Source organism: Nycticebus coucang, chromosome 24, assembly GCF_027406575.1.
Source record: "Nycticebus coucang isolate mNycCou1 chromosome 24, mNycCou1.pri, whole genome shotgun sequence".
Taxonomy (NCBI): Eukaryota; Metazoa; Chordata; class Mammalia; order Primates; family Lorisidae; genus Nycticebus; species Nycticebus coucang.
The window spans coordinates 13,630,292-13,774,470 of record NC_069803.1 but is presented as its reverse complement, the minus strand read 5'-3'; the positions used below and the strand labels follow the sequence as shown (position 1 = coordinate 13,774,470).

Below are 144,179 nucleotides of genomic sequence, written 5' to 3'. Positions count from 1 at the left end.
CTGTCTCTTAAGAGTAGCAACTGGTTATCCGTAGCGGGTCAGAAGGAAGACATTAGAGGACTCACAATTGTAAGTTCATAGAACAGACACTGATATCACCAGCGCAGCCTCCTGGTTTGGTATCAAGGCTTCCTAAACCATCCCTGACAGGCAGACCGGCCTGGGGCTTGGCAGTGCCCGGTCCTGCTGGCCTCTAGGTGACTCAGAGATCAACCCCATGCACATCTTTGTTTTAGGGCTTTGCTTGGTAGCAGCCAAGGGGTTAGGAAGAAGCCAGTCTGAATTACAGGCGCAAAGCCCTTCTTCAGGCCCTGGGCAGCAGGGGACTGGGAGTGGGGGGCTTTGGGGCCCTGTGAGACCTCGCCCAAGGCAGTAAAGAGAACAAGCTGCCACTCAGCTGGGGGCTGTTTATGTCAAGGACAGAGCAGTCCATGCCAGCTGCCTGCAGCCCTCCCAAATCTGTGGCCAGGAAGCTGCCCACAGGCAGATAATGTGGGCATTCATTCACTCCTGGGTGCTCCCAAATTCAGAGGGGAGTGAACTCTGAACTGGAGGTGCAGACAGCCCCGGGGTAGCAGCCATTTAGTACAAGCACAAGTGGGGGACAGGGAGACAGCTTGGAGAATTGGGACATCTGTGCAGGGCATGTGAACTTTTGTCACCTGACTTGCCCAAGTCTGTAACAAGCCTGGTTAAACATTGCTAGCATTTCCAAATCCTCTTTGCAACTTTTCCCCCAATGAATTGCCTGCTAAGAATGGGTGGACAGATCCAACATTCTCAAATCAGTTTGGATGCGGTTCAACTCCCCTCCCCTGTCCCCTGGGTCAGTCATTCTCTCTGTGATCTCCTGATAAAAGTCCTGGATGGGGATTAGGAGACCACAGGTCTGTTCCCAGACTTACATAACTGTTCTGGCCTTTTGTTTCCTCACCTCTAAGATGGACATGATGACAACTGTCCTAACTGCCTGCCAGGGTGGCCATAAGGATGAAATCGTGTTATACATGAGAGCCCATTAAATCCTCAAGACCAGGGGTTTGCAAACTTTATGCAAAGGGCCAGGTAGTAATCATTTTAGGCTTTTAATACCACATTAGGTCTCTGTTGCATACTCTTCTTTGTGTATGTGTGTGTTTTTAAACCCTTGAAAAATGTAAAAAATAATATTCAGAGTTCATGGGCCACACCAAACAGGCCATAGGCTAGATCTGGTACGTGGATGGTGGTTTGCCACTGGAGGTGGGGGCTGGAGGTAGGGTCAATGGTTGTGATAAATTCAACTCTAAATAAATATTAATAAATAATACATGGATCATATATATATACAAAATATAGAGGGGTCAAAAAATGTATACACATTTTAAGAAAGGAAAAAACTGTATTAAAATTGTAATTTTACTGAGTCACATTTGACTTCTGCAATTATAAGAGATGCTCACACATGACTTCTATTTATCTTTTCTTATCAGTATATATTGAGTATTATAATTACAATATGGTTTTTTCCTCTCTTAAAATGTGCAAACATGTTTGGCGCCTCTGTCTATATATTCATGGATGTTTTTGACTTGTGACCCACACTAGAGAAATTATTTGAACCCCAGCCCCTTGGCCATCTTGTTCAAGTATTCCTGGACTGTCTTGCCATGGACCATGCTCTTCATCACCTACTCTAGACCATCTGCTCTGAATTGTTTAGAAGTCTTGAGACTAACAGCCAGCCTTCAGCCTCAACTCAGCTGGCACTCCGGAGAGTTTCATTAGACCCTCATGGAAATGAAATCCTGAGAAGACCATCTTGACGCCCTAGCTGGTGCTGCCTGGACACAGCTTCCACATGCCCTCATCTCAGGGAGGATGGGGAGAAGGTCTTTGTTTGGGGGCCCTTAGGGCCCATCTGAGAACCAATTAATATTAGCTGTGGCAATTACTGTACTGTACTGACAACATGATATTAAATTTTCTTTATTTCTCCCATAATACCCTGATGAGACAAGATAGTTTTATCACTGTCATTTGCAAATGAAGAATTCTGATTAAAAATTAGTACCAAATTAGTACTAAATTCTGATTTAAAAAATGAGTGCTCAAGACACTAGGTCAACTTTCCTGATGAGGTGGGCAGTGGTTTCTCATTTCTCCTGTCCCCCAAGGGGTCCCCTTTCCCTTTTGAAGTCTCTTTCTCCTTTTCCTGGCCTCGCTCCTTACTTGAAGGTATTAGAAGAGTCCCCCAACCCCCTGAGTGAAGCTCTGAATAAAAATAGCAGATATCCTAGAATGTTTATTTCATTTTTTCTTTCCCAAAGTATTTTAAAAACAAAACTGCACATCAGTAACACTTCTCTAGACTAGAACAATGAAAGCAGCCAGATCTCAGATACACTCATAGAAGAAGAAATACTGACCTAATACCTCTTGCTTTTGTTGACAAGGGTGGAAATATGATGAAATAAGTGCAACAGTTCTGAATCAAGTTCTCAGATAACAGCCACCTACTATCTTCTTTTGACAGAGGGGAAGGTATGTGAGTGTTTCAAGAGGATAGCCAGTGTTCAGGGGTTTTCCATGCACCCTGCTGGGGCCCCGGGAGTCAACCCCCATGGTCACATCCTTACGTAACTGCGCCTCAGTGTCCCTTTGATTTTTATGAACTCCAAGTCTTTTCCCACCTCAGATGAAGATCTCTATCATTTCTAATTTAATACAACATTTTCTATCTGGATGATTATTTCATTTTGTTAATACATAAGGCTAAAAGCTTGAAGCGATGTTGTAGCACTGCACAGAGGAAAGATCTATCCTGCAGAAGAAATCTCGTGCCTTCCCACACAGTCCACACCTCAGGCACCGACCAAGAATATTGTCACTACTTGGCCTTGGTCACTAGAAGGAAAGGGCAGAAGCTAAGGTTGGTCTAGCATCCCTTCTGGGAAAAACAACACAGATTACTCCCCATTAAGACAGTGATCATCGACGCTATTTTTACTTAGCAAGGAAAATACAGTAGAACCTCTGTCAGTTGACCACCCAAAGGACTATAATGAAGTGGTCTTCACACAGAGGTGGTCAACAGAAGGAACTAGGCCTATTGTATTGATAAGTACGTGTGGTGCATGTCTGGTCTACGAAAATGAGGTCAACTTAAGGGGGTGGTCAATGTAGGGGGTGGTCAATTATGGAGGTTCTACTATACTTTAGAAATAAAAACTTAGCCAAGAGCAGTGCCTGGTAACCATTACACACCCAATAAAGAATGAGTAAGTGAATGGAAAGCCCTCTAAGGAGATTTTTGAGGTAAATCTTCTTAGAAGAGGAATTGGATATGCTAATGAACCTAAAAGATAAATGGCTTCTTTGGAAACACTGTATAAACACCAATATCTTAATAAAAGTGTGATAAAGAGAGAAGATAGATGGTGGTGTCTCCCATCCTGAAACTATGGTGATACAGAGATGAAAAATTTGTACCCTCCAATTTCATTTTCATTGAACTGCATGCATCTGTCACTGTGTTATATTTTAAAACTTGGTTCTTTTACCATAGCTTGGGTTGATTGATTACTGATAATGTACAAGTGATCTGTCCTAATGTCATCACAAAGCTACCTTCTGGTGACCACTGAGAAGCTTTTTCAATGACCACTAATCCCGGTCGTGGAGTGCAAGTCCTTGATAGCCTTAGTCCTACCACTGGACACTTTCGACCTTGCCCTTAGACTTGGGGAGAGGAACATCCTATTATCTCAAGGCCATGGCCCTTGCCATGGGACCTTCCGAGCAGCCCAGACTGTTAGCTCCAGGGGAGCACAGGGAAGAATGCTGTGCTTTTATTCTCCCTACTTCTTACAGGAGGACAGATAAAATTATACTTAGGGAAGACCATCATTTGTCACAATGTCCATGACTCCACAGGCTTCAGGATAAAATCTAAACTTATAGATATAGCAAATAAAGTCTTTCAGATTTGATCTCAACCTTCCTTTGTGACCTTCACTTCTGTCAGTCTCTTCCAGCAGTCTCTGTGAGTGGCTCGGCCCTTCCTCAATTCACCATGTGTTCTTATACCTTTGTCTTTTGCTGTGTTGTTCTCTGTAACTGGCAGGCCCCTTTTCCTTTTTGTGACTTGACTCATTTTTCTAGACTCAGCCAAATAGTCCTCTATGAACCCTTTCCTGATTCTCCCGGGCCAACTTATGTCTTTCCACTATTCTCCCTTAGGGCTTGTGCAAACTTGTATGTTAATACCTGTGGCTCTCCAGGGGCTGTGACCACTTGTTACTCCCCCCTCTCCCAACCTACCCCAGGGCCTGACCATAGTAGCATCTAAGAAATGTTGAGAGAATGGATAAATGAGGTGGAAGCAGATCTTGGAAGGCTTTGATGGCCTAACAAAATGATTCGATGCTATCCCCAGTGGAAGCCACTGGGAGGTATGAAAAATGATCCATTTGGGTTCAGGGAGAAAATATTAGAGCTCCTGTTTATAGTTATGTTTGTCAAAAATTAACAATGAAAGGAAAATCTAATAATTTATATGGCTTGGTAGTGGCAGGCATGTTTCATTCGCAAATAAATTAATATATTAAAGATAGGGTGTGCATTAAAGAATCATAGGCCACTGTTGTAATAATGAGATGCCATTGAAAGAAAGGGGAAAACATGGAAAAACCAGTGAGCAGGAGATCAACCTTACAGACCAGAGGGAGGTGGAGTCACCAGTCCAGGTGCTGACCTCTGAAGCAGGGCAAACGTGGACAGCCAGGACTAGGCAAAGACGGGGTGTCAGGAATGGGGGGAAAGGAAGACCCGCTGAAAATTACCACACTGTCTTCCTTCTGATTCAGTGGGACTGGGTGATATTCTGATCAACAAACAGTAAGAAGGAAGGGGGACCAGAGGGTTACAGAAGGAGAGAACAGGCTGAACTCAAAGGAGCCAGGAGAATATTGTGCCCTAAACTTAGATTCTATAAGCAAGACTTAAAAAAAAAAAAGTTTTTTTTCTCTACTTGTTTGAAGGGGCAACAAAGGCCACCCACTGGGCCTGTTTAATCCCAGCTGGGGCTTCTTAGTAAAGACTATTTATAGCCCCAGGTCTTGTATTGTGCAATGGCTGCTTGGGGCACAGGGTAGCTGGTCTGGGCCACTGACCGTCTGACTGGCTTCTGGCAGCTTCTTGTTGGCTTAGGAAACAGCACAAGAAGGTGGGTTTGTTTGTCCGTTGAGCAACCTGGCGTTGTCCTGCCTAGACCTGGCTCTTTCCCTTTAAACATTAACCATTCCTTCGAACATCTGTGTTTTGTGCCCAGGGCGGGGGGGGGGGGGGGGAGGCCCAAGAGGAAGAGAAGGAGAAGTGGGGGGAGGCCTCTCCACATCAACAATGTATTCATTGAACGACTACAGTGACCCAGGTGCCACCTGAGCCCCAGGGATTCAGAGCTGAGTGGTGCGACTCCCATCCTTAGAGACCCAGAGTCCGGTGGAGGCGCCAGACGCGTAGACAGAAGAGATGGGAGGAGGGGACGCCCGGTAATGTCACTGTGCCTTCTACCAGGCCTCCCCATTTTCCAGAGGGGGAGACAGAAAGAGATGCGAGAACTGAGTTTCCAAAGACTTTGCCCCCAGAGTGTGAGCCTCAAACTTACAGTGAGCAAAAACCAACCTGGAAGACTTGTTTAAAGCCCAGCTTCCTGCCCAGCGAGCGGGCTCGGGGACTCCAGGGCCGGCCCAGGGCTCTGCACAGGCCTCGCTCTGGGGTGCGATGTGCGGAGCCCGTGGCCACCAGGGGGCGCTGCCCATCCAGCGGGGCGGGAGAGTCGAGCCTGGGCCTGTGCGTCTGGCCTTGGCCTGGTCAGTTGGAGTCTGATGCAAGAAAGGGGAAAAGAAAGGCAAAAGCCCAGCGAGGATTAGGGCGGGATATGGAAACAGATGACCCAGAGTGTGCGGGAGAGGAAGCAACGCCTCTCTAAAGCCCCAGGCCAATACTGCCAGGGGCCCTGGGCCACTCAGCTGTCTGGTGTCCACACATTGACCATGATTTGGGGTCTCTGAAACTTGATGACTTCTCCAGCGTCCTGACGGCGGTGACAAGATCTTGATCTTCTTGATTCTCTCTTCTACCGTGTTTAGGCCCACATCTGAGTCCGCGGGGGGCACTCACTCTCATCCTAACACCCTGAGGTTCTTTAGCAATAGGCAGGGTGCTCCTGTGTAGCCCAGCACCAGTCCTAAGGAGTAAAAATGGACAGCTCCCCCCTCGCTCTTTAAGCCCTGATGATTAAGGCTCCCTTCCCTGTGAGTTCTTGCTTTCCCTTTCCCATGTGGAATCTTAAAAAAAAAAAAAGAAAAGAAAAAGAAATGAGCATTTATCATCTGTACTGGGGACATTGAACATCCTCCTCCCAACTGTCTGAGACTATAATACAGGTTATTGCTAACTATAGTCATCCTGCAGTGGTAACATACTAGACTTTATTTTTCCTGCCTAGCTGTCATTTTGTATCCTGTAACAAACGTCTTCCTGTCCCTCCCCTCATTTTTCCATTATCCCGTTTTTCTTTTTCCCATCTGCAATCCTTATCACCCCGGGCTGTCTTTGTTCAGGTGTGTTCCACCCACTCCACTACAAGTTCCAGGGATCTGGTTTCATGGGCATCGCTACAGGACAATGGTTAGGAACTCAGGCTGACCTGAGTCAGAATCTCAGCGCTGCCACCTGTCAGCTGTGCTACCTTGAATGAGTTACTTCACCATCCCAAGTCTCAGTTCTTCACTTGTAAAATGGGCAAACAATTGTACTAACTGTTAAGGTTAAATGAGCTCATACTTGACCCGGTGCTTAAAATATCGCAGCTGTCAATAAATGTTTGCTCTTCTCCTTATACATACTTATATCCTTACTTGGACCCTAACCCCTGTGGATTTAGTACAGAGCAGATGCTCCATGATTTTTATTGGATTTGCATTTAAGAGGATGCATGTAACTGTCACTGCATCTGTCCATTTTGAGAGGGAACGGGCAACTCGACCAACCCACTCCTGGGTCAGTATTTTATGGAGTTTCCTGTACTCAAGGATCTGTTCAGAGGAATTATCTAAGTAAGCCCGGGCACTCTCTCCTCAATCACTCTTCTTTAGCGTCCATTGCTTCAGGGTAACTTTTCTCATTTCTGTTGCCACTCTTACATTTGCTATCCTGTTTCTAAAGGAACAAATCAGAAAAATGATGGCAATTTAAAAAGATCTTAACCTGAGTCTGAGTTCCGTAGAGGAAAATAGCATCAGAATTCTATCCAGTCTGTTAGAAATGCTTGAATTCAACTTCTACCCTATCAACGTCCACCTTGTGAAAAGAAATGGGAACAATGAAATAAGCTCTGAAGTCCTTTTTAATTGCGAAAGGAGATCCATGACCTCCTTTGTTCATGGCTGGACTTTTAGGCTCAAGATGGTGAAACAACTTCGGCAAAAAAAGTAATATAATGACTAGTTCTTACCCGTCAAGATAATCTCAGAAAGAAAACACACTGCTTGCCTGGCTGAGCTAAATGTCTAGAAATTCAGTTTACATTCCTTAAAGTTTAGGAACTCTAAGGAAAGATAACAAGGGCAGACTGAGCTCAGAGTGAACTAAGCTCTTCTTAGAGAGTTTGATCAAATAATAAAAGGTTAAATATGAAGAGGAAATGTTTCAACAAAGTAGATGAAAAAAAACCAGTAACAAGTTCTTCATTACCTTTGCTTCGCTCCAGGAGAATCTGGCTATGAGTACCTGCCTATCTCACAGAGGGTGAAGGTGGGGACATCAGCCTGCTCCTTACCCAAGAGCCTCTGGAAGTGGAGCAGAAGCCGGCCCTGTGCCTTGCACATTACTCCCTCTCCCACCTGGGGTGGATTACCATGAATCTACTCTTTCTCTTGGGTCATGGTTTCTGATCTTGCTTTATCTACACTCTTTTTAAGAAGTATTTTTTTTTTTTTCTTTTGTAGAGACAGAGTCTCACTTTATGGCCCTCGGTAGAGTGCTGTGGCCTCACACAGCTCACAGCAACCTCCAAGTCCTGGGCTTAAGCGATTCTCTTGCCTCAGCCTCCCGAGTAGCTGGGACTACAGGCGCCCGCTACAACGCCCGGCTATTTTTTGGTTGCAGTTTGGCCGGGGCCGGGTTTGAACCCGTCACCCTCGGTATATGGGGCCGGCGCCTTACCGACTGAGCCACAGGCACCGCCCCTAAGAAGTATTTTTTTTTTTAAGTTTATTCATACTTCTTCCTTCCCCCAGGTTGGACTAGGCCCTCACGGGACCTCGGCCTATCCCTGCCCCTCTGGTGGCCAGTCCGGTTCTGCTCCTCCTCCTCCCACTCGATCGACTGTGAGTGATTGGTTATGGGCTCACTTTCCCATCTCAACACCAAACCCAGAGACACTGCAATAAAAGTCAGGACCTCAGTGAATCGTCCACTCAGTGAACATCCCCTGAGTATCTATGTGCACTTGGCACCACAGCAGGCCCGTAGGAAGGTAGAGTGGGCCGTGGGACATGGGGGAAGGGGAAGCTATTGCTGTCTAGAGGGCCTAGGGAAGGTTTCCCAGGTAGGGGGGAAAAAAACAGGCCAGCCAAGGACAGAATGCAGAGTATGCTGAGGGGCGGGGGTTGGAGGAAGGATAGCCTGTTTGGGAAAAGGTGGATTCACACAGGGAGCTGGGAAGTGATGGGAGATGATGTTAGGAGGAAAGCAAAGGCATTTGGACTTAATCCACTTTGCTATGGTGGAGTCATTAGATAACCCAGCAAGGCACTGAGAAATAATAGTTTAAGGTCTTCAAATCTAAATTAACCTATTTAGCCAGCACCTTAGGCGTATTCAAGTAAATAGAAATTAAACTTGAGACGCAGTCAGTGGAGGAAACACCCCCAGAGCAATCAGCAGGTTTACTCTTGACCTGTGGAAACTGCTGCAGAAAGGGGGAGATATAATTATCCCCAAATCTTCAGCTTACTGGAACCAACTGACATAAACGCTCCATTAACCAATTTTGTTTTGCTGCGTGCCTAGAATGCACTCAGCTCAGCTTCCTACAACTTCATGATATTGCAATGATAAATAATAGAATTTCTATAGAAGTGCTTTGTAACACAGAGAATGCTCTAAAAACAGACTGATAGCTCCACGGCTTCCCATGGGCATGCGCAGAAGTTCTAGCCCAGACACTAATTTGTCAGATACCTTCCTAGGAGAAAGTTACTCCCTTCAACTTAACTTCAAGACAGAAACATATAAAATTGAGTGGGGATGGGAGTAGCTCATCAGATCTGTCCAGTCAAATATGGTGACCCCTATTATTGCCATTGTTCAGAATAATAACCCTGAGTAGCATCAATAAAGCATGGTTTGTGGATCTATAGCTTTTTGGCCTGGTCATCGTGGAAACAGTGGGTTGATTAAACTGGTGTCTTTTAACAGCAGAACTTCCAATGCCTTTATATATTAGCAATCACTAAGAATGTAAAGAAGGTGTTGGGACCAGTATTTCCAAGTTGATTTGGCCACCAAATCCCCTCTCACCATCTGGAGGCCCTCCAAGACACACAGGCAGTGTTAGAGTCTTTTCTCTGTGTGTATTTCAAAAGGAAGACACCAGTTTCCAACAGAAGCTGGCAGTAACCTGCACAGCAGGAGCTAATGAAGAGTCAGCACCAGGGGCTACCGTCATTGCAGGCCAGCAGCTGCCCTCCCCTCTGCTGCTGAACTTACCCTGTAGCCCCAGGATCCAGGGAGACTGGAGATTTAAGCTGCAAGACCTGAGGGTTTTCCCCTGGGGTTCTCGCTGAGACCTGCCCTGTGTCCCATCTGCCTCATCCCACGTGACCATCTCTTTGTTACCAGGCCTGACTCCTGGCCTGGGGCTTATTGTAAGAACTCGGCAGGAAGGGCCCAAGGCTATCTCGTCAATATTCTCTATTGATGTAACATGGGCTTGTGCAGTATTACTTTCTTAACCTCATATTTTTAAGAGGTTATTTTTCTGGAGTGGGAGCTCTTTTAGAATTTCTTCTGGTCTGCATCTACCTGTCATAATCAGCGGTAATGTTCATTAGTCTGATGTGGGGACTCCCCAGGGTGGCGTCTGTTCTTCCATCTTTGAGTCTTGTCCTGCCTGCTTTATCCCTGGCACATCTGGTTTGCTTCATTGGAAGGCAACAGAGACCTTCATTTGTTTTTGCTTTAGTGTTTATTATAAATAACATGTGATTTTTTTTTTTTTTAGTGTGATATTTTCGGAATTACACACAGTGCTCCTCCCAGACGGTTATGGAACTAAAGTAGCACTGAACATAAGCACTTTCCCCTTTTTATTGGGAGGAACTATATTTTTCTGGTCTAGCCCTTTGGGATTTTTGGTCCCTGGACCTCTGACCCTCTAAAGATTCTCCTGAGTTTTCTTTGTAAAACAAAGAGACAGCGGATTTCTGAAATCACATCATAAATTTTTAAAATTAAATCCTAAGCCCTCCATTTGAATAAGAAACTGTCCTGTAGCCTCAAGTTTTACTTCAATCAGTACTAGTTTTATTCAAGGTGAAAATGTCCCCTTGGTTTCCCCTCCCTCCACTAAACATCTTGGTTACTTTTAGAAGACTCGTTTTACTTAAAATAATGCAATTTCTTCCATTCTTCCAACCATTTGCCTGACTCCCGGCACTCTTGTGTTCTTGGTCTGTATTTCTAGCTTTGTGAGAGGAGAGGATCCCTCTGGAGGCCCCATGAGCTTGTCAACTCAGCCCACCCAGGTAAACGTGTTTTCCTCCTCCCATCTGCCGCTTCCATTGGGTTCTTGACTTGATCAAGACATTCGGGATCCTCTACCTGGTTTTCTCGACATTTTTCTTTCTCCTCATCCATCACTCTAATCTGATCTAATTTAAATTTTGTCCCCTCTGCACCAGTGACTCCTCTGGCATGAATCTCTTTGTCACCCTCCATTCTGCCATCGCCATCTCTTATCCTCTCTTTTCTGGACTGTTGTATAACATTACTCTTTGGTGGGCTTCCTGTGGTTTTCCTTTCCCCTCCTCTAAACCCACCCTCTACTCAGCATCAAGAGAGAGTTAATCCGCAATAAACATCCGCAGCCCCCCTCCCCGCCAGCCCACTGTCAAGCTCTCACTCCAGCTGCTCATCAGGAAGCCAAAGTTCAACTGCAGCCTGCCCATCCCTTCAAGACCAGGCTCCAAGAGCATGGTGCGCCTGAACCAGGTACTGCTAACTGCTCCTTCATAGCACACCCCAAACTACAGGGGCTTTCTACAAAGGACCTACACCTATGTTCCCATGGCTCTGGGAATTCCTCTGGCCTCTCACTCTAGCCTGGTTTCTCTCCTTCTTTATCCTATGCTTTATACCAAGGTCTTCCCAGTCCACCTGTTCTCCAAAGAATGCTGGCCAAGTAGGACTCTCCAATGAGTTTTGGTTGCTTCTTGCCTTACCCTAGTATCGTGATCTACTAATCACTGACAAACCCCACACAACCCAAGTGACTGGGACACTGGAAGCCAATCCAGGTTCAGTACTGTAGCCTTCTACTTGTTGGGCATAGGGTCCATATAGGGCTTCCATTACCTATGTTAAAGACTGTGACATTTGCAAGATGAAGTTCACTGGCAACCCCTTGGAGTCCACAACAAGTATTTCTAGTTTGTTCCTTCTTTTAGTCATCCAACAAATATTTATAGAGAGACTACAAAGCACTGCATACGCTCCATAGTTCTGGGATACAGGAGAGAAGATGTCAGAGAAGGTCACGGAATCTGTGCATACAGAGCATCATAATCATCAATAGTTTTAAAAGTCTGAGGATGATTAGTTGTCCAATGTGCAAGTGACTGAGAGGGAAGGCCATTTAGACAAAATGCTCAAGGAACTAATCTCTGAGAACATGTCATTTAAATAAGGATCTGAATGATAACAAGGAGCCAGCATGCCAATTTTGTTTTAAATCAATGTGTTTCATTTATTTAGTTATTTGGTTCTGTTAATCAAACTCATTTAATTAAACCAACTTTTTTTTTTGGGGGGGGATTCATTGAGGGTACAAGAAATCAGGTTACACTGATTGCATTTGTTACATAAAGTCCCTCTTACAATTGTTTCTTGCCCCCCGAAGGTGTGTCACACACTGAGACCTCACCCCCTCCCTCCTTCCCTCTCTCTGCTCTTCCTTTTCCCTCAGCATGCCAATCTTGGTGGGCAGAGTATACTAGGTAGAGAGACCAGCAAAAGTGTTAAACCTTAAAGTGGGAATGAATTTGGAGGAGTCGGAAGACAGCAAAGAGAACACTCTGTGGTCGATCTTGAAGTTCAAAGAGGTGAATGAGAAGAAATTAGGTCAAACATGAACACGCCAGGCCTTAGTACATTTGCAGAAGATATTTGCGTTTCCCTTGGAAAGCAGTGGGAAACCAGGCTCTGCACACCCAGAAAAAAAAATCACAACTGGAAACTATGGTGACTGAAGTGCCAACTAAGTTCCATGGAAGTGAAGAGTTGGGCCACAGGGAGGGAGTGACGACCAAATTTCTTAGATGTTCACAACCTGGAGATGATATCTTGATGGGATGCTTGGCTTCTGGGGTTAGTGAGGAATTCAAAGGAGGATGCTAAATGGATTCAGGGGGCATAGGCAGAGCCCTAATGTCTTTCAGTAAGTGATTCCAGTAGGGAGAAGGTCACAGGGTCCAGGGCAGCTTGAGATGTGAACTCTGACACAACACTATTGCAGCTTCAAGACAGACAGAGTATTATGAGTTGCAACAATGGAACTCTCTTGAGAAAGCAAAAATCCTCAAAGCAGTGGACTGACTGTGACCCCTCAAATTCATATGTTAAAATCCTCACCCCCAATGTGTTGGTGTTAGGAAGCAAGACCCTTGGGAGATAATTAGGTCGTGGATTTCATGTTCTTATGAAAGGAGCTCCAGTGTCTCACCCTCTTTCCACCCTGGGACACTGCAATGGAAAGTGTTCAGTCTGCAACCTGAAAGAGGGTCCTCCCCGGAGCCTGACCACACTAGCCCAGTGGTCTTGGACTTCCAGCCTCACAAACTATGGGAAGTGAATTTCTGTTGTCTACAAGACACCTAGCCTATAGTACTTTGTTGTAGCAGCCCAGATGAGCAAAAGAATTACATTGATGCCTGGTAGGACCTGGACATACTACAGTATTGATTCTCAGCTCTGCTGCCTTATACCAGAGGTGCCCAGAAAAAAGATACACAATCCAAAAAAATATGAGTAAAAATGGGCCAGGAGTACTGGCTCACACCTGTAATCCCAGCACTCTGGGAGGCCGAGGCAGGAGGATTACTTGAGCTCAGGAGTTTGAGACCAGCCTGAGCAAGATTCAGACTCCATCTCTACTAAAAATAGAAACAATTAGCCAGATGTCATGGTGGGCGCCTGTTGTCCCAGCCTGGGACAGCTGAGGCAAGAGGATCACTTGAACTTAGGAGATTGAGGTTGCTATGAGGCTGAAGCCATGGTACTCTAGCCTGGGGCAACAGAGAATGACTGTCTCAAAAAAATTTTAAAAATAGCACCCTGATATTTATGCAAGGTGGGCCCCAAAGTGCCCAATATGCTAATAGTATAAATTCTAGTCTCAAGCATATGGCCTTCTTGACCTTTTAAATGTTCTATTAAGCAGATCCCCCTTGAGAAGGGCTTTCTGCTTTCTTGTTTGTTCATTTCCTTGCACAGTAGTTTTTACCCCTGCTAATCTGCATTAGTGAAAAAGAAAAAAAAAAAAAGGCAACCCTACCAAATAGAAGGGACTTTGAAAGTGCTAAGGCTGCTGAGTTCTCCAACAGGCCCTGCTGCTTCAGCCCACAGTGAGGTATCGGAATAAAATTAGGCCTGTGTGAAGGATGAATAAGTCCAGTCTGTCCCCTGCAGAGCTCTGTGTGCGGATGGGGCCAGAGTCATCACATGGTCATACGCTGGAATAGAGCGTCTTTCATTCAAAGTTCCCAGGACACTTCACAGCTGCTAAAATGATCCTAAGCAAATATTTGTAGCCACACAGTACAGGTGGGAAGATGGAGGTACAAAGAAGAAAAAAGATTGGTCAAAATCCCAAGAGTCAACCCCAGAGGTAGGACCAGAATTCAGGACCAGGGCCAGTTGGGAGCACTGTCAGCTGGCTCAGGCCTGGGACAGGACTGGTGGGATTTTGTGACTGTGAAGAGTCACAATCAAACAAATGTGGGCTCCATGATAACAACTGGTCATGAGGCTGCTGTATCCTCATTCTGTGCCACATAAGCATGTGTGCGTGAGGACACAGTGACCTGCAGCCCCAAGTGGTCAGGGAGCTTTAATAATAAAAGCCCTCTATTTAGATTGACAGTGCCTGTCACCATGAGTGTGAGCAGGGGAGGGTTTTCTGAGCTTCTGACAATGACTTTACAGCTTCAATTCAGCCCATTTCCTGTAGGCTGAGGCCCAAAATGCAGACACACAAAATGAGGACATGACCACATGGCCAGGACAGGGGTGGACACAGTAGAGTCTTCATGCCATTGGAAATAGGCCGGGGTCTGAGTCAGAGGCCAAAGTCAAGATCAAAGATTGTGCTTCCATGTGGCTCTTCAAAGGGAGGCTGCCCCATCCTTCTTGTCACTGCTGCCCTTAAACAAAAGTCCAGCGCCACGTAGAGCAGAAGAGAAGACGAGAAGACTCAAATATCCTTGTCTCAGTAAACCTCAACTGGAATCGATTAGCTGGGTGGGAGTCAAGGCAGGAAGGGGAGAGAGGGAAAAATAAGAACAATAAGCAGAGATCAAGAGTCATGCTGGGCTGCCCCCAACACTAATCCCATGGGATCCTCAGAAGCTGGTTAGTCCTGGGCAAGGGTCGTATCTAAACAGAGCTCTCCTCAGATGCCAGGAACTCAGAGGAACTTCAGAGCTTATAGAAAACCTCTAGTATGGCCTTGGAGAGGTCAGCAGCCATGGTGGCAACACAGAATGGTGGATTGTTCAAATTCAAACTCCGACTCCTTCATCTACCAGCTGTGAGATGCAAGCAGATCACCTCATCTCTAAGGCCTCATTTTTCTGGACACGAATGGTATGTACCTGAGAGGGTTGTGAAGTAAGAAGTTGACACAGTGAAGATGCACTTGGAACGTAGCTTGGCCTTCAGGGAGAAGGCCACAGGTGCAGTTATGACTATTACTAATGTGTAGCAAGCCCAGGGTACCCTCAGAACTTACTAGATTTCGGGGCCATTTTCAATGCAGATCCAATTCACTCTTGGGTCTAATTCAACTTGTGAGATACATATGAGATTTAATTCCAAACTTAAAGGGCTTTGGCCCAGAGGCCACCTTTGTTGGGAGATGAGGAAGGAAGCCAGGTTCTGTGGGGGAGTCCTTCTTCACTGGCATTTTGCTCCACATCAATCAAGGCTTGCCCCAGGGAAAATCAGGAGATGGGCCAAATTTGCTTTCATGGAGATGCTCCTATTTAGCACCCACCAACCCAGGCCCACCCAGGATCTGTGACCCCAGGACCCCCCAAGGCAGGGACATAGGCAGAGCCTCCCACCATCAATCAGTCAATAGCCTCCCAGTGAATCTGCCCACCAAGGGCGCACACCTGCCAGCAGGGAGCAAGGACCAGCTCAGCTGGGACACCCAGGGGCTGGTGCAGGGAAAACAGGGGAGAGATCAGAGCAGAAGGGGTGGATTTGGGGGCTAGATTTCATCCAAGCTGGTTCTGGGCAAAGCGAAGGCATTTTGTATGTTATAGAGGACCACCCAGATGTTAATGGGTGTTATGCTATGATTATTACGACTTTTCATTCAAAAGCCAGTGGTTTAATATCTACGTAGCCATTGACAGAGCAAAAGAGGCCAGAGAGATCTGGGTCTTCAACTGCCTCTGGGGCTGACACACGTGTGACCTCAGGTAAGTTCTACCACTTTCCAGAGCTCAGCTTTCCCTCAGCAAAGTCCCCAGAGAGCAGAGTCTCAAAATGAACTGAAAGTCGTAAGATAGTGCCCACAGCAGACAAGATCAACCAAGGTTCCTCCTCCCTTCTCTCTGGGGAAAGACTGAGGATACTGTTTTTTTTTTTTTAACATGAAAATGTAACTTCAGACAACTAGAAAACAAGACTGGCACCAGGGAAGTCTTCAGTGGTGAATTGTTTTCAAAGCACCTCTGCTCTCTTTACAAACCTTGCTGAGAGGGAGTATCTATTTCAGTCTGTAGCAGGCACTTGCAGAAAGTGGCATTGGGGAATGTTTTCAGTATGCAGAGATGTTTTGTTGGCCAGGGTCCTGTCTCTGTGCGCTGCCACCAGCAGGAGCCTCCAGATGTGTGTTGAAAGGGCAGAAGAGCCTTGCTGGGGAGGCTGGGCTCCAGGGAACCCATGCCAGGTTTTGTGTGTTGGCTGGAATGCTTCCTGCGGCGATCAGTGAGCAGCAAAGAAAACCACCGACAGGCCGGGGAGTGTGGAGGGGTCCAGGTGCCATGAGACCATTCTACTCAAGTGTGCTGATGCAGCCAGCTTTCCTAATGGTCTCACATGTGTCCTCTTTGCCTGGGCTGTTTCCAAGCCTCCAGTTGGGCTGGTCTAGGAGCTCCTGAGAGGCTCTGTTTGCAAAACCTCCCACACCCTAGCTGCCAGTGGCCAGGCATCTGTCAGATGCGGGGTTAGGAGTTTGTGGGGCTTTGTCATCCCACCATCAATTCAATTGGTGCCCTGACCGCCTCCCTGTCTGCTTCAGTTGTACTAACACCGCCACCTCATGGACAGAACCACTCACTACAGGCTACATTGATTTTTTTTTTTTTAATTATCATTATTATTATTATTTTTTCTCTCCCCAGTTAATACTCTCTTCTGGGAAAATGAACCCTTCCCCTTACATCTCCTTCAACCTTCTAGGCCTGTGGTGATGCAAATACAAGGACAACTCAAGAAAAGTATTTGTAGGGAGTAATAGCATGTTAGACCCATAGCAGACATCCTGTGTATACACAGACATACGTGTGTGTGCTCTCTATATACAGTTGACCACTCACGGGGCTGTAACCAACTGGTCAACATACAGAGGTGGTCAACATAAGGAATTAGGACTAATATACTGATCTGTACCTGTGGTGCGTGTCTGGTCTATGCAAATTAGGTCAACTTAAGGAGATGGCCAACATAGGGAGGTGGTCAACTGTGGAGGTTCCACTATATATGAAGCACTATACTATATGAAGTACTTATGAAATATGAGTACATGATCGTGTTTCTGAGACAGGGGAGACACAATGTAGTTTACCTGCTATCAGGTGTAGGCTGGGGTCTGAGTCAGGGGCCAAAGTCAAGATCAAAGATTGTGCTTCCATGTGTGTTTGTGTGTATGAGCTCCAGCTAATCTACTTCTATGTATCTATTTATATTTATTAACATAAATATAAGTATAGTGTATAGCTTTAAGTGTATATGTTTATTTAAATATATGATAAAAATATTACATAGGTACTCCTGGGCCATCTCTAGGTCAATCTTGAAATGCCCTTTTCTGCCTTTTGCATCCTTCCCAGGCTGCAAAGTTTATGATTTCTTCTCTGCCCCTCATGTATATTTTAACTTGATCTCACTGGGATTAAAAACAATTCGGCCTCTAGCCTCAGATGTGTATCAAGGAAAAGAGCTAGTGGTGGTCATCAACGGCAGATGAGAAGGCCTATCCCAGGTTGGGCAAACACAAGTGTTTTGCATGCGGTGAGGGTGGTGCGTGAGGCTGGTGGACAACACAGCTACGATTTCTCTTCCTAGGAAGACCCCACAGTCCTTGCCTTCTAGAAGCCGTATGGTTACTATCCTCGCCTTTGATTGGTTGAATGAACGAACAAGCTAATTAGAGCCTGGGAACTTGCTTGTCCTGCTCATAGATCTTTGGTGTTGTGAAAACACACAGAAAAAAAAACAGAGAGGCAAAGTCATGAAAAACTGGAGGTGGTAGGCCTTTCAGCCTTCTGGATGTCTAAACAGAATTCACCCCCTTGCACAGCTGCCTGGTACAAATGTGAGTTGCAGACACCATAAGTAGGGATTGTTTAATGATGATGGAACAGTAGTGAAGGCTCCATATCAGGGTCTCTCCTCCCCAGTCCCTCTGCACCACTGAGCTCTGAGAAGACTCGACAAGGTAGGGGATACCAGAAGTCATTCCTTCCTTCTAAAAATGTTCATCCATTCTCCAGTTCTTTAAGTCCAGGTAAAGTTGAGAAGTTACTGGACCAAATACCTTGTACTAACCAGCCCAGTGTAACATGAATCAGTACAGTGTGGTAGAGAAAATGCTCGTGCCTGGAGTCGGGATTACAGGTTCTTGTCCTTACCTGACACTCCCACAACCAGTGAACTTGTCTGAGGCTTTGACTACACCATGACTCAGTTTCCTCATTTGTCAAGTGGAGAGATTGATCTCAATGAATGACCCCTAATTTCCTTTTCAGGGTTAACATTCTCTGATCTTCAATTTAAAAACTATCGAAAGTTTGAATGAACTGACAGTGATGATAATCCTATTAGAATCGTTAGAATAATGACACAGGGAATTGAAAACAAAAGAAAATAAAGAAAGCATTTTATGTTTGATCTAGAAAATTCAGATTTGCCATCCTACATGTAATGTCTAAATATTGACTGTTTTTCAGAGATCTAAGTGGGTCTAGAGATATTAATAATTAATGTTAATGTTAATAGCAGTTTGACCACTAGTAGTGGTCAGCCACAGGAGGATAGGAAGTCCCTGAAAGATAAGAGGAAGTTATTCACTGGTCCAATAATTAGCTCTTGAGACCCTGAACTCAGCCCTAGCTCTGAGAGGGAGGCCACAGAGAGCACCTCTGTAATTCAGTGTACATTCCACCCACAGAGCATCTTGTTAAGATGCAAAATTTGGTTCAGTAAGTCTGGGCAGAGCCCAAAATTTCTAACATATTTCCAGGAGAATCCCAAATTTCTAACACATTCCTGGGAGAGTTTCTAACATATGCCCTATTTTTATGTGCAAAAAAATAGGTGTCCTATTGGGTGGTGACCAACAGCCCCAGGTTTTAAATGCACTTGCAGTTTAGATGAGGGGAACGGCCCTAAATACTAGAGGGAAGTCACGGCTCCGGCAGAGGGGAACGTCCAGGCCATCTGAGGTTTAAATGTTTGTGGATAATGGAGAATTATCAGTTACGGGAAAGGGAGAGAGAATGAAGGAGATTTATCAGTGGCAGGAACTGAGCATCAGGATGCTCCTAAAATGCAGAGCTAGTTCTGTTAAAAGCACAGAGACGCTCAGCTCCAGGCTCTGGCCTTTCTGTCCTTCAAATTGAGGTTTGCTTTTCACTTAATGGAACAATTTTCTTCTGGTGCCACAATAGCCATTTTGTTCCAAGATGGATTGCAATGTGAACTGGTCTTTTTCCATTTCATGTCCCAAACTGCGGCACAATTAGTTTCTAAATAAATGTCAATGGCTTCTGTGGGAGGCTCTGAATGTGAGGCTGGAATATCAGAGCAAGGCTCAGCAGTTTCAATTGTGCCCGTGCAGACACCCGGCATTTCCTGAGAAGCATCCTCACCACGGCGTGCTCACTGAACATTGGTGATGCAACATAGTTTAAAAGGCAGAAAGAAGATTGACTTTGTTTTTGTTATTGTTGTTGTTTTTGAAACAGAGTCTGACTATGTTGCCCTGGGTAGAGTGCTGTGGCATCACAGCTCACAGCAACCTCTAGCTCTTGGGCTTAAGCAATACTTTTGCCTCAGCTTCCCAAGTAGCTGGGACTACAAGTGCCTGCCACAACACCCAGCTATCTTTTGTTGCAGTTGTCATTGTTATTTAGTTATTTAGCTGGCCTGGGCTGGGTTTGAACCCACCAGCCTTGGTGTATATGGCTGGCCCTGTAACCACTGTGCTACGGGAGCCAAGCCAGATTGACTTTGTTTTAAAGGTCACCATGTTTTAAGGTAAACATGATCACCTCTGTCCCAAAACAGCTGTGCCTGCTTCCAACTCATGACCTTTCTGTCTTGACAAATTCCAGTCACACACAGAGATGTGTTCCCCATCCCACCCCACCCTCCAATCTGAGTGAGGAGAGATATTATGGATTGAACTGTGTCCCTCCAGAATTTGTATGTTAAAAATTAACTGCTGCATAAGTTGTATGTAACTCACACTAGGTTTGAGCCCAGGGCCTTGTGAAGCATATATAACTCACCTGTCTCTTTACCTTGAGTGTTTGGGAACCACATGGGCTCCAATGAAACTTTTTTTTCTTTAGAGTGGCCATCATTGTGCTGAAGTCCTAACTCCCAGGACCTCAGAACGTGACCTTGTTTGGAATTTGGGTCATTGCAAATGTAATTGGTTAAGATGAGGTCTTAACGTACTGGATGCCAGAGGAGGGTGGGCCCTCATCTAATATGAATTGTATCCTTATAAAAAGGGGAAATTGGACTTGGACACACACACAGGGAGAATGCTACGTGAAGACATCAGAGTGGTGTGTGACCCACAGACCCAAGATCACCAGCAAGACACTAGAATCCAGGAGAGAAGCGCCTGGAAGAAGCTTTCCCTCATGGCCCTCAGGAAGCACAAACCTGCCAACACCTTCCACTCAGACCTCTGGCCTCCAGAACTGTGAAGCAATGAATTTCTATAGTTTAAGGCACCCGGTCCGCAGCACTTTGCTACGGCAGCTCTAGCAGACTGAGACAACAGATCGATAATAAAATTAGGTATCAGTAAAATTAAGTTGTTTTGTGTATGGCCTTGGGAAAAATCTTTTAACCACTGTAAAATGAAGAAGTTGGACCAGCAAGCAGTTCACGAAATCCCTTAGGGAAAGCATTCTGTGCTTCTATAAAAGTCTGATGTATTGATCAATCTAATGCCATTTTGCAGATAACACCTGGAAGTGAGAGCTAAGAAACAGCAGCTGCACCCAGAAGGGGCCGGCACAGCCGAAGGAGACCAGAGCCCAGTCTGAACAGCCACCAAAGCAAACTGGCAAGCAATGTGGCAGAACCTTAACCTGCTGGGGACCTCAATACTAAAGAGAGACTGGACCATACCTGGGCCGGCAAGGATGCCAGGTTCCTCTTCCTGCACCAGAGATGCAGCACCAAGGGGCAGAGAGCCTGGCAGGTAGAATAATCTAGAAGCAATAGTGGCCTTATTTGTAAATAAAGTCTTTGTAGATGCAATCAGTTAAAGATCTCGATGTGAGATCATCCAGGATTGAGGGTGAGCTAGGTATCCTGATGTTTTTATAGGAAAGGAGACAGAGATTTGGACACACAGACACAGGGTGAAGGCCATGTGAAGGTCAAGGCAGAAACCAGTTAGTGATACAGCCACAAGCCAGGGAACACCAGAAGTAGAAGCAACTAGAAGCAAGGAAGGCATCTCCCCCAGAGTTTTCAGCAGGCAAAGACCGTGAGATTTCTGACCTCCAGAACAGTTAAGGGAATAAATGTCCATTGTTTTAAGCCACCGAGTTAGTGGTGGTTTGTTATGGCAGCCCTAGGGAACTAATGTACCTGAGTGTTATCTATAATCTATGACTTACCTTTGTCATTCCTACACTTGCTCACAAGCATTTGTGAAAATAAAACGTCACCACATTGCAAGTCATTCATCTCTGCAATTCTTTATCCCTGATGGCTAAAGAAGCACTTAAAAAAAAAAAAGTCAAGGGCAGAGACAAGATGGCTGACTGAAGCCAGCTTTCCACAGAGGCTCCCATCCAGAAGGAGAGTTAAAGGACAGAAATTTAGCAAGTAACCTGGTAGATTACAGCTGCACCAAGAGAGAAGGTTGAAGAATGCACATCAACCCCGCTGAGGCGAGCTGCGACCCCAAGGATACAAACAAAAGATACAAAATCCATCACCAAGTGGACGGGAGTCCCCTCCCCCATGAGAATGGCTCGGAGTGCCCACAAACCAACAAGCAGAGTTCAAAGGTCCTCCCACTCCACTCCACGGGAGAGACCCTCTAAAATCTGGACCTGCCTCCCCTACTAGGGTACCACGGCGTTCTCCTGCCAGGGATAAAACCGTATAAAACTGTATAAATTCTCTACCGGCAATTCTGAGTTCCCAGCACTCCCCTCCACTCTCACTCTGAAGTCTGGAGGCATATCCCCCAGGAGTCCAGATTCTTGGCTGATTTCTCGAGGGGTGTGGACAGGACCTAGACTGCAGCTGGTCAGTGCTCATTCTGTGGCACAGGAGTGAGGAGAGGACGATCGGCTGAGAAGGAACCACACTGGAGCGGAAGTGCCCCAAGGTGCAGAGCAGCAGCCATTTTTGGCAACAATAGAGCTCATTCCCAGATATTCCGAAGCCACACCCCCTGTCTCCCTGGGCAAACAGAGGAGGCTGGGCATCTTCTCAGGTGGCAACCACTGCAGAACAGATCTGGGACAGAAACTCAGGCCCCATGAGTAAAGGGTTTGCCTGAGGCGGCACCAGCCTGGGTGGACCACGGGGACTAGAAAATGCACACAGAGCTGGGAAATTCCTAGCTCAGGGCTGACCCAGAGGAATGCTTTACTGAGCCTAAGATGCACCTGGCCCTCAGGGGATCATCAGCCTATAGACAAAGGAAGGCAAGAAACTAGAACTGACAGCTAACTGAATACAAACGTGCAGGAGCAAAGACAGGGCCTGAGGTGCAGGCTTTGGGAACTCAAAATAAGCTTCTCTTTCGCAGGGGAATTTAGCAGGGACAGAAACAAATTTCCACAAAGTTGTTCTGTTCTGTTCTGTCAGTAACATCATTCGGGGGCGGGGCTGGAACTGAGTGAACACCCCCCCAGCCTCCATCAAGGGCCTGAGATTGTCAGGCCTCACCTCTCCCTGCTGGATAGAGGCAGAGTGCAGCAGCCTGGCTGAGCAGATATAGATTTCCTTATGATTCAGGCAGGTGCAAATCCCTGGGGTATCTGTTCACTAGAGGCAACTGGGTCAGAGCCCTGTGGGGCTATCAGTGACTGGTTGTGACAGAGGTGCAAGGTGGGGAACGAGGTATCAACCTTCCCAGACTGATCTATTTGCTGGGTGGGTCCTCCTGACTCCACGGAGCACTGGAGCAAGCCATATCTGAGTAGTCACCAAACCCCTGTAATCCAGTTGTCAGAGACCTTTTAAACTCTCCCACCTGAGACAGGTGCTGACTGAGAAATTGATTTGAACCTTTTGAACTGAGCCAATCGCCCGAGAACTATTCAGGTGGGGCCCTGGGGGTGTGGTTGTAGGAAGGTTTGATTTTCCTTTTCCAATTGTTGCCTGTGGGGGGTGGGGTGACTTAATGGCTGGTATTTCTCCACAGCTGAGACTTCAACCCAGAGTAACTGTTTCACTAGGGTGGAACAGAGACCAGCTGAAAACAAAACAGAACCACTTAGCCCCACCACACCAAACAGGTCCCCAGTTTCTCAGGCCACAGCACAGTATGGGTCCTCGACAAAGCTCCAGGGGAAAAATCAAATGGTGTAAAACAATCATGGGGCAGAATCAGCGGAAAAACTCTGGTAACAGGAATAACCAGAATAGATCAACCTCCCCCAAGGAAAGATATGGCAGATGTAACTGAAGATCCATTCATAAACAGCTGGCTGAGATGTCAGAAATCGAATTCAGAATTTGGATTGCAAACAAGATTAATAGAATGGAGAAAAATTTGGAATTAGAAATTCGAGCAGCAATTCAAAAGTCGGAATTACAAATTTGAGGAGAAATTCAAAAGTTGTCTCAAGAATTTAACGAATTTAAAGACAAAACCACCAAAGATTTTGACGCACTGAAGCAAGAATTTGCAGCCCTCAAAGATCTGAAAAATACAGTAGAATCCCTCAGTAACAGAGTGGAGCAAGCAGAAGGAAGGATTTCTGACATTGAAGACAAAACCTTTGAATGCTCCCAAACTCTCAAAGAGGAAGAGAAATGGAGAGCTAAAACGGATCATTCTCTCAGAGAGCTCTGGGATAATTCAAAGAAGGCTAATATCCACCTCATTGGAATCCCTAAAAGTGATGAAGTGGCCTCGCAAGGCACAGAGGCCATTCTCCATGAAATTATGAAAGAGAATTTTCCAGACATGCCAAGAGATTCTGAAATTCAGATAGCAGACAGTTTCAGAACACCAGCATGACTCAATCTGAATAAGACATCCCCCAGGCATACCATAATTAACTTCACTAAAGTTAATATGAAGGAGAAAATTCTGAAAGCAGCCAGACGTAAGAAATCCATTACCTACAAAGGGAAGAATATTAGAATGACTGCAGATCTCTCTGCTGAAACTTTTCAAGCCAGAAAGGTGGTCCTTGACTTTTAATCTCCTAAAACAAAATAACTTTCAACCCCAGATCCTGTATCCAGCTAAACTGAGTTTCATTTATGATGGAGAAATTAAATACTTTCATGACATCCATATGTTGAAGAAATTTGCCATAACCAAACCAGCTCTTCAGGATATTCTCCATAATGATCTATCCTCCATAATGATCAGCCCAATCCTCTACCACAAAAGTAAACTCACTCAGAAACTTTTGATCAAACTCCCAACTTCCACAGTGGTGAAAGGATTAAAAATGTCCACTGGACTTCTGAAAAACTCAATACCCAAAATTTTACCAGATTTATCAATATTCTCCATTAATGTGAAAGGCTTAAACTGTCCTCTAAAGAGGCACAGGTTAGCTGACTGGATACAAAAACTCAGGCCAGATATTTACTACATACAAGAGTCACATATTACCTTAAAAGACAAATATAGACTCAGGGTGAAAGGATGGTCATCCATATGTCAGTCAAATGGTAATCAGAAAAAAGCAAGTGTTGCAATACTATTTGCAGATACAATAGGCTTTAAACCAACAAAAGTAAGGAAGGATAAGAATAGTCACTTCATATTTGTTAAGGGTAATACTCAATGTGATGAGATTTCGATTATTAATATCTATGCACCCAACCAGAATGCACCTCAATTTATAAGAAAAACTCTAACAGACATGAGCAACTTGATTTCCTCTGGCTCCATAATAGTCAGAGATTTCAACACTCCTTTGGCAGTGTCGGATAGATCCTCCAATAAGAAGCTAAGCAAAGAAATTTTAGATTTAAACCTAACCATCCAACATTTGGATTTAGCAGACACCTACAGAACATTTCATCCTAACAAAACTGAATACACATACTTCTCTTCAGCCCATGGAACATACTCCAAAATCGATCACATCTTAGGTCACAAGTCTAACCTCAGTAAATTTAAAGGAATAGAAATTATTCCTTGCATCCTCTTGGACCACCATGGAATAAAAGTTGAACTCAGTAACAACAGGAATCTGCATACTCATAACAAAAACATGGAAGTTAAATAACCTTATGCTGAATGATAGCTGAGTCAGAGATGAGATTAAGAAGGAAATTGCCAAATTTTTGGAACAAAAGGACAATGAAGACATGAATTATCAGAACCTCTGGGATACAGCAAAGGCAGTCCTAAGAGGGAAATTTATAGTACTGCAAGCCTTCCTTAAGAGAGTGGAAAGAGAGGAAGTTAACAACTTAATGGGACGTCTCAAGCAACTGGAAAAGGAAGAACATTCCAATCCCAAACCCAGTAGAAGAAAAGAAATAACCAAAATTAGAGCAGAATTAAATGAAATTGAAAACAAAAGAATTATACAACAGATCAATAAATCCAAAAGTTGGTTTTTTGAAAAGGTCAATAAAATTAAGAACATTTCTTAATTTCCTGGTTTGGCTAACCTAGCCAGGAAAAAAAGAGTAAAATCGCTAATCTCATCAATCAGAAACGACAAAGACGAAATAACAACAGACTCCTCAGAAATTCAAAAACTCCTTAATGAATATTACAAGAAACTTTATTCTCAGAAATATGAAAATCTGAAGGAAATTGACCAATACTTGGAAGCACGTCACCTTCCAAGACTTAGCCAGAATCAAGTGGAAATGTTGAACAGGCCCATATCAAGTTTGGAAATAGCATCAACCATACAAAACCTCCCTAAGAAGAAAAGCCTGGGACCAGATGGCTTCACGTCAGAATTTACCAAACCTTTAAAGAGGAATTAGTACTAATATTACTCAACCTGTTCCAAAATGTAGAAAAACAAGGAAGACTATCCAACACGTTCTATGAAGCAAACATCACCCTGATCTCCAAACCAGGAAAAGACCCAACAAGAAAAGAAAATTATAGACCCATATCCCTAATGAATATAGATGCAAAAATATTCAACAAGATCCTAACCAACAGAATCCAGCAACACATCAAACAAATTATACATCATGACCAAGTCGGTTTTATCCCAGGGTCTCAAGACTGGTTCAATATACGTAAATCTATAAGTATAATTCAGCACATAAACAAATTAAAAAACAAAGACCATATGATTCTCTCAATTGATGCAGAAAATCTTTTGATAATATCCAGCATCCCTTCATGATCAGAACACTTAAGAAAATTGGTATAGAAGGCACATTTCTTAAACTGATAGAGGCCATCTACAGCAAACCCAATATCGTATTGAATGGAGTTAAATTGAAATCACTTCCACTCAGATCAGGAACCAGATAAGGCTGTCCATTGTCTCCACTGCTCTTTAACATTGTAATGGAAGTTTTAGCCATCACAATGAGGGAAGAAAAGGTGATCAAGGGTATCCATATAGCATCAGAAGAGATCAAACTTTTGCTCTTCGCAGATGATATGATTGTATATCTGGAAAACATCAGGGATTCTACTACAAAACTCTTAGAAGTGATCAAGGAATATAGCAGTGTCTCAGGTTACAAAATCAACATTCATAAATAATAGTCAAGCTGAAAAAAACAGTTAAGGGCTCTATTTCATTCACAGTAGTGCCAAAGAAGATGAAATATTTGGGAGTTTATCTAACAAAGGACGTGTAAGATCTCTATAAAGAGAACTATGAACTCTAAGAAAAGGAATAGCTGAAAATGTTAACAAATGGAAAAACATACCATGCTCATGGCTGGAAAAAAATCAACATTGTTAAAATGTCCATACTACTCAAAGCAATATACAATTTTAATGCAAACCCTATTAAAGCTCCACTGTCATACTTTAAAGATCTTGAAAAAATAATACTTCGTTTTATATGGAATCAGAAAAAACCTTGAATAGCCAAGACATTACTCAGAAATAAAAACAAAGCAGGAGGAATCACGCTACCAGAACTCAGACTATACTATAAATCGATAGTGATCAAAACAGCATGGTACTGGCACAAAAGCAGAGAAGTAGATGTCTGGAACAGAATAGAGAACCAAGAGATGAACCCAGCTACTTACCATTATTTGACCTTTGACAAGCCAATTAAAAACATTCAGTGGGGAAAAGATTCCCTATTTAACAAATGGTGCTGGGTGAACTGCCTGGCAACCTGCAGAAGACTGAAACTGGACCCACACCTTTCACCATTAACTAAGATAGACTCTCACTGGATTAAAGATTTAAACTTAAGACATGAAACTATAAAAATACTAGAAGAGAGTGCAGTGAAAACCCTTAAAAAATTGGTCTGGGCGAGTATTTTATGAGGAGGACCCTCAGGGCAATTGAAGCAGCTTCAAAAATACACTACTGGGACTTTATCAAACTAAAAAGCTTCTGCACAGCCAAGAACACAGTAAGTAAAGTAAGCAGACTGCCATCAGAATGGGAGAAGATATTTGCAGGTTATGTCTCCGACAAAGGTTTAATAACCAGAATCCACAGAGAACTCAAACATATAAGCAAGAAAAGAACAAGTGATCCCATCGCAGGCTGGGGAAGGGACTTGAAAAGAAACTTCTCTGAAGAAGACAGGTGCACGGCCTACAGACATATGAAAAAATGCTCATCATCTTTAATCATCAGAGAAATGCAAATCAAAACTACTTTGAGGTATCATCTAACTCCAGTAAGATTAGCCCATATCTCAAAATCCCAAGACCAGAGATGTTGGTGTGGATGTGTAGAAAAGGGAACACTTCTACACTGCTGGTGGGAATGCAAATTAATACATTCCTTTTGGAAAGATATTTGGAGAACACTTTGAGATCTAAAAATAGATCTGCCATTCAATCCTATAATTCCTCTACTAGGCATATATCCAGAAGACCAAAAATCACATCATAACAAAGATATTTGTACCAGAATGTTTATTGCAGCCCAATTCATAATTGCTAAGTCATGGAAAAAGCCCAAGTGCCCATCAATCCAAAAACGGATTAATAAATTGTGGTATATGTACACCATGGAATATCATGCAGCCTTAAAGAAAGATGAAGACTTTCACGTTTACATGGATGGAGCTGGAACATATTCTTCTTAGTGAAGTATCTCAAGAATGGAAGAAAAAGTATCCAATGTACTCAGCCCTACTATGAAACTAATTTATGGCTTTCACATGAAAGCTATAACCCAGTTACAACCTAAGAATAGGGGGAAGGGGAAAGGGAGGGGACGGAGAGGGGAGGTGGGTGGAAGGAGGGCGATTGGTGGGATTACACCAGTGGTGCATCTTACACGGGTATATGTGAAACTTAGTAAATGTAGAATGTAAATGTCTTAACACAATAACTAAGAAAATGCCAGGAAGGCTATGTTAACCATTGTGATGAAAATGTGTCAAATGGTCCATAAAACCAGTGTATGGTGCCCCATGATCGCATTAATGTACACAGCTATGATTTAATAATAAAAAAAAGTCAAGGACCGAGCAAAGTTAAATTATATTAATTAGTTCTGTTTTCTCTGCTGTGTGTCCTGGGGATACACATGACTTTTGTGTGCATAGGAATCAAGCAAGACCCCTCTGGATCTGGGAGTGAGCAGCTCTCCTGCTGATACCAACACGTGAATGAGGTGCCTGACTGCTGGGAAGGAGCCCAATTCTCACCACAAGAGGAACCTCCAGAAGAATCGAGATCTGCTTACCAAGGCCACAAGTGATGCAGAGAAACTGAAGTTTCTAGAACACTAGTTGGCCCCTTGAAGGGCACAAGGACAAGTAGGGTTTTGCCAAATGTTAAATGAAACATGTGCAGGAATTTGGAACCAAGGATGACCTCATGTTCAAGTAGAATAGATTTTTTCATAATTTGGAGGTAGCTGCCTGAGAGGTCTCCCCAGGTGGGTGTTCACAGGTGAAGGAAGGTCAGGACTGGGTATTCATTTCTTGGGTTAAGCTGTGACTCTTGGCTCCACCTGTTTTCCATGCAGAATCACTTTAATGAGTTCTGATCAGAAACCTGCTAATTTCCTAGTGGTTCTCAATTTATCAAATAACACTTGTAATCGCAAATATAATGTAGCTGTGTGTACTAAGCACTTTGCACGTTCATTTTAGATCATTACATTCTCAGAGCAACCCTGTCAAGGAGGTATTGAAATCCCCATTTCATGGATGAGGAAACGTGAGCCTAGAGAAGTGAAATAACTGCCTTACTGGGGTCACACACCTAGTTAGTTATGCTCGATCTCATGTCTGTATCTGGCAGAACATGGAGGCCAGATGCACCCGTGACCTGCTGCTTCTATCATTTGGTGCATTCTGATTTAAACATTCTACTCTTGTTGTCAAGCTCTTTTACTCACAAATATTTGTGCCATGGGTCCAACACTATTATTAGTCACAAACCAGGGGCAAATCACTATTTCAATTGATATTGCTTTAAAATTATTACATTGATTGCTCTACAATTCCATAGTCACACCTTTTCCCAAGTCCCTCAAGAATAATGATGAAAAACGGGGTGGGGGAAGCAAGTCCCATGAGATTTCCATCCAGAACCTGCCAGCATGGGGCTATTTCTTTGACTTCTTGCCTCAGTGGTATTTCCTTGCAAGTTATTTAAAGCTTAGGTAGTGACATCTGATCTTTGCTTCTACTGTCTCCTAAAGGGACCAGAACTCTCTCATTCAAACACAAGTTAGTCATGTGAAAACAAAGAGAAGGCTGTCACCCTGCAGGGCACCGCACAGCTGTGCTGCTTGGTGCTTTTCCAAATGGCTTCCCTGGATAACACCCCTTACCGCCCTCTCTATTTTGAGTAATCCTACTCTATGTTAACTACATATGACTTGAGTGCTATGGCCCTACAGGTTATTCTGGAATGGTATCGAGGCACTCCTTTCTCAGCCTGGGTGTCCTAGCACGGGGGGTGGCATGCACTGGTGTGCGTGACTGGCAGCTTTGTTGGTGAGGCCAAGGCACCTGTTCCCAGCGTGGGACGGAAGTGCAGTTTGCAAATGCCGCTCTCCAGCCAGGCAGGACGCATGTTGCTCCTTGTGAACCGGCCTCTGCAGGTGGGTCTAGGCCCTTTTGCTACTGCCACTCTGTTCCTTGGTCTGGAGGGCAGCAGTTTGCTCTGTCATAGGCATTATGGGGTGTTTGGTGGCACTTGTTTAAATAGCTTGTGCTTTGAAGTTTGAGGGTATAGGGTGAGAGGAAACTTGCTCTTTTCCCCCACAAGTTCACTGAAAGGTCAATTCACAATTAAGGCAGATTAATAAGAGAAATGTTTATTTCCAAATACCACGTGCCTGGGAGAATCACAGGAGTAGATTACCCCATATTCCAATGGAGTTCTGATATTTTAGAGGAAATTGAGGATTATAGGGCAGGATGCTAGGGAGGATGAATGGATGGGGCAAATAGATGGACTTGTAAATTAACCTGAGAGACAGGTGTTATGTTGTAAGTGATTTGGGACAGGTCTGCTTACATTTTTGATCTTCTTTCCTACTGAGATACATGTAACAGAAAGAGGAAAGGAAGTCAATTGTCCTCTTTGATCTTCTGATCAAACGGTCTGGTTGGCTTATGCATGTACAGAGAAGGCCCCTTCCAATGACCAGTAAATCTCTAAGGGCCTTAATTCAAAATATTCTTTATACCAAGGGGTCAAATTTTTGGGTGAGATTTCCTGAGCACTTTCAAGGGGAAAACAGAAACCTCTGCCCACTTTCAATGAGCTGTGTCAGAGGCCTGGCTCGGCAGCACTATCTCCATGGTGACGGGCTGGCAGTGCTCAGCCCATGTTCTCTGGATCGCTTACAGCAGAGAAATTGAAGAAAATAGAAGAAGAAACCAGATCTCCTGTACCAAAGTTCCTGGTTCCTCTGTGTGTCTGTTGTGAAAGGAAGCTGACCCCAGCTGGGAAGGTCAATGGCACTCAAGCCCCTGCCAGTCCTATGACCTGGGGAGGGGCAGGATTGGCACCAGGTGCAGTAGCTGGTGGAAGTCCAGTGGGGCGATGCTATGTCTGGGTTTTGCTCCAGCTAATACCAGGCTCGGTGAGTCACACAGCACCTCCCACTCCTTCAGGGGCCACGTCAGGAGCAGCACGTCTCCCTGGGTGGTGGTGAGATCTTTGCCAACTGATGATTTCAGGACCCCAGAGCTGTTCAGGACCATGATGTCACATGGTAGTGGCCATATTTCCTTTGCCCAATCCGGTTAAAAGCTGTTTGTTCTCACATGGGGAACCTTGGGAGTGCCGGCAGAAGCACTTCTCACATGAATCATAGACAACCAATCAAGCAGGGTCTGTGAGGACCCTCCAGGTGCCCTCACTGATTCTCACCGGATAGTGAGAATTTCTCATCCTTCTGAATCATCAAAATCTAACTCCTGCATCGTCCCCACTGACAAATACAACCGACCTGAAATAGCTCTCACAGTACAAACAAAAGCAAAGAAAAAATTTTATCGTGACTATATTCCCATCCAAGCATGGCCTATCTCTCTGCTTCCCTTTGTGAACAGTTGTAATTTATTACCATCTTTATTTTCTCACTTCCCATTCTCTCCCAACCAGCTTCCCAGGCCTCAGCTCCACTGACCTGATACCACCGATCTCTAGGTGCTTAATCCAAAGGTCAATTCTCTCCTCCATCCTATGAAAACTCCCAGAACCTGTAGACCGCTCTTTTTCTATTTTATTCCACATTCGATGGACCAGTCCTATTGGCTCTAAATTCAAAATGTACCCAGCATCTAATTAATCTATCTCACCACATCCACTGCCACAGCCTTAATCCAAGTCACTGTTATCTTCTTCCTGGGCCATAGCAAGAATTCCTCTCTCTGGGCTTCCACACGTGCCCTGCTATGATGCGTTCCCTACCCAACAGGCATGATAATCTCTGAACATGTCAATCTCCTGTACCGCTCCCTTGCACAAATCCTGCTAATGGTTCCTAATCACACTGAAGGAGCCAAGGAAACTTTACCCCCAAATCTGACTCCTTGGTATAAAGAATTCTTTGAATTAAAGGCCATTTGAGTTCAGAAAACCTTAGAGGGCACTTTCCCTCTATCTACATAAACCAGACTGACCTGATCAAAACATCAAGAGGGGCAACTGGCTTCCTGTCCTCTCCCTGCCATCTCAACACATTCAGGAAAGAAAATCAACAAGTCTAGCAGACCTGGCCCAAATCATTTAAAACACAATCTCTTCTCTCAGGTTCATTTACAGGTCAATCTGTTTCCCCATCTATTCATCCTTCCTAGAACTATTTTTTGCACCTATATTCCCCTTCCCCTCTTCTAAAAGGTATGGATGAAAATACCTGATGTTCATTGAAATATTAGGTAATCACCCTGGTGATTCTCCGCATGCACATTGTATTTGGAAATAAACATTTCTCTTATTAATCTGCTTTAATTGTGAGTTGATCTTTCAGCAAACTTTCAGTGGGAAAGGACAAGTTTTCCCTCGTCCCTACAACATTACACAATAAGATTCAGGCAATTTGGCACGCCCACACAATCCTGCGACCCTGCCACCCTGTGTCCCTGTCCCTTTTGGCTCCTTGCTCTGCTTGTTCACTGTGCTCAGTCACACATGGCTCTTTTCTACCCTGTAGACACCCTTGAGTTGTTCTTGTCTCAGGATCTTTGTTGTTGCTGTTCATTCATCCCGGAATGCTTTTCCCCTAGATTTCAGTGCAGTCAACTCTGCACCACTCACATCTTAGCTAGATCATCATCTTCTCCCAACAGAGGACTTCCCTGACCTCAGAGCTTAAAGTAGCCCCAAACCCAGTCTTTATCTCATAACAATTTTTTCTCTTCCTCCATGTAACACTCTGCACCTGAACTTATCTTTTTAATTGTTTATGGTTTATTTTCTCTCCCTTTGCCCTTAAACATGTGACAGCAAAGTCACCTGTCTTATTCACTGCTATTTCCCTAACTGATACGAATGCCTATCTCATATCAAATGCCTGACTTGTATATGCTGTGAGTCAGACCTCCCATTATAAATTCTATACTGTTTTTCTGTTTTCAGGAGGAAGTAATATAGAGGATTAAACATCAGACTTACTACAACAGTCACCAGTATCATTACTCATCTGAGGAATTACTGAGAACAAGTCATTCTCCTGGCAATCCTGGAAATCTCTTGTGACTTGGAAGGCAAGCCACCCTAAGTAACTCAGAAATCCTGGGGAGCAAAGTTCAGTCCTGTAGTAGTAAGGCTGATGTTAAACATTAAGCATTTTATGACAGTTCCTTAAAGGATTAGTGGAGAAAAATTGCATTTAGTATTTTGAAGATCATTTCCTTTCCACCCTTGAAAATCATTTCCTTGAGTACATACTCTGTTGGCACCTATGAGATCATTTCCCCGAGCACGTAGCCCCTGCATGTCTTTGCTTAGTAATCTTTCCACCTATTATGTATTTTCTCAATAAAAGGACACTGTGAGAAGAGCTTAGGGCTATCCTGCACCTATGGTCAGCCTCACCTCTTACAGCATGTACTGTTAAACCTTGTCTCGCGTGATCATTTATGCGGTCACAACAAAGTAACATGGTTTCCAAACCTGGCAGCTCAGGAGAGAATTACCTAGACACATTCTAGAGAATTCAGATTCTTGGGCCCCATTCCAGGATTTATTAATTCATCCTAATCTTTACCCTGAAGAAAAGTTTTGAAGTGACGAATGGAATGCTTCATTTTCCAATGGAGGTCAGGTTACGTTTATGTGAGTCTTTATTTCACCAAAGTAAAAACTTTTGAAAACCACTAGATAGAAGTGGGGAGTAGGGGTGGCTTGAGGCCATCTGGTAGCTAAGTGATTCTGTGAATTACCAGGGCACCCACCTGTTACTTCAAGGAAAACCCTCTACCTCACCGTGTCCTTCAGCTTCAGTTTCTAGAACTTTGCTGTCCAATGCAGTAGCCATGGTTTTAATACTTTATTTTTTTTTTAGTATTTTTTTTTATTAAATCATAGCTGTGTACATTAATGTGATCATGGGGCACCATACCCTGGTTTCATAGACTGTTTGACACATTTTCATCTAAAATTAAAGTATTTGAATTTGAATTCGATGTATTAAATTAAATTAAAGGAAGCATTCCATTCGTCACTATAGTCACATCTCAAGCACTAACTGCTTTGTCTAGTGGCATTTCCGTCACTGCAGAAAGTTCCATTGAACAGAGCTGGTCTGGGAAGATGGGCTCCTGGGACACTTAGGGCATCTGCATTGCTCTTGTTATTGCTTTAAATGCCAGGCTTGTCAATCATCCGTGGAATTACAGCTCTGCCCTGGTTAAGCAATGGGTCTCTGGAGGCCTGGGAATTTCAGTTGAGCAGGAGAAGGGCTCATGAAAACAGCTTGTAAAAGCATTCTCCAGCAGACCTGACCACACACAGAGCAGAGGTGCACTTTCAGAGACATACCATTGCTGCCTCAGAGCATCTGGGGGGAAAAAGCACAGCTGTGGGCCAGAAAGGGCTCTCCTCTCCTTGAACTCAGAAGCCAAGGTCACTTCTGGGAGTATCACCAGACTTGGTTTATTTGGTTTACACCCTATATCCCCAGTGAGATTATCAGTCACTTAGAGGCAGGAGAAATGACTTCTGTTCTTATATGATCTCCTCAGCATTTCATGTACCAGATTATAAACACACACTAACGCTTAGTCTAATTGCATTACAATTAGCTCTGTAAATGCACTTCTTTGCCCATGAGGTCTTCAAGGGCAAGGGTCATCTCTTACCCCCTTCCCTGCAGCGCCTAGTACTATGCCGGATGCATAATTGTTTCCAAGCAAATATTTATTAGATTGGACGGATGGATGAATAGTTGAACTCAGACCCACACTGATGGACGATCTCATGTTTCAGTGACATCTCACGATTTCTAGTGATACATAATTTCTCATCTTAGAACTTTACAGAGGAATTTGGCATTATTCTCTCTTCTGAAAGTAACAAGATGTATTTTCCAAGTCAGTAGTGAGTGGATGAAGGAGCAAAAGTTTTTCCAGTGTCTTCAGAGCATTTTCATAGGGCTTTATCAGAAACACCAAATCATGGAGAAAACGAAAAATGCTTATGATCTTTTACTACCCTAAGGTAATTGCTGTATTTACTTCAGTAAATTTTTTCTTGTCTTTTTCCCATGCATATAAAGGGTGGCCATAAAGTTCATGTGCAATTGCAAATAGGTACACATATCTCTTTTGGAATAATTAGAAGCACGGTGTTCCTACTTTGTTGTTATTTGTGTTTTCTATTTAGCAATGTATGATTATGAATATATCCCTATGTCATTAAAATACTTTTCAACTCAATACGTATATAGTAAAATAATCCCTCTGTCTTCCCTTAAAATGTATAAGTAAGATATAATTGAGGTATTATTTAGAGGGAAATCTACCATTTTAAATATTTATATTAAGGAAAAAGAAAGAATAAAAGTTAATGAGTTAAACATCTAGTTGAAGAAGTTAAAAGAAAATAGCAGAATTAACAGACATTTGCAAATGGGAAATTAAACTATAATCATGAGCATAGAAATGTTTTTCTTCTCATCAGACTCTCTTTTATCAAATACTTTGAAGCATGAATTCTGGTAATCATCATTTCCATACTGTGGATTCAAATTTTCATCTGCTACCACTTTTTTTTTTTTATCATTTCAGAATATGTCCACCCTGTCTATGCACGTATGGTACATCTCACATCCACTCAGCTCTGCCGTTGGGACATGAAAGCAGCCACAGACAGTATGAGCATGGCGGTGCCCCAATAAAATTTTATTACAAAAACACGCAACAACTGAATTTGGCCTACAAACCATATTTTTATAGCAGGAATCAGTAAACTATGACCTATAGGCCAATCTTGGTCCCTGGCTTGCTTTTGTTTGTTTTTGAATGGCTTTTGAGATGTAATTCACACATGATACGTGCATAATTGGCCCATGACCCATACAGCCTGATGGGTTTTAGTGCATACACAGAGCTGTACAAACATCACTACATCTAACACTCTTGTTTTTCAAATAAAGTTTTATAGGAACACAGTTTTACTCATTTGTTGACGTCTTAATCTATGGCTGAGTTCATGCTCCAATGGCAGGGTTAGGTAGTGGTGATAGAGACTGGATGGCCTTCAACATCTAAGATATTTACCGTTCTTTAGAGAAAATATTTGCTCTAATTTAAACACTGTCTTTGCTCTTCATGCACAAGCTTAGTGATCTTTTTGCCAGGGTTCCGGGGGTGTCCATGGAGTGCTAATAGCTCACTTCTCTGCTGGGGTCACAACTTTGATGCTCACAGATCTGCTTGATCTGTCATGCCATCGTCTCCCCGTCTCTAACGACAGCTGCTGTTCAGTGAGACTCAGGTGTTGTCCACTGTGTGTCCAGCACAACCCTCAGCCACAGACTTGCAAGAACCCCGGTACAAATCTCCGGAGCCTCTTTCTTCCGCTTGTCTAATTTTTCCATTTTTTGGATATGTTCCTTGATTTTTAAAATATATTTGTTCAGTCACTAAAAGAAGTATTTAAAAGTCTCCCATGATGATGTCTATTTCTCCTTATCAGTTCTCTTTCATGTTGTTTTTTTGTATTTTGAGACTGTGTTATTAGCTGCCAATTAGTTTAGACTGCTCCTATTTTTCCATCGAACTAAAACTTCTATCATTACCTAGAGAGCCTCTTGATCTCTGGGAAAGGGTTTTTACCTTAAAATCTCATAATGGGGTTACACTAGTTTCTTTCATTTAGATTTGTCTGTTGTATCTTTTTCCATCCTGTACTTTGAATCCTTTGATCCTTCTGTTTTAGATGTGCCTTTCATAAAAGAGCATTTTACCAAATACTTTTAATTCAGTTGACAACCTTTGATTTTTAATGGAGGCATTCAATCTATGCTCATTTAAATGTAATGTCATCTCAGATATATTTTGCTTATATATCTTATTTTGTGATGTGTAATCATCCGACATTCACTATCTTTCTTCTCCCACTCATTTTTTTTTTTTTTTGTGCCTTCCTTTGGACAGATTTTTTTGTTATCTCTATTACTTGAAAAGTCATGTATCTCCTACAATCCATAATAGAATGTTAACAAGCATACTTACCTTCTCATATTCTAAATTTAATTAATTGTTTTATTCTATTTCTTCACATTTTTACCCTCATTCTTTACATGGACCTTAAAATTTTTTAATCCTCTTCTTCCACCCAATATATATGCTGTTGTTGCCTTGTATTTTATTTCTGTCCCCTTACGCACAAACATTTATTGTCATTGTTTTACATAGTCAATATTTTCTAGATTTGCTCACATATTTTCCACCTTCTTATCTCACCAGGCTATCATACATCTCAGTCTTTTTAACTTAGATTACTTTTTTCTGCTTAGCATTCCTTTAATCACAATTTGTTTTTCCTCTCTTCAAAGTTTCTTTACTTTCACACTCACTTTTGAGAGATATCTTCACTGCATATCCAGTTTTAGGTTGATAGCTATTTTCTCTCAGCATATTAAAGATATTCACTATTATCTAGTTTCTATGGCTGCTATGCAGAAGTTGATTTCATTGTTGTGCCTTTGTAAGTAATCTATTGATTTTGAAGTTTCATTAGACTGTATCTGGATGTACATTTCTTTCTTTCTTTCAAAGTAGTGTAGTATTAAGCACTACTTGGGTTTTGGGGATTCCTGAATCTAAGGATTGGAGCCTCATCAATTCTGAGAACTACTCTTCATCTTTTCTCTTTCTGGATTGCGTAACAGATAAATTACTGGTCCATCTTCCAGTTTCCTAATTCTTTCTCCAGCTGTGCTAATCTTCTTTTAAACCACCCATCAAGGTTTACAAAAAACTTCAGTTATAATATTTTTCATTTCAAGATGTTTTAGTTGGATCTTTTCCCAAATCTCTCTGATAACCTCTCTGCTTTTTATTCTTAACTTATATTTACAGGTCCTATTATCATCTGACTTGTGTGTACCCTTAAAATTCGTATGTTGAAGTCCTAACCCCGAGTACCTCAGCATGTGACTGCATTTGGAGATGGGGCCTTCAAAGAGCCCATTAATGTTAAAGAAGGTCATTAGGGTGGGCTCTGATCCAATACACATAACTGGCCTTCCTACATGTATAAAAAAAAGATATTAGGGCACAAACACACAGAGAAGAAAGACCACAGAGAGAAAAGACAGCCACCTACAAGCCAAGGAGCGATGCTTCAGAAGAAATCAACCTGTCAACACCTTGATCTTGGGTTTCCAGCTTGCAGAACTGTGAGAAAATACATTTCTATTGTTTAAGCCGCCCAGTTTATGGTACTTTGTCATGGCATCCTTAGAAAACTAATTATAGATCTATTTCTTTTTCTTTTAATCATAACTCAAAAAACTTGCTTTCTATCCTTGGGCTGATAATCCAATATCTAAAACCTTCCGGAAGCTGAATCTCCTGTTTTTTCGGCTGCATTAATGCTTATGGAGGCTGGTTATCTTTGTGGGTTTTGTGATCTGTGCTGGTGAGCTCATGTGTTTTGAAAGCTCCATCAGTGAAAATTCCTCTGAAACAAATCTGAAAACATTTGCTTTTCTTAGTGCCGTAAGTCAAAGGCCACTTCCACCCTAGCAGCATTCTATACTAATTCTCAGCTTGAGTTTTTGGGACTATCCAGGTCGTGTGAACTGAAGTTGGAAAATTGTACAATGGTCTTGTGTTTATGAATAATCAAGGCAGATATTTTGTTCCCTTACTTGAATACTAAGGTTAGAGAAAGGCAATTTTCCTTGATGTGTAGGGTAGTAGCGGTGGGGAGTTAGTAGTAGTAGTTATGGGGGAGGAGTGAATAATAATCTGATTTATTCTCACCCTAGACGCATACCCCACTGGTGTCCAGTTTTCTGGGTGAAGATCTACTATTAGATCTATACTTTGTGGAGACCCTAGGGGTTTTCTCCTATGGCCTGGCCACTAGAAGTTTGGCAAATGCCCTCAGGAAGAAAGTCAGATTTAGTGTCACAAAGATAGTTTTAGAAGAAGAGGTAATATGTCACCGGATTCTCTTCCTGAAAGTCCTATGTTTGTCCCTGAGGGCTCATCAGAAGAATGAGAATAAGTAGTTTGAGGAGAAGGAGAGAGAAGTTATTAATTGGCCAGCAAATGAGGAGGCTGTCAGACTCCCGTCTCAAAGTATCCTGCTTCTGAGCAAAAGTACACAGCATTTATTTATTTATTTTTGAGGCAGAGTCTCCCTATGTTGCCCTCAGTAGAGTGCTGTGGGGTCACAGCTCACAGCAACCGCCACTCTTGGGCTTAAGCGATTCTCTTGCCTCAGCCTCCCAAGTAGCTGGGGCTACAGGCGCCTGCCACAATGCCCAGCTATTTTGTTGTTGTTGTTGTTTAGCAGGCCCAGGCCAGGTTTGAATCCACCAGCCCTGGTGCGTGTGGCCAGCGCCTTAACCATTGAGCTACAGGTGCTGAGCCAATACACAGTTTTTAAAGATTCTTATTCATCCCATCTTGCCCACGTTCCACTGAGACAATCCTATAACCTCTGCTTAGATTCAACCCATCTCCTGTGGCACAAAGAACAAAGGGTGCTCCCCCACCGATCCCAACCACTAGCCTGAGGCAAGGATGCAGGTTTTAGTTCTCAAAAAGGGTAAGGAATAGCCGGGCGTTGTGGCGGGCGCCTGTAGTCCCAGCTACTTGGGAGGCTGAGGCAAGAGAATTGCTTAAGCCCAGGAGTTGGAGGTTGCTGTGAGCTGTGTGAGGCCATGGCACTCTACCGAGGGCCATAAAGTGAGACTCTGTCTCTACAAAAAAAAAAAAAAAAAGGGTAAGGAGGTTTTGAAGAGACAGAAAACATTTTTTACCCTTTTATGTTCCAGGATGTTTTCTCTGTTACAATTTTATGTCACTTCTAAGAAGGGCCAGGCTGGCCTAGCTTAGGACACGTTTAATGCTGCTTTTCTCTCCACCTGCCACCTTCCTGCTTAGCTAGATAAATCTTACTTTTTAGAAGAGCTAGGAGGGATGCATTTTCTGGACATTGGTTCTAGACGCCCCAGTAATTTATGTAGAAAAAAGCCCTTATCTACCCTATGGCTACCCTGGGCCTCAGCTCTCACTCTTACATGTGCACAAGGTGTTTTAGAGACCATATATTTTCATTATCATCTCTCTGATCATTCTGTCTCCATTTCCTATGCACTTTTTTGCAAAAATAAATAGAAGAGCCATCTGCCTTGGAAGATATCCTGGCTCCACTCTATTTTTTCCGAAAGTGCTAGAAATAGAGGCCAAATTAAAGACCCTATATCACCCAAAGTTGCATGGAGACGTGGCCAGGGTTCTTGCTTCTCCTGCATCCCAGAGAAAAGCCTGCCCACTCTTGTTTCAGGAGTGGATTTTATTCCAAAATCTGAGTCCATCTGTGAAGAGGATCTCTGGCTGGGAGGCATTTTGAAGCATCCTAACAAGAGGCAGGTGGCTGGGACTTGTGCACAAACTCACCTGGCACTGCCTCTGGCTTCCCTGAATGCAGAGTTGGCCTCACTCCCCAAGCTGCTCTCTGGAAACCCATGGCATCCAGGACAAAGTGAAAAAGGCCATAAACAGTGTTGAGTTAGTGGGCCTCAAGCAAAAAAGTCTGAAAGATATTCTACTCCATCTGATTCTTTCCCAGTTAGTGCATGTATAATGCCTCCAATATGATTTATGATCCATCTTTGAATCTCTTTCTTTGGAGTTAGTAGACACTGCATAACCCAAAGACTGAGGGCCCCTCTTGGTCAGGGTCTCTGCTGACCAAAGCAATTTTTCAGGTGGAAAAAGGAAAGCTATTCATGTGAATAGCTTGTTGATACACCTATTGACCTTCTGTATCAGCTGAGGTTGCCAGCCCTCCATAGGCAGCTATTGGCCATAATAACAGAAGCTGAGCACATTTTCAAATTCAGAGTCAGGGTTGCAAAGGGCTGGGCATCTGGGCATTCTCCTGCAACAAGGGCAGAAGGCAGATCTCCTGCTTCCAGCCTGCCCTAACCCATGTTGTCAAAAGGATAAATTTGGCTAATAAAATCTACTTGCTTGCTGGGAGGTGAAAGGCATAAAGGCTGAATAGTATTTAGCTATGAAAGATCAGTTAGGCTTAGGAGAACGTTTTAGCTGAGCAAATTTTTTCTTTCTATTAGTGAAAGCAATCACTTGGAAACCAAGTGATTCAGTTCAGCTAAGCTTCAATTTAGTATGAATGAGTTCCATGGTTCTAAAAGAGTTTACTTTTGAAGAAATTAACTACTGACACATCCGGTAACAGATGAGGGAAAAAACACTGTCACCTTCTCTTCTGAAACACAGAAAATCATATCTACAAGCTCCAAACCATTCTGAACAGTGTTTGGATCTGGCTGAGTGAGAGCGACAAGGACAAGAAATACCATCAATCAGATCATTGCCTGACACTCGGTGACCACTGACGATCTAAATGAATGAATGAAACCCAATCTCTCCAGGTCTAAAGCAGGATGTCCATATCTCCGAAAGCTGGTGAAAGAATTCTGTGCAACCCAACCAGATGTGCTATAGGTGGAACAATTAATTTTAAATTCCTGGAGAGGAAACAGAAGGAAAACTTTCTATAGTGATATTCTAAAGTTGTGTCATTTCAGAATAGCAGGGTATATGTGGATGTCATGGGAAGAAGCTCCAGGACAACGTATCCAAGTGTTCTAAGACACTCCCTTCCCAGCCCTTCTCATTGCAAAAGAGAAGAAAGCTAAAAAAATCAAGGAAGGTAGGTCTTCAGAGCATAGAACACAGCACATCTGTGCGGAAAACCTAGACAATGATTAAAGCAATGGCTGGAAGAAAATTATTAGACTTGAACATTTGGTAATATATTTGGCAATAATATGATATTATTATAAATAAAATAATGTGAATAATGCATTAATTATCCATCTTAAGAAGTCTGTAGAAGAATACAAGCTAATTATAGAAAACGAAAGGAAGAAACAAATAATGATGAGAGTTGAAATGAATAATTGAAAAAAATAAACATTTGGCAGACAAATAAATGAATCCAAATGCTGTTACTGTTAAATAAAATAGTTAAGCCATTAATATCTTCAACAAAACATGACCAGTAGAATAAAAATGCACGGAATTAGAAAGGAAAATGAGAAATAACACAAAAATGGAGAAATTTTTTTCTAAAAACTACACACATAGATGTGAAAACCTAAGGAATTATCATACATGAAGTTGAGGAATTGACTAAAGGCCAGACCCAGGTAATTTCACAAATAAAATTTTAAATTTTTAAGAAGATATCATTTTGATTCTTTTAAAACTTATCTAAACAATATCAATACTGCCAATTTTTTTTATGAAGCCAGCATAACGCCAATACCAAAACTCAGCAGTGCTGTCACAGTGAGCACACAACAGAACTCACAAAACACAAGAACGGTTTTACTACTGAATCTGGTGTAAGAAATCTTTAAAAATACATTGATACAGTTAGGATTGTTATTATTTTTTTTCTTGCGACTGAAATATAGTCTAACAATTTCTTGACCAAACAGAAAAATAGAGCTCTATTATAAAGAAAAATAATTAAAATATTTCAACAATACAAATGGACTTATGAGAAAACTGAGTTTTGGTCATGGTCTTTGGATCAAGTTGAGCGTTAGAACCACCATGTAAAACAGGATTAAGTCAGAATCAAGTCTGGGTGCAATAGCTCAGGCCTATAATCCTAGCACTTTGGGAGATTGAGGTGAGGGAACTGCTTGGGGCCAGGAGTTTGAGACCAGCCTGGGCAACATAGCAAGATCTCAACTCTACAAAATAATAGAAAAAAATCACCCAAGCCTGCTGGCACTTGCCTGTAGTCCCAGCGTCTCAGGAGGCTGAGGCAGGAGGATCGCTTGAGACCAGGAGTTTTAGGCTACAGTGAGCTATGATCACACCACTGTACTCTATCCTGGGTGACAGAGTGAGACCTTGTCTTTAAATTAAAAAAAAAAAAAAAAATTAGAATCGAGAGGCAGACTGTGGGTAACTGAGTTTTCCAAGACAGAGAACAGCTGTGGCCAGAAATTGCACAGAAACATCGACTCTGCTTTTTCCAATCAAATGCAAGTTTCTCTTTGTGAAAGTGGATATTCTGTTTCTGTAAGTTATTCCACAATGATGATGAGAGCCTGTGAATGAGGTTCCACTTCTGCACAAAACTCCAGCAGGCCGATCTGGGCAGGGAGAGAGGCAGAGTACGAGGTGCCAGGATGGGTGAGGGGGTGAGGTGGGTTATACTGCTCAGAAGAATAAAAATGGTGGCTATGAAAGGAAGCCAAGATAGCAGCAAAGTCAAGGGCTCTGCCATCTGGAGTGGAACAGATCAGTGACATTAGTCAAAATAAGCCCAGTCACACCGGTGGTATCTGGTAAGGCCTATGCCACCAAGAGATCAGTGCTGAAGTCATTAAAAAGCCTCTACGCTCTGCTTAATCCTCTTGGGCAAATAGGCCATTCTCCCAGGCCTTGGAGAGAGGCTCATACTGATTCTGGCCTGAAATGCTGGCTGACTTTGGAAACTGGACCTGGTATCCGTGAGGACAGGGAGTGAGTATATGAGTTGGTTTGTGAGGTGTGGAGAACCAAATGGCTTCCCTTCAGTCCCAGCCAAGCACAAAGGGATGCAGGAAAAAAAAAAAAATCTTCAGGATGAGTATTAAGTTGGGGTCCTAAGAGGCAAAAAGGGTAGCTGGAACCAACCCTGAGACACACAGGGGAGAAGTGGTTCTAGCTCATGACCTGTGGGTTTTGAGATTGAACGTGGCCTTTTGAAGGAACAAGACCAGAAGCCAGAGACTGTCCCTGTCATCTTCCCAGAGGGATTTTTCTCTCCTCTAGATGAGCCACAGTGAACTGGATTGTCAAACTACAGAGAATGGGTTGAAAGCTAGCCTGGACTATCTGAGGCAAGACTTTTAGTTGATAGAATACATTAAGATCTTCCTCTGAGTGATTTCATTTCTAACTGGCTGTGAAAAGAAGAGACCGAGGTCAGCTTTTAATTGGGTTGGGATCTCCAAGGCCCTGAGATCAGTTTATTTCTTTTATAAGTGTGGGCCCACTTGTAACTAAAGGGGATTTTTTATCCACATTAAATAAAGCCTGCTTTTTGGATCTTCCATCAGAGAAGGTACAAAACAGTGCTGCCTATCAGAAATACGGTGTCTCTCATGGAGTTTTAAATTTGGGGGGTTTATTAATATATTTCATTTCACCAAAATATTATCATGCCAATGTGTAATTAATATAAGAACCTACTAATGAGATGTTTTACATGATTTTTTTGCCACAGTAAATCTTCAAAATTCAGTACATCTCAATTCAGAGTAGCCCCCCTCCCTTTTTTTTGTCACCCTCAGTAGAGTCCTGTGACATCTTAGCTCACAGCAACCTCAAACTCTTGGGTTCAAGCGATCCTTTTGCCTCAGCCTCCCTCCCAAGTAGCTGGGACTGCAGGTGCCTGCCACAATGCCCAGCTATCTTTGTAGGGACAGGGTCTTGCTCTGACTCAGGCTGGTCTTGAACTGATGAGCTCAGGCAATCCACCACCTCAGTCTCCCACATGCTGGGATTACAGACTTGAGTAGCCTCTTCTAAAGGGCTGAATAGCTACCTGGGGCTAGGAGGCAGTGTAAGACAATGCCACATTGGACACAAAGCATGAGCTCACAGAGCCCCTGCCTTTTGGGAGTTTATGAACTTGCTCCCTTCTCCAGTACTCAATGATGTGGAGGAACCTGCCTCTCCCCACTGGAGAATGCCAGGAGCCTCTTCAGGGTTTGCTGCCAACCAGGAGCACCGTGGGTTTTATGCAGTTCCCTCCTCTTCTTAGGGCTGGTTAACTAACAACTCTGCCACGCAACTAAACCAATCGATGAATCCCCAGCAGCTCAATAAAACAGAAATCACAGAGCCTATTGGGCCAGCCTAAATCCACATCTCTCCTCTTGAAGTACTTGAAAGGTCTCCATTCTGCAGGGGGGGGGACAGAGCAGAGGAAGGCAGCAATGACCCCAGCACTCCATATGGCGCCTATAGATCAGTTTAACTTAGGAGGGTGCATGGACACTTATCAGAATCAGGGCCAGTACTAGGACCAGTGTAGACACACCACTCTCACCACTCCTGCAGGGAGGTTTGGCCGACACCACCAAGGTTTAGGAGAATAACTTTCTGAAGGGGCTCAGCCCTGAGTCATCGCTAGCTCTAATGCCTGGTCTATGTGGTTAGCTGACACCGGCCACCCCTCGTCCTCCAGACCCACTGGGTCCAGGCTCTGCTCTCCAGCTCCACAGCACAGTTTTCTGTGTCTGCTTCTAGATTCCTTCATGTCCTCTTTTCTAATCACTGACCTTAGCTTCTTACCTTGACCTCTGCTTTCCAGAATCCTTACATTCTTAAGTATGGGTAGGATTCCTGGTTTCCAGAAGGCCTCTGAGTGTCCTCCCCAGCCAGGTTTGTCCAGGTCTTCCCTGAACCCCCTCCGCTCACCCTAACAATAAAGAGACATTTAGGCACAGTGAGGCCTGGGGCTAATCTGCACCCTAAGTCCTGAGACCCCCCCCACTGGAAGGGCCAAGTGTAAGTCATCCTGGAGATGGAGACATCTCTGGCTCCTGCTTCCTCTTCTCAAGTGCCCCAAGCTGGCTACCTCCTTCCACATCCATAACGTGCCAATTTCAGAACACTCAACTTCTGTGTCACAGTTTGTCCAAATTCAGTGCCTAAAACTAGTGATATCAACTTTCATTATTTCTTTCTTCCAAGACATATTGATATTGCATAAATCTATGCAACATGAGAGATTTTCTTTCTGTGGGATGTATCAGATCATTGTGTGATGACTTTCTCTACAAATTATGCCTGCCCCCAGCCCTGGTGCTGACACATGAATGGGGATAAATGCTTTCCAGAAGAGCTTCAACTATCACTCAAATGCTCTTTTCTTGGTGACAATTTCCCTGTTCTCTAATATCAAACACTCCACTGCCTTAGAATTCAAAGGGGCTGCCTTAACTAAGATCTGTAGCACAAAGATTTTCTCCTCTGGAAAATGTGTCTAATTCCTTCATAGCCTCTTCTTGATGGTTACCTTAGTACAGAATGTTTGGCCTGGAAGAGGTTCAAGTTGGTGGATAGCTCCAGCAGGGAGTGGGGTGTTTGAACTGTGGGGTAGCCTCTATCCCTCTCTCTTCCCAATGCATCAGTGAGAGGCAGCTAGCTATCCTTGAGGCTTGCTCCATGGCAGTGCTGGCAATGACCAGCCCACTGTCTTGGGGTTGTGTCCCATTTCTTTGAGTAATCATCATATGCTTGATCAACCTTCTACTATAATTTGGAGCAAGTGGTTTCTGCATCTTTGGTTCCAGTCACTTACCTGTTAGTAAAAGAAAATGGGGGAAGCATGAAAATGCCATTTGGCAGATCTTATCAGCAACTCCTGACTGCAAGCAAAGACGAACCCTTAGGTATAAAGCAGGTGCAGATGCCCAACTGGACTTTTACCCTCACTAACTCAGGTGTCAGCAGGCATCAGAGGAGCTCTTCCCACCGCGTGCGCCGTAACCCAGGATACGTTTTGCTGCGGAGTCCCATTGATGTAAGCGTCGGCCACTACGAGCTCCGGAATTAACGGGCCTGTTCAGACACACTTGCACTTTTAGAGCGAGTCTTCCATTAGGATTTCCAGAGCATAAATATGAGAGGAGGGTGAAAAGTTCTACTGTTGCCCGCATTCCATAAAACCCCACTGTTTGGGGCTCCAGTTTTTGCTCAGCACCAAGTGGTCCTGAGCCCGCCGAGCACGGGCGCTGCGCTGTCCTCGATGCCCACTAGGGGACGACTGTAACGCGGCCGCGGGAGCCGGAGCCCGGAGCAGCCGTGAGCAGCCGGAGCGAGCGCGTCCTCCACCTGGAAACACGCTGTTTTCCCAATCGGGGCTTCGAGAGGACTTGGTGGTTGGTGGTCCCATTTTGCAAACTAAAAACTGGAAAACTTCCTCATCAGCGCGGGGCATTTGTTTTTTCTCTTTGTATCAGTGCCATCAGATCGTACACATCATGTTCCCGACTTTGAGACGCCGAGTCCAGCCCGGGTAGAAAGTCCAGCGCGCGGTGGGCTCCTTCCCCGCGGGCGCCGCCAGCCCGGGTCCCTCTCGCCCCGCGAGCCCCGCGTGCTGGCACCGCACGGCTGAAGCCAGATGTGCTGAGGGCTTTTATCACCCTTTCCTTATGAAATACAGCTAAGAAGAAATGGGGTCATCTTGCTTTTGGAATATTTTTTTCCGGTTGTAAAATGTTTTTATTTCTAGGGCAGTGGCAATGCTCTAGTTCAGCAGTGGGAAGAGTGTCCGTCACTCTGGAGTGAGAGGTGGCGTTGGCGTCCCTGCAGCGCCCTGTACCTCGGTCCTCCCTCCGATGCGACTCCTCGGGGCTTCCGTTTCTATCAGTTAAGTCCATAAAATAATCCCCGTTGTCTTTGTTTTCGAAAAGAATTGGGCGGAGACATACTGTTAAAAAGACACAGCACAGACGCACGTGGCGCTCAGCTCATCCCTCTTTGCCCTCTGGTCGCTTTTAAAGACAATCTCTCTCTGATTTTTCCCCTTCATATTATTTAACAACTTGTTCTCCTGATCAATGTGAGATTTAAAAAAACCCCAAAGTACAGGGAAAAGGGGAGTGGACAAATAGAAAAGGGAGAGCCATCTTTTAGGAACAGGGACAAACACACAGAACACACAATCTCATTGTCATCAGAAATGGATTCAAAGTGTTTCCCAAACCGGGTAAGCCCTGCCATCCACCCTGCGTTTCTGCCTGTCCACCACGCATCCCTGGACCCCGCACCACCTACAGGGATTCCTCTGTCCAATGTTGATGTAGGATTTGTTTTTGACACATAATATTCATACGTATGTGTGGAATATGTGTTGTATTTTGTTACATGGGTAGAATGTGTAAGTATCAAGTCGGGATATGTGGGGTATTCACCCCAAGCATTTACCATTTCATTGTGCTGAGAACATGTTAAGTTCACTCTTCAGCTTTGTTGAAATATACAAAACATGGTTGTTAACTATGGTCACTCTAACTCGGCTACGGAAAATTAGAATTTCTTCCTTCTGTTTGTACGTGTTCACCACCCTCTTTCCATCCTCTTTCCCACTCCCATGTGTTTCCTGGCCTCTGGTATCTATCATCCTGCTCTGTACACCATGAGATCAACTTCTTTCAGCTCCCACATATGAGTGGATACATACAGTAAAAATATGGAATGTTTCAGGAATCATCATGCCCTCCTTGGCAACGTGGGGGGAGGGGAGGTGTATGCTCATCCTCTCTGAATCATTCCAGTGTTAGCTATGTGTGGTCAACATAAACACTGATTTTGGATCTTTGACCTAAACCCAAGAAGATAGTACTTTAGTACTTTGGTGGAGCCTTAAATTAAGGCTCTTACTTCCGTAGAACTAAATTAGAATTTTACACATTCCTTTGGAGGATTGTAGGATTTGATTAATAATTCCATGAGCATCTATCTCCAAGATTTCTTCGTTCTTTGTGACCTGGTTTCTGGCTGAAAAATCCCAACACCAAGATAGATTTCAGTTAGAGATTTATTGCACTCTGCCTTCTTGGCTTCCCAATTGGTACAAGACACCGTTCCAAGCTAACGCACTGCTCAGTGTGGTTAGCAGAGCTGCAAAGCCGTCTGACCTCAATTCAGCTACATTTTGGATAAGTAGGCTTTTGTGGGGCTGGCCTGGGAATTTTGCCATTATGTATAATTTTGTAGCTATGAGATATGAAGTCCAAATTTTAAATGACTGGCTTACCAACTTTTAGAATGTACCTGCTTGTAAATTGGGAACAATCTGTCCTTTTGTTAATGGCCTGAACTTGAACTATAATTCAGATAAGTAAGGGCGTTTCTGCATGGCAGGGGCCAAAGGGAATCTATTTGCAAGAGGCGCTGATACTCCTCAGGAAGATGAGCAGAAACACACTTGTTCTCAGATCATGGGTCCAGGTCACAGAGTGAGGTGACTCAGTAATGAATACTGCACTTCAGGTCAGCCACTTCCGGACAAATGCTCATATGTTAAAGAAAAACCTAGTGAGAAAATACCAAAAGCTATGGCACATTAGAAAAGCTCTCTGCATTGACGGCTGGCCTATGGCAAGGACATTAGTTCCCTCAGTATGAGCAGAGCAAGACCAGCAACATCAGCAGCATCTCCAAACATAAGCGTTCACGTTGAAGTCACCCTGTGTTACCACTGTCAGCCACAACAGTAAAGAGCAACCATGTCATTCTCAAAGCCATCGAGAGAGAGAATGGAGCACAGACACTACCATGTTGATTTGAGAGGATGGACGGCATCTGCAAAGGCCAGGTGAACGCACTGGGGTTATTACCATGACCATATGTCTTACCCCCAAACTGGTACAAAGAAAAATCTTTACATTTAAAAAAGATATTTCCTGGGCGGCACCTGTGGCTCAAGGAGTAGGGTGCTAGCCCCATATACTGGGGGTGGGGGGGTGGGGGTTCAAGCCCAGCCCCAGCCAAAACTGCAAAAAAAAAAAAGAAAGAAAGAAAAAAAGGAAAAGAAAAAGGCACCTTGGATCTTCACGAAAGTGAGCTGGGCATGAACACCTGCTTCCCGCCTGAACACACCTTAGCTCTGACTTTCTCCACCTCCAGGGCTCTCTTCTTCCGTCTGTCCTTCCGGCTTTGACTCCAGGTTTCGGAAGGCTGCTGGCTGCTGGCTGCTGGCTGTGCACTGCTCTCATTTTGCATTTCTCTCCCGCTGACATCTGCCTCAGTCCATCAGTCTGTCTGCCGTGTTGAGCAGAATTTCCCATATAGCCCTGAGGATGTTGTGCACACAAATAATAGGTGTGTGCAAATGAATAGTGAAATAAAATAAAGCAGTTCATAAAGAACAGAGGTTCTGCCCATAGTCTCAGTATCCAGCCCTGTGCCTTGTGCACAGACAGTCCCCGGTAAATACTTGCTATGTGCATAGATGGCCAAAATTCAGAAACTCTAAACTACAAAAATTAATTTCTTTGATTATGGAACTGTAGTTAGCCCGCAATGTGTGAAAAGGCATTGAGAATAAACCTTGACCTGAACTTATGCCTTATATAGAAATTAACTCAGAATGGATCGTGGCCTTAAATGTAAAAGTAAAGCTATAAAACTTTTAGAAGAAAACGTAAGCAAAAATCTTCAGGACCAAGGGCTAGATAAAAGGTTATGAGACATGATACCAAAATGAAATCCATAAAAAATATTGGAGTTCATGAAAGTGAAAATTTTTTGTGCTGGGAAAGACCCAGTTAAGCAAAAGAAAAGAAAACCTACAGCCTGGGAGAAAATATTTGCAAATCACGTATCTGACAAAGGACTAGAATCTAGAATATATAAAGAACCCTTAAAACTCAACAGAAAAAAACCCTAAAAATCTAGTTATAAAATAGGATACATCACAAACAGACATTTTACCAAAGAGGAAATACGGATGAAAATAAGAACCGGGGAAGATATTTAACATCATTAGCCATCAGGGAAATGCAAATTAAAATTACAATGAGACATCACTATGCACCTGTTAGAACAAATAAAGACAGTGATGGTGCAAGGGACTGGACTTCTCATACGTCCCTGGGGAAAATGTAACATGGTACATTGACTGTTTCTTATAAAACTAAACATGCAACTGCCATATCCCAAAGCACTTATATTCCAGGCCATTTATCCTGGAGAAGTGAAAACTTAGGTTCATACGAAAACTTATACGTAACATCTGACATATACCAGCCCCAAGCTGGGACCAACCTAAATATCCTTCAATGGTGAATAGTTTAACTACGATACAGTCATTCCAGGGGATACTACTCTCCAAAAGAAAGGAACAAATCATTGATACATGCAATGACCTGCTTTATACTAAGAAGAAAATGTCGATCTCAAAAGGATATACACTGTATGGTTCCATCTATATAGCATTCTTAAAATGACAAAATTATAGAGAAGAAGAACAGATTAGTTGCTTCCAATGGGCGGGGAAAGAGAAGGGTAAAAACAGGAGAGGTACAGAGGAGTCCCTCTATGGTGACATACACGGGTACAAGTGCACAAGTGTGTGTATCCACACGCACACGAATGAATCCAGGTAAAAAACAGTAAAGACTCAATGAGGCCAGGGGTCAAGTTCACAGCCCCATACCAAAGTCAATTTCTTAGTTGGTAAAATGTCCGCATGAGGGAAGACAGGCGAAGTGTACATGAGACTATGTGCTATTTTACAATCTCCTACAAATTTATGATTATTTCAAAATAAAAAGTGTTTTCTTTTTTCTTTCTTTCTTTTTTTTTTAAGAGACAGTCTCACCATGTTGCCCAGGCTGGTCTCAACCTTCTGGTCTCAGGCCATCCTCCAGCCTTGGTCTCCTGAGTAGCTGAGATTTCCGATGTGTGCTACCATGCTGGGATATTTCAAAGGAATTTTTTTATGTTGATAGACTTGGGAATATCAAGAAAAGATTTTAACCATGAAGTTCTGTATTCCTAGGGCGTTGGGTAGGATTAGTGTTCTGTGGGACACCTGCTGGGAAATGCACGTCGAAGAAACTGATTCTGAACCAGCCACCTCTGTCCCCCTTGTCCGGCCTTCCCAGCCCCAGACCCATCAAGCTTTGCCCCCATCAGTGGTCAAGCTTGCCCTGCAGTCCTGTCTTAACCTTGCAGTGGAGAAGACACTCCATGAGCTGGTTTTGTTTGAGATGGTTTTCTAAGAAGGTTGTAGGTTTATTTCTGGTTTTTGCTTTGGCTCAGCCTGTCCTGCCAAGTTTCTGCCCCTGTGTGAGTTGGCCCGTGACAAATGCCATACCTCATCCACAGAACCTAATGAGATGTGACACAGGTGGTGGGCTCAGGATGGTGGCAGTTAAGAGTCATTGCTACAATAATGGCTTTGTCTTAGAAGGTATTACTACATGAGCCGAAGCTAGAATCCATGTGAATAGATCCGTTAGAAATGAGTTGTTTCTGGTGCGGTGGGTCTGCGGTATATACGGACTGGAGTTGATGTTGTCATCTCTGTTGCCAACACAACCAAGACCAATGGTTCTCAAATTCCAGTGTCTGGAAGAATCCCTGTTTTCGCTCTATCTAAGAATCCTACAGGAGGGATCTGAGAAAAATCAGATTTTGAACAATCTCACCAAGTAACACCCTGACGGGAAGATTCTGGAACCACACTTTCTTCTATGACATCACTTTTAAGTCATTGTGATTGGGAGCCTATTACTTGCAATTAATATTATATGAGTGGGCTCAGCACCTGTAGCTCAAGCGGCTAAGGCGCCAGCCACATACACCTGAGCTAGTGGGTTCGAATCCAGCCCCGGCCTGCCAAACAACAATGACAACTACAACCAAAAAATAGCCGGGCATTGTGGTGGGCACCTATAGTCCCAGCTACTTGGGAGGCTGAGGCAAGAGAATCACCTAAGCCCAGGAGTTGGAGATTGCTGTGAGCTGTGACATCACGGCACTCTACCCAGGGCGACAGCTTGAGGCTTTGTCTTAAAAAAAAAAAAAAATTATGTGAGTGTTTAAAACCGCCAACTTCTACCCAGTCACCTTACCGCATATATTTACAACATGATTTTTTTACTTCCATGCACATCACTCAGAAACAAACCAATTGGGGGGTCAGGCATATTGAAAAATAAAGGGTAATAATCACTTCCAAATGTGGTTCTTCTTTTATCAAAGAACTCACCTTGTTGGACCCTTAAACACATTTGTGATATACCCAGGACTCTGGGGAATAGGAAGCTTGTTTGTTTTGTTTTGCTTAATCATGATTGCAGAATCATTAGAGATAGTTTGAATATAACCTTTATGAGCCCTGCAAAGTGGTGCTTTTGGCACCTGTTTTTTTAATTGGCCGAAAAGAAATCCTAGCAAATGACGGATGGCAATGTTTTCCTACTGGATGTTCTGGCTTATCTTTAGACGTCCCAGCGGAGCCATTATAAAAGAGCAGCTCAACTTGAAGAAATTGGAACAAAGACTCACTTAGTGATGGGAGATGATGTAACAAGAGAAGGTCCTGGGAATCCACAATCCTAGAAGTGACCTGGGTGTCTTAGTGTGGGTTTCTTTGCCTGCCAGATGGTGATCCATTATCACCCTTGTGTTTTCCCCAAACTATTGTAAACAACATGGCAGGATCTAATAAGAAGGCTTAGAGGACTCGTGTGAGGTAACACACGTGGTAATGGTGTTGATGCTGCCATCACATAATGAATACGTAGGTTGGTTCCTTTCCAGGCCTGTGAGGCAAGCATCAGTTTCCCCCACACAGACCGTGCCACAGGCTACCAGACCTGTCTCTGTGTCTAAATTTCTCCCTTTTGTAAGGACCCTGGTGATATTGAATTAGGGGACCACCCTATTCCAGGATCATCTTAGTTAATTACGTTCACAATGACCCTATTTCCAAATAAGTCACATTTGGAGATACTGAGGGGTTAAGCCTTCGATATCTGAATATGTGGGGAAAATAATTCAAATCATACAAGCCATGACCTTGTAAAAATGAAAAGGTCTACCTTTCCCATTTCTTTTCAAAGGTGCGGCTTTGGTAAAAGGCTGGGATGCTCAAAGCTTGCAGTTCAAAATTACTGTCAAGGCATCACTTCTCTTTATCGCCCCATTTGCAGTCTCCATCCCAAACCCAAATACGGTCCTCCTTGAATAGAAGGTGACCAGAACTATTTCCAGGCTAGAATCATAATTTGCATCCCCATACCTGTCGTTTTTACTGTTGGTTTCTCCTTTCCATATATTATACGCTTTTTTCTCCTAAAGCTACAGATAAAAAGATTTCAGACCAGGCAACATTTTGGGGTATCTATACCATCTGTGAAATGAACAGTGAAAGGGAGCTCTTTAAAGGTCTTATTTTAATAAGATTTTCATTCCTAATATTCTAAAAGTGGGATTTTTAAAAATTCTTTTCCTTTACCTGAGATCATGTTAAGGTGAGTAAAGAAGTTGTCCTTGCCTTGGGCAAGAAGCTTTCATTCAGAATATAGTCACCAGAAATACAACATGTCAGGAGTTGTAAATCCTTAGTGAGGTGGTAAGCAAGAAGTACCCAGCGCAGGTGCATTTCATGACTTGTGAAGCTGGAGATCTTCCACAACCAAGTGTTGCTTTTGGTATTCGTGGGATGAGTTTGAATAATGAGGAAGGTCTTGGTAACAGCCAACTCAGACTCTGGGAGAGACGGAGGTGACTCAGCTTCCATGTGTAATTTCCAGCTAGAAATTACAAGTAGAAAATACGAAGTGATCTGAATGTGCAAAAGTCTTCCTGAAAGATGAAAATAACCCAACCTAAATCCAACACAGAAATAGAGATTGGTGAAGGATGCTTTAAAAACGTACTTGTATCTGAAACCTACTTTATGTCTGAGCATCTGTTTTTGTCTGAGGGGCTGAGGAGATAGGGTGAGTAATAGCCCCAGGGTATGACTTTTGTCATACACAGGAGCCACTCTGGAGGTGTCTGACCAAAGATTGACCATTTGTCAGGTCTCACGGGGTGGCCGGGCCAGGGGGTCATTTCAGGCCTTTTCCATCCTCAAGGTTCTACTAGTCTCTGGGTGGTAAAAACATTCACAGGCCCAAATACACAGAGGAAGTGAGAATGGGCTTGAAATTCCAAAGGTCTTACCTAGCCCAGCTCTGAAGAATCCAGTTCAGAAAAAGAGAAAAGAAAAGTTGGTGTCCAAAAAATTTACTGAATAACCATACTGCATGAGATGGGTTGTTTATTATTTCCATAGAAAAAGTAGGATGGTCTACATCAGAGACAAATTCTTTCCTAGCCATTTTTTTTTTTTTTTTTTTGAGAACAAAAGAGGTTCAAGCCCTTCTGAACAGTACTGAAGGGTCTGGAGTTAAGGGGAGCTCTGTGTGCTCTCAAATGTCTCACAGTGAGAATCCCCACGAGCACCTGCAATACGGGTCAGCTCTGTCACTGCTCCTGAAACAAGTCAACCCTGAAGAAGGAACAGAAGGTCGGTTGTGCAGGGTGGCACCTGAAATCCAAAGGCAACGTGGTGGCAAATGTTAGTGTTGAATTACCTTCCTCCTGGTGATTGGACTTGTCTCTGGACTATTGAACTTGACTATGACTATGGAAGCCAACCCCACTTCCTTTTCCAAAAAATGGTGGTAAAACATATATAATGGAAAATTTACCCATAAAATTTTAACCATTTGTTCAGTGGCATGAAGTACATTCAGCAATATTGTGCAACTGTCACCACTATCCATTTCTAGAACTTTTTCACCATTCCAAACAGATGATAGAAATGGAAATCTCTATTTCTGCTTTAATCCAAAAGAAATAAGTGTGCAAATTGTCTTACTCTTTACTGTCAGACCCCAAGCTCTAGCTCCGTTTGGTAGTGGGTCTAATGAGGAACAACAGTGCTGGGGACAGGTGGTAGCCACCACAACTGCACAGTTGTCCCCGCTAAGGTCCCAGGTCTTCCCAGCACCTGCCTCCTCACATGGCCTGCTTGTTATGTGCTGACATGAGTGCTTGATTAATTTTAACGATGCTGTAAACTGGGTGATCAGAAAATGAAATGAACCAGTCAGCTTTAACTCTCAGGGGTTAATGACAAGGGGCACAAGATAAACAAAATAGACAAGGCTGAGAAATGATTCCTTCCTCTTGATCATCCCTCTGCACTGGGCTCTTCCAATGGTTTTGCTTGTTTGGGAGGCAGCAATAAATCTCTGTGATTCAAATGCACAGCACGGGATGGGCTGAGCCTCTTGCCCTTGGCCTTGGTTTCCTCTACCACTTGAGCTGTTCCTACCCCAAGCAGTGGGATTGGCTAACTTTGCTTCTGCCTCTGAGTAAAGAAGGCTTATGGGCAATAAGACTTTGTTTAATCATTCAGAGCTCCTTCCAGAGCAGGGATTTTCAACCTTTTTTGTCTCACAGCACCCTTGAACCTATAGTTAAACTTCCATGGCACACTTAAATTACATTGATTTTTTAAAAAGAATAAAAAAAAAGAATATACTTACTGTGCTTTGAACTTCTTTCAAAAATAATTTAATTAGTCATCTTTAAAATTTTTCACAGCACACGGTTGAAAATCACTGTTCTAGAGTTTAGGGTCAGCTCAGACACCAGTTCTACAGCACCACTGCCACTTGGAGATCTTATCAGCATTGCAAATGCAAGAGTACCTGTTCTTGTTTATGTATTTTTGTCTTTAGCTGCTCCTTTTTGTGATCCATGTAATAGTGTAGGCTTGTTTCATTCATCTCAAAGAGATAAATTGAGTGGCTGGAGCCCGTGCATTGTAGCCCATGTTCTTGATGGGGAGATTGAGGCACGATGTATTAAGAGACCGCTAAGTTCAGATGTTTGTGTGCCAGACCCCATGTTGAAATTTGATCCCTAGTATTGGAGGTGGGGACTAATGGGAGGTGTTTGGGTCATGGGGGTGGAGCCTTCATGAATAAATTAATGCCCTCCAGGGTGTGGGATGAGTCAGTTTTCACTCTGTTAGTTCCCGAGAGAGCTGGTTGTTTAAAGAAAAAAGCCCTGTGCCTCCTCCCCCGTCACTGTGCGATCTCTGCTCCCTTTGCCTTCCACCCTGAGAAGCAGCAGCGTTAGGCCCTCACCAGGTAGTCAGGTGCGTGCATGCTGGTGCCATGCCAATTATACAGCCTGCAGAACCCAGATGAATATACCTCTTTTCTTTATAAATTACCCAGCCTCGGGCATTCCTTATAGCAACACAAATGAACTAAGACAGTGACTATCTCTAAAATAATTAGTTAAACCCCCAAACTTTACCTATTAGCCAATTGATTTATGCTCCCTTTCTCAGTAGATACAGCATCATAAGATCAAGACTTGGGACTGACTACGATGAGAATCTGCAGAGTTAGTAATCAGGGCTCTCCAGACTGTGGAACCAAGAAACAAACACAACACTTGAATAACAAGAATTCCAGAATTAGAAACTACCTGAAGGGACTTTGTAGACCAGTGAGCCTCAAATACTTTGTGCTGATTAAAATACAGATTCCCAGGTTCTCCCTTGACCTGTTAATTCAGTATTTCTTAGAGGTGGGATCCAGAAATCTGTATTTTTTAACAGCTGCCCAGGTTATTCTGGTGATCTATCAGGTGTGGGAAGCAGAGATCACTTTGAGCAGACCTCCCTTAGAAGACACATCTGGGAGAACCATGATACAATCCCCTCTTTGTTCTGGACTTGCACTTCTGTAAAGGTAACCTGAGATGATATCAGCATTTCATCAACAGAACCATAGTCGGGGGTTCATGACTGAATATGGGGTCAGCACATCTTCCTAAGTCCTTTTCTCGTGAATTGCTGTCTTATTTATTCTTGCATCTGTGAAGGCACAACACAGTGAATGAAGAATGGGACCTGAAAAACTAGAAGCATAATTTGGCCTCATTTCCTCTGCCTTTTCTTATGTCCATCTTTTGTTGCTAAAACTGGTGGTGTTTCTATTTCATTACGAATACCCAACCAGAACACAGCAGGAAGTAGGCCTTGTTCTCTAGAGGGCAGAGTTCATATTTCAATTCAACTCAACAAATATTTAAAGAACAAATAATTCAGCAAATTATTTAGGTGAGAGTTGTATACTCTATAAATATAGTACTCAAGCATAGGGTAGAATTAATGTTTGCCTTGAAATAGATGCCAAGTGTTATGCATGTTTAATGAAGGCAAAGATGACATTGTGCTGGGCATGGGCTGAGGATAGAGAGGGACTTTATCGGAAGAGATTCCATTTGAGCTGGAGCTTCAAGGACCATCTGCATAGATGGGTTAACAGAAGCGTTTCAGACACAGAATCTTGTGAGCCAGGAATGAGTACAGAAAGTCTGTGTGTTAAGTGTGGAGGTGGCTACAGAACCAACAGCCTATTTAAAGGCTAGAGAAGCGGTTGGGGCTGGACACAGAAGGCCTTTGAGCTAAAGAATTTGGATTGCATGTTCCAGAAGTGAGAAAGTCATAAAGGCCTTAGAGCAGAGGAGAGGCTCAGTAGGGAGACAGGAGCCAAGGGGGATCAGACTTGAGAGTTCTCATCAAGAGATAGAAAGTAATACAACACTGACAATTCCAAAATGTGGAAACAATCTGTATTAGTTTCCTGTGGCTGCTATAACAAATTACCACAAATATGGTGACTTCAAGCAACATACATTTATTCTTGTATATTTCTGGAGGTCAGAAGTCCTAAACTGGGTTTACTGGGCCAGAATCAAGTAGCTTTAGAGCAGCGGTTCTCAACCTATGGGTTGTGACCCCTTTGGGGATTGAACAACCCTTTCAGAGGGGTTGCCTAAGACCATCCTGCATATCAGATATTTACATTATGATTTGTAACAGTAGCAAAATTACAGTTATGAAGTAGCAATGAAAAATAATTTTATGGTTGGTGGTGGTCACCACAACATGAAGAACTGTATTAAAGGGTCGTGGCATTAGGAAGGTTGAGAACCACTGCTCTAGAGGAAAACGTATTTCCTTGTCTTTTCCAGCTTCTAGAGCTGCTTTCCTCACATTTCCTGGCTCTAGGATCCTTCATTTTGCAATTAAAATGAAGAGGGGGAGTCGGAAATGAAGGCCAGGAATAGGATAGTGGGGATTAAAAGGAAGGGACTGACATGAGGCGCGCTACAGACAGCAAGTCTGGGAAGTTCACCAATGGCTGGGTTATCAGGAATGATGGAGGATTCCTTGTTCTCCCTTGTCCTCCATTGACAATGAAGGCATCCCACCTGGGGATAGGATTTGGCTTTCATGCTGTGTAAAATGAAACTTTTAAATCTCCTTTTAAAAAAACAGGAGCCTTTAGCAATTCTGAATTTGCACCTCAAAGGCTCCTGCAGTTCTGTATTCCCAGGGCCTAAGCCTTGTAGCCTTGTAGGCTGGCTCTAATGAGATGTGTCCTTGCCTTTTCTCTGGCCTTTTAGCAGCCTTGGCAGCAGGATGGGGATTCTGTGAACTAGTTCCCTCGGGAATGGGGACTGTCTATTGCATTTCTGCCTAAAGGCAGAGGGAAAGGAAAGGTTGGCACTCATTTCAATGGTACTAGATCAAGGGTCTTCCCCACTCCCAGATGGATAGCATCACTATCTGACCTCCTCCAGCCCCAGACCAGACTGGAAGCTTAAGTCCACTGCCTTTTCCGGTTCTCTATCTCCCTTGCCCTCTCACATAGGGGTCAGGACAGGACAAGAGGGGGGAAGCTGAGGGCAGGAGGCTTGTATGTCAGAGGCAAGCCCATTCCTGTTCTCAGTGGAAAATTTGGCAACAGCAGCATCAGACTGGAAAACTGGAAACCAAGTGGCCGGATCCTGCCATGGCCATTAACGCTGCACATGTAGCCTGTGATAGGCCCTTCCCTTGCTGGGCCTGAGGGGACTGGATTTTTCCACTGTCACTTCTAAATCCAGAGTTCTGGCCTCTAGATCTTGTGGAGATTAAAACTGAGCTTTCCTCAAAGTGTGCTTTGGTTTTCAGCAGGGTGCTAGGCTCCATAATGGCCCCCAATGCTCCCTGGAATCTTAGAATCTTGTCAATGTTATCATATTTGGAAAAAGTCCTTGATTATCCAGATAGGCCCTCAATGCCATCAAAAGAGTCCTTATAAGAGAGACAGAGGAAACTTTACACACACACACAACACACAGAGACAAATGTGGTGTGAAGGCAGAACAGGTAAAGACCCTAAGATGTCGGCCTTAGAGATTGGAGTGACGCAGCCACAAGCCAGGGAATGGCGGCCCTCAGCAAAAGCTGGAAGATGCAAAGGACAGATCCCCCTAGAGCCTCTGGAGAAAGTGTAGCCCTGCCGACGCTTCAGTTTCTACCCAGTGATACTGATTTCAGACTTCTGCTTGTTTGAAACTGCCAATTTTGTGGCTTTTTTTTTTTTTTTTTACAAAAGCCACAATACAAGAAGAAAGGCTACCTTGGGCCTTTGCACCCAGGAGAAGCAGCCACTATGTCCTCCACCTGTTCCTCGACATTCCCCACGTTGTCTCAGCCTAGCCCCCAGACCCTGATCATGAAAAGCTCCTGCTCCTAGCATCCTGAATAGAAAAAGTACCAAGAAAAGAGTTAGAAGGCCAATGTGGCTTTGAGCAAGTCACTCCATTTATCTGAGCAATGGTTTTCCACCCTGTTGAGAGGAGGGACTAACGTTTGTCTATCCACTTTGTCTCTCGGTGGTTAGAATTCAGTAAGCGCTCAATGTTTGCTGAAGGGAAACAATACGGGAATTATCTTTACATTCCCCTGCCTATTCCACAGGGTTCTTCACCATGGGGTCAAAATTACAAATGTAAAAATAAGTATTTTGAAAGTTGTAATGCAATAAATAAAAGATATTATTAACTGAGTCATACACGTATGTGTCTCTGAAAAGTGCGACTTGGAATGAGCAAGGTACAGCTGGGATCTGGCTGGCCAGAAGCCAAATGTCTTATACATTTCCCAGAGAAGAAATAATGTTGCCTGGAGGTCTAAGTAGAATTGGAACCCAGAGGCTATTTCTACAAAGGCAAGGAGAATGGTTTTAAACGAGCTGAGCAGCTGTGCAGTATGCATTCGGGTCAGTCAAATCGCTCTGTTCCCTATAAAAGGCAAGGGACAGGAAGATGGGAATCTAAGGAGCTGGGTTTAGACAAGGAGGCTGAGTTTGGGAGATGGGAGGTACATGTGATATCATAAAAAATATAGCTAGTCTTTGTCCCTGGTCCCTGATGTGTAGCTTCAAAAAACCTTGGACTGTCCTGATAGAAATGTCTTTTGTTATTCTAAAGGTGATTTCTCCAAGGACAGTTAAGTTTATGCTAATAAGGTGACTGATGATGGGTCTCCTAAAGAGTTTCAAGAGACTGGCTATGCTAGCAAGACCAAGCATGTGACTGGAGGGTTGGAATTTTCAGCTTTTACACCCGTCTCTGTGGAGGGGATGGCAACTAGAGATTAAGTTTGATTATGTGGCCAATGATTTAATCGATCATGTCTACAGAATGAAACCAACACAAAAACTCTGGATATTAAAGCTCCAGAGAGCTTCCTGGTTGGCAAAAAACATTTGAATATGCCAGGAGGGTGGTGGATTTCCACAAATACCAAACTGAAGACCTTGCAGACCTTGCCCATGTATCTATCTCTTCCTCTGGACATTCATTTGTATTCTTTATAATAACATAGCTATCAGCAGGATAGCACCTACCTGAGTTCTATGAGTCATTCTTACAAGTTATCAAATTTGAAGGGATTGTGTGATGGGAAGCTCCAAATTTGTAGCCAAATTAGACAGAAATGTGGATCTCCTGGGAGCCCCATTTGTGACTGGTATCGGATATAAGGACAGTCTTGCCAAGGTCCTTGCCCAGTAAGGTGGGATCTGACACTAATTCCAGGTAGTGTTAGAATTGCACTGAATTCTCCCAGTTGGTGTCAGAGAATTGGTGTTGGAACTTAGTGCAACATCCAATTCCTGGGACATCTTCATTTGAAAGTCAAGGGCAGACAACATAGTCATTGCCTCTGACTGACCAGAAAAGATGGAATATGGCAGTGTGGACCAAAGGTAGAGATGTAGGCCATGGGGGTTCTAGCATGGCTTCTACCACTAGCTGCAGAGCAATTAATACCTCACCCTCCCTGGGGCTTTCACCCACAAAATGAGACAACTTAGTTATACAACAAAATCATCAGAGATACTTCCAGAAGGCAGACTCTCCCAGCCCCAATCTTCAGAATCAGAATCTTGAGACTAAGTCTTAGGAATCAGTATTTTTTAAAAGCTTCCCCAAGTGATCTTAATGCAATTAACACAATCCTAATGACTCAGGATTTCCCCGCCACCTCTGGTAATAACAACAAATTGGACCTCACTGTCAACTTAGTAAATAACACTCTCCACTGGAGGGACCTGGTATTTTTTTTTTTAACAAGTATTCCAGGTGATTTGTAGTAAACAGATGTTTGTGGAGTAAAACCTAGAGCAGTAGTTCTAAAAGTACAAACCCAGGACCAGCATCACCTGGGAATTCGTTAGACAAGCAGACTTGGGTTCCATCCCAGATCCACTCAATCAGCTCTAGGGATGGGGTCCAGGCACCTGGGCTTTAACACATTCTGCAGGTGATTCTGATGCATGATCAGCTTGGAAATTATTGACCCAGAGAGCCACTACATGGTGCAATCAGTGCTGACAATTTCAGTCTAAATCTTTCACTGGCAATTTATTGTCTATGTCCTGTGGGTTCACTAAAAAAAAATTTCCTGGCAACCACAAAGCTCCATCTTTCTGGAGGCTCTGATGTGATCTCATTTTGACCCTAAGATCAATCCTGAGACCTTATTCTCCATCAAGATTGATTGGGAGATTTGTATACTCTTTCCTCAAGCTGGAATTCAGTACAGAACCCTTTTCCACTGTTAATTACAAAAGACCCAGCTTTTCAGAAGAAAAATATCTACTCTCTTCATGGGACTAACTTATTGCAGAAGGTTCTTGGGCTCGATTTCTACTGCAGACTGTAGATAAAACTATTGTACTGTAGGTAAAAATATGTGCAGGTATGTCTGGTTTGGGGCATACAAGGCTCTTTTAAAACTCCTATTATTATTATTATTTTTGTAGAGACAGAGTCTCACTTTGTCAACCTTGGTAGAGTGCTGTGGCATCACAGCTCATAGTAACCTCCAACTCCTGGGCTTAGGTGATTCTCTTGCCTCAGCCTCCCAAGTAGCTGAGACTACAGGCACCCGCCACAAGGCCCGCTGTTTTTTTGTTGCAGTTTGGCTGGGGCTGGGTTTGAACCCACCACCCTCAGTATATGGGGCTGGCGCCCTACCCACTGAGCCACAGGCACCGCCAAGACTACTATTATTGAAAGAAAAATGAAAGATCATCTAGTTGCCAATTAAGAAACGGAGGGGCGCACAGCTAGTTAATAACTTCCCTAAAGTAACGGAGGTGGTAACACAGTTTGTAAGAAAGCTGCACTCAGACCAGTGGACTCAATTCACTGAATCACATGACTTCAGGTTTTCTCAGAAAAGCTTTGGAAGTAATAGGTCTTCTCAACCTGCAACTTTAGAGGGAGTTAGGGCCCCTCATGCACATTCAGAGAATTCAGAGCCCAAGGAATAGTGCGGATTTGGGTTTCTATTGGCACAGGGGAGGCATATAAGGTGAACAGAGGATAAAATGTGGTTTTCCAGGTAGACTTAATGCTATACTAATAGCAGCTTTTGTTATAGAGGCTCCCCCATGTGCCAGATGCTTTCCCCCCCCCTCAAAATAACCCTGTAAAATGGGCATAATTATCCCATTTTTACCAATGAGGAAAGGATGCAAAGAGAGGCCATTTACATTGACCAAGTCCCAACAGTGAACAAAGAGTAGAGACAGGATTAAAACCCTCAACTCTGAATCCTGTGCTCTCCCCGTGGAATCATCCTGCTTCCTGATGAGCTGCCTTTGAATTAGTAGTGCAATTATTTTCAGTCTCTGAATCACTAACTCTTAACCTTGACTGCAGGTGAGAATTGAGCAGATCTTTGAAAAACACTAATAGCTGCTGTCTTCCTCCCCATCCCCATTATAGCAGAACCTCTGGGATTGGAACCAGGATATTGGCATTTTTTTTAAAGCTCCCCAGTTAACACTAATGTGCAGACATGGAGGCGAGCCACTTTTCTAAATGTTCAGTTTGCCTCCAAATAACTTAGCTAACCAAGAATAGATACTATTCTCTAAGCTAGTGGTGGTAATTTAATTAAATCCAAACTTGTGATTGAAATGTACTTAGAAGTTAGATAAGACGGGATATGGGGAGAAGGAAGAGTCAGGGTTTTGTTAAACAGTTTATTGGTATACATGCCTGTGAGACTTGATCAATATTAGAAATAATAGTTCATCCAAGGAACCAACCACCCCTTGGTCGCCTTGGAGCACAGCTTAATTTTGGGTTTGAAAACATATACATGTTTAAAAGTAATTAAGGCGAATTGAAAGCTAATTGTTCTGAACTTTATTTTGCTAAGAGAAGAATTCCGTTTCAACTTCACACGTTTTCTATTTAAAGCATTTTGTATCACGTTCCTACATTAAACACAGAAGATGGCAATCTCATGGTAACTTCTTGGGTCTTACCCAAAAGCCTTTTTAAGTAATAGCATATTCATTGAGGTCAAAAATAGATCCTTAGCAGAGGTCTTCCTTTAAAGAAATCTATTCTTCCCCCTCTTTAATTAAAGCCTTTTGGCATGAGACATACTCCCAGAAATTCTAGTCCTTGAGGCCTGATTCTCAAGATGTGAATTTCCACACAGCCTGGAAGACACCAAGCCTTAGAAGCACGAAGATTCAGGGAATGATGAACACCACAGAGCCTCCACCTCCATATATCAAAAACTGTCTTACATCCTTCTTCACACTGACAACATGTTGACACCAGAAGATCACCATCTGCTATTAAACTTTTTCATACTAAACCAAAAAAGAGGTTTACAGATATTTGTATTTTTTCTGCTTGAATTTTTTGTGACTTTTCTGCTTTGACAGCTGTTTTTAGTCCTGGAATTTCAGTAACAGAATTTTTAATTTTTTAAAAGTGAAGACCACCTATACATTTTTTTTTCAATAAGGATCTGTACACAACTCTCTAGAGGCCCCCTCTACCTTTACAGGAGTAAGTTCAAAGGTCTACAATGTGGAGAGAGGCATACTAAAAATATCTTGGAGAAAGACTTGAATTCTCAGTCTAGAGGAAACTTACCTTGGGATAGCCCATTAATAGTCAACAATTGTCTTCCACAGAGTATGCAAAAATTACTCTATGGAATATAGTAACCAGCTATTTTGCACATTTGCGGAGAAAAGAGCAAAGCTAAATTGCCATGGGAGAGATTTAGATCTTACAGATTTAGATCTATAAGAGACATACTTTCTCTTTTAAAACAGGTAAAACAGCAAAGAACTCTCTTCTTTGAAGCTTTATAGAGAAAAGCAAAATACCCTCTTGTACTGATTGGCATTAGTTATTCTTTTTTTTTTGAGACACAGTCTCACTATGTCACCCTTGGTAGAATGCCATGGCATCACAGCTCACAGCAACCTCAAACTCTTGGGCTTAAGCGATTCTTTTGCCTCAGCCTCCCAAGTACCGGGGACTACAGCCTGCCATAATGCCCAGCTATGGCATTAGTTATTCTTAAGAGTAAAAGAATTAGTACAGACCTTTTCACCTTACAGTGACAGAAACACAGCTATGTGGAAACCATTGGCTCACACAAATGAATGTCCAAGGGGTGAACTATAGGGATCGCTGATTTCAGGGGTCCAAATCATGGAATCAAAGGCATGTCATCTCATTCCATTTCTTGCTCTACTTGGCTCTATTATCTGAAAGAGTTTCTCCTTGTGACGACAAGATGGCTTCTAGTGTACTCAAGATGGTTTCCAACATACTCAGCTCTTAAAGCTCCTGTCTCAATATCTTCATCAATAAAGGATTCTGATTAGCCTTGAGTCTACTCCTAGAACAGTCACAGTTCCAGAGTAATCCTATCAGTGACACTGGGTTGGATCCCTGTCCCCATAGCAGAGGCAGTGAGAATCCTCTTTTGAGCAGAACCCACAAATACGGAGAATGGGGTAAAGTTCCAAAGGAAAAAGCTGGGGCAGGCAGAAAAGTAGCAGTCTATTCTAGAGGATGCATTTGGGTGGAATTCCTCTTGTTCTTTTGCTTTCACATACTATCAACTGGGAGCAAAAGTTTGAACAGAATATACTGGTCCCATACCCCAAAGCTGACAACTAAATATATACATATATTTTTCACTGAACTTCAAGTTGTTAAGTTGGTATCATTTTCATTGGTTTTGTTTTCTGGTTTTGGAGGGTTTTTTTTTTTTTGTTACCAAGATGGCAAAATCACGAACTCCTGATGAACTAGTTTAAAAAGTAAAGCATGTCTTTGGACCACTGTTAACGAATCTAAGCTTGATTGGTTTGGGTCTGTTGGTCATGATGTTCCTCAGTGAATTTCCTACCAGTCTTCTCTATTCTTAATATCTCTCTCCATCTGTTACCCTGTTGCAGGATCCAGATGACTGCTTGCCAATGAGACCCTGACCCTCTTTTTCAGAGTCTAGACCTCAAACCTTCCCTAACTCCCAACTTCTGAAGCTCCGGGATAATTGACTATGATCTTATTCCCAAAGAAGACAATGACAATTAACAGTACTTTTGCCAAACTCTAGATGTTTTGTCTAAATAAAACCATGGATATGTGAATGATAAAACACAAATATAGTCTAGCAAGGAGGAGAGGAGGGAGACTATAGCGGGAGGAGACAGGATGATTGGCAGAAACTCAACTAATGTGCACAATATGAGGGTGTTCAGCATGTCCTCTGGGTGAAGGGCTCAACTACAACTTGAATTTAACCTTATAATTGAAAACAATGTAACCTAAAAATTTATACCTTTGTATTAATTTGAAATTTTTCTTAAAGAAGAAAAAAATGTGTATTATTGAGGGTGCTGGAAGGACACAATTCATCTCATGTGGTTCAAATGAAGATTTTATGAAGAAACATTTATAGGTGGATGAACAGAATTACAGAAGCCAGGGTGGCACCTGTGGCTCAGTGGGTAGGGCACTGGCCCCATATACCAAGGGTGACGGGTTCAAACCCGGCCTCGGCCAAACTGCAACAAAAAAATAGCCGGGTGTTGTGGCGGGCACCTGTAGTCCTAGCTACTGAGGAGGCTGAGGCAAGAGAATCGCCTAAGCCCAGGAATTGGAGGTTGCTGTGAGCTGTGACACCGTAGCACTCTACCAAGGGCGATAAAGTTCAGACTCCATCTCTACAAAAAAAAAAAAATTACAGAAGCCAGAGATTAAAGATATTTAGAGAGTACTGTTAGAGCAGTGGGGTGGCTTGAGGTAGTTACTGAAATAAGAGAGCAAGAACAAGAAAGTATTAGCAGGAAGGAAAAGTTTATGTTAATGACCTGCACAACAGGCCAGGCCTGTCCTAGTGACTGCAGGCACCATGGAAGGCACAGCCTCTGGGTTTTATATACAACTTTGAGGAACATCAGCTGCTTCTTGGAAGTCTCCTAGGTTCAATTAACTCTGTTCTCAAAACATCCCACCTGCAAGGTTTTGAAAACAACCCACCAGCAAGGTCATAATAACAACCCACTTATGGAGTCTTAATCAGCATTATTCCCATAAAAGCCCAGGTCAGCCTGACCCAAACCAATTCAAAATAGCTTAATCTCATCCCTCATCCATCTAACTAATATCTAGCTAGGTAACTAACACTACTAATATTGCAAGCCAACCTCACCCCTGAGGCCAGAGAGATAAGAAAGAAAGAGAGTTACCAGCACTGGGAGAAAGTGGGAAAGTAAAGGAGAGGCCACAGGGCAGGTGCTGAAGTGGAAGGAGTTCTACACATTTCCTCTCTCTCCGTTCTGTTGCCCTTCCACTTTGATCTCCCTGCATCAAATCCACCTGACAGTGGTCCATCTAGGGGCCCTAGGAGTGCAGTCCATAGGGGTCAGTGTCCCAGGGCACAGAGAAAGTAGAGAAGGGCAAAGGGAGGGTAACCAGCACTTGGGCCACCTGCAGACTCATTCAATTGCAACATCTAAACTTAGTCTTACTCACTTCTAGAATCTTACCCTTAGCATCAGCAAAGGGAAGCCTAAATCTGCATCTCTCTCCTGACAAATGTGAGTATGTGTGAATATGTGTGAATGTGTGACCATGATCTCAAATTCTGAAATCAGACTGTGTTTGAATCTTTGCCCTGCAACCCACTAGTTATATGATTTGGAATAAGTTATTTAATTTCACCAAGTTTTAGTTTCCTTCTTCATAAAATGAGGATAATAATAATGCTCACCTTAAAAAGGTTTTATGCCAAATTAAGTGAGATAGTCCCTGTGTAGTGCCCAACACAGTGTGTGGCACAGAGTGAAGGCACAGAGAAGGCCCCAAGAGAGGCTGATTCTTGCTGAACCACCCTACAACAAAAAGCAACAATTTTCAGGACCAGTTGACTCTAAATCCAAAATTAAAAGCCAGCCAGAAAAGCATCTTTCAAACATGTGAAGACTCAGGGCTGCTTAGAATGCACAGAGCCCACAGCTCATGTGAAACATCTGTGTGGAAGGCAATGGGGTAACATTGGGGTGTCAAGATTCAGAGGATTGCTTCACACTTACATGACCCGGGAGCACATATTGCTGATTTCATCAAGCAGAGACAGAATGCTCCACAAATAAGAGAAAATTACCAGCAATGTCAAAATGACACTTTTCCATAGCCCCTCATTAGCGAAATACGAATCAAAGCTAAAAGAAGATAGCACCTTGGAATGACTACTATCAAGAAACAGAAGATTACAAGTGTGGAACCCTTGTGCACTGTTGACAGGAATGAAAAATAGGATGGCAGTTCTTAACATCAAAAACAGAACTACCGGATTGGATTAAAGATGGCGGCCGAGTAACAGCTTCCCTGCAACTGGGCATGGTGAGTCTGGGGAGATAAGACTCCAGACATCTCTGGCTGGTGGGATCTGCCTATAATCATCCCCTTGAGGATGCAGGGAGTCAGCAAGGGACTTCTGGACCCCAAGAGGAGGACAAAAACAGTGGGAAACTGGCAAGTGGTTGCGTGTGTTGGATCGACCTAATCACGGTGGCAACTGTAAGTGCAAGCAGCAGTGAGACTGCAAACCGGAAAGGCCTTACCTGTGAACTGTTTCGGTGTTTTTGGAGTTGGCACTCAGTTGAACTGCCTTGGGGAGAGCTTGAGCAGGAGTGTGGAGAACTTTGGGCATTATCTGGGGCTGCAGACAGAGCCATTGAGCTGGGCTACAGGGAGCCATTGTGGAAAGAACTACCCCGGCAAGCTCCGCCCTCAGGGTCCCGGAGCAAGGATCTGGTGAGACCTAGTAACCTAGCAACTAAGCAGCCTAAAGGCGGGGACTGAGCTGCCTTACAGCTCTAACCCTTAGGGGCAGAGTGAGAAGGTTTTGACACACTGGAGGCTCAGGCTGTTGCCCTGGATAGAGTGCCGTGACGTCACAACTCATAGCAACCTCAAATTCCTAGGCTTGGTGTTGCCCGGACCTCCATAAGATCTGTGCTGCGACCCCGCAACAACCTCCCCATGCCCTGACCAGGAACTGCGGGAGCCAGGCAACCCTGCATCCTTCCTCCTGTGTCCTCCCAGCCTCCACACTGGCCCACTCGTCTGGCCAGGAATACTGGTAGTTGCGTGCCCTCTGGAGCCCTCCCTGCCTATACACAGAGCCCTACTCCTGGCCAGAGACTGCTGGAGCCTTGGTCTCTCTGTGCCAAAGTCACTGGGTGCCAGGCACTCCAAGAACTGTGTGCACCACCTCCTGCCCTATTGCTGGATCCGGGTGTGTCACAAACCGAAGCTGCTTCCACAACCAGAACTCCCTAGCTAGAGCTGCCCCAGAGGAACTACACAGGGTCACTCCCTACAAAGATCAAGCAACAATAGAGTGATCCTGCTGGGATCTAATCTTGGAGAGACACCTCCCCAACTCTGAGGATGGCCAGAAACAATGGTGAAAAACAATAATAAGTCAAAATCAACAGAAAAACTCTGGCAATATGAATAATCAGAGTAGATCAACTCCCCCAAGGATCAATGGGGCAGACACAGCACAAGATCCCATGCACAAACAAATAGATGAGATGTCAGTAATCTAATTCAGAATCTGGATAGCACATAAGATTGAATTAGAACTCCAAGCAGTAACCCAAAAGATATCTCAAGAATTCAACAAATTCAAAGACCAAATGACCAAAGATTTTGACAAATTGAGACAAGAAGTTGCATCCCTCAAAGATCTGAGAAACATAGTAGAATCCCTCTGTAACAGAATGGAGCAAGCAGAAGAAAGGATTTCTGACATTGAAGACAAAGTTTTCAAAAGCTCCCAAACTCTCAAAGAGGATGAGAAATGGAGGGCAAAAACAGATCGCTCTCTCAGAGAGCTCTGGGATAATTCGAAGAAAACCAATATTCGTCTTGGATCCCCAAAAGCGACGAAGTGGCGTCACAAGGCACAGAGTCTCTTCTCCATGAGATTATGAAGGAGAACTTTCCAGACATGCCAAGAGATTCTGAAATTCAGATAGCAGACAGTTTCAGAACTCCAGCATGACTCAACCCGAATAAGACATCCCCCAGACACATCATATTCAATTTCACTAAAGTTAATATGAAGGAGAAAATTCTGAAAGCAGCCAGACGAAAGAAAACCTTTACCTAAAAGGGGAAGAATATGAGAATAACTGAGATCTCTCTGCTGAAACGTTTCAAGCTAGAAGAGGATGGTCATCAATTTTTAATCTCCTAAAATAAAATAACTTTCAACCCAGGATCGTATACCCAGCTAAACTGAGTTTCATTTATGATGGAGAAATTAAAAACTTCAATGACATACACATGTTGAAGAAATTTGCCATAATTAAACTAGCTCTCCAGGATATTCTCAGACCTATCCTCCATAAACACCAGCATAATCCTCCACCACAAAAGTAAACTCACCCAGAAAATTGTGATCAAATTCCAACTTCCACAGTCGTAAAAGGATTAAAAATGTCCACTGGACTCTCAAAAGGCTTATCAATATTCTCAATTAATGTGAATGGTTTAAACTGTCCTCTAAAGAGGCACAGGTTGGCTGACTGGATACAAAAACTCAAGCCAGATATCTGCTGCATACAAGAATCGCATCTTACATTAAAAGACAAATATAGACTCAAGGTGAAGGTATGCTCATCTATAATCCAGGCAAATGGAAAGCAGAAAAAAGCAGGCATTGCAATCCTGTTTGCAGACACAATAGGCTTTAAACCAAAGAAACTAATTAAGGATAAGGATGGACACTTCACATTTGTTAAAGGTAATACTCAATATGATGAGATCTCTATTATTAATATTTATGCACGCAACCACAACACACCTCAATTTATAAGAGAAACTCTAACAGACATGAGCAACTCAATTTCCTCCACTTCCATAGTAGTTGGAGATTTTAACACCCCTTTAGCAGTGCTGGATAGATCCTCCAAAAAGAAGCTAAGCAAAGAAATCTTAGATTTAAACTCAACCATTAAACATCTGGACTTAACAGACATCTACAGAACATTTCATCCCCCAAAAACTGAATACACATTCTTCTCATCAACCCATGGAACATACTCCAAAATTGACCACATCCTAGGCCACAAATCTAACCTCAGCAAATTTAAAAAAATAGACATTATTCCTTGCATCTTCTCAGACCATCATCGAATAAAAGTTGAACTCAATAACAACAGGAACCTGCATACCCATACAAAAACACGGAAGCTAAACAACCTTATGCTGAAGGATATGTGGGTTATACACGAGATTAAGAAGGAAATCACCAAATTTTTGGAACAAAACAACAATCAAGACAGGAATTACCAGAACCTCTGGGATACTGCAAAGGCAGTCCTAAGAGCGAAATTTATAGCACTGCAAGCCTTCCTCAAGAAAACAGAAAGAGAGGAAGTTAATAACTTAATGGGACATCTCAAGCAACTGGAGAAGGAAGAACACTCCAACCCCAAACCGAGCAGAAGAAAAGATATAACCAAAATAAGAGCAGAACTAAATGAAATTGAAAACAAAAGAATTATACAACAGATCAATAAATCCAAAAGTTGGGTTTTTTTAAAAGATCAATAAAATAGATAAACCTTTGCCCAACCTAACCAGGAAAAAAAGAGTAAATTCTCTAATTTTATCAATCAGAAATGGTAAAGATGAAATAACAACAGACCCCTCAGAAATTCAAAAAATCCTTAACGAATGCTACAAGAAACTCTACTCTCAGAAATATGAAAATCTGAAAGAAATTGACCAATACCCGGAAGTACACCACCTACCAAGACTTAGCCAGAATGAAGTGGAAATGTTGAACAGGCCTATATCAAGTTCTGAAATAGCATCAACTATACAAAATCTCCCTAAAAAGAAAAGCCCAGGACCAGATGGCTTTACGTCAGAACTCTACCAAACCTTTAAAGAACTAGTACCTATACTACTAAACCTTTTCCAAAATATAGAAAAAGAAGGAACATTACCCAACACATTCTATGAAGCAAACATCACCTTGATCCCCAAACCAGGGAAAGACCCAACAAGAAAAGAAAATTATAGACCAATATCACTAATGAATATTGATGCTAAAATACTCAATAAGATCCTAACAAACAGAATCCAACAAGACATCAAAAAAATTATACACCACGACCAAGTGGGATTTATCCCAGGGTCTCAAGGCTGGTTCATTATACGTAAATCTATAAATGTAATTCAACATATAAACAAACTAAAAAATAAGGACCATATGATTCTTTCAACTGATGCAGAAAAACCTTTTGATAATATCCAGCATCCCTTCATGATCAGAACACTTAAGAAAATTGGTATAGAAGGGACATTTCTTAAATTAATGGAGGCCATCTACAGTAAACCCACAGCCAATATCGTATTGAATGGAGTTAAATTGAAATCTTTTCCACTTAGATCAGGAACCAGGCAAGGTTACCCATTGTCTCCACTGCTCTTTAACATTGTAATGGAAGTTTTAACCATTGCAATCAGGGAAGAAAAGGTGATCAAGGGTATCCACATAGGGTCAGAAGAGATCAAACGTTCACTCTTTGCAGATGGTATGATCGTATATCTGGAAAACACTAGGGATTCTACTACAAAACTTTTAGAAGCGGCGGCACCTGTGGCTCAGTGAGTAGGGTGCCGACCCCATATACCAAGGGTAGTGGGTTCAAACCCGGCCCCAGCCAAACTGCAACAAAAAACTAGCCAGGTGTTGTGGCGGGTGCCTGTGGTCCCAGCTACTGGGGAGGCTGAGGCAGGAGAATTGCCTAGGCCCGGGAGCTGGAGGTTGCTGTGAGCTGTGATGGCACAGCACTCTACCAAGGGCAATAAAGTGAGACTCTGTCTCTACAAAAAAAAAAAAAAAAACTTTTACAAGTGATCAAGTAATACAGCAATGTCTCAGGCTACAAAACCAACACACATAAATCTGTAGCCTTTATATATACCAACAATAACCCAAGCTGAAAAAACAGTCTATTCCTTTCACAGTAGTGCCAAAGAAGATGAAATATTTGGGAGTATACCTAACAAAGGATGTGAAAGATCTCTACAAAGAGAACTATGAAACTTTAAGAAAAGAAATAGCTGAACATGTTAACAAATGGAAAAAACATACCATGCTCATGGCTGGAAAGACTCAACATTGTTAAAATGTCCATACTACCCAAAGCAATATAGAATTTTAATGCAATTCCTATTAAAGCTCTATTGTCATTCTTTAAAGATCTTGAAAAAATAATACTTCGTTTTATAAGGAATCAGAAAAAAAACCTCAAATAGCCAGAACATTATTCAGCAATAAAAACACAGCAGGAGGAATCATGCTCCAGACCTGAGACTGTACTATAAATCGATAGTGATCAAAACGGCATGGTACTGGCACAAAAGCAGAGAAGTAGATGTCTGGAACAGAACAGAGAACCAAGAGATGAATCCAGCTACTCACCGTTATTTGATCTTTGACAAGCCAATTAAAAACATTCAGTGGGGAAAAGATTCCCTATTTAACAAATGGTGCTGGGTGAACTGGCTGGCGATCTGTAGAAGATTGAAACTGGACCCACATCTTTCACCATTAACTAAGATAGACTGTCACTGGATAAAAGACTTAAACTTAAGACATGGAACTACAAAAATACTTGAAGAAAGTGCAGGGAAAACCCTTGAAGGAATCTGCCTGGGTGAATATTTTATGAGGAGGACTCCCCAGGCAATTGAAGCAGTATCAAAAATACACTACTGGGACCTGATCAAACTAAAAAGCTTCTGCACAGCCAAGAACATAGTAAGTAAAGCAAGGAGACAGCCCTCAGAATGGGAGAAAATATTTGCAGGTTATAGCTCCGATAAAGGTCTAATAACCAGAATTCACAGAGAACTCAAATGTATTAGCAAGAAAAGAACACGTGATCCCATCTCAGGGTGGGAAAGGGACTTGAAGAGAAACTTCTCTAAAGAAGGCAGATGCACAATCTACAAACACATGAAAAAAAGCTCACCATCCTTAATCATCAGAGAAATGCAAATCAAAACTACTCTGAGATATCACCTAACCCCAGTAAGAGTAGACCACATAACAAAATCCCAAAACCAGAGATGTTGGCATGGATGTGGACAAAAGGGCACACTTCTACACTGCTGGTGGGAATGCACACTAATACATTCCTTCTGGAACGATGTTTGGAGAATCTTAGAGACCTAAAAGCAGACCTGCCATTTGATCCTATAACTCCTTTACTAGGTTTATACCCAGAAGACCAAAAATCACAATATAACAAAGACATCTGTACCAGAATGTTTATTGCAGCCCAATTCATAATCGCTAAGTCATGGAAGAAGCCCAAGTGTCCATCGACCCACGAATGGACTAGCAAACTGTGGTACATGTATACCATGGAATATTATGCAGCCTTAAAGAAAGATGAAGATTTTACCTCTTTCATGTTTACATGGGTGGAGCTAGAACATATTCTTCTTAGCAAAGTATTTCAGGAATGGAAGAAAAAGTATCCAAATTACTCAGCTCTACTATGAAGCTAAATTATAGCTTTCACATGAAGGCTATAACCCAACTATAGCACAAGACTATGGGGAAAGGGCCAAGGAAGGGGGAGGGAGGGGGGAGGTTTTGGTGGAGGGAGGGTAATGGGTGGAGGCCACACCTAGGGTGCATCTTAGAATGGGTACAGGCGAAACTTACTAAATGCAGAATACAAATGCCTACATAAAGTAACTAAGAAAATGCCACGAAGTCTACGTTGAACAGTTTGATGAGAACATTTCAGATTGTATATGAAACCCTCACATTGTACCCCTTGATTGCACTAATGTACACAGCTATGACTTAACAATAAAAATAAATAAATAAATAAATAAATAAATAAATAAATAAATAAATAAAAAAATAAAAACTGAATTACCAAATGATGCAATAATTCCCCTTCTGAGTATGTACTCCCAAGGAATTAAAACCAGGGTCTCAGAGGGATATCTGTGCACCCATGCTCATGACAGCATTATTCACAATTGCTAAATAGTGCAAGCACCCCAAATGTCTATTAACAGAGGAATGAATAAGCAAAACGTGCTATATCCATACAATGGACATTATTCATCCTTAAAAATGAAGGAGTTCCAGCATATTCTGCAACATGACTGAACCTTGAGGACATTATGCTAAGTGAAATAAATCAGTCACAAAAGAACAAAATGCTGTGTGATTCCACATATCTCAGATAGAGAGGTAAAAATCACAGAAAGTAGAATGGTGGTTGTGAGGGTCTGGGGGAATGGGCACAGAGTTTTAGTCTTACAAGATAGAAAGGTTTATGAGATGATTGGTGGTCACAGTTGTACATTATGAATGTATTGGTATTTAATATTGCTAAACTATACACTTTAAAATGGTTAAGATGGCAAACTTTATTATGTATATTTTTACCACAATAAAGTTATAATTTTTTTAATGTACTTTCTGACTTCAAAAAACAAAATAGAGTAATAGTCTGCTCAAGCTATCATAATAGACTATCTCAGGCCAGGTGGCTTAAACAATAGGAATGTATTTTTTCATGAACTGCAGGTCCCAGGCCAAGGTCAGGCTGGGTTGGATTCTGGTGAGGGCTCTCTTTCTGATTTGCAGGAGGCCACCTTCTGACTGTGTGCTCACATGGCCTTTCCTTGGTTGTGCACATGCAGAGAGAAAGAGAGAACTTTCTCTCCCTTCCTCTTCTTATAAAGCCATCAATCCTATCAGATTAGGACCCCGCCTTTATGACCTCACTTAGCCTTAATTACTTCCTAAAAGGCCTGTCTCCAAAGAAAGCCATACTGGGGTTAGGGCTTAAACATGTGAATTTATGGGGAGGGGACAAAAAGCACAACCCCCCCCAAAAAAACAAACTACTGCAGTCCCAAAAGTTGGCTTAATTACCAAAGTTTTCCAGACTGCCTCAAAATACCCCTGGCCATCAAAATAGCCTCATCAAAAGTCACTAACTTCACTAGAAGAGGTAATAGCACCACTTGTAAGCAAATACCCAACAGAAATGTGTCCACATACTCACCAAAAGGCATGTGAAAGAATATTCTCAGCCCCAAACAGAAAAACAATCCAAAAGTCCACTAAGGGCAGAATGAACAAACAGATGCTAAGATACAAAAGGAGTAATATATAGAGGGGGAAATGAACAGCAGCAGGGAGAAATCTCACAAGGCAATGGAAGAGGTGACACACAGTGAAGTGTGTACTATATTGTTATATTAATGTCAAGTTCAATATTAGGCAAAATTCTGGTCTGGAAGTTGACAGAATGGTTACCCTTGGGAGAGGGAAGTGATGCCTAGAAGGAGACATGGGAGGAGGCTATGAAATTCTAGTAACATCTTTGTTAAGTGGTCCCCAACCTTTTGGGCACCAGGGACTGGTTTCATGTAAGAAAAATTGGCAGTGAACAGTTGTTGGGGGATGGAGAGTTGGAGGGGTGGGAGGTGGTAATGCTGGTGGTGGAGAGTGGCTGTGAATACCGATGAAGCTTGCCTTGTTGGCCTACCGCTCACTACAAGGCCTAGTGCCTAACAGACCACGGACCAGAACCTTTTTGGCACTAGGAACTGGTTTCATGGAAGATAATTTTTATACAGACTGGAGGTGGGGGACAGGGATGGGTGATAGAACAGGAGGTAGAGCTCAGGGGGTAATGCTCTGTGGCCAGCTTCCTAACAGGCCACTGACTGGCACCCTTCTGCAGCCTGGGACTTGGGGGCAGGAGTCCTAATGTTCTATTTCTTGGTCCGGATGCCGGTTTCTCAGTGTGCTCATGTTGTGAAGACTTATTGTGCTCTGGACATTCGGTTTTATGCCCCCACTTTCTGGGAGACTTTAATAAAGTTTGCTTTACCGTAGTCTTGCATCCCCCAAGGTCTAGCATCTGACACTAGATCTTCAGACACATTTTAGTTTTATTGATCTCTTTAAAATTTCTTTCATGATTGGGGAGACAAGATGGCGGACTGAAGCCAGCTTTCAACAGAGGCTCCCGTCCAGAAGGAGAGTTAAGGGACAGGAATTTAGTAAGTATCCTGGTGGACTTGAGCCTCACCAAGAGAGAAGGTTGAAGAATGCACATCAACACCACTGAGGCAAGTTATGATCACAAGGACGCAAACAAAAGGTACAAAATCCACCACCAAGCAGACGGGAGTCCCCCTCCCCCATGAGACCGGCTCAAGAGCCCCACAATCAAACAAGCGGGCAGAAATTAAAGGCCCTCCCACTACACTCCACAGGAGAGACCTTCTAAAAACTGGACCTGCCTCCCCTACTGGGGTGTCGTGGTGTTCTCCTGCCAGGCATAAAACTGAATAAAACTTTGGGAATCCTTCGCCGGCAACCCTTCCGGCGCTCCCCTCCCGCCCACTGAGGTCTGGAGGCCTGTCCCCCAGGAGTTCGGATCCTTGGGTGATTTCTCAAGGGGAGTGGACAGTCCCCGAGTTGCGACTGGTCAGCATTGACTCTGAGGCGCGTGAGTGAGGAGAGGGCACCGGGCTGAGGGGGAGTCACGCCTTGCGACACTTCCCTGCGGTGCAGTGCACCAACCCTCCCCTGGCAACATTACAGGGCACAAGACTGAATAAGACTCTAGCTTCCCCACTGAGAGCTGAGAGCCCCTACTCTCACTCGGGGTCTGAGGGCCTATCCCCCAGGAGTTCGGATCCTTGGGTGATTTCTCGAGGGGAGTGCACAGTGCCTGAGCTGCGTCAGGTCAGTGCTGACTCTGGGACACGTGAGCGAGGAGAGGGCACTCTGCTGAGGGGAAATCAAGCCTTGGCGGCACTTCCCTGCGGTGCAGTGCAGGAGCCCTCCCCGGGCCGTACTGTTGCGTAAAACTGAATGAAACTCTAGCTTCCCCCCCCACTCTCAATCGGGGTCTGGGGGCCCATCCCCCAAGAGTTCTGATTCTTGGGGGATCTCTTGAGGGGTGTGGACCCAGCACAAACTGTGGCTGCTCAGTGCTGACTCTGGGGCGCGGGACAGAGGAGAAAAGGGTCGCCTGAGTGCCCACACCAGAGCAGCAGTTCCCTGGAGGTAGATCAACAGCCGTTTTTTCTTTAACGGCAGAACGCTCACTTCTGGATATTCTGAGGCCACACCCCCTGTCTCCCTGGGCAACCAGAGGAGGCCACCTGTGAGCGGGGGATTTCCTGACACTGCTCACAAACTCGGGAAGCTTCCAGGGCGGGGCCGACCCAGAGAGGTGTTCGGACGCAAATCTCCAGCAGCAAATACGTTTGAACTCAAAACAGCCCTTCTTCTGTAGGCGATTTTGACAGGAACAGAGACAGAACCCTGCAAAGTTGTCTGTTCTGTTCTGTTCTGTTAGCAGCATCCATCAGGGACGGGGCTAAGCCTGAGTGAACACCTCCTTCCCATCACCTGCATCAAACACTCAAAGATGTCAGGCCCCATCTCCTCCTGCTAGATAGCGGCAGTTTGCGGGGGCCTGGCAGACTTCCTTGCGATTCAGGCAGGTGCAAACCCCTGGAGTGTCTGTTCACTGCAGGCAACTGGGTTAGCCATGTGCAGAGATACCAGTGACTGGGTCCGACGGAGGGGCAAAGTGGGGAAGGAGACGTCAACCTTCCTAGACTGCTCTGTTTGCTGGGTGGCTCCTCCTGACTCCACGCTGCACTGGGGTGAGCTGTGTCAGAGGAGTCACCAGGCCCCTGTGATCCAGTTCCCAGAGACCTCTTGAACTCTCCCACTCGAGACAAGTGCCGATTGAGACAGTTGATTTGGACCTTTTGAACTGGGCTAATAGACTGAGGACTTTTCAGGCGGTGCCCTGGGTGTGCGATTGTAGGAAGTTTTGATTCTCCTTTTCCAACTGGGGCCAGAAGTGGGCAGGCGGGGTGACTTAATTGCTGATTTTTCCACACAGCTGAGACTTCAAGCCAGAGTAGAAGTTGCAATAGGATTGAACAGAAACCAGCTGAAAACAAGACAGAACCACTTTGCTCCACCACACAAGACAGGGCCCCAGTTTCTCAGGCCACAACACTGTACGGGCCCTCGATAAAACCCCAGGGGAAAAACCAAAGGGAGTAAAATAACCATGGGGCGGAATCAGCGGAAAAACTCTGGTAACATGAATAACCAGAATAGATCAACCCCCCCAAGAAAAGATACGGCAGATGTGATTGAAGATCCCATTCATAAACAACTGGCTGAGATGTCAGAAATCGAATTTAGAATTTGGATTGCAGACAAGATTAATAAAATGGAATTAGGAAATCGAGGAGAAATTCAAAAATTGTCTCAAGAATTTAACGAATTTAAAGACAAAACCACCAAAGAGTTAGACACACTGAAGCAAGAACTTACAGCCCTCAAAGATATGAAAAATACAGTAGAATCCTTCAGTAACAGAATGGAGCAAGCAGAAGAAAAGGATTTCTGACATTGAAGATAAAGTCTTTGAATGCTCCCAATCTCTCAAAGAGGAAGAGAAATGGAGAGCAAAAACGGATCACTCACTCAGAGAACTTTCAGATAATTCAAAAAAAAGCAACATAAGAATTATAGGAATTTCTGAGAATGATGAAATGGCCTCCGAGGGCACAGAGGCCCTTCTACATGAAATTAAGAAAGAAAATTTTCCAGACATGCCTAGAGAATCTGAAATTCAGATAGCAGACAGCTTCAGAAAACCAGCACGATTCAACCCCAATAAGTCATCCCCCAGAAATATCATAATTAGCTTCACTAAAGTTAACATGAAAGAGAAGATTCTCAAAGCAGCCCGGCGAAAGAAAACTATAACGTACAAAGGTAAGAATATTAGAATAACTGCAGATCTCTCTCCTGAAACTTTTCAAGCCAGAAGAGGCTGGTCATCAACGTTTAATCTCCTAAAGCAAAAAAACTTTCAACCCAGTATCTTGTACACAGCTAAACTGAGTTTCATCTATGATGGAGAAATTAAATACTTCAATGACATTCATATGTTGAAAAAATTTGCCATAAGTAAACCAGCTCTTCAGGATGTTCTCAGACCTATCCTCCACAATGACCAACCCAATACTATACCACAAAAGTATACTCACTCAGAAACTTCGGTTCAAACTCCAACTTCCACACTGGCGAAAGGATTAAAAATGTCCACTGGACCTTTGAAAAACTCGATACCCAAAATTCCACCAGACTTATCAATACTCTCCATTAATGTGAATGGCTTAAACTGTCCTCTAAAGAGGCATAGGTTAGCTGACTGGATACAAAAACTCAAGCCAGATATTTGTTGCATACAAGAGTCACATCTCAACTTAAAAGACAAATACAGACTCAGGGTGAAAGGATGGTCATCCATATTTCAGGCAAATGGTAATCAGAAAAAAGCAGGTGTTGCAATTTTATTTGCAGATACAGTGGGCTTTAAACCATCAAAAGTAAGGAAGGACAAGAATGGTCACTTCATATTTGTTAAGGGTAATACTCAATATGATGAGATCTCAATTATTAATATCTATGCACCCAACCAGAATGCACCTCAATTTATAAGAGAAACTCTAACAGACATGAGTAACTTGATTTCCTCCAGCTCCATAATCGTCGGAGATTTCAACACTCCCTTGGCAGTGTTGGATCGATCCTCCAGAAAGAAGCTGAGCAAAGAAATCTTAGATTTAAACCTAACCATCCAATATTTAGATTTAGCAGACATCTACAGAACATTTCATCCCAACAAAACTGAATACACATACTTCTCATCAGCCCACGGAACTTACTCCAAAAGTGACCGCATTTTAGGTCACAAGTCGAACCTCAGTAAATTTAAAGGAATAGAAATTATTCCATGCATCTTCTCGGACCATCATGGAATAAAACTTGAATTGAGTAACAACAGGAATCTGCATACCCATACAAAAACATGGAAGTTAAATAACCTTATGCTGAATGATAGCTGGGTCAGAGATGAGATTAAGAAAGAAATCGCCAATTTTTTGGAACAAAACGACAATGAAGACACAAACTATCAGAACCTCTGGGACACTGCAAAGGCAGTTCTAAGAGGGAAATTTATAGCACTGCAAGCCTTCCTCAAGAGAACGGAAAGAGAGGAAGTTAACAACTTAATGGGACATCTCACGCAACTGGAAAAGGAAGAACATTCCAACCCCAAACCCAGTAGAAGAAAAGAAATAACCAAAATTAGAGCAGAATTAAATGAAATTGAAAACAAAAGAATAATACAACAGATCAATAAATCAAAAAGCTGGTTTTTTGAAAAGGTCAATAAAATAGATAAACCTCTGGCCAACCTAATCAGGAAAAAAAGAGTAAAATCTCTAATATCATCAATCAGAAACAACAAAGATGAAATAACCACAGACTCATCAGAAATCCAAAAAATCCTTAATGAATATTACAAGAAACTTTATTCTCAGAAATATGAAAATCTGAAGGAAATAGACCAATACTTGGAAGCATGCCACCTTCCAAGACTTAACCAGAATCAAGTGGAAATGTTGAACAGACCCATATCAAGTTCAGAAATAGCATCAACTATACAAAACCTCCCTAAAAAGAAAAGCCCGGGACCAGATGGTTTCACGTCAGAATTCTACCAAACCTTTAAAGAGGAATTAATACCTATATTACTCAACCTGTTCCAAAATGTAGAAAAAGAAGGAAGACTACCCAACACGTTCTATGAAGCAAACATCACCCTGATCCCCAAACTAGGAAAAGACCCAACAAGAAAAGAAAATTATAGACCAATATCACTAATGAATATAGATGCAAAAATATTCAACAAGATCCTAATAAACAGAATCCAGCAACACATCAAACAAATTATACATCATGACCAAGTTGGTTTTATCCCAGGGTCTCAAGGCTGGTTCAATATACGTAAATCTATAAATGTAATTCAGCACATAAACAAATTAAAAAACAAAGACCATATGATTCTCTCAATTGATGCAGAAAAAGCTTTTGATAATATCCAGCATCCCTTCATGATCAGAACACTCAAGAAAATTGGTCTAGAAGGGACTTTTCTTAAACTGATAGAGGCTATCTACAGCAAACCCACAGCCAATATCATATTGAATGGAGTTAAATTGGAATCATTTCCACTCAGATCAGGAACCAGACAAGGCTGCCCATTGTCTCCATTGCTTTTCAACATTGTAATGGAAGTTTTAGCCACCACAATTAGGGAAGAAAAGGCGATCAAGGGTATCCATATAGGGTTAGAAGAGATCAAACTCTCGCTCTTCACAGATGATATGATTGTGTATCTGGAAAACACTAGGGACTCTACTACAAAACTCCTAGAAGTGATCAAGGAATACAGCAGCGTCTCAGGTTACAAAATCGACATTCATAAATCGGTAGCCTTTATATACACCAACAACAGTCAAATTGAAAAAGGAGTTAAGGACTCTGTCCCATTCACAGTAGTGCCAAAGAAGATGAAATATTTGGGAATTTACCTAACAAAAGACGTGAAAGATCTCTATAAAGAGAACTATGAAACTCTAAGAAAAGAAATAGCTGAAAATGTTAACAAATGGAAAAACATACCATGCTCATGGCTGGGAAGAATCAACATTATCAAAATGTCCATACTACCCAAAGCAATATATAATTTCAACGAACTCCTTATTAAAGCTCCACTATCATATTTTAAAGATCTTGAAAAAACATTACTTTCTTTTATATGGAATCAGAAAAACCTCGAATAGCCAAGATATTACTTAGAAATAAAAACAAAACAGGAGGACTCACACTACCAGACCTCAGACTTTACTACAAATCGATAGTGATCAAAACAGCATGGTATTGGCACAAAAACAGAGAAGTAGATATCTGGAACAGAATAGAGAACCAAGAGATGAATCCAGCTACTTACCGCTATTTGATTTTTGACAAGCCAGTTAAAAACATTCAGTGGGGAAAAGATTCCCTATTTAACAAATGGTGCTGGGTGAACTGGCTGGCAACCTGCAGAAGACTGAAATTGGACCCACACCTTTCACCATTAACTAAGATAGACTCTCATTGGATTAAAGATTTAAACTTAAGACATGAAACTATAAAAATACTAGAGGAGAATGCAGGGAAAACCCTTGAAGAAATTGGTCTGGGTGAGTATTTCATGAGGAGAACCCCCCGGGCAATTGAAGCAGCTTCAAAAATACACTACTGGGACTTGATCAAAAAAAGCTTCTTCACAGCTAAGAACACAGTAAGCAGAGCAAGCAGACAGCCCTCAGAATGGGAGAAGATATTTGCAGGGTATATCTCTGACAAAGGTTTAATAACCAGAATCCACAGAGAACTCAAACGCATCAGCAAGAAAAAAACAAGGGATCCCATCGCAGGCTGGGCAAGGGATTTGAAGAGAAACTTCTCTGAAGAAGACAGGCGCACGGCCTTCAGACATATGAAAAAATGCTCATCATCTTTAATCATCAGAGAAATGCAAATCAAAACTACTCTGAGATATCATCTAACTCCAATGAGACTAGCCTATATCACAAAATCTCAAGACCAGAGATGTTGGCGTGGATGCGGAGAAAAGGGAACACTTCTGCACTGCTGGTGAGAATGCAAATTAATACATTCCTTTTGGAAAGATATATGGAGAACACTCAGAGATCTAAAAATAGATCTGCCATTCAATCCTGTAATTCCTCTGCTGGGCATATACCCAGAAGACCAAAAATCACAACATAACAAAGATATTTGTACCAGAATGTTTATTGCAGCCCAATTCATAATAGCTAAGTCATGGAAAAAGCCCAAGTGCCCATCGATCCACGAATGGATTAATAAATTGTGGTATATGTATACCATGGAATACTATGCAGCCTTAAAGAAAGATGGAGACTTTACCTCTTTCATGTTTACATGGATGGAGCTGGAACATATTCTTCTTAGTAAAGTATCCCAAGAATGGAAGAAAAAGTACCCAATGTACACAGCCCTACTATGAAACTAATTTGGGACTCTAACACGAAAGCCATAACCCAGCTACAACTTAACAATAGGGGGAAGTGGGAAAGGGGGGGGTGGGTAGAGGGAGGGGGATCGGTGGGATCACACCTGTGGTGCATATTACAGGGGTATTTGCGAAACTTGGTAAATGTAGAATGTAAATGTTTTGGCACAGTAACTGAGATAACGCCGGAAAGGCTATGTTAACCACTGTGATAAAAATGTGTCAAATGGTTTATGAAGCGAGTGTATGATGCCCCATGATCATATCAATGTATACAGTTATGATTTAATAATAAAAAAATAAATACATGAAATAAAATAAAATTTCTTTCCTTCGGCTTTGGAGCAAGATGGCGGCCGAGTAGCAGCTTCTTTGCATCTGGGCACCGTGAGTCTGGGGAGATAGGACTCTGGGACTCTCTGGCCAGTGGAATCTGCCTATATTCGTCCTTGTGAGGATACAGGGAGTCAGCGAGAGACTGCTGGACCCCAAGAGGAGGACTAAAACAGCGGAAAACCGGCAAGTGGTCGCGTGTGTTTAATGCATCTAAACCTGCCCACAACTGTAAGTTCAGTAGCAGCGAGACTGCAAACCAGAAAGGCCTTACCTGTGAACTGTTTTGGTGTCTTTGGACTTGGCACTCAGTTGAACTGCCTTGGGGAGAGCCTGAGCGGGAGTGCGGAGAACTTTAGCCGTTGTCTAGGGCCCCAGTCTTAGCCGCAGAGCCAGACAGAGCTATTGGTGTTTGGCTGTGGGCCACAGGGAGCCATTGTGAGTGATCTGCCCTGGCAAGCTCCACCCTCAGGGTCGCAGAGCAAGAATCAGGCGGGAGCTGGTAACCCAGGAACTGAGTAGCCTAAGGGTGGGGTCTGAACCACCTTACAGCCCTAACCCTCAGGGGCAGAGTGAGACCGGTTTTGGCACACTGGGTAAGTGGATAGCCACTTCAGCAGTGATTCCAGCAACAAGCACTTTCCTGGGAAAGCTTCTATTCAGCGAGTTTACAAGTTCAAAGTGACTTTTAAGAGGGCTGAAGAGAGATTTAGGGTGTCTACCTGCTGGGGTTGGAGAAATCTGCAGCCTCCGGTCATATCAGCACTGTGATTAAAGCTCAAACACCAGGAGACCACGTGTTGCCCAGACAATATTCAAAAAAAAGTACATACTCCTTTGTTTTTGGTTGTGTTTTTTTTTCTGTTATTTTGGTTTGGTTGTTTTTCTGTTTATTTTGATGTTCTTTTGTTTTTTAATTTCAACCTTTACCATACAGATTTTTTTCTTTCTCATTTTTTCTAGTGTAATTATAATTTCCCATTGCTCCCTTTTTCAATAACTAGAACTACATTTTTGCTAGTGTTTCTACCGCTATTACTTGGTTTATCACCCAATTTTATCCCGTAAAGTTTTCTGTTTGCTTGTTTTGGTTTGATTTATAGCATTTTTGTCTTTCCTCTCTACTTGGTGGAGGTGGGGTACTGTGTCTGACCAGGTTAGCAAAGAGCTGCTGACCTCAAGGGAACCACCCAACTGGGCACCCCCAGCAGGTTGGGTTTTTTTAAGGTTGTGTCAAAGTACCCTACTGTATATCTATATTGCTCTGTCTCCCTCTTTCTGTGCCTCTCTTCTTTTTGTCAATATTCCTTTTACCCACCCCCTCTCCTTTCTCTATCTTTTTTTCTTTTCGCTCTTTCCTCCTTGCTTTCATCCCTTTCTTGCTCTTCAACCTTCTCATCCTTCTGGTCCTGTATCAAAAGGACTCATCAAAACCTTAGTCCACAGGCACGAGAACTTAAAGAGCAAGAGGAAGTGAAAGGAAAATCAGGGCAAGGAAACAGATAAAAGAAATCACTCATGAGGAAGAATCAGCAGAAAACTCCAGGCAACATGAAGAACTAGTCCAGAACAACCCCACCAAGAGACCATGAGGTAGCTACTGCAGAGGATTCCACCAATAAAAAAATGTTAGGAATGACAGAAAGGGAATTTAGAATACACATGATGAAAACACTGAAAGAAATGATGGAAACGATAAATGAAACTGCTAATAAAGTGGAAAATAACCAAAAGGAAATCCAAAAACAGAATCAAATAAGAGATGAACAATATGAAGAATATAGAAAGGATATAGCACAGCTGAAGGAACTGAAACAGTCAATTAGGGAACTTAAAGATGCAATGGAAGGTAATAGCAACAGGTTAGACCATGCAGAAGAAAGAATTTCAGACGTAGAGGACAAATTTCTTGAGATAACTCGGATAGTAAAAGAGGCAGAAAAGAAGAGAGAGAAAGCAGAACGTTCACTGTCAGAATTATGGGACTTTATGAAGTGTTCCAACATACGAGTTATAGGAATTCCAGAAGGGGAAGAAGAATGCCCCAGAGGAATGGAAGTCATACTAGAGAATATTATAAAAGAAAATTTCCCAAATATCACCAAAGATTCTGACACACTGCTTTCAGAGGGATATCGGACCCCAGGTCACCTCAACTCTAACCGAGCTTCTCCAAGACACATCGTGATGAACCTGTCCAAAGTCAAGACAAAAGAAACGATCCTGCAAGCTACCGGGAGTAAGCGCCAGTTGACCTACAGGGGCAAATCCATCAGAGTGACCTCAGACTTCTCTAATGAAACTTTCCAAGCAAGAAGACAATGGTCATCTACCTTTAATCTACTTAAACAGAACAATTTCCAGCCCAGAATTCTGTACCCTGCTAAGCTAAGCTTTAAAATTGACAGAGAAATCAAATCATTTACGGATATACAAACATTGAGGAAATTTGCCACAACAAGACCAGCTCTACAGGAAATACTTCAACCTGTTCTGCACACTGACCACCACAATGGATCAGCAGCAAAGTAAGAACTCAGATATTGAAGGACAGAACCTAACCTCCACACTGATGCAAAACACAAAACTAAGCAATGGACTAACACAAAATAAGACGAATAGAATACCACACTTATCAATTATCTCAATAAATGTTAATGGCTTGAATTCCCCACTGAAGAGACATAGATTGGCTGACTGGATTAAAAAACACAAGCCATCCATCTGCTGTCTGCAAGAAACACACCTGGCTTCAAAAGACAAATTAAAACTCCGAGTCAAGGGTTGGAAGACAATTTCAGGCAAATGGCATTCAGAAGAAAAGAGGAGTTGCAATCTTATTTTCAGATACATGTGGATTTAAAGCAACTAAAGTCAAAAAAGACAAAGATGGTCACTTTATATTGGTCAAGGGAAAAATACAACAAGAAGACATTTCAAATCTAAATATTTATGCACCCATTTTTAATGCTCCCAGATTCTTGAAACAGACCTTACTCAGTCTGAGCAATATGATATCTGATAATACCATCATAACAGGGGACTTTAACACTCATCTTACAGAGCTGGACAGATCCTCTAAACAGAAATTAAACAAAGATATAAGAGATTTAAATGAGACCCTAGAACAACTGTGCTTGATAGACGCATATAGAACACTCCACCCCAAAGATAAAGAATATACATTCTTCTCATCACCCCATGGAACATTCTCCAAAATTGATCATATCCTGGAACACAAAACAAATATCAACAGAATCAAAAGAATTGAAATTTTACCTTGTATCTTCTCAGACCAAAAGGCACTAAAGGTGGAACTCGACTCTAACAAAAAGGCTCGACCCCACACAAAGGCATGGAAATTAAACAATCTTCTGTTGAATAACAGATGCGTGCAGGAAGAAATAAAACAAGAAATCATCAACTTCCTTGAGCATAACAACAATGAAGACACAAGCTACCAAAACCTGTGGGATACTGCAAAAGCAGTTTTGAAAGGAAAATTCATTGCTTTAGATGCCTACATTCAAAAAACAGAAAGAGAGCACATCAACAATCTCACAAGCCATCTTATGGAATTGGAAAAAGAAGAACAATCTAAGCCTAAACTCAGTAGAAGAAAAGAAATATCCAAAATCAAATCAGAGATCAATGAAATTGAAAATGAAAGAATCATTCAGAAAATTAATGAATCAAGGATTTGATTTTTTGAAAAAATTAATAAAATAGATAAACCATTGGCCAGACTAATGAGAAATAGAAAAGTAAAATCTCTAGTAACCTCAATCAGAAATGATAAAGGGGAAATAACAACTGATCCCACAGAGATACAAGTGTTTATCTCTGAATACTACCAGAAACTCTACGCCCAGAAATTTGACAAAGTGAAGGAAATGGATCAATATTTGGAGTCATACCCTCTCCCTAGACTTACCCAGGAAGAAATAGAGCTCCTGAACAGACCAATTTCAAGCACTGAGATTAAAGAAACAATAAAAAATCTTCCAAGCAAAAAATGCCCTGGTCCAGATGGCTTCACACCAATATTCGATCAAACCTTCAAGGAAGAGTTTATTCCTGTAATGCAGTAATAATTGAGGAGGAAGGAATCTTACCCAACACGTTCTATGTAGCAAACATCACACTGATACCAAAACCAGGAAAAGACCCAATTAAAAAGGAGAATTTCAGATCAATTTCACTCATGAATATAGATGCAAAAATTCTCAACAAAATCCTATCCAATAGATTACAGCTTATCATTAAAAAATTCATACATCATGATCAAGTGGGTTTCATCCCAGGGATATAAGGCTGGTTTAACATACACAAGTCTATAAACATTATCCACCATATTAACAGAAGCAAACATAAAGACCATATGATTCTCTCAATAGATGCAGAAAAAGCATTTGATATAATCCAGCATCCTTTTCTAATTAGAACACTGAAGAGTATAGGCATAGGTGGCACATTTCTAAAACTGATTGAAGCTATCTATGACAAACCCACAGCCAATATTTTACTGAATGGAGTAAAACTGAAAGCTTTTCCTCTTAGAACTGGAACCAGACAAGGTTGTCCTCTGTCACCTTTACTATTCAACATAGTGCTGGAAGTTCTAGCCAATACAATTAGGCAAGACAAGGAAATAAAGGGAATCCAAATGGGAGCAGAGGAGGTCAAACTCTCCCTCTTTGCTGAGGACATGATCTTATACTTAGAGAACCCCAAAGACTCAACCACAAGACTCCTAGAAGTCATCAAAAATTACAGTAATGTTTCAGGATATAAAATCCATGTCCACAAGTCAGTAGCCTCTGTATACACCAATAACAGTCAAGATGAGAAGCTAATTAAGGACACAACTCCCTTCACCGTAGTTTCAAAGAAAATGAAATACCTAGGAATATACCTAATGAAGGAGGTGAAGGACCTGTATAAAGAAAATTATGAAATCCTCAGAAAGGAAATAGCAGAGGACATTAACAAATGGAAGAACATACCATGCTCATGGATGGGAAGAATCAACATTGTTAAAATGTCTATACTTCCCAAAGCAATCTACCTATTCAATGCCATTCCTATCAAAATACCAACATCGTACTTTCAAGATTTGGAAAAAATGATTCTGCATTTTGTATGGAACCGGAAAAAACCCCGTATAGCTAAAACAGTTCTTAGTAATAAAAATAAAGCTGGGGGCATCAGCATACCAGATTTTAGTCTGTACTACAAAGCCACAGTGGTCAAGACAGCATGGTACTGGCACAAAAACAGAGACATAGACACTTGGAATCGAATTGAATGAAAACCAAGAAATGAAACTAACATCTTACAACCACCTAATCTTTGATAAACCAAACCAGAACATACCTTGGGGGAAAGACTCCCTATTCACTAAATGGTGTTGGGAGAACTGAATGCTACATGTAAAAGACTGAAACTGGACCCACACCTTTCCCCACTCACAAAAATTGATTCAAGATGGATAAAGGACTTAAATTTAAGGCAGGAAACAATGAAAATCCTCAAAGAAAGCATAGGAAAAACACTGGAAGATATTGGCCAGGGGAAAGACTTCATGAAGAAGACTGCCATGGCAATTGCAACAACAACAAAAATAAACAAATGGGACTTCATTAAACTGAAAAGCTTCTGTACAGCTAAGGAGACAACAACCAAAGCAAATAGACAACCTACACAATGGGAAAGGATATTTGCATATTTTCAATCAGACAAAAGCTTGATAACTAGGATCTATAGAGAACTCAAATTAATCCACATGAAAAAAGCCAACAATCCCATATATCAATGGGCAAGAGACATGAATAGAACCTTCTCTAAAGATGACAGATGAATGGCTAACAAACATATGAAAAAATGTTCATCATCTCTATATATTAGAGAAATGCAAATCAAAACAACCCTGAGATATCATCTAACCCCAGTGAGAATGGCCCACATCACAAAATCTCAAAACTGCAGATGCTGGCGTGGATGTGGAGAGAAGGGAACACTTTTACACTGCTTGTGGGACTGCAAACTAGTACAACCTTTCTGGAAGGAAGTATGGAGAAACCTCAAAGCACTCAAGCTAGACCTCCCATTTGATCCTGCAATCCCATTACTGGGCATCCACCCAGAAGGAAAAAATCCTTTTATCATAAGGACACTTGTACTAGACTGTTTATTGCAGCTCAATTTACAATCACCAAAATGTGGAAACAGCCTAAATGCCCACCAACCCAGGAATGGATTAACAAGCTGTGGTATGTGTATACCATGGAATACTATTCAGCTATTAAAAAAAATGGAGACTTTACATCCTTCATATTAACCTGGATGGAAGTGGAAGACATTATTCTCAGTAAAGCATCACAAGAATGGGGAAGCATGAATCCTATGTACTCAATTCTTACACGAGGACAATTAATGACAATTAAGGTTATGGAGGGGAGGAAAAGCAGAAAGAGGGATGGAGGGGGGGGTGGGGCCTTTGTGTGTGTCACACTTTATGGGGGCAAGACATGATTGCAAGAGGGACTTTGCCTAACAATTTCAATCAGTGTAACCTGGCTTATTGTACCCTCAATGAATCCCCAACAATAAAAAAAAATTTCTTTCTTTCTTTTTTTTTTTTATCTCTTTAAAATTTCTATCATTCTAGGAGATGCTAGAGCTCCCCTTGCTTTCCATGTGTCCCCTGTCATTTGCCTCCCAGGGAAAGAGGTCATGGTGGGGGGGAGAACACCGGAGAACAGCCGTGACCACACACAGGAGGGGGAGACCCCCCCTACCTCCCAGTGAGCTGAGGCACAGAGCAGGGCCAGAGAGGATGGCTGGGTGGAACACAGTTGAGTGTAATTTTGGCAACAAGGCTAAACTTGAACAATACAGTGAAAGAATGGGGTTGAAAAAGGGAAAAAAATAACTTTGGCCCAATCATTCTGGTATGATATCTGCATATAATGTAAATTTGGGAGGGAAAAATCAGGTTCACTGGGAGAAAATGCAAATAAGTACAGGCTGGCTCTGGGCTCATTTGCATTTGAATCCTTGGAACATTTCCTGTGAGAGGAGATGTGCAGAACATCCTGCCACTGTCTCACCCAGCAGACAATGCTGATGTTTGTGCTGTCAGCAGCAGCCTGTGCACGATAATATCAACTTTTAAAACTCAGGGAAATGAATATTTGTTCTAAGCAACAGGCTCTGTGGCACTTCTTGTCTGAAGTGACAGGACTCCATGGTTACTGTCTTTATACACACAGGAGCAGAAGAAGGGTGCATTATACTCTTCACAAAAATGGAAGTGAGAAGAGGGCAGTGTTGGGACAGGAGGTCCTGCTTCTGAAAGATGCCCAGGAAAAAAGACAACCTGAGAACAGCGTCACCCCCAGAGAGCACTAGGTCACTTCCTTCATCACCTTTATTTGACCAACGACGAATCGCTGGGCCCTGTTGTATGAAATTGTAGGAATCACATACAACTGCCACAGCTGTTAGCAAGGAAACCAAGGCCCAAAGACGCTAATTGACTTACTGGAGGCCACACAGCCAAAAAATGAGTGACTGGAGTTTTCAGGTCTGTCACCCTCCTACATTATCCTCTTTTTTTTTTTTTTTTTGCAGTATTTGGCCCGGGCTAGGTTTGAACCAGCCACCTCCAGCATATGGGGCTGGCGCCCTACCCTTTTGAGCCACAGGCACCGCCCTTCATTATCCTCTTTGCACTCTCCTCTAGCATCTTCTAGAATGACAGAAATTTTAAAGAGATTGGTAAAACTAAAATGAGTCTGAAGACAGGAAAATCCAGGCAAAAAAGCAGATATAGAAGTAAGGTTCAGAATATTCTACTCAAAATTCTTGCTCTTGTTGCCTATTAAGGAGTTTGGGTGGCCCTACTGGGGAAATTCAGTGTTTTTTGCTAAATAGCTTCACAGGTAGATTATAGCTAACAGACTGGGAGAGGACTTAAAGGAGCCTTCCCAGGATACAAGCAACATGCGCTGAAGCAGTCTTGGGACTAAACCAGACGCCTCTAGGAGATAAAGCCCTGGAAGAACAGTCCAGCGGCCAGTAGACATGGTCTATGCAATTTGTCACCTGCCTGAGATATGCAAAAATCACAGATGCTGGCTTGGCGCCTATAGCTCAAGTGGCTAAGACATCAGCCACATACACCAGAGCTGGCGGGTTCAAATCCAGCTCCAGCCTGCCAAACGACAATGACAACTACAACCAAAAAATAGCCAACATTGTGGCATGCGCCTGTAGTCCCAGCTACTTGGGAGACTGTGGCAAGAGAATCGCTTAAGCCCAGGAGTTGGAGGTTGCTGTGAGCTGTGATGCCATGGCACTCTACCCAGGGTGAAAGCCTGAGGCTCTGTCTCAAAAACAAAAAAAAATCACAGATGCTGTGGAACATAAGTGACAGATGTCTGTTTCTGGAAAAGGTGAAAAGTGTGAGGGATTGTCAGAGCTGCTGTGTCCCGGTGCCACACTCAGGAAACAGCCAGTAGGTGGATTGAAAGTACAAGCTTGCAAGAGGTGAGGCTCAACAGAGGTGCGGGAGAGCCCCGAATAACCTCCACAGTGGGTATTTATTGAGAGGATAACAGGTGTGGGGAGTGCCCAGTAATGATGTAGAAGGGCTACATGCTTAAGTGTCACCACTTACTCTTTCCCCACGGGCTTGACCCCAACCCTGAAGTGCTACAAATGCTTAAGGTGCAACACCTGCTTACTAACGAGCAACAGACCTCATTTCATTAGAGCACTCAGTTACTTGAGGGCTTGTCCCCAGGCTTGCAAAACATCCCTAGGCCAGCCAGGAGACTGTCCTGTTCTCAGCGTTTCCCTCAAGAACCAGTGACTGTTCTTATAAGCATGGTGTTCATTCTCCTACAAGGGATGCCTTGAAAATCTATAGATCATTAGAGAAAATAAAAAAGTTCCCTAGACAGGATGGGAGACTTATCTCTCTCCAAGAAAGAAGTCAAAAAGAACTAAGTCTTAATAAAAACCATTCTAGCTAAGGTGAAGTGATTGCGGTTTTAATTTGAATTTCCCTAATGGTTAATGATGTTAAACATGTTTTCATATGTTTATTGGCCATTAGTCTATCTTCTTTTGAAAAACTTCTGTTTGTGTCTTTTGCTCACTTTTCAATGGAGTGGTTTGATTTTTTCTTGCTGATTTTCTTGATTTCTTTGTAGATTCTGGTTATTAACCCTTAATCAGATGCATAGCTTGCAAATATTTTCTCCCATTCTGTGGGTCGTCTACGTGTTCTGTCGATTATTTCCCTGCCTGTGCAGAAGATTTTTAATTCAATCGGGTCGTATTTATTTATTTTTGTTGTTGCTGTGATTGCCATTTAGGGCCTTCTTCATGAATTTGAATAGATTAACAAAATGTGGTCTATGTATACCATGGAAAACTATTTGGCCATGAAGAATGATGACTAAATGGCTTTTACAGTAATGTGGATGGAACTAGAGATTATTATCCTAAGTGAAATATCTAAAGAATGGAAAAACAAACCCCACATGTGCTCACTATTAAATTGGAACTAACTCATGAGCACACATGAGGGAAGTAAAACTCAATGGAAATCAAACAGAGGGCCCGGGGGAGGACAGTGTGAGCCTGACCTACAATGAACATTACAATGAACATTATCTCGGCGATGGGCACACTTAGAACCCCAACATTACAAAAGTGAGCTGTATTACCAAAAACAGTTGTACCCCCAAAAAATAAGACAAAGGAAAGAAGGAAAGTGTTGAAGCAGGGAGTAATGTAATTGGGTGTTAAAAGTTTGATGAGCAGCATTAGGGGCCCAGAAGAGAAAGAAGATAGGAAACCGTTGGACCCCATGCAGAAATAGAAGCAGATACACTGTGAAGAGGAGTTTGAAGGTCCCTCCCAAAGACCCGTTCCCAGGGATTCCCAAAGGTTACTGACTGTGTATCCCTACTATCATATGATTGGCAAGATTCAGCAGAAAAAGACATTTTCACTGAAATGAGTTCAGGTTGCTGACTGTTTATTCCATCTTCCTCTCCGTCCTTCTCCATTTATCCAACGGCTCTGGACTGACTGTGCTGACTTTTCCAGCGTGATAACACAAAGATACATGGCCAGAGGTTGCAGCGTGAGGGTATGTGACACACCACTTGGGTGTGGGACACAATGCCTACAGGGACTTTACCTAACAATTGCAAACATTGTAACCTAATCATTTGTACCCTCCTATTAACCGGAAATTAAAATATATGAATGAATTCTCCAGCGACTGGCAGGAAAATATCTGGATAGTGGAAAAGAAACAATCTTTGAAATATTTGGGCCAAGCTACTCTAGGAAAATTTCAATCATCTTGTGAGTGAAATTGAAGCAGAGAATACTTTCATTCACATCAATCCCTAGTTAAAACTGAAGCTTTTTTCCTTTCAGGAAGATATTCAATAATGTAAATAAACTCTTCTTAAATATACCTTTTCTTTTCTTTTGTAGAAATAGGCTCACTGTCACTGAGGCTGGAGTGCAGTGGTGTGATCAGGGCTCACTGCAGTCTTGTACTTCCAGACTCAAGCAATCCTTCTGCCTTAACCTCCTGAGTAGCCACAACTACAGGCATGTGCCACCACCAGCTAATTTTTTAATCTTTTGTGCAGATGGGGTCTTGCTATGATGCCCAGGCTAGTCTTGAACTCCTGTCCTTAAGCAATCCTCCTGCCTCAACCTTCCAAAGCACTGAGATTGCAGAGGTAAACCAGAGTACTTGGCCTATTTTTTTTTCTTTTTTTGATGGGAATTACATAAAGTAGAATTTATCAGAATGCCTATGTTTGTAGGGCCTAAATCTGAAGCAGTATTTTAAAGTAGCAAGTATGTCTGTATATGAAGTTTGTTCAACCTATCAATAATAAGAAATAAATTCTGATGATCTATGCTACAGGAAAGACTAAATTTTCTACTCACTCTACAGAAAATGATATCACAAAACCATTGCCATATGAAGTAGCGAGCAAAGAGTAGGGGGTCAACAAATTAGGAAAAAATGTGTTATAAAGGTGTGTCAGGAAATTAAAAATAAAATATTGTCATTTTATGGCTTTTGTGGTATTTATAGTGTTAGCTTTCTAAATGTATGATTATGGTTTCTTTTCACATTCTGAATACATGCTCCCTTTGCATCTAATTTAAAATTTATGTATATATATATATATATATATATTTTTTTTTTTTTTTATTGTTGGGGATTCATTGAGGGTACAATAAGCCAGTTACACTGATTGCAATTGTTAGGTAAAGTCCCTCTTGCAATCATGTCTTGCCCCCATAAAGTGTGACACACACTAAGGCCCCACCCCCCTCCCTCCATCCCTCTTTCTGCTTCCCCCCCCATAACCTTAATTGTCATTAATTGTCCTCATATCAAAACTGAGTACATAGGATTCATGCTTCTCCATTCTTGTGATGCTTTACTAAGAATAATGTCTTCCACTTCCATCCAGGTTAATACGAAGGATGTAAAGTCTCCATTTTTTTTTATACATATACCACAGCTTGTTAATCCATTCCTGGGTTGGTGGGCATTTAGGCTGTTTCCACATTTTGGCGATTGTAAATTGAGCTGCAATAAACAGTCTAGTACAAGTGTCCTTATGATAAAAGGATTTTTTTCCTTCTGGGTAGATGCCCAGTAATGGGATTGCAGGATCAAATGGGAGGTCTAGCTTGAGTGCTTTGAGGTTTCTCCATACTTCCTTCCAGAAAGGTTGTACTAGTTTGCAGTCCCACCAGCAGTGTAAAAGTGTTCCCTTCTCTCCACATCCACGCCAGCATCTGCAGTTTTGAGATTTTGTGATGTGGGCCATTCTCACTGGGGTTAGATGATATCTCAGGGTTGTTCTGATTTACATTTCTCTAATATATAGAGATGATGAACATTTTTTCATGTGTTTGTTAGCCATTCGTCTGTCATCTTTAGAGAAGGTTCTATTCATGTCTCTTGCCCATTGATATATGGGATTGTTGGCTTTTTTCATGTGGATTAATTTGAGTTCTCTATAGATCCTAGTTATCAAGCTTTTGTCTGATTGAAAATATGCAAATATCCTTTCCCATTGTGTAGGTTGTCTTTTTGCTTTGGTTATTGTCTCCTTAGCTGTACAGAAGCTTTTCAGTTTAATGAAGTCCCATTTGTTTATTTTTGTTGTTGTTGCAATAAAATTTATATTTTTATATTCCTCTTCTTAAAGGAGCCTCACAAAACTGGATAAGCTTCAAACTGCATGACTCTCAGCCCTACCCCTGACTGAGGCAAGTGAACCAATGAAGAGTTGAAACAAAGAAGATTCCCCAGGCCGGCTTGTGGAGAGGAATCTTCCATCAGCTAAGGAGAGCGCTGCCTGGCTAGTGGCTGACTACCTTTGGAGGAGGGAGGAGGTTACAAGTCAGTGGGTGTGTCCAAACTTAGAATATGGCTTTACACAGAGGAAAACATCTATGATAGTCTCCCGGCACAGTAATTTTTGGCAACTGGGTTAAATTTTCTGTTTGAAGCAGCAGGACTATCCTAGAATCCTTTAAAACCAAAACACCCCCTGGCTTCCCAGCAAGAGAAATGACACTTAAGCAAACTCAGGGAAGCAGAGGACATGTCAGTAAAACCCATCTCCTAAAATTCTGGAGAAAGTGTAGCTCTGATCCCATGATGCACTGGGCCTTTATGGCCTGAAGGAACTTTCGTCCTCGAAGTTGTGAGATTTGTTTCTTCCAAATTTTATCACTGGCCAGCATTCAATGACCTCTAGAATAGGGTACCGCAGCCCATTACACCTTGGCATCCCTGAGAATTAGTGCTTGGAAACGAATTCAAATTAATTGTCTGGCTACATGATGGCAGCATTAACCTTTAAAGTGGATGCAATGACCATGATTTACATAATCTATTTAATCATTTTTCAATAGAATTAATATTTAGAAGGCAAGTGGGGAGAAATAAATTATGTCTTATAGCTTTTCGTGTGCACCAGGCTCAGCTCCCAAAAGAATAAAATTAACATTATCTAAGGTATAGAATCTATCAGGTGTTTGGAGCAATAAATTAGATTACAGGGATAACAATCCTTCCAGAATCTTCTTGTAATATGAATTCCCCCAGAAGGTAAATAAACAGTGCCACAGATAAGGAGCAGGTTTCATCCATCACTCTTCTCTTGAGATCCAAGCAGAGAGATTCTGAGGTGAAAAGACTGTGAGATTTTGACAAGTGCATATAGTACCTGTTTGTTTAAGGATCTGCCAGAGATACATCTAGAAGAAACAGGCTGAAAATAAGCTAAATAAAACTGAAGTTGAATTTGGACACATTTCCTACCTGATCATTTTCTTCATGTAGGTTCTGTTATGAGGGGGGAGCATGTGGGTATACTCTGCTTTCTAGAGAGACCAATGCCTAGCAACTGAGTGATGGGCTGGATGGTTCTCTTATCCCAAGGGAACCTGGTGCTTCAGTACCATTATCTGAGGAATCCAGAAAAGTTCTCATGGATTCAAAGGGAACTTTCTGAACCTAAAACTTTGGAAAATTGAGATTTCCCCAAGAGAAAGTGGCTAGATGATTGGGAATGGAAAACAGGAACTCTATTATGTAAAAAGTAGTCTACATAACAATTTCATTTTCAATTAAATAAAAATACTCATTGTGAATTTTACAAACACAGGGTGTGGGGGCAGGGGGTGAAGAGTTCCAAAAGGATACAGGGGCTCTACTTCTCATACCGAGAGTGGAGTGAGCTATATAGTGAGAAAGGGAGGGATCCTGGTGTCCAGACAACTGGGTTCCAGCCCTGATGGCCACTAACTGGATGGCTCTTAGAAAACTCACATTACTCTTCTGGGCATCCAGGATGCTCATTTGACAAGCAAGGAGTATATAGACCCGAGCCCATAGCACAGCGGCTAAGTGCAGGTTTGAGTTTCAGCCCTACCAGCTACATGACTCTCAACAACTCATTTAACCTTTCATTTCAGTTTTCTCACCTGTAAAACAGAGCGATTAGTAGGGTCTACCTCATAGGATTATTGGGATGATTAAGTAAAACGAATATATAAAACACTTAGCACAGTTCTTTGTACCTAGCAAGGGTTCAATGAAAGTGGGGTCTTAAATAGATACAATATAGCATGAAGTTATCTCCAGCTATATTATTCTACAATTCTAATTTCATGGCAGATAGAAAAACAATTGAAGAATATTACAACTGATGGTGGTAAGCGGTGGTAATTCATGAAAACATATATACACCATCATATTAAGTTAAAAAATGAGGTTGGAAATACTGGTCCTCAGCATACACAGGCTAGGTAAAAATAAGGGACAGGTTGATACATGATGGGAGGAAATCACCCTGGAATCACCCAGCTGAAAAGTTCTGTTATCCTTTTCTCTAAAGTTGTTTGAGAGTTCACTACAGATCTAACAACAAACTGAAACTCTATGAAAAGTGGCTTTGCTTCAACTCTTTTTCTATGGAATTGTCACAGATGAATAGAGATTGCCATTTCGGGCTAGAGTAAGGGCTCCAGGGCCCTTGCAAAACCAAGCTGCCAAAATGATGGATCTAGTTGTTTTGTGTCTCATCAGAGGCTCCTCACAAAAAAACCTTTTAAAAGAGAAAGATGGTCCAACGTCTTCCAGCGAAGCTTGCTGGAAAATGTTCCTATTAGCTTTTCTCCAACTCAGCCCCAAGCATTTCAAGAAAAGCTCGTAAAGGTAGCCTGCTCCATAAATTAAATGGAAACGCTCTTCATCAAACTTTGACTTCCCGTTTTTATTTCTTGAATCTGAGTGAGGAGAGAGAGAAGATGTGTGTAACCTTGCTACCATTTAAATAGTGTCAGAGAATGAGAAATCAGTGGTGAACACAGCTACTTCTGAAGGACACTGTAAATGTACATTCAGGTTTCTGGTTCCTAAACCAATAATCTTCCTACCCCACCAGAAGGCCTCTGTGTTACTCTAATAATCTTGAAAGTAATGACAGGAGCTCAATTATTGAATATTTTCTATAAACCAGACTCGGAGCTGGGTGCTATACACACTTATACGGTTCTATTCTCACCACAGTCCCACAATCTAAACATTAACAGTAACATTGTTTCCACTTTACAGATAAAGATGTTGAGGCTTAGAAAATGTAATCCAGTCTTTCAAGGTTATAATGTTGGTAAACAGCAGCGATAGGTCTAGAATTGCCTTCTGCTTATAGGTTAACACTTTCCCATTTTTAACACTTTCCCAAATCTCTGTGGTGTCTCCTCTCCCTTAGGAATAAGACGTGTCTTAGGAAGAGTTTTCTCCAGACAGGGGGCCTCCATTAATCAATGCTGTCATTTGAGTGCCTGTTTTATGGCCATGACTGAGCTAGGAGGTTGGACAATTAAGTTCACAAACTCATCCTAGGAAAAGTGCCCACATACCTCATTGCTGAATATCACCCTTGAAGTACTTCCCTTGGCCATCTGGTGACTGTAGTGATATTTAGCAGTAAGATATATAACGCTTTTTCTAGGATGAATTCGCGAACTTAATTGTCAGTCTTCGAGCTCTGATAGCCATTCAAAATTGCTTTGAAGGATGGTGGACAAGGTGCTGTGTCAAGTACCTCAAAGGTGACTAGTGATCTTCAGCAATGAGGTATGTAGCACTTCTTCCAGGCTGAGTTCGCAAACTTAATTGTCCACCCTTACAAGACAAACAAACAAACAAAGCCTTTGTACTTTCAGCCTTGTCATTGTCTGAAAAGAATCCATCCAAGGAGAGAGAATAGACAGGTGAGGCTTTAAAAAATTAAGAGCCTATCCTTATATTAAAAACTCCTTAAAAAGTAGAGGGCAAAAAATTCTAAACCAGAATTTTGTATATGTGAGTGTGAGTGTGTGTGAGAGAGAGAAAGAGAGATCTGTGTCTGCACAAAGGAAGTTGAAGAGAGTTGTTGCCCGTTTTATTCCATACAATGCCAGTAGAAAAAATAAACAAGGTCAAGGCAAGAGAAAACTATAGCTATTTATTTGCCAGGAAAGGAACACTTGGAGAGATTCATTGGCATGACATTAGCAATCCTCTGAAACATTTATACGTGAATTCTTGAAGACAAGAAAAGGACAAATCCATCAGGCTCACCCACAGCGTGTGAACCGATCGTATTATTCAGTTCAGTAATACGTCATCAGCTGTGAAGGCAGAGTCTGCTCAGCTTCCTTCCACACACCTAACAGTATGAAAATACCAATTGGAATGAACCAAACCAAGGCAATTACATGTGGGCTCAGAAGACCCAGTGTCCAGGAGATGAAATGGACAAAGGCAAAGCCCACTTATAAATCAACATACTCATTCCTTTTTTGTTGTTGTTGTTTTGTTTTGCTTTTGAGACAGTCTCACTCTTTCACCCTGGGTAGAATGCCGTGGTGTCATAGCTCACAGAAACCTCAAACTCTTGGGCTCAAGAGTCTTGATCCTCTGGCCTCAGCCTCCCAAGTATCTGGGACTATAGGCATCTGCCACAACGCACAGCTATTTCTAGAGACAGGGTCTCCCTCTTGCTCAGAGTGGTCTTGAACTCCTGAACTCAGGCAATCTGCCCATCTCGGCCTTGCAGAGCGCTGGGATTACAGGAGTGAGCCCCTGCACCCAGAAACATTCTTCTCCTCCTCCTCCTCCTCCTCCTTTTTGTTTGGGATTCATTGAGGGTACAAAGAATTAGGTTACACTAATTGTGATTGTCAGGTAAAGTCCCTCTTGGAATTGTGTCCTGCCCCAAAGAGGTGTGCCATACAATGTGATCCCACATCCCCCTCCCTTCTCCCATCCGCCATTCTCCTACCCTGCACCCTGTATTAGCTCATCTACTGCCTTCATATTAGAATTGAGTACATTGCATTCTTGCTTCTCCATTCTTGTGATGCTTTACTAAGAAGAATGTGTTCCACTTCCATCCAGGTTAATACAAAAGATATAAAGTCTCCATATTTTTAATGGCTGAATAGTATTCCATGGTATACATATACCACAGCTTGTTAATCCATTATTGGGTTGGTGGGTGTTTAGGCTGTTTCCTAAATGTTACATTTTGGCGATTGTAAATTGAGCTGTGATAAACAGTCTAGTGCAAATGTCCTTATGATAAAAAGACTTTTTCTTTTGGGTAGATGCCTACTAATGGGATTGCAGGATCAAATGGAAGGTCTAATTTGAGTTTTTTGAGGATTCTCCACACTTCTTTTCAGAAAGGTTGTATTAGTTTGCAGTCCCACCAGCAGAGTAAAAATGTTTCCTTCTCTCCACATCCATACCAGCATCTGCAGCTTTGAGACTTTGTGATGTGGGCTACTCTCACTGGGGTTAGATGATATGCCAGGGTGTTTTGATTTACATTTCTCGGATGATTAGGGACAATGAGCATTCTTTCAAATGTTTGTTAGGCATTCCTCTGTCTTCCTCAGGGAAGGTTCTGTTCATATCTCTTGCCCAGAGGTAGATGGGATTGTTTGCTCTTTTTCTGTTCATAAATTTGAGTTCTTTGTAGGTTCTAGTTATCAACTCTTTGTCAGATTGATACCCTGCAAGTATCTTTTCCCGTTCTGAAGGTTGTCCTTTTGCTTCACTTGTTGTGTTCTTAGCCGTGTAGAAGCTTTTCAGATTAAGTCAGTCCCATTTGCTAATTTTTATTGTTGATGTGATGGCTGCCAAAGTCTTTGTCATAAAATCTTCCCCCAGTCCAACATCATCAGGAGTTTTCCCCACACTTTCTTCTAAGATTTTTAGCATTTCCTATCTTAGATTTAAGTCTCTTATCCATCTTGAGTCAATTTTTGTAAGGGGGGGGTCGAGTTTCAGTCTTTTACATGTGGTTATCTGGTTCCCCCAGCACTATTTGTTGAATAGGGAATTTTTCCCCCACTGTATGCTTTTGTTTCATTTACCAAAGATCAGATGGCAAGTAGAGACTGGTTTCATCTCTTGGTTTTCTATTCTGTTCCATATGTCTATGTCTCTATTGTTGTGCCAATACGATGCTGTTTTGATTACTGTGGACTTGTAATATAGCCTGAAGTCTGGTAGAGTGATGCCTCCAACTTGGTTTTTATTAATAAGGAAAGTCTTAGCTATATGAGTTTTTTCCTACTTCCATACAAAATAAAGTACTATTTTTTCCAGTTCTTCAAAATATTATGTTGGTATTTTAATTGAGATTGCATTGAATCTGTAGATTTCTTTGGGTAGAATACCCATTTTAACAATGCTGATTCTTCCCAGCCAAGAGCATGATAAGTTCTCCCATTTGTTAGTGTCTTCTGCAATTTCTTTTCTTAGGGTTTCATAATTCTCTTTGAAAAGATCTTTTACCTCTTTTGTTAGGTATATTCCTAAGTATTTCATTTTCTTTGAAGCTACTGTGAAGGGAATTGTGTCCTTGATTTGCTTCTCAACTTGGCAGTTATTGGTATATAAAAAGACTACTGATGTGTGGACATTGATTTTATACCCTGAGACATTACTGTATTTCCTGATGTCTTCCAGGAGTTTTGTGATTGAGTCTCCAGGGTTCTCTAAGTAGAAGATCATCTTGTCAGTAAAGAGGGAGATTTTGACCTCCTCTGCTCCAATTTGGACGCTCTTTATATCCTTCTCTTGCCTGATTGCATTGGCTAGAACTTCCAGAACTATGTTAAATAATAGTGGTGATAGTGACATCTTGTCTGGTTCTACCCTGTTTCCCCGAAGATAAGACATCATCTGAAAATAAGACCTACTTACAGGAAAGATAAGACGTCCCCTGAAAATAAGACCTAGCGCATCTTTGGGAACACATCTGAAAATAAGACACAGTCTTATTTTCGGGAAAACAGGGTAGTTCTAAGTGGAAAAACTTTCAGTTGTATACCAGTCAGTATGATGTTAGCTGTGGGTTTGTCATAGATGGCTCCAATCAGCTTAAGAAATGTGCCATCTATGCCTATTTTCTTAAGTGTTCTTATTACAAAAGGTTGCTGAATTTTGTCAAGTGCTTTTTCTGCATCTGTTGAGATGATCATATGGTCTTTGTTTTTTGATATGTTGTATTACATTAATGGATTTTCGTATTTAACCAACCCTTTCATCCCTTGGATGAGCCTACTTGATCATGATGTATAATTTTTTTAATGAGTAGCTGCAATCTATTAACTAAGATTTTGTTGAGTATTTTTGCATTGATATTCATTAGTGAAATTGGTGTGTAGTTCTCCTTTTTAGTAAGTTCCTTTCCTGGTTTTGGAATCAAGGTGATGTTTGCTTCATAGAACATGTTGGAGAAGGATTCTTCCTTCTCAATGTTTTAGAATAACTTCTGCAGTATAGCTACAAGCTTATTTTTGAAGGTGTAATAGAATTCTGATGTGAAGCCATCTAGTCCTGTGCTTTGTTGTTGTTGTTGTAAGCTTTTTCATTATTTCTGCAATCTCGGTGCTTGATATTGGTTTGTGTAAGAGGTCTATTTCTTCCTGGTTAAGTCTAGGAAGATGGGTGGTTCCAGGTATTGGTCCATTTCCTCCACATTGTCAAATTTCTGGGCATAAAGTTTTTAGTAGTAGTCATAAATAATCTCTTTTATCTCTGTGGTATTGTTATTTCCACCTTTTCATTTCTTATTGAGGTTAGTAAAGATTTTACTTTTCTCTTTCTGGTAAATCTGGCCAATAGTTTATTGATTTTATTTATTTTTTTCAAAGAACCATCTTTTCGTTTAATTTTCTGAATGATTCTTTTAAATGTGACCCTAAAACACACCTAACAACACCCTAGTGTGCTTGATAGACATATATAAAACACTCCATCCCAAAGCTAAAGAATACACATTCTTCTCATGTAGAAGCCTATGGAACATTCTCCAAAATAGATAATATCCTAGGACACAAATCAAACCTCAACAAAATCAAAAGAATTGAAATTTTACCTTGTATCTTCTCAGACCACAAGACAATAAAGGTGGAACTCAACTCCAACAAAAATTGTCATCCCCACACAAAGGCATGGAAATTAAATAACCTTATGATGAATGACAGTTGAGTCAAGGAAGAGATAAAAAAGGAAATTATTAACTTCCTTGAGCAAAACAACAATGAAGACACAAGCTACCAAAACCTGTGGGACACTGCAAAAGCAGACCTAAGAGGGAAATGTATCCCATTAGATGCCTATAACCACAAACAGAAAGAGAGCACATCAATAACCTTATGAATCATCTTAAAGAAATGGAAAAGGAAGAGCAATTCAATTCCAAACCTATCAGAAGAAAAGAAATAACCAAAATGAAATTAAAAAAAAATGAAATTAAAAATAAAACATACTCATTCTTTAAAGAGATTCCTCCATGTCTTCCTTTGAGCAGATGCCACACCCCTCACAGAAGGGCCAGGGTGAGGATTTTCTTCTCTTCTCCTCAAGGGTTAATTCTCCTGTTGTTATTCACAGAACACAACGAACAAATTGGACCAGCCATCCTTTTGTTCCTCTATCTCAGTAATAGATGTTTCTTTCAGATCAGGGAGCCAGAGGGGAAGAAAATGAATGCTACAATTAAGCATGAGGGAAGAATAAATTTAGTTTTATGCAACCTCCAAATGAGCCACCCAGCACTCCGGAATTGAGTCTATGCCAGATTCTTCAGGAATCTTCCTGACATAACATTAGGTCTCCTGGTGCCGGGAAAGTGTTCCCTGACTTTATAGAAAATGGCTTGTTTGTGTAAATCTGGGATGACTGGTTCTTAGGCTAAGTCTTGGCCCCCACACCACTAGGGGAGGTGACAGACTTTAGCCATATAATCTTGAACTCTGATGTGCAGACCTGAATTCAAGCTCTTGATATTTTTCTGGGCTTCAAGATCTACTGTAACTCAGGGAAAGAGGCATTAAGTTCAGAACTACTTATTTACCTGATAAATTATGGACCTTCAGGGACTGTTGTCAAGATTTGAAAGACAGGTATACTCACAACAATAATTTGAAGGCTTCATTAGATATTTGAGATATAACATGGGAAATTCAGCAAGTTTGTCTAAAATTTTGTTTCTTCTTTTGTAAGATGGAAATAATATCTTATGCTTACCATATAAGAATAATCCATTAGAACAGAAGTTGCTGTAAACAAGTATAGCGTCCCCTGAAGTTTTGTCTTAAACCTCTGGCATGGAGAAAATCCTGGAAAAATATCATTGTTGAGTAAATAAGTAAAAAGAAGAATGATTCCATAGTGGATTGATGGTAACACAATATGAAGAATTCCTAAATTCTTCCATACTGTTGGTAAGCACCCTCTTCTTCAAATGTGATAAATGACCAGGCATTTTCTTTGACGGTTCAAAGTTTATAAAGTATCTCAGTCTTTGATTTGGGAGCATTGAAGTATTTGTTTTTTAAATTGGCAAGTTTTATCTGTTTTATCTTTGGCAAGCGGATGCTAATACAAGCATGGTGGCCTCTCCTCTGAAGACCAAATGTGTCATTAAATAGCCTTCACCTGATCTACTCGCCTGACTGGGCTCTAGTGAGCTAAAGATCCTTCTGTTTGCCTATGTGAGAGCTCTTTGGAAGTCTTTTGAAGTCACTTCCCCCTTACCATAATACCTCCATCTCCACCCTGAGCTCTAATTGATCTGCAATTATTAATGGGAAGTGGTACTTTTAGTAGAAAATATTACTAACATGAGAGGTCCCAGTCTCAGGTGTGGTTTCCCTAGACACTGGGCAGCAGGAGTGTCCTTTGAGGTTAGTTGGGTTCTACCACGCACATCCAGCACCTGGATGTCAGCACATTCAGCACCTGGCAGCCTGGTTCATTCTCCTCATCTTCGTAGCCCTGCGGGTGGTGTTAGCCACCAACTAGTTCTGACAATAGCCAGGACCTGGAGTGAGGCTCTGTAGTAAATCCACATGCTTGAGACAGAAAGATATGAACACATAAAGTTATCTAGTGACCCACGGCAGCCGTCATAAGGAGGGGCCACGTGGGCAGGCCAGAGTTGTCAGGACTCAGACTTCATGAAAGCAAGTAGAACTTGAATTAGCAGTAGAGGGAGGATTATCCCATCTGTGCATTCGGAATGGAGGCAAGGACACAGAGAGAATGAACGGGGTGTGCAGAGACACCAGGGCTCTTGGGAAGAGCAGCATATGAGGGCAAGAGGCAGTTTACAGTGGGGACTGTACTGACCCTGATAAAGTCAATAGGCAGCTGCAACCCCAGATCTATCTCTCTGGACTACCCCTACTCCCCCTATAGGGTTTGTAAGGAAAGTTATTTGAAAATGCTAAACGGCTATACAAACACAATGTGATGTAATCATTGTTATTTAGGAAAAATTATGGCCAGAAAAACAGGTCGAACAAAGATCAGGATGGATATTAAATGCCAGGCTAAGGAAGTGACTTAAATGACCCACAAAGAGGGACAAAGGGACCAGCCTACCCACCCCAGTCCTCCTTCCCATCAGCCTCTCCTTCCTCCCCCTCCCTCTATACACCCCCCCCCACACACACACTATCCAGGTCTCTTTGCACATGTCATCAATAAACATACTGATGAAGTATGTAATCCCCCCCCTTTTTAGCTCTACCTTCCATCAAAGCTAAAAATGTGCACCACAGTTAAAGTAGACTATTTTAGAATTTTGAAAACTTTGAAATTCTGAGGCAGAGCTGCCTGACAAGAGCAGTGATGTACAGGTGATCTGAGCTCTCACTGCACATGTGCTGCTCACCTTGGCTTAACTTGCTCTCTCAGTCTGGACCTTGGTTTCTTCATCTGTGAAATGGGGAGCTCCCATGTTCTCTAAGGGTTTGTCAAATCTTCTTTGACGTTGCTTCTTTATCTGAAGACAAAGCAGAAGAGAAGCTCCAGGAAGCGTGCTAAGTGCCCTAGGAGGAACAGAAAAAAAGCATGGAAGACCCAGTGACAACCACATATCCTGTGTAAAGCCACATGGACTTTGGTGGTAGATGAATAGACCATGTGGACACTTGGTCTATTCATCCACTGGACACAGAGGACATGTTGATGAATGACACAGGACTTCCATCATCACAGCACCCACAATGTAGAGGTAAGGTCAGACAAATAGACCATTACCATGAAACATGGTGAGTGTTGGGATGGAATAATGCTGAGAGCTGTGGGAGACAGCTGAGGGACATCTTCACCAGGCTGGTGTTTGCAATGCTTTTTCACTCTACCAGTCAAGCAGATGTGGACAAGTTTCATCTTCTATTTTTAGGTACATTACAATGGCATGACTTATACCAAATATGTCTAACACCCAGGTTCTAAGACATCCTCCAGGAGAATCTGCTGCACCCTCTATGGTGACTCTTGGGTCACCTTAGGACTTTATTCTGTGCTGTCACCCCATAATTCTCTGTCATACTCTGTGCTGGCTGTTTCTATATGGACATTTATTTGGCCCCCTTCCAGAATACATTCTTTTTCTTACTCTTTACATCTGCTGTTACATCTTTCACCAGGTCTCCAAATTCTGTTGGACAAATTAGCTATACTCTAGGGCAGATACTAAGATATAGACCCAGCAATGGCAGGGTGACAAATTGTCAACCACCTGCTTGAATCTAGTTAGGAAGTTCATGCCTGAAGCCAATGAGAATCTCTTAAGTGATAAGTTTACTGGTGTTTATGATGTTCATAGTAGCCATCAACCAGTAAGTTAAAGATTATTTACTGAATTCCTCAAACATATCAAACACTGTGTTATATGTTGCTGGACCCATAAAGACACATAGACTTAGACCTTGCCTTAATAAGTAAACCATCTCAAAGGAAAGACTGAACTGTTGTAGAATTGTAGAAATATAATTAATAAATTTATTCTAATATGTTTATTCTAAATGAAATATTAGAATAGAAAGTCTCTCTAAAAGTCATCTAAATTAATTTCTGTCCCAATGATGTTTATCAAAATGTATTATTTTTTAAAAACAGGATTAATTCCTGACAATTTTATAAAATTTTATTATAGCTACATTAGAAGATGCTAGCAGTAAATATAAGAAAGTTCAAAGAGGGACAGGTTAGTAAGGATTAAATTGTCAGAGAAACAGTTATGAGGAGACTCAGGCTAGATCCTGGGGAGATTGGATGGGTAGAGACTATCTTGGAAGGAAATGAAAGTATGAGAAGTAATGAAACAGGGATGATATCCAAGAATCTCATCAACATGCTATGTGCTCCATTCTTACCTCCCATTTGTTTCAGGTTTCTGGATCTTTCCCTTCCCTTCCCATCCTCTGCCTCTCTGGACTGAAGACTTCCAACATTTCCCATTTTCCAGTCCTCCATTCCCTCATTCGTTCCCTTAGCCCATCCCCTAAGCCTTCTCCAGTAGCATTATGTCATTCTTGTTACGCAAGAATGGGAAATACACACGGCATTTTTTAGGTGAAAGCAAGTATGTATGTTTTCAAAGCTCTTCCTGGAGACCCAGCCTGATGCTGGCCACTCTGGCCACATCAGCCCATGTCACCTGACAAGCCAGAGGGAACTACTTGGCTGCCTTTCCCCCTGCATTCCCTCGGGAAGGAAAGCTCTCTGAAAATGACTCCTACCCACACAATAGCAATTTCTCTCTGTTGTGCGGCTGCTCTGTGCCAAAGGTAAGAACGAGTTGGAAGCAAAACCATTTTGCAGCCAAGAGAATTCTAATCCTGGGCTGAGCATATGCGCAGCCCAAATGCACGCAGGGCATGACTTCTGACAAGCAGATGACACTGCCACAGTTGTGGGAACAAAGCTGTTCACAATCTTTTGGCTTCCTTCTACAGCAGTGGGGAGAAGCTTTCCATCAATGCCAGACCCTCTGATGACACCCCTAAAGCATAGCTGCGGAGAGCAATTTCTTTCCAAACAGCATGAGCTTAAATCTATGTGAAATGAACGTGATTGTGTTTATCAAAATAGCTTCAGAAACTATATGATCCATTCTATTTTCTCTGTTCCAGTACCAGTCTTTTCAAGGTTTTGACTATAAATTTTAACCTAGGATTTACTTTTCTTTCCCCAGAGACTCACTCGTGTGTGTGCACGTAAACACATATGAGGTCTGACAATTAAGTTTGTGAACTCATCCTAGAAAAAGTGCCACATACCTCATTGCTGAATATCACTATGGTCCCCTTGGAAGTACTCCCCTTGGCAAGCTATGCACTGACACCAACACCTAGTCCACACCTCAAATTAATTTTGGAGCTCTTTTTCTGAAATGATCATCAAAGCTGGTTGTTGTACTGCACACAGAAACACATGATGAATAATGATGAATTCAACAATAATGAATGCTACTCAGTGAGACACTGCCACACGTTGACATGAAAACAGCTGTGACTCACTGATATACCAAGGTTATGAAACCTTATGGAGTTAATTGTACAGTCCTGCCAATATAAGCACATGCTGGCCAGTTTGTGAACTTCATTGACAGACCTGTACAACAAGAGCTCTGATGGTCATTCCAGGAAAGAGTTTTAAAATTGCTTTGAATGGTAGATTAGGTGCTGATGTTGATGCATTACTTCCCAAGGGGAGTACTTTGTAGGCGACAGTAGTGATATTCAGCAATGGGGTCCCAGCAGGTTTTCTAGGATGAGTTCAAAACTCCTCAGACCTTGTACATTTAACTTTGTTCACATATACTGTCTTTTCTTTCTCTGTGTCTCTCTCCATCTTTCTATTTTTTCTAACACTTCACCCCAAATATTTCTAACACTTGCACACCTAATGTATACTTGATAAGTACCAACACAAGACATTAAATTAAAAAAAAATCATAAAAACCAAATCACACCAAACTTAACTCTTCTGTGTTTGTCAAAACTTTTTGATATCAAGATCCTAATGAACACAATCCAACAACGTATCAAAAAAATTATACACCATGACCAAGTGGGATTTATCCTAGGGTCTCAAGGCTGGTGCAATATACGAAAATCTATAAATGTAATTCAGAACATAAACTAAAAAATAAAGAACATATGATTCTCTCAATTGATGCAGAAAAAGCTTTGATAATATCCAGCATCCCTTTCATGATCAGAACACTTAAGAAAATTGGTATAGAAGGGACACTTCTTAAACTAATAGAGGCCATCTACAGCAAACCCACAGCCAATATCATACTGAATGGAGTTAAATTAAAATCATTTCCACTTAGATCAGGAACCAGGCAAGGTTGCCCATTGTCTCCATTGCTCTTTAACATTGTAATGGAAGTTTTAGCCATTGCAAATAGGGAAGAAAAGGCGATCAAGGGTATCCATATAGAGTCAGAAGAGATCAAACTTTCACTCTTCACAGATGATATGATCGTATATCTGGAAAACACTAGGGATTCTACTACAAAACTTTTAGAAGTGATCAAGAAATACAGCAATATCTCAGGCTACAAAATTAACACCCATAAATCTGTAGCCTTTATATATACCAACAATAACCAAGCTGAAAAAACAGTCAAGGAGTCTATTCCTTTCACAGTAGTGCTAAAGAAGATGAAATATTTGGAAGTATACCTAACAAAGGATGTAAAAGATCTCTACAAAGAGAACTAAGAAACTTTAAGAAAAGAAATAGCTGAAGATGTTAACAAATGGAAATACATACCATGCTCATGGATGGGAAGAATCAACATTGTTAAAATCTCTATACTACCCAAAGCAATATATAATTTTAATGCAATTCCTATTAAAGCTCCATTGTCATATTTTAAAGATCTTGAAAAAATAATACTTCATTTTATATGGAATCAGAAAAAAACCTCGAATAGACAAAACATTACTCAGCAATAAAAACACAGCAGGAGGAATCACGCTACCAGACCTGAGACTGTACTATAAATCGATAGTGATCAAAACAGCATGGTATTGGCACAAAAACAGAGAAGTAGATGTCTGTAACAGAATAGAGAATCAAGAGATGAATCCAGCTACTTACCATTATTTGATCTTTGACAAGCCAATTAAAAACATTCAGTGGGGAGGCATAGCAAGATGGCGGCCGAGTAACAGCTTCCTTGCATATGGGCACCATGAGTCTGGGGAGATAGGACTCCAGGCATCCCTGGCTGGTGGGATCTGCCTATCATCACCCCTGTGAGGATACAGGGAGTCAGCGAGAGACTTCAGAACCCCAAGAGGAGGACTAAAACAGTGGAAAAACGGCAAGTGATTGCATGTGTTCAATTCGTCTAAAACCGCTCACAACTGTAAGTTCAGTAGCAGCGAGACTGCAAACCAGAAAGGCCTTACCTGTGAACTGTTTTGGTGTCTTTGGACTTGGCACTCAGTTGAACTGCCTTGGGGAGAGCCTGAGCGGGAGTGCGGAGAACTGTGGCCATTGTCTAGGGCCCCAGTATGAGCCGCTGAGCCAGACGGAGCTAATAGTGTTTGGCTGTGGGTCACAGGGAGCCATTGTGAGTGATCTTCCCCAGCAAGCTCCGCCCTCAGGGTCGCAGAGCTAGAAACGGGTGGGAGCTGGTAACCCAGCGACCGAGTAGCCTAAGGGTGGGGTCTCAGCTGCCTTGCAGCCCTAACCCTCAGGGGCAGAGTGAGACCGGTTTTGGCACACTGGGTAAGTGGATAGCCACTTCAACAGTGATTCCAGCGACAAGCACTTTCCTGGGAGAGCTTCTGCTCAGCAAGTTTACAAGTTCAAAGTGCCTTTTAAGTGGGCTGAAGAGAGATTTAGGGTGTCTACCTGCTGGAGTTTGAGAAATCAGCAGCCTCCAGTCATATCAGAACTGTGATTAACGTCTCATACCCCAGAAGACCACGTGTTGCTCAGACAATATTCAATAACATATACATACTGCTTTGTTTTTGGTTGTGTTTTTTTTTGTTTGTTTGTTTTTGGTTTGGTTGGGTTTTTTTGTTTATTTTGATGTTGTTGATGTTGTTTTGTTTTTTAATTTCAATCTTTTCCATACAGATCCTTTTTCTTTCTCAATTTTTCTAGTTTAATAATAATTTCCCATTGCTGCCTTCTTCAATAACTAGAACTTCATTTTTCCTAGTGTTTCTACCACTATTATTTGGTTTATCACCCAATTTTATCCCGTAAAGTTTTCTGTTTGTTGGTTTTGGTTTGATTTATACCATTTTTGTCTTTCCTCTCTACTTGGTGGAGGTGGGGTACTGTGTCTGATCAGGTTAGCAAAGAGCTGCTGACCTCAAGGGAACCACCCAACTGGGCACCCCCAGAAGGTGGTTTTTTTTAAGGTTGTGTCAAAGTACCCTACTATACACCTATATTGTTCTGTCTCCCTCTTTCTGTGCCTCTCTTCTTTTTGTCAATATTCCTTTTACCCACCCCCTCTCCTTTCTCTATTTTTCTTCTTTTTACTTATCAATTGGTCCTCCTTTCTTTCATGCATTTTTTGCTCTTCAACCTTCTCACCCTTCTGGTCCTGTAACCCTTAGTCCACAGGCACAAGAACTTAAAGAGCAAGAGGAAGTGAAAGGAAAATTAGGGCAAGGAAACAGATAAAAGAATCACTCATGAGGAAAACTCCAGGCAACATGAAGAACCAGTGCAGAACAACCCCGCCAAGGGACAATGAGGTAGCTACTGCAGAGGATTCCACCTATAAAGAAATGTTAGGAATGACAGAAAGGGAATTTAGAATACACATGTTGAAAACAATGAAAGAAATGATGGAAACAATGAAGGAAACTGCTAATAAAGTGGAAAATAACCAAAAGGAAATCCAAAAACAGAATCAAATAAGAGATGAATGATATGAAGAATATAAAAAGGATATAGCAGAGTTGAAGGAACTGAAACAGTCAATTAGGGAACTTAAAGATGCAATGGAAAGTATCAGCAACAGGTTAGACCATGCAGAAGAAAGAATTTCAGAGGTAGAAGACAAATTTCTTGAGATAGCTCAGATAGTAAAAGAGGCAGAAAAGAAGAGAGAAAAAGCAGAACATTCACTGTCAGAATTATGGGACTTTATGAAGCGTTCCAACATATGAGTTATAGGAATTCCAGAAGGGGAAGAAGAATGCCCCAGAGGAATGGAAGCCATACTAGAGAATATTATAAAAGAAAATTTCCCAAATATCACCAAATATTCTCACACACCGCTTTCAGAGGGATATCGGACCCCAGGTCGCCTCAACTCTAACCGAGCTTCTCCAAGACACATCATGATGAACCTGTCCAAAGTCAAGACAAAAGAAAAGATTCTGCAAGCTGCCAGGAGTAAGCGCCAGTTGACCTACAGGGGCAAATCCATCAGAGTGACCGCAGACTTCTCTAATGACACTTTCCAAGCAAGAAGACAATGGTCGAGGGGCGGAGCAAGATGGCAGCCGAGTAACAGCTTCCTTGCATCTGGGCACCGTGAGTCTGGGGAGATAGGACTCCAGGCATCTCTGGCTGGTGGGAACTGCCTATCATCACTCCTATGAGGATACAGGGAGTCAGCGAGAGACTTCTGGACCCCAAGAGGAGGACTAAAACAGTGGAAAACCGGCAAGTGGTCGCGTGTGTTCAACCCGTCTAAACCCGCCCACAACTTCCACAGGCACGAGAACTTAAAGAGCAAGAGGAAGTGAAAGGAAAATTAGGGCAAGGAAACAGATAAAAGAAATCACTCATGAGGAAGAATCAGCAGAAAACTCCAGGCAACATGAAGAACCAGTCCAGAACAACCCCGCCAAGGGACCATGAGGTAGCTACTGCAGAGGATTCCACCTATACAGAAATGTTAGGAATGACAGAAAGGGAATTTAGAATACACATGTTGAAAACAATGAAAGAAATGATGGAAACAATGAAGGAAACTGCTAATAAAGTGGAAAATAACCAAAAGGAAATCCAAAAACAGAATCAAATCAGAGATGAACGATATGAAGAATATAAAAAGGATATAACAGAGCTGAAGGAAATGAAACAGTCAATCAGGGAACTTAAAGATGCAATGGAAAGTATCAGCAACAGGTTAGACCATGCAGAAGAAAGAATTTCAGAGGTAGAAGACAAAGTTTTTGAGATAACTCAGATAGTAAAAGAGGCAGAAAAGAAGAGAGAGAAAGCAGAACGTTCACTGTCAGAATTATGGGACTTTATGAAACGTTCCAACATACGAGTTATAGGAATTCCAGAAGGGGAAGAAGAATGCCCCAGAGGAATGGAAGCCATACTAGAGAATATTATAAAAGAAAATTTCCCAAACATCACCAAAGATTCTGACACACTGCTTTCAGAGGGATATCGGACCCCAGGTCGCCTCAACTCTAACCGAGCTTCTCCAAGACACATTGTGATGAACCTGTCCAAAGTCAAGACAAAAGAAAAGATTCTGCAAGCTGCCAGGAGTAAGCACCAGTTGACCTACAGGGGCAAATCCATCAGAGTGACCTCAGACTTCTCTAATGAAACTTTCCAAGCAAGAAGACAATGGTCATCTACCTTTAATCTACTTAAACAGAACAATTTTCAGCCCAGAATTCTGTACCCTGCTAAGCTAAGCTTCAAAATTGGTGGAGAAATCAAATCATTTACGGATATACAAACATTGAGGAAATTCACCACAACAAGACCAGCTCTACAGGGAATACTTCAACCTGTTCTGCACACTGACCACCACAATGGATCAGCAGCAAAGTAAGAACTCAGAAATCAAAGGACAGAACCTAACCTCCACACTGATGCAAAAGATAAAACTAAGCAATGGACTCTCACCAAATAAGACGAATAGAATACTACCACACTTATCAATTATCTCCATAAATGTTAATGGCTTGAATTCCCCACTGAAGAGACATAGATTGGCTGACTGGATTAAAAAACACAAGCCATCCATTTGCTGTCTGCAAGAAACACACCTGGCTTCAAAAGACAAATTAAAGCTCCGAGTCAAGGGTTGGAAGACAATTTTTCAGGCAAATGGAATTCAGAAGAAAAGAGGAGTTGCAATCTTATTTTCAGATACATGTGGATTTAAAGCAACTAAAGTCAAAAAAGACAAAGATGGTCACTTTATATTGGTCAAGGGAAAACTACAACAAGAAGACATTTCAATTCTAAATATCTATGCACCAAATTTAAATGCTCCCAGATTCTTGAAACAGACCTTACTCAGTCTGAGCAATATGATATCTGATAATACCATCATAACAGGGGACTTTAACACTCATCTTACAGAGCTGGACAGATCCTCTAAACAGAAATTAAACAAAGATATAAGAGATTTAAATGAGACCCTAGAACAATTATGCTTGATAGACGCATATAGAACACTCCACCCCAAAGATAAAGAATATACATTCTTCTCATCACCCCATGGAACATTCTCCAAAATTGATCATATCCTGGGACACAAAACAAATATCAACAGAATCAAAAGAATTGAAATTTTACCTTGTATCGTTTCAGACCATAAGGCACTAAAGGTGGAACTCAACTCTAACAAAAATGCTCGACCCTATCCAAAGGCATGGAAATTAAACAATCTTCTGTTGAATAACAGATGGGTGCAGGAAGAAATCAAACAGGAAATCACTAACTTCCTTAAGCATAACAACAATGAAGACACAAGCTACCAAAACCTGTGGGATACTGCAAAAGCAGTTTTGAGAGGAAAATTCATCGCTTTAGATGCCTACATTCGAAAAACAGACAGAGAGCACATCAACAATCTCACAAGAGACCTTATGGAATTGGAAAAAGAAGAACAATCTAAGCCTAAACTCAGTAGAAGAAAAGAAATCTCCAAAATCAAATCAGAGATCAATGAAATTGAAAACAAAAGAATCATTCAGAAAATTAATGAAACAAGGAGTTGGTTTTTTGAAAAAATAAATAAAATAGATAAACCATTGGCCAGACTAACTAGAAATAGAAAAGTAAAATCTCTAGTAACCTCAATCAGAAATGATAAAGGGGAAATAACAACTGATCCCACAGAGATACAAGAGATCATCTCTGAATACTACCAGAAACTGTATGCCCAGAAATTTGACAATGTGAAGGAAATGGATCAATATTTGGAATCACACCCTCTCCCTAGACTTGGCCAGGAAGAAATAGACCTCCTGAACAGACCAATTTCAAGCACTGAGATCAAAGAAACAATAAAAAAGCTTCCAACTAAAAAATGCCCTGGTCCAGATGGCTTCACTCCAGAATTCTATCAAACCTTCAAGGAAGAGCTTATTCCTGTACTGCAGAAATTATTCCAAAAAATTGAGGAAGAAGGAATCTTCCCCAACACATTCTATGAAGCAAACATCACCCTGATACCAAAACCAGGAAAAGACCCAAACAAAAAGGAGAATTTCAGACCAATCTCACTCATGAATATAGATGGAAAAATTCTCAACAAAATCCTAGCCAATAGATTACAGCTTATCATCAAAAAAGTCATTCATCATGATCAAGCAGGCTTCATCCCAGGGATGCAAGGCTGGTTCAACATACGCAAGTCCATAAACGTGATCCACCATATTAACAGAGGCAAAAATAAAGATCACATGATCCTCTCAATAGATGCAGAAAAAGCATTTGATAAAATCCAGCATCCTTTTCTAATTAGAACACTGAAGAGTATAGGCATAGGTGGCACATTTCTAAAACTGATTGAAGCTATCTATGACAAACCCACAGCCAATATTTTACTGAATGGAGTAAAACTGAAAGCTTTTCCTCTTAGAACTGGAACCAAACAAGGTTGTCCTCTGTCACCTTTACTATTCAACATAGTGCTGGAAGTTCTAGCCAATACAATTAGGCAAGACAAGGAAATAAAGGGAATCCAAATGGGAGCAGAGGAGGTCAAACTCTCCCTCTTTGCTGACGACATGATCTTATACTTAGAGAAACCCAAAGACTCAACCACAAGAATCCTAGAAGTCATCAAAAAATACAGTAATGTTTCAGGATATAAAATCAATGTCCACAAGTCAGTAGCCTTTGTATACACCAATAACAGTCAAGAGGAGAAGCTAATTAAGGACACAACTCCCTTCACCATAGTTTCAAAGAAAATGAAATACCTAGGAATATACCTAACGAAGGAGGTGAAGGACCTCTATAAAGAAAACTATGAAATCCTCAGAAAGGAAACAGCAGAGGATATTAACAAATGGAAGAACATACCATGCTCATGGATGGGAAGAATCAACATTGTTAAAATGTCTATACTTCCCAAAGCAATCTACCTATTCAATGCCATTCCTATCAAAGTACCTACATTGTACTTTCAAGATTTGGAAAAAATGATTCTGCGTTTTGTATGGAACCGGAAAAAACCCCGTATAGCTAAGGCAGTTCTTAGTAACAAAAATAAAGCTGGGGGCATCAGCATACCAGATTTTAGTCTGTACTACAAAGCCATAGTGCTCAAGACAGCATGGTACTGGCACAAAAACAGAGACATAGACACTTGGAATCGAATTGAACACCAAGAAATGAAACTAACATCTTACAACCACCTAATCTTCGATAAACCAAACAAGAACTTACCTTGGGGGAAAGACTCCCTATTCAATAAATGGTGTTGGGAGAACTGGATGTCTGCGTGTAAAAGACTGAAACTGGACCCACACCTTTCCCCACTCACAAAAATTGATTCAAGATGGATAAAGGACTTAAATTTAAGGCACGAAACAATAAAAATCCTCAAAGAAAGCATAGGAAAAACACTGGAAGATATTGGCCTGGGGGAAGACTTCATGAAGAAGACTGCCATGGCAATTGCAACAACAACAAAAATAAACAAATGGGACTTCATTAAACTGAAAAGCTTCTGTACAGCTAAGGTGACGATAACCAAAGCAAAGAGACAACCCACACAATGGGAAAGGATATTTGCATATTTTCAATCAGACAAAAGCTTGATAACCAGGATCTATAGAGAACTCAAATTAATCCACATGAAAAAAGCCAACAATCCCTTATATCAATGGGCAAGAGACATGAATAGAACTTTCTCTAAAGACGACAGACGAATGGCTAACAAACACATGAAAAAATGTTCATCATCTCTATATATTAGAGAAATGCAAATCAAAACATCCCTGAGATACCATCTAACCCCAGAGAGAATGGCCCACATCACAAAATCTCAAAACTGCAGATGCTGGCGTGGATGTGGAGAGAAGGGAACACTTTTACACTGCTGGTGGGACTGCAAACTAGTACAACCTTTCTGGAAGGAAGTATGGAGAAACCTCAAAGCACTCAACCTAGACCTCCCATTCGATCCTGCAATCCCATTACTGGGCATCTACCCAGAAGGAAAAAAATCCTTTTATCATAAGGACACTTGTACTAGACTGTTTATTGCAGCTCAATTTACAATCGCCAAAATGTGGAAACAGCCTAAATGCCCACCAACCCAGGAATGGATTAACAAGCTGTGGTATATGTATACCATGGAATACTATTCAGCCATTAAAAAAAATGGAGACTTTACATCCTTCGTATTAACCTGGATGGAAGTGGAAGACATTATTCTTAGTAAAGCATCACAAGAATGGAGAAGCATGAATCCTATGTACTCAATCTTGATATGAGGACAATTAATGACAATTAAGGTTATGGGGGGGTGCAGAAAGAGGGATGGAGGGAGGGGGGTGGGGCCTTAGTGTGTGTCACACTTTATGGGGGCAAGACATGATTGCAAGAGGGACTTTACCTAACAATTGCAATCAGTGTAACTGGCTTATTGTACCCTCAATGAATCCCCAACAATAAAAAAAAAAAAAGAAAAGAAATCTGACACTATTTGCACTAACCAGTTTGTAAGTTGTTAACAGTTTAGTACATTTAATTACAAACAAATAACATATTCATATTGCCTTTGAATTACATGTGAACAAAAATAGGAGGAGATAATTAAAAGACAATAAGCATGATATTTTGAAGGGAAATAAATACCATGTTCTTTAAGTCTTAAAAAAAAAAAAAAAAAAAAAAAAAAGAAGACAATGGTCATCTACCTTTAATCTACTTAAACAGAACAATTTCCAGCCCAGAATCCTGTACCCTGCTAAGCTAAGCTTAAAAATTGACGGAGAAATCAAATCATTTACGGACATACAAACATTGAGGAAATTTGCCACAACAAGACCAGCTCTACAGGAAATACTTCAACCTGTTCTGCACACTGACCACCACAATGGATCAGCAGCAAAGTAAGAACTCAGAAATTAAAGGACAGAACCTAACCTCCACACTGATGCAAAACACAAAACTAAGCAATGGACTCTCACAGAATAAGACGAATAGAATACTACCACACTTATCAATTATCTCAATAAATGTTAATGGCTTGAATTCCCCACTGAAGAGACATAGATTGGCTGACTGGATTAAAAAACACAAGCCATCCATTTGCTGACTGCAAGAAACACACCTGGCTTCAAAAGACAAATTAAAGCTCCGAGTCAAGGGTTGGAAGACAATTTTTCAGGCAAATGGAATTCAGAAGGAAAGAGGAGTTGCAATCTTATTTTCAGATACATGTGGATTTAAAGCAACTAAAGTCAAAAAAGACAAGGTGGTCACTTTATATTGGTCAAGGGAAAACTACAACAAGAAGACATTTCAATTCGAAATATTTATGCACCCATTTTAAATTCTCCCAGATTCTTGAAACAGACCTTACTCAGTCTGAGCAATATGATATCTGATAATACCATAATAGCAAGGGACTTAAACACTCCTCTTACAGATCTGGACAGATCCTCTAAACAAAAATTAAACAAAGATACAAGAGATTTAAATGAGACCCTAGAACAACTGTGCTTGATAGACGCATATAGAACACTCCACCCCAAAGATAAAGAATACATATTCTTCTCATCACCCCATGGAACATTCTCCAAAATTGATCATATCCTGGGACACAAAACAAGTATCAACAGAATAAAAAGAATTGAAATTTTACCTTGTATTGTCTCAGACCATAAGGCACAAAAGGTGGAACTCAACTCTAACAAAAATGCTCAACCCCACACAAAGGCATGGAAATTAAACAATCTTCTGTTGAATAACAGATGGGTGCAGGAAGAAATAAAACAGAAAATCATCAACTTCCTTGAGCATAACAACAATGAAGACACAAGCTACCAAAACCTGTGGGATACTGCAAAAGCAGTTTTGAGAGGAAAATTCATCGCTTTAGATGCCTACATTCAAAAAACAGAAAGAGAACAAATCAACAATCTCACAAGAGATCTTATGGAATTGGAAAAAGAAGAACAATCTAAGCCTAAACTCAGTAGAAGAAAAGAAATATCCGAAATCAAATCAGAGATCAATGAAATTGAAAACAAAACAATCATTCAGAAAATTAATGAAACAAGGAATTGGTTTGTTGAAAAAATAAATAAAATAGATAAACCATTGGCCAGACTAATGAGGAATAGAAAAGTTAAATCTCTAGTAACCTCAATCAGAAATGATAAAGGGGAAATAACAATTGATCCCACAGAGATACAAGAGATCATCTCTGAATACTACCAGAAACTCTATGCCCAGAAATTTGACAATGTGAAGGAAATGGATCAATATTTGGAATCACACACTCTCCCTAGACTCAGCCAGGAAGAAATAGAGCTCCTGAACAAACCAATTTCAAGCACTGAGATCAAAGAAACAATAAAAAAGCTTCCAACCAAAAAATGCCCTGGTCCAGATGGCTTCACTCCAGAATTCTATCAAACCTTCAAGGAAGAGCTTATTCCTGTACTGCAGAAATTATTTCAAAAAATTGAGGAAGAAGGAATCTTCCCCAACACATTCTATGAAGCAAACATCAACCTGATACCAAAACCAGGAAAAGACCCAAACAAAAAGGAGAATTTCAGACCAATCTCACTCATGAATATAGATGGAAAAATTCTCAAGAAACTCCTAGCCAATAGATTGCAGCTTATCATCAAAAAAGTCATTCATCATGATCAAGTAGGCTTCATCCCAGGGATGCAAGGCTGGTTTAACACACGCAAGTCCATAAACGTTATCCACCATATTAACAGAGGCAAAAATAAAGATCACATGATCCTCTCAATAGATGCAGAAAAAGCATTTGATAAAATCCAGCATCCTTTTCTAATTAGAACACTGAAGAGTATAGGCATAGGTGGCACATTTCTAAAACTGATTGAAGCTATCTATGACAAACCCACAGCCAATATTTTACTGAATGGAATAAAACTGAAAGCTTTTCCTCTTAGAACTGGAACCAGACAAGGTTGTCCTCTGTCACCTTTACTATTCAATGTAGTGCTGGAAGTTCTAGCCAATACAATTAGGCAAGACAAGGAAATAAAGGGAATCCAAATGGGAGCAGAGGAGGTCAAACTCTCCCTCTTTGCTGATGACATGATCTTATACTTAGAGAACCCCAAAGACTCAACCACAAGACTCCTAGAAATCATCAAAAAATACAGTAATGTTTCAGGATATAAAATCAATGTCCACAAGTCAGTAGCCTTTGTATACACCAATAACAGTCAAGATGAGAAGCTAATTAAGGACACAACTCCCTTCACCATAGTTCCAAAGAAAATGAAATACCTAGGAATATACCTAACGAAGGAGGTGAAGGACCTCTATAAAGAAAACTATGAACTCCTCAGAAAGGAAATAGCAGAGGATATTAACAAATGGAAGAACATTCCATGCTCATGAATGGGAAGAATCAACATTGTTAAAATGTCTATACTTCCCAAAGCAATCTACCTATTCAATGCCATTCCTATCAAAATACCAACATCGTACTTTCAAGATTTGGAAAAAATGATTCTGCGTTTTGTATGGAACTGGAAAAAAACCCGTATAGCTAAGGCAGTTCTTAGTAATAGAAATAAAGCTGGGGGCATCAGCATACCAGATTTTAGTCTGTACTACAAAGCCATAGTGGTCCAGACAGCATGGTACTGGCACAAAAACAGAGACATAGACACTTGAAATCGAATTGAAAACCAAGAAATGAAACTAACATCTTACAACCACCTAATCTTTGATAAACCAAACAAGAACATACCTTGGGGGAAAGACTCCCTATTCAATAAATGGTGTTGGGAGAACTGGATGTCTACATGTAAAAGACTGAAACTGGACCCACACCTTTCCCCACTCGCAAAAATTGATTCAAGATGGATAAAGGACTTAAATTTAAGGCATGAAACAATAAAAATCCTCCAAGAAAGCATAGGAAAAACACTGGAAGATATTGGCCGGGGGAAAGACTTCATGAAGAAGACTGCCATGGCAATTGCAACAACAACAAAAATAAACAAATGGGATTTCATTAAACTGAAAAGCTTCTGTACAGCTAAGGAGACAACAACCAAAGTAAATAGACAACCTACACAATGGGAAAGGATATTTGCATATTTTCAATCAGACAAAAGCTTGATAACTAGGATCTATAGAGAACTCAAATTAATCCACATGAAAAAACCAACAATCCCATATATCAATGGACAAGAGACATGAATAGAACCTTCTCTAAAGATGACAGACATATGGCTAACAAACACATGAAAAAATGTTTATCATCTCTATATATTAGAGAAATGCAAATCAAAACAACCCTGAGATATCATCTAACCCCAGTGAGAATGGCCCACATCACAAAATCTCAAAACTGCAGATGCTGGCATGGATGTGGAGAGAAGGGAACACTTTTACACTGCTGGTGGGACTGCAAACTAGTACAACCTTTCTGGAAGGAAGTATGGAGAAACCTCAAAGCACTCAAGCTAGACCTCCCATTTGATCCTGCAATCCCATTACTGGGCATCTACCCAGAAGGAAAAAAATCCTTTTATCATAAGGACACTTGTACTAGACTGTTTATTGCAGCTCAATTTACAATCGCCAAAATGTGGAAACAGCCTAAATGCCCACCAAGCCAGGAATGGCTTAACAAGCTGTGGTGTATGTATATCATGGAATACTATTCAGCCATTAAAAAAAATGGAGACTTTACATCCTTCGTATTAACCTGCATGGAAGTGGAAGACATTATTCTTAGTAAAGCATCACAAGAATGGAGAAGCATGAATCCTGTGTACTCAATTTTGAAATGAGGACAATTAATGATAATTAAGGTTATGGGGGGGGAAAGCAGAAAGAGGGACGGAGGGACGGGGGTGGGGCCTTTGTGTGTGTCACACTTAATGGGGGCAAGACATGATTGCAAGAGGGACTTTACCTAACAATTGCAATCAGTGTAACCTGGCTTATTGTACCCTCGATGAATCCCCAACAATAAAAAATAAATAAATAAAAAATAAATAAAAATCAAAAAAAACATTCAGTGGGGAAAAGATTCCCTATTTAACAAATGGTGCTGGGTGAACTGGCTGTGATCTGTAAAAGCCTGAAACTGGACCCACACCTTTCACCATTAATTAAGATAGACTCTCACTGGATAAAAGATTTAAACTTAAGACACAAAACTATAAAAATAGTTGAAGAGGGCTGCGCCTGTGGCTCAGTGAGTAGGGCGCCGGCCCCATATGCTGAGGGTGGCGGGTTCAAACCCGGCCCCGGCCAAACTGCAACAAAAAAATAGCCGGGCGTTGTGGCGGGCGCCTGTAGTCCCAGCTGCTCCGGAGGCTGAGGCAAGAGAATCGCATAAGCCCAAGAGATAGAGGTTGCTGTGAGCCGTGTGACGCCATGGCACTCTATTCGAGGGCGGTACAGTGAGACTCTGTCTCTACAAAAAAAAAAAAAAATAGTTGAAGATAGTGCAGGGAAAACTCTTGAAGGAATCGACCTGGGTGAATATTTTATAAGGAGGACTCCCCAGGCAATTGAAGCAGTATCAAAAACACATTACTGGGACCTGATCAAACTAAAAAGCTTCTGCACAGCCAAGAACATAGTAAGTAAAGCAAGCAGACAGCCCTCAGAATGGGAGAAAATATTTGCAGGTTATACCTCTGATTCAGGTTTGATAACCAGAATCCACAGAGAACTCAAACGTATTAGCAAGAAAAGAACACGTGATCCCATCTCAGGGTGGGCAAGGGACTTGAAGAGAAACTTCTCTAAAGAAGACAGATGCACGATCTACAAACACATGAAAAAAAGCTCATCATCCTTAATCATCAGAGAAATTCAAATTAAACTACTTTGAGATATCACCTAATCCCAGTAAGAGTAGCCCACATAACAAAATCCCAAAACCAGAGATGTTGGTGTGGATGTGGAGGAAAGGGCACACTTCTACACTTCTGGTGGGAATGCACACTAATACATTCCTTCTGGAAGGATGTTTGGAGAATACTTAGGGACCTAAAAATAGACCTGCCATTTGATCCTATAATTCCTTTACTAGGTATATACCGAGAAGACCAAAAATCCCAATATAACAAAGACATCTGTACCAGAATGTTTACTGCAGCCCAATTCACAATGGCTAAGTCATGGAAGAAGCCCAAGTGCCCATCGACCCACGAATGGACTAGCAAATTGTGGTACATATATACCAAGGAATATTATGTATCCTTAAAGAAAGATGGAGACTTTAACTCTTTCATGTTTACATGGATGGAGCTGTAACATATTCTTCTTAGCAAAATATCTCAGGAATGGAAGAAAAAGTATCCAATATACTCAGCCCTACTATGAAGCTAAATTATAGCTTTCACATGAAGGCTATAACCCAACTATAGCACAAGACTATGGGGAAAGGGCCAAGGAAGGGGAAGGGAGGAGGGAGGTTGGGGTGGAGGGAGGATAATGGGTGGGGCCACACCTATGGTGCCTCTTAGAATGGGTACAGGTGAAACTTACTAAATGCAGAATACAAATGTCTACATACAATAACGAAGAAAATGCCATGAAGGCTACGTTGAACAGTTTGATGAGAATATTTCAGATTGTATATGAAACCAGCACATTGTACCCCTTGATTACACTAATGTACACAGCTATGGTTTAACAATTAAAAAAAAAAAACTTGTTGATAGCACAGATTCTATTAGGCTTACCTTTCCTAGCCGCACTGTGACCTGTTCTTCCTTAGGGCAAGGCAGAGCACCGGTGCTTTCCAAAATATGAAGGATAAAATGATCAGGGTTAGGGTGGCAGCTGGGGTGAGGGAATGTGGCATTTTATTAGACTTTGATTTTTAGAAAATTGGAAATTTGTGTTTGGTATCATTTATATCCTAACTTATAATTAGCTACAATATTAGATTTAACCTAAATAAACTTTTCTTCTAATTGTACCACATGGCAAAGAGGCACCAAGGAAACGGCTGTACAAATTCTTTCTGTTAACATACTGGAAGGGAATAACAGAGATGGGTGTAAGTGACTCAGAGTATCATCCAGAATATGACCCAGAAGTGTGGTGAATGTCAACAGTCCTTTAATAGCACTCATGTTTATCTCTGGGGCTCCGATGGCAAGAACAGCTGCCCCTGACAGATCCCGACTGGGAGTCCACCCTTCCTGATCAATGTCTGTTGGCCCCTGTGTCCCCTCTGGCTCATCTGCCTGGCCTCTCTGCCTCACCAGTCACCAGTCCCAGCCTCTGAGCTGTGCACATTTCCCATTCCAGCCTCCCTCCGTGTAGACGCTGCTTCAGCAACTCTGCCCTGCCTGCACTCAGAATGAGAACGTATTTTGACTTGTCCCAGTTATCATAAATTATAGAATCATAAATCTAGAAAGGACCTCAGAGTTCTCTACTTGAATCTCTCATTTGACTAATGAGTATGATGACTGTTTTGTCCGGACAGTCTCAGTGTCCACCTCCTATCCTGACAACGTTATTAATGGCTCTCTCTTTTCCTCTCAAATATCTCTGAACTTGAATGATAAATTATATTGTCTCCCAATTAATAAGAGGAGCAACTTAGCTATCCCTGAGACCTACACCCAGGTATCCAGACTTTTTATTTTTTAATAATTATTTTCCTGCCTTGCCTCTTTCACTTTAGGGCTATTTCTATAGAGCAATGCTTCTTAACCAAAATTGCCTGGAGAGATGTTTCCAAACACAAATGCCTTGGCTTGAATATCTCTCAGGGTAGAGTCTGGACATGTGTTTCATGGCAAAGTTCCCAGGGAGATCTTGATGTACAATACATCTCAGATTTAGAACCCCTGTGCAGAGAAAAGAGGTGATTAGGAGAGGTTGCTAAGTCCCCCAAGCATGTGGCTAACAAATTTGGCCAACCATTTGTCAGATGTCAAGGCCTCAGCATTGATGACTCCACTTAGGTTTTTAATATGCTAAGTGACATTGAAATAAGGTTAAACAGGGAGCTAAGAAGCCCCAAAGGTGATTTGTCTTGTGGCTCTAACTCCGGAAGACATATAGGAAGATGTCTTTGATGCATGGATGTTTCCTTTCGTTTGACTTTCTGCTCCTAATTTATCACACGCTGCAGTCAGAGGTCCTGAGCAGACGAGGACGGACTTCCTTCAGGCCGTAACAGATGAGGGGTATAGCTTAACAGTGACTTTGAGGAGAGCCCTAAAGCAATGCTGACCACCAGAACTGTGGACCTGGTGACCAGAAGTGATTCAGTAAGACCAAAATGCTCCAGACATTTTGCCAGGAAAAAAAGAAACCGGCAGAAATGACACCATGCCAGCAGGGATAAAGTGAACCACAGCTGGAGACCTACGTGAAGGAAGAACAGTGATTAATCAGCACTTGAAAGCCATCTGCTGTCCTTGGCTGTGGAGTCTGTACCAGCAGCACTGGCTACAGATGCTCCAAAGTGGGCTGGGTGCTGGGGCAGGGATGCAGGTTTTCCTGTTCAGTGAAGGAAAAGGCTGTAAGAGGGCAGGCTTGCTTTGGGCAACACTGGTGGGCTTTTGCCCACCACCGACCCCCAGTCTGGAGTGGTTATTTGTTGACATTGCTTTGTTTTGAGTTTTTGTGTCTATGTTTTTGGTTCACAAATTGACACCCTTTACCTGGACTTAGAGTGACACATAGAGAGGTGTCCAACCATGCTGATCTTCCCAAACCTCAATTTAAAAAACAGTAAAGACATTTTTTAAAGTAAGTTAATTCACAGGCAAAGAGAGTGAAAATGGATAAACAGAAGCTAAGTAGTTTAATAAACAGGGGAAACAGCAGATAGGAGATTGATTTAGTTCAGAATTAGAAGGTAGCTTGCATGGGAGTCGGCTGGCGCTAGGTGATGACAACAGGTGAGCTCTTTGTGCTTTTTTCTTTCTTTCTTTCTTTTCTTTTCTTTTTTTTTTTTTGAGACAGAGTCTCACTATATTGCCCTCGGTAGAGTGCCATGGCATCACAGCTCACAGCAACCTCAAACTCTTGGGCTTAGGTGATTCTCTTGCCCCAGCCTCCCAAGTAGCTGGGACTACAGGCACCTGCCACAATGCCTGGCTATTTTTTGGTTGTAGTCGTCATTGTTGTTTGGCAGGCCCAGACTGGGTTTGAACCCCCCAGCTCCGGTGTATGCAGCTGGCACCCTACCCACTGAGCTACAGGCACCAAGCCAGATGAGGTCTTTGAAAAGCTCCATGTTGAGTTACTCAATCAACAGGACCTGCCCCACTCAGAAGAACCAGGCAATCATCCCTCTGTTCACTTTCCCATGAGCAATGGAAGAAAGTGAACTGGGGATTGGGTGCTCAAGATATAGCCAAAGGCAGAGAAAGTTTGAAACTTCCTCTGGGTGGCAGGACTTTTTTACTGACTCCTAAATCCTCTGACTCAGCCCTATTTCAGAATGCAGCAGTCAGGCAGAAGTAGAAGATTACTCTTTGGAAAAACTAAATAACCCTGTCTGAGTGATCTCCGTGCAATGAAAATTGAGTCTATCGATGGAAAAAATAAAACATACATGCTCCAAGACACCCTACAAGTAAAACTACAACTTGACAACCTCCACGCCCACACATCAAGCTCATAGTCATCATTTTAGTTCTCTAATTTTACATGTGTGAACAGCCAAGAATTAAGTAAAGACATTTTCAAGCCCCAAACTTAAAAGTTTTGTCTCCCATGCACTGCTTCTCAGATTCCTAGAGCTCAGGCCAAATGAACAAGGAACCAAACAAAGAGAAAGACATGGGATCCAGAAAATAACAGTTACAAGATCATGGTGAAGGGAGTCCTGGGCTGACAACTGTGTATCAAGCCTAGGAAGGTACGAATCTGAATGTTGGAGAAAGATGGAGGGATGTGAGGGCATTGTCCGAAGAGAAAACACGGTAAGTGGAGATAATCTAATACATTTCAATGTTTGGAAAAATAATTCCTGGGTGTTGAAAGGTGCTGATGCCTCAGGGGAAAAAACATGGAAATTAATGCATATAAAACTAAACAAATAAACAAAATTAGGCAATTATTAATTATAGGAAAAAACAATGAGAAAAAATTACTGATAATCAGTTTCTGAGAGGGTTCTTAATAATCCCTCCTTCCTGGCTCTCATCCCCTTGTGTAATCCTCTCATGAGGGACCCCCACCACACCAGAACCACCCAGCTAAGCTGTTCTCAAATTCAAAACACCCACAGGCTACGTGAGATAATAAATGTTAATTAATTAAGTTGCTAAGTTTGAGTATAATTTGGTTTGCAGCAATAAATAACTAAAAATGAATCACGGTATTTGGCTCCACAGGGAACTTTATTTATATAATCATAATAATGTTTTAAAAAGGTGGTATTGGGGGAATGCACAAAGGAGCCAGCCTTTGACCCACTTTCTTGCAGTTTCATGGTCTTGCCTTCTCACTCCTCACTGCCACCACGCCAGCATGTCACTCCAAAGAGAAGCAAAGATAACTTGTTGAGTAGTCATTGCTTTGGGAGAACATGCTTAGAAGGACTGCTGTGACGAGACGCTGAGCACAAGCCCCCTCCACCTCCACCTCTCATGAGCCCTGAGACCGCAGTGCAGTCATCCAACACCCTGCTCTTTCCTAATCCCTCAAATCGGGGAGACTTTGCATGGTGGTTCTCTCACAGGGCTGTCACAAGAATGCTGTCATAAAGTTGCAAGAATGCGGTCATCAGGCTATTTGCTTCTGTGCAACTATGGTTTTCCTCTCTCTCCACTTTGGCCAAGGTACTTTCACGTCCTCCCAGAATGTGGACTAGAGAGAGACCGTGCCGCTTTCTGGACTGTGCAGAAAAAATAGCCTCTTCTTACTATGACCTAAGAAATCTCCTAAAAGGTCAAATTAGTTAGAAAAGTTATGGAAAACAGGGATCCTCGCCCATCCACAGCTGAAGGAGGCAAGTATAATGAGGGCTGAGAGAAGTGACACGGGGAGGCACTGTCGCCCAGACCGTCTTAATATGACAATTTAAGTGCTTCCCCTTTCCTCACCTTCCTCACTTTCCCAAGCACAGGTGACACCACACCAACTCTTCGCTTTACCTGCCTTATGCACACTTCCGGAAGGAAGGGATGGTTATCTTCCTTTTATTTATTTACTTATTTTTGATGCAAAATAAAATGATTCGGGACTCCGAGTGGATTCCATACTTTCTCGTCTGCAGAAACTCTTCCCACTGAAGAAGGAAGTGTTGTGAGACAGCGTTGACTGACGCACAGGTGTGCAGTCTGCCCATACACGTATCTTTTGTAGTCAGGCAGGGGGGAAGATGCTGAATCTGAGATGTCTCCCTGTGGGGTCTGGTGGTTCCAAGACTTCCTTCAATTTGTTGGAAGCTAATGCCGGCTTTGCTAACTCACAGCAGATGTTTAACATCGCCTGCAAAAGTACATTCAGGCAAAACTTGGCAAGAATCCTTAAAGGTACTTTACCTACCTCATTCCCCAAACCAGAAAAAGATCATCCAAAGAGAGCCTACAAATTAACACATTTACACACAGGCATGAGGTGCTAGCCTTTTCTTGCTTCCCTAACTTATCCCTGAAATCTTCCTAAAGAACAAAGAAGCACATTTGTAAGCATGAAAGACCTGCAATAGGGTCGGGAGCTGGAATTCCATCAGTAATTGTGCACCTGCTATTGTACCTGACCTGCATTTTTACAAAATGGAAGCTTTCTGATTTGCAGGGGGGAAATCCCTTGCAATGCCTCAGAGCACAAGGAGTCATGTGTGGACTGCTGGTTGCTTTCAGGGAGGTGGATGGAATTGTGCACAGTAACACCATCCGTGCATTGCTCTAAGTCAGCGATTCTCAACCTGTGGGTCATGACCCACAGGAACTGTATTAAAGGGCATTAGGAAGGTTGAGAATCACTGCTCTCAGTTGTTTGAGAGGTTCTCTAGAAGGCTTTGTAAGATCAGAATCCTGAACATTACACTCGAGTATACTAATAGATGAAATCAGGAAGAAAATTAGCTTTAACACAGATAGAGCTTCTCAGTGATTAAAACATAAATGAACTCCCCAGCCGAACTGCAACAACAAAAAAAATCCGGGTGTTGTGGTGGGCGCCTGTTATCCCAGCGCCTCTGGAGGCTGAGGCAAGAAAATCGCTTAAGCCCAGGAACTGGAGGTTACTGTGAGCTGTGTGACTCCATAACACTCTACAGAGGGTGATAAAGTGAGACTCTGTCTCTACAAAAAAACTAACTAAATAAATAAAAATAAAAGAACTACAGAGTTGATGATGTCATCAGATTATATTGGGTGAGTATTGTTTTCTGTAGCTTCCTGTGTTACGTTGCAGAGAGTAGTCTTGGGTCTAAAAAGCAAAGTAAAACAAAAAAAAGGATGGTGTTTGGGGTCAAAATACGTGTTCTAGTTGTTGACTGATTGATTTAAAAAGTATTTTTAAGAGTCTAGTAGGTTCAGGGATTCAGAGATGGTTAAGGTTTGTGAAATGGTACAGCTTACAGAAGAGAGAAAGGAAGATGGGCTGGAAAGGGAAGGAGAGATGGTGGGACAGAAAATCAGAGGTCGAGCAGGCAGACTTTTTTTTTTGTTTTTTTTTGTTTTTGGCCAGGGCTGGGTTTGAACCCGCCACCTCCAGTATGTGGGGCTGGTGCCCTACTCCTTTGAGCCACAGGCGCCGCCCCGACAGACGTTTTTGACACCAAGCCTAGTCTGGGAGAGAAGTGATCTGGTACATACGCTGCTAAGCGTTGTACAACGCTGGCCAACTCCTTTAATCCTTTCAGGTTTCTGTGTTTGCCATCTATTAAAAGCTATGCTACTTAATTACATAGCTATATAGCTTCTCTCAAGTTCCACACACTTAGAAGTTTGATATGCCCGTAAGCCCTTTCAGAGGGAGTTTGTTCATTCAACACATACAAGCAGCTACAAATAATGAGCAGTTAGCAAGGTCATGTGCAATGTCTATTGAGAATAATTGTAAAAATATATATACCCCATCTCTAGTCTTATAAAGCCCGCGGTATTGTGAAAAGTGTTCAAACATGGCCTAGATCACCTGGTAGGATTTTTGTAGGAGAAGTGCCTACATCTCAGCCTCTAAGCCTTAGTTTCCTTATCTGTAAGCCTGGAGCTAATAACTTCATCAGGTTATTCTGAGGATTAGATGAGATTATGCCTGGGAAGTGCTTTCTGGTGGCCGGAACACAGTGAGCACTCAATAAATGATAGCTCTTATGAATAATCTTGGAACATCCTTCCACTTTCAAACTTTGACTCTCATCTATTTTTGTCTCTGAGGTCTAAGAAGAAATGTCATTCAATAACAGCCCAGCACGCAGTCGCCTCGGCTCCTAGGGAGGCCACACTGTCATCGCCACTGTGTGCCTTGTTGGGGCTTTCAAAGTGATTGTCCACTCTTTTCAAACCCTGCACAGGAACTATGAGATGCATAAATATATAAAATTCATATTACCAGATATCGGTGGCTTATTTTCTTCTTGATTAGAGCAAGGGTTTGCATCACTACGTGATGAGATTTAGTTCTGAGAACCGCTTTTGTCCTTTACCTGGCAGAACAAAGTTTGAACTTCATCATTTCCTACTCCGTCAACTCTGACTGACACTTCAACATCTAATTGGTTCATCTTCCAAGAAGAACAATTTTTTTCCCAAGAAAGTATACTTTGCTTGAAAAATATCTTTTGAATGATTTATTGTCACCAATGTATTTTAGGTGAAGTAAGAACTTTCATAGATAACCTAGAAAACACAGGGCAGGCAGGATATTTCAATGAGAGACAAGTTTTGGTAGGACTTTCCCTAAAATGACAAATCCTAAATCATTATTAGAAGTGATTCTCCTTTAAATTACAAAATAAAATTCATTTTTTCCATAGACTTACCCAAAAAGATTTTCATAAGCATGATCTGCTCCTACTAAAGGGATTTTTTTTAAGATTAATTTTTAAGTTGCTCTTGAGATTTGCATAAAGCTTCTTTAGTGACAAATTCCTGCTCAGCTCTTCTGCTTCCCACGGGAACATTTGGACTCATTCCTCTCATTCCTGCCTTTTGTTTGTACAGCCGAGTTAGGTAATGGAATCACAAAGAAATTATTCCCCTGAAATCTCCCTGAAACATTTTTGATTCGCAGAATAGATTGTTTTATGAATATTTTTTAACCTACTTGCATATACACGTAACAGCAAGATAAATTTTCTTTCAAGAGAAAATAGTTTGCATGCATCTTTAACTTTTGCTTTTCAATTGGAATAAGCAATGGCATTCTTCCCTAACACTAGACACATTGCTTGGAATATGGCTTCTCTCATTTTGATCATTTTCTTGTGACTAATATATGTATGTACTTAACATTAGCGTGTAAATCCACCCAATGTGAATTGATACCTAAGGCTGAGCCTTGTGTCAGAGGGATCCAACTGGGTTAGGAAGACACTAACTCAGCCCCAAAGTGTTCATGGCTGGTCAGGGAGATGGGAGGGACTCCAAAGAGGGATACCACTTGGCTGAGGCTTGAAGAGAGACTAGAAGTCTGCCAGGTAGACAAGAAATGAAATGACATTCTAAACAGTGAAACAGCCTCCTCTAGGGTGCAAAGTTATGTAATAGATTCAGGAAATGAAGTCGGGGCACATAATGAGAGGGCAGTCATCATTCCTTGAACAAAGGTGTGACTTTGCTTGCAAATTGGTGAAAGCATGGCTTGTTTATGTCCCTTCGGGCTCAATTCCTAATTGTACATCAGGAACCACTTGAGCCTGGGCTTCCTGGCCCTTCACCACCAAGTGGCTGGCTCTGATCACTGTCCACTTCTTAAGAAGTGGGGTTGCCATCATCAAAAAATTTCCCATGCTCTTAAAGAGAGAAGTGATTTATCCACTTTTAGGCAGTAGGAGCAGAGCAACTCACTAGTGAAGAATATGCACCCTCAGGTCAGTTCTGTCACTTTCTGTGTGACCTTTAATGATTGGCTTAGCCTTTGCCTCAGTTTCCCCACCTTTAAGATGAAGATTAAAAGGTACCAGCTACCAATCCCATAAGATTGTTGTAAGGATGAAATGGAGATGAAGTATTTTATGATTTTAGATAAGTAAACTTGAGCTATTATTTATCAACAAATTTCTCATGTAATAAGATGTGATTCTCTTTGCTCCTTCCATCTACTTCAAAAGCTGACTACATCTGCTGCTTCCAATCCAGTGTGGACCATCCACGTCTTGGTAGTTAGAGTCCTTCCCCATGCCTCCACACACTCCCACTGTTATCTTTATTATAGTTGGTATCTGCTAAAAGCAAAGACTACCCTTTATTTCATCTATCCATATGATAAATGGAAAACTCCACCAATGCCACGTTTTGAATCTCTCTTCTTTGACCTTATCCTACACCTTCTCCCGTATTCCCTTAGGTTTATGGCACCTCCAGCAAGTACACATTTCTCAATGCACAGAAGCACACCACTTCTCCTCATAAGCTAGTACTTCCTCAAAGGGTATATATCCCATCCCCATACCAAAATCCTGAGTTCCATCCTAGGTAGAGGCAATCAGCTCCTGAGATTATAATGTTATACCCACTTAATTCTAAGGCTGTGCATTTTGGCATGCATGTATATGTCAAAGCTTCAAGTCCTGTTTCTGCCACACCCCTCTCCTCCCTCAGTGTTTTCCCATGCATATTTCCAGAAAAGCTCCCATCTTCGTTCCTCTGTAGTTGGGAACTGGATCTCATTTCCCTTCATATTTAGTTTTAAGCCCTCTGAAACTGACTAGCCATTCCTCCAGGCAAATAAGGTCTTCCCTTTCCTCCTGAGATAGACTCTCACATGCACCCAGGGATCATTAGCATATCTTAAACTGTGCTTCATAAATCAAAATCTAAATTTCCTTCTTTGCATAGCCAGTCTTCCACTCACCTCTAGAGTATGAATAGAAAAATACTACCTGTATTTCCAAGTCCTTGGCTGCTGTGTTATTATAGCAATAATAATAGTGACAAGTAACATTCATTGGCCCCTGCTGTACATCAACAGTTGAAATAAACCCTTCACAGGCATCCCGTCATGTGATGTTAATGAGAGCTCTGTAAGTTAGGTGCTTTTATTGTTCTTACTGTACAAATAAAGATACTGGCTCTTGAAGACTCAGTAATTTGCCTGAAATCATGCAGGTGGGAAGTGTCAGAACCAAGGTTCAAGTTCAAAATCTCTCTGAATATAAGACCCATGCTATTAACCATTAGATTCTACTGTGTGGCCTAAAGATGCATCAGAATACAAATATGAATCTTTTGCACAGTGGATTCAATTACTATTCCAAATTCCTGTTCCTCCCTGTATCTACCCGTGTCCTCCTAAAAATTCAGCATCTTTTTTCTATGCCTTGATTTTGGGGTTGGCCAAATGACCTGCTTCGAGCAATGGAATATGATGGCAGAAATGATGGCTTAGGTCTTAAGGAAGTTTCCTGGGTTACCATAACAAATTACAGACTTAGTGGCTTAACCCCACAGAAATGTATTCTCTCATCGTCTTGGGGGCCAGAAATCCAAAATCAAGCTTTTGGCAGTGTTGGCTCCTTCTTGAGGGCTCAGGGGAGAATCTGTTCCACATTTTTCTCCTAGCTTCTGGGGGTTCCTAGCAATCTTTAGTGTTTCTTGGTTGTGTTGGCACATATTTAATCTCTGCCTTCATTGTCATATGATATTCGCCCTGGGTGTCTGTGTCCAAATTGCTCTCATAAGGACACCTGGCAATGGATTAGAGCCTACCTTAATCCAGTATGACCTCACCCTTGATTATATCTGCAGGGACCCTTTTTGCAAATAAGGTCACATTTGCAGTTAGGAGGTAGTCAGGGATTAGGACTTCAACATATCTTTTGGGACACACAGTCAACTAATCCACAGCCCTTAAAAGGCATTTGGTTTTTTGGTTTTTCTGCTTGGTCTCTTGTACTTATGCCATCAGCAGGAAAAGCCCCCCACCACAACCCTGGGAAACTGTTATCCTTCAGCCCAGACTCAAGAACAAACACCCGTGGACCAGGAGCTTCCCCAGCCAGACAGGTTACAGAGCCACCTCCATCTGCCCCGGGGTGTAAGAAGAGAAGATTGTTGTGGGAATCCACCCATGGATTATCCAAACATAATCCATGTTTAGAGATGGTTTTGAGTTGTAACTTGTTTGTGGAAATATCTAATCTGTGCAAAAAAATTTCCCAAACATGAAAACTAACTAATGCAAAGCCACAATGTGAGGGGAAAACCTATCCAACAGTAGTAACAAAAGCCATCAAATATCTAGTTCTATGACCCTTCAGATCTTGAACACTTGAATTTTAAGCTTTCTATTATTCTTGAAAGACTACTTTCCAATTAAAAAATTATTTAGGACTCCACTGGAGATTTCTTCTTGACGTGGATATGAAGGAGGAATGGGGAAGAGAAAAAAAAGAGCTAGAGATGGAAAACAAAATGCCCTGGCCCTCAGTTCTCTCTCAATCTATTAGTTGAGTGTAGGAACTTAAGTGGGTAAATGGGATAAAAATAATATCCATTAGAGTCATATCTAGACATTAGTTTCTTTTTAAAAAAAATTTTTTTTTAGTGTTGGGGATTCATTGAGGGTACAAAAAACCAGGTAGACATTTGTTTCTTGCCCCAGAAAGGCATTTCTGAGAAAAGCACAGCAGATGAAGAGGAGTAAAGCCATTTCATGAGGAAGAAATGTACAAAGTCTGATAATTTCAGGAACTCATCCTACAAAAAGTGCTTTGAAGGGTGGACTAGGTGCTGGTGTCAGCACACAGCTTCCCCAGGGGAGTACTTCGAAAGTGACCATAGTGATATTCAGCAAGGAGGTAGCACATTTTCTAAGATGAGTTTGAGAACTTAATTGTCTGGCCTTGTGTATATGAAGCTAATCACCACATTAGCTTTTCCTTCTGGAGACCATGGAGGTGACTATAGATCCCGTGGTTCGGTTCCAGCTGATTCTCATTCAGCCCTTTTTTTCCCATCCTTGTCCCCATCCTGATATTCCCAAGTATCTCCAAGAAGGATTTGCTATGCTGATAATTTGAGTTGATGTATTTATGGGGCTCTATTTTCCCAGAGGATCATCGCATATGATGCCAACATTCCTCTGGTAGTCTGGAAAATCTGGAGCTTGGAGAGGCTGAACAGTTCCCAGAGAACAAAATCTCAGGGAATTAAACTTTAGTCTGATCTTAAAATGATTAGAGCTCTTTTTCCTCCACATGCCAGGAGTATCTCTTTGGAAAAACTTTGATGGCCAATGTCATTAATGATCTTACATAAAACCCTCATTATTCAAACTATGAATCCAATTTTTAACTTGTTCTTTTCATCTCTGTTAGATTTGTGGTTTGCAGAAATTTGGGCTACTTTACCCCACAGCAAAAACAAAAAACAAAACAAAACAAAATGGAGTCACACTGTAGGAAACTGAAGCCTGAGTCACTCGAGTGATCTCTTTGTTACACGGAGTTCCTGGGTGATCATGCAGGAATCATTGCTCAACATCCAGAATTTCTAATTCGGCAAACAAAAAGCAATAGAAAGTTCATCTTTAGCTACCAATTACTCAATTTGAAAAGGACGTGTACATACTGTATTCAATTGCTACATACCTCTACAAAAACCACCTTAGGACAATCTGTTCCCTTAAATGAGCAGCTAGAAAAGTTACATTATGCCAGGCATAATTTTATCGTTTCTCTGGCAGACAGCTGCCTAGGAAATGAATTCAGCACTATTGTTTATTTCTTGAGAGTTTGCTATTGCATGAGGGAAGGCATATTTACAATACCATTGAATGGTGGACACAGGGCACGCAGAAGTGAAAAGCAGTAATTTTAGGTCACTTATTAAACCTCCCTGGGCACCAGTTTCTTTATCTATACAATGAAGTTAATAATGTTCCCCCTGCCATCTTAGAATGAATGTGTGAGCGAAACCTACTAGGTCCAGCACTTTAATAGATACTTCTGGAAATATAAAGGTAAATGAAAATTATCAATACTTCTTGGCTCAATGGCCATTAATGTTAAAATAACATAATTTATGTATATTATTAAACTCCATACACGGGTAAAGTAGTAGTAGCAAGCGGTGGTGGTGGTCATGGCAGTGATCATGGCAGAAAACTCAGAAAATCATAACTGGAAGAGAACGTAGAGATTCTGTGCTCTAACCCTCTCCGTTTGAAAAAACTGAGTTCCAGAGAGATTATTGACTTTCCAGGGATATACAAATAGTACAAGCTATTATTTGTTTTTAGTATACCCCAATCTTTAAGCAGATTCCTGGAAATGCAGAGAGTAAGAGCAAGCATCATCAGTCAAAATTTAATAGGAGGGTTGCCGAATACACTTGGAAAAGCCTTTCAGCTCTGCTTACCATGTGGGTAAGGAGAAATGACGGGTTTAGATTCTGGCTCTGTTTACTACCCTGTTTCCCGAAAATAAGACATCCTCTGAAAATAAGACCTACTTACGGGAAAGATAAGACGTCCCCTGAAAATAAGACCTAGCGCATCTTTGGGAGCACACCTTAAAATAAGTCTTATTTTCGGGGAAACAAGGTAGCTAGTGATTTGGGGCAGATTACTTAACTTCTGTCTCCTTTTCTCATCTGTAATAAGAAAGCAATAATAGTTCCAGACCTCTTAGGAGTATCGTGAAGGTCAAAGGGACTCCTATGTAAAGTGCTCAGAACAAAGCCTAGCACAGGCCAGGCTCAGAGCATCTCATCTATTTATACGATTCAAGCAGAGGGGCAGTGAGCCTCCTGCTAGTAGCCGAGGCACGTCTAAGGCAGAGAGCAGTCACAGTACACCCAAGGGGCAGCCTCCAAAGCGAAAAATGTAATGGTTCCTTTGTTCACAAACCAAACCAGAGCTGCTGCCTGGAGGGTATTTCTTCCTGTTCACACAGGTGTCAGCTGACACGGTGAGCATTTCAGATACACGGCTGAGCACGGATGCTGAGAATGAGCCTGTAATTCTAGGATGTGAGCAAGGCTCTCTCACCAGCTCAGCTCTGAACTGGCCACTGTGCTTCTGGGTTCATCTGAGGAAGCAAACAGTTTACAGAGAAGAGGCAGCTCGTGTTCTGAGATAAAGGTCTCGACTGACCATCACTCCCAGTTCATTAGCGCCCTCTGTGCTGCTGACCTGGCCTTCTGAGGGTTGTCAGGCAAAGCCTGGGGCGTGGGTGGGGTGTTGTTTGGTTTACACACCGATCCTGTAAGGTTTCCTAACCTCAGGGGAACATCCCAGCCACTGCTGACCCTGAAGCTAGGTCGAGGCCACTCTGGGACAACTCTACCCAGTTTCACTTGGTAGATAGAGTAAAATTAATGGCAAAGAAGAGCAGGACCCTGGCTGTCACCTAATCCATGTGATTAGGTGAAAGAACATGTGGCAGAGAAAGAACACGCCCCGCACTGGAGGTGTGGCCGGTGTGGGGCAAAACAGTATCCAAGAGGAAAAGGGAATTGTGCCCACCCAGACCTGGGGGGGGGGGGGGCGTGACCTGTCCCGAGAATCCCGTCTGTTTGATCTCCCCTAATCACCGCCCTTTGGAACAGAGTGACACTTTGGCTTCTTTGAACTGTGCAGTGGGGCAGCCAGCTCCCATCAGGCTCTGATCACAGGCTCTCTTCTGATGACAGTTTGACTTCCCACGTAGATGGCAGCACAGGGAGAGACTGTACTTGAAACAGAATATGTCTGGTTTCCTGGCCGATTTCACTTTTCTTTGTAAATTAATAAAATGGCATTTTGATTTACACACCCGTCTCTCGTGAAGTTGGTGAGTATGACGGAGGGCCCGATAAACTGATCTTACCTTGGCGTGCCGACAAAACCAATTTTCTCAGTTTTTGAACCTGAAAAATTAAGGGCCAGACTCTGAACGTAGCGAAATCACCAAGGTAATTCCCTTTTGAAGCATCTGGCAGCCAGACAGGTGGCCTCGCCTCCACCTTCTGTCAAACACATTTCTCTTGCGGACTTTCATCTTTCAAGGTGAACACTTCACATTCAATGCCCACTCATATGATTGTTTCCATGCGATAAGCTCAGGAAATGGGAAATTTGCCCCTATCTTGAGCTACCTAATCAATGTTTTGACATGTATATAAAGGCACCTAATCAACATATAATTCTAATGAGCATGTGACTTTTAGTATTTACACGTGTTATCTATTCAAAACCATGAAGCTATTATTTATCTATACACTGAGCATTTCTAACCCCCATCAGACAGTACAAATTAGGTGATGTTATTATTAATTAAACCCAGTGGTGCTAGTTAGGTGGCCCTTGTCCCCAAGTCCCTTGGTGTGTCCTGGAAGTTCTCTGAGGGGCTCTAACAAATGTTTGCAATCTTCTACTGTGACCTCTTTTTATTTATTTTTTTTATTTTTATTTTTTTTGCAGTTTTTGGCCGGGGCTGGGTTTGAACCCACCACCTCTGGCATATGGGGCCAGCGCTCTACTCCTTTGAGCCACAGGCACCGCCCACTTTTTAAATGTTGGTAGCCTGACCTCTTGAAAGCATTCAAGAGAGCCTGGCCTTTGTCACCACTGTTGCTCTTGTTGTTGCAACAATCCATGTGATTGCTTCTCCCAAGACTGCTCCTGGAAGTTTGCAAAGCTACTCTTTCTTTCTTTTTTTTTTTTTTATTGTTGGGGATTCATTGAGGGTACAATAAGCCAGTTACACTGATTGCAATTGTTAGGTAAAGTCCCTCTTGCAATCATGTCTTGCCCCCATAAAGTGTGACACACACTAAGGCCCCACCCCCCTCCCTCCGTCCCTCTTTCTGCTTCCCCCCCCATAACCTTAATTGTCATTAATTGTCCTCATATCAAGATTGAGTACATAGGATTCATGCTTCTCCATTCTTGTGATGCTTTACTAAGAATAATGTCTTCCACGTCCATCCAGGTTAATACGAAGGATGTAAAGTCTCCATTTTTTTTAATGGCTGAATAGTATTCCATGGTATACATATACCACAGCTTGTTAACAAAGCTACTCTTTGATACGTTAGGGTAACAAAAGACATGAAGTTTTCTCATGTCGTCTCCACACCCCTCGAGTTGCTCATTTGTAGGGTAGAAATGGATGACACCCGTCATCCTGATTGGATCATTACACATTGTATACCTGTATGAATATATCACATGGGCCCCCAAAATATGTACATGAGGCGAGAAACATGTTACAGTCTTCTCCATCTCCCCTGCCTGACATATGTTGAAAGCCTCTTCCTCTCATTCATTCATGCAGATGGACACCTGGAAGAAGTCACAGGGTTAAAAAATAAATCTCAGTTCAGGCTCAGGGTAAAAAAACCCCTGTGCTACCCAGTCATGTGTCCATATAACACACATCTGTGAACAGATGCTGAGGGTGACAGATTCTGAACTAGGTTGTGATGCCAGAGAAAAGAATAAGACATGGACCCTAGAACTTCAAATCGGGGTGTGAAATGACAGAATTCACTCATAATCACCCGTGATATAATGTCATATCTACCGTAATAATGATAGATACAAAATATGCTAAAACACAGAATAAAGAATAAAGAAGGCTCCCTGAAGCAGAGGGTACATAGCAGTAAAGGGCAGAGAGTAGAGGAAAAGGAGTGTCTTATACAGGCTAGAAGATAGTTAAATGGTCCATTAAGCATGAGTTTCCCAGGTTAATGAAAACAAAAGCATTCCAAGCGGGAGGAAAAGTGTTAATAAAGGGTTAAAGAAAATCACTTCATTTTATAAATTTAATAATTCTGTAAATTTGGGAATTCCATAAATAAGATTTTGTGTAGCTAGATCCCAAAAGGACTCAACATATACATAGCAGACTTTCAGTAAAACCTCTTGAAAAACCTGATGTTCTAACAGGACTTGATCCCTCTTTTAATTGCTGAGACTGAACCATACAAACATAAGAGGAAACGTAATGCACTTGAATCATCCCCAAACCGTCCCACTACCCCAGTCTATGGAAAAACTGTCTTCCATGAAATCAGTCAGTGGTGCCAAAAATTGAGGACCACTGTTCTAAGGAGTATTTGCTGCTAGAAATGGGATTGCAAAGGAAGCAAGCAAGCAAATATTACTCAAGATTCACCACATAGGCCACAGTATTTAAGTGGGAGCCGGGATTCTGAATCTACCGGTTTAACAGGTGAAGATGTCTGTCATTAGTTAGAAGGAGTTTCAACCTCCGGAAAGAGAAGTGTCGCTTCAGGGACTAGGGGAATTGATTTCAGTTCAAAGAGCCTGGAAAATTCTGCCTCCTCAGAAGGATCCCTGTCAAATTTTGCTTTACCTGGGGAATCAGAAGTGACATCTCTCTACAACATGAGTAAATACAAATATCTTCCAGAACTCTGCAATGGAGGTTTCCATCTGAAGTTGCTCCTGGTGTCCGAATTGTGATTGTCTTGTTCGTGATGAGGAAGCCACGGCAGGCTGACAACAGACAACTCACACCTCAATACGACAAGTTTTGTAGCAATCTTTTCTTACATTTTCTGCATATTGATATAAGAGTTTTAAGATGAGTGGACAAATACCCAATGCAGTCAAGCCCATCTACAGAAAATATACATTTTCCATTCTCTTTTTCAAGTCAGACAAAGCAGACTTGCATCTCAGCATTAGCCTCTAGTCTGCAATCTCTGTTCAAGGGCATTTTTATCTAAAATACAAATGTAAACAGCAGGAAAATTCATGTGCCTGAAATATGCAGATCCCTACTGATTGACAGATCAAGGACCTATGTCAAAAGGTGCAGTAGTTTTCAGGGCCAGAAGTGTTAGTACTAGTGGTACACTGAACAGAGAAGTCACCTGCAGCCTGAAGCTCATTCCTCCAGGCAGAGAGCCAGCTAATTTGCAAGGAGCTGCAAATTCTTTAAGATTAGAATGGCAAGTCCCAAATTCAGATCCCACCACTGTTCTATATTGTAGGTTTAGTATGGAGGGAACTTGAAAGCTTACTGGAAAAGGAAGGCACTCCAGCAATAACACCTGCCGATCCTGTGGATCATCATCCAATTGCTTTCTGGAACCCAGTGTGGTATTTTAGACATTGTGATTTGTCCAGTAACTTCCTAGGATTGATTCTTTCTTCTGACCATTGTAACAAATACTCAAACTCAGCATTGTATATGTAAGGATGGGAGATATGTTTTCATACAAATGTTCTAGGGCAATATGAAATTACATCAGGATCAGGGACCACCTGTACACATCCTCCGGCATGCCCACTCCCCGAAAGTATCCAATCGTCCTTTTATTACAGAAAGGTCTTCTGCCTATGGCCAGTGTTCAGGCCTCTCTCTCTACAGTGGGAGGACTTGCTTTGCACACAATTCAAGCCAGTGTTCTCAATAATAACCATGATTTCTGTAACTGTGGTAGGATGGATCCACCCTAGAATTGCTCTTTCTGTGAGGGAGAGAAGAGGAGAAATGGCAGCAGCATTTTGTACAGTATGCGAACAATTTTATCA

At 41.9% G+C, this 144,179-nt stretch overlaps 1 long non-coding RNA gene across 1 annotated transcript; it reads right to left on the bottom strand.

Annotated features, from left to right (window-relative positions):
* Positions 1–54,485: 54,485 nt before the first annotated feature.
* On the bottom strand, positions 54,486–109,720 carry LOC128576545 (uncharacterized). The gene is made up of 3 exons (XR_008377421.1): positions 109,505–109,720; positions 108,016–108,126; positions 54,486–54,841 (listed from the first exon to the last, which is right to left on the bottom strand). It is a non-coding gene; the product is annotated as an uncharacterized LOC128576545 (long non-coding RNA).
* Positions 109,721–144,179: the final 34,459 nt, after the last annotated feature.